This window comes from Podarcis raffonei, chromosome 8 (assembly GCF_027172205.1).
Source record: "Podarcis raffonei isolate rPodRaf1 chromosome 8, rPodRaf1.pri, whole genome shotgun sequence".
In the NCBI taxonomy this organism is placed as follows: domain Eukaryota; kingdom Metazoa; phylum Chordata; class Lepidosauria; order Squamata; family Lacertidae; genus Podarcis; species Podarcis raffonei.
Genome location: NC_070609.1, coordinates 3,800,880 through 3,942,080, shown reverse-complemented (window position 1 = coordinate 3,942,080; position 141,201 = coordinate 3,800,880). Strand labels below are relative to the sequence as shown.

The window sequence follows — 141,201 nt, the reverse complement described above, 5'->3', positions numbered from 1 at the left end:
CTGTATTTCTTGGTGAACACAGCAAAAACTCCCCCCAGCTTTGACTTTGCAATTTGTGCTTTCTGGAGGATGGATGGCGGCTAATGGATTGAGGTTGAATCCTGACAAGACAGAAGTACTGTTTTTGGGGGACAGGGGGCGGGCTGGTGTGGAGGACCACCTGGTCCTGAATGGGGCAACTGTGCCCCTGAAGGACCAGGTGCGCAGCCTGGGAGTCATTTTGGACTCACGGGTGTCCATGGAGGCGCAGGTCAATTCTGTGTCCAGGGCAGCTGTTTACCAGCTCCATCTGGTACACAGGATGAGACCCTCCCTGCCTGCGGACTGTCTCGCCAGAGTGGTGCATGCTCTAGTTATCTCCTGCTTGGACTACTGCAATGCGCTCTACGTGGGGCTACCTTGGAAGGTGACCCGGAAGCTACAACTAATCCAGAATGCGGCAGCTAGACTGGGGACTGGGAGCGGCCGCCGAGAACATATAACACCAGTCTTGAAAGACCTACACTGGCTCCCAGTACGTTTCCGAGCACAATTCAAAGTGTTGGTGCTGACCTTTAAAGCCCTAAACGGCCTCGGCCCAGTATACCTGAAGGAGCGTCTCAACCCCCATCGTTCTGCCCGGACACTGAGGTCCAGCTCCGAGGGCCTTCTGGCGGTTCCCTCACTGCGAGAAGCAAAGCTACAGGGAACCAGGCAGAGGGCCTTCTTGGTAGTGGCGCCCGCCCTGTGGAACACCCTCCCATCAGATGTCAAAGCGATAAACAGCTATCTGACATTCAGAAGACATCTGAAGGCAGCCCTGTTCAGGGAAGTTATTAATGTGTGACATTTTGGTGTATTTTTGGTCTTTGTGGAAGCCGCCCAGAGTGGCTGGGGAAACCCAGCCAGATGGGCGGGGTACAAATAATAAATTATTATTATTATTATTATTATTATTATTATTATTATTATTTATTATTTATTATTTCTAAGCCGGGATATGCGGGCCTTGCGTTTACTCTCTTTGCAGGCGGAGAAGGACGACTCGGAGCAGAGGAAGGACAGCCTGTCTTCTCTCTTCCCCAACGATGACGATGAGCAGAGGCAGGGTGCGTACATGGGCCGATGATGCGCGTTAACCTGCGCATGTCTTTTGAGGCTTAACCCCAACTTGCAATGAAACCTAGGCCTGTCCAGAGGTTCAGTGGGAGCTCAATTCTGCCTGCAGGTTAACTTTCTGTTTCCAGTTGCACAAAAGCAGCACCTCAGGCCGGCATTACCCAACCGGGTGCCCTCCTTTTGGGGGGACCAGACTACAGTGGTACCTTGGTTCTCAAACACCTTGGTACTCAAACAACTTGGAACCCAAACACTGCAAACCAGAAAGCAGGTGTTCTGGTTTGCGAACTTTTTTCGGAAGCCAAACGTTCTCCGATTTGAGTGTTACACTTCCAATTTGAGTGCCATACTTCCATTTTGAGTGTTACGCTGAGGTCCGTCTGCTTTTGCTATTTATTTTGCATTTTTGTTTTTGTGGCTCTTTTTGTTTTGTTTTTGCGACGGTGAGGAACCTAGTTCAGCTACCGATTGATTGATTGTGTGATTGCAGTACATTGTTTATTGCTTTCATTTTATGGATCAGTGGTCTTGTTAGATCAGGCTTCCTCAAACTCAGCCCTCCAGATGTCTTGAGACTACAATTCCCATCATCCCTGACCACTGGTCCTGCTAGCTAGGGATCATGGGAGTTGTAGGCCAAAAACATCTGGGGAGGGGCTGAATATGAGGAAGCCTGTGTTAGATAGCAAAATTCATGTTAAATTGCTGCTTTAAATGTCTGGAACAGATTACAGTGGTACCTCTGGATACGTACTTAATTCGTTCCGGAGGTCCATTCTTAACTTGAAACTGTTCTTAACCTGAAGCACCACTTTAGCTAATGGGGCCTCCTGCTGCTGCCGTGCCGCCGCCACTCGATTTCTGTTCTTGTCCTGAAGCAAAGTTCTTAACCCGAGGTACTATTTCTGGGTTAGCGGAGTCTGCAACCTGAAGTGTATGTAACCTGAAGCGTATGTAACCCGAGGTACCACTGTAATCCATTTTGCATTATTTTCTATGAGAAAGCACACCTTGGTTTTGGAACGGACCTCTGGAACAGATTAAGTTTGAGAACCAAGGGGCCACTGTACAACTTCCATGACAGCGTACAGTCATGCTGGTTGGAGCGGATGGGAGTTATAGTACAAGGGAGTTGTAGTTGGGGAGAGGCTGCCTTGGAGAGGCTTACTGTGGCCTGAGTTTCAGAGGAAGGACTCCATTGAATGCAGGCCAGGTGCATGGAAGGTGATGGATGCTTCACCTGTGCACCTGTTGGGTATGGCTGAGGTTAAAAGGGGAACAATGGTAGAAAGAGGATGGATGCATGCAGACATTTTGATCCCACTTTGCTGAGTGAGAAACATGGAATGGAAAGGAATAAATATTTTACTAAAGTATCTAAGCATGCCTGCTTCTCCAGCTGCTCAAAAACCCAGCAGGAAAAAGATTCCTTTTTATGATCTGGGGAAGTCTTTCTTCACGCAGCGCAGAGTTAAACTGTGGAACTCCCTGCCACAGGAGGCAGTGGTGGCTGCTGTAATAAATGAAAATCTGCCCTTATGGGGGACACAAGAGCCCTTATAGAGTCCGTTGTAGGTTCTCCATCGGTCGGAGAAAAGAACAGAGGCCAACCAGAGAATATTGAGAAGCAAAGCAGCTCGTAAGCCTGATCTTTATTGATCTGTTGCAACAGGGTGCTCCCCTCTCACGCAGGAAAGGAGGAGGACCCAGAACAAAGGTGTGCCTGCCCTTATATAGACATTTTAAATTGCCTACCCTGGAGTTCAAGACCACCCCCAGAAACATCATACCTACATCACAGAAGGGGTGTAGCTCAATACCACCCCACCCCAATACATCATACCTACTTCACAGAAGAGGCGGTCTACAGCAGAAATCTGAGTGCATTGTTTATCTCCTGTCTGGCAGGTAACCTGTTAATGCTCACTTGATTGGATATCCTGGGGAGCCTGGGCAGTCTTTTGTAATGACAAATACTTAGTTCCTGAGCCAGGTCACAGGCTCACCCTATTTATATATAGACATACCCTTAAGACAGGATTTGTGAAGGAAAAGACAATGGGGAGGCTTTTCCATTTTCCTCTGACCTTGCAGAGAAAACATTTGGTCAGTTTGGGAGCCATGGCTGTTTTCCTGTGCTGCTTCAGACATGTGGTTTATATATTTATGTACATGTTTGCTTGGCACCTTTATGAACATTTATTATCTTGTTGTTGTTGTTTAGTCATTTAGTCGTGTCCGACTCTTCGTGACCCCATGGACCAGAGCACGCCAGGCACCTCTGTCCTCCACTACCTCCTGCAGTTTGGTCAAACTCATGCTAGTAACCTCGAAAACACTATCCAACCATCTCGTCCTCTGTCGTCCCCTTCTCCTTGTGCCCTCCATCTTTCCCAGCATCAGGGTCTTCTCCAGGGAGTCTTCTCTTCTCATGAGGTGGCCAAAGTACTGGAGCCTCAGCTTCAGGATCTGTCCTTCCAGTGAGCACTCAGGGCTGATTTCCTTAAGAATGGATGAGTTTGATCTTCTTGCAGTCCATGGGACTCTCAAGAGTCTCCTCCAGCACCAGAATTCAAAAGCATCAATTATTCGGCGATCAGCCTTCTTCATGGTCCAGCTCTCACTTCCATACATCACTACCTTATTATTATTATTTTATTTCAATGCCAACTTACATGGTTTTAAGAGAAAGCGAGACAAATTCATGGAGGAGGAAAGGGCTGCCGATGGATACTAGCTGTGCTTTGTCTCCAAAGTTGGTTGCACCAATGATTCTGAATCCCAGTTGATGGAAACAGCAGGAGGGAAGAGTTGCTTTGCTGGTTTCGCACAGGCAGCTGGCTGGCCACTGTGAAGGCAGGATGCTGGACTAGACGGGCCCTTGGCCTGATCCAGCACCCTCTTCTTGGGTTCGTTCTTATTTGCCTTCCCTGGTGTGGTGACCCCGCGGTCAGAGATAGAATGTCTTGGGAAAGTGGAATTAAGTGATTGGTCAGTAACCTAAAACCCCACTGGTCTTCTTTCTGGTAGCTAGACAGGTGGGCCAGTTTTCGGCTGGGTTACATGGGGTTGTGTTTAACCTTCGTCCCACCCCAGTGAAGGCCGCATTCTGACCCAGTGGGTGGCTTCTCCCGCTTGTGGGGGGGCGTGGGGTGACCTGGGGGCAGCGCTAATAGGCAAAGGGAGGGTGCTTGGAGGTGCGAACAAGTATCTGGACTTTGAAAAGCTGGCATCACAGGATCAAATCAATCAGTTTTGTTGAGCTAATGAAACTCAATAGTTTTAATTGGGTTTTGAACAACTGTGCAATTAATCATTCCCGATTATAATTTTATTGGGACGTGGGTTAAACCACAGGGCCTAGGACTTGCCGATCAGAAGGTCGGCAGTTCGAATCCCCGCGACGGGGTGAGCTCCCGTTGCTCGGTCCCTGCTCCTGCCAACCTAGCAGTTCGAAAGCACGTCAAAGTGCAAGTAGATAAATAGGTACCGCTCCAGCGGGAAGGTAAACGGCATTTCCATGCGCTGCTCTGGTTTGCCAGAAGCGGCTTAGTCCTGCTGGCCACATGACCTGGAAGCTGTACGCCGGCTCCCTTGGCCAATAACGCGAGATGAGCGCCACAACCCCAGAGTCGGCCATGACTGGATCTAATGGTCAGGGGTCCCTTTACCTTTACCTCATAATTTTATTGTGCCATTATCTTACTTAGTGGGTTGTGCAAATTGCTATTCTGAATAACGCTGAGTTTCTGGAACCGAGGGGACAGTGGCTCTCAAAATTTGGGAAGCACTGTTCTTCTTTTTGTTAAATCATTTGTATTAATTTTCCAATAAAAAACATCCAATTAACATATCAAATCATAATCTAATAAAAAACTAAAATAAAAAAAGATTGAATTATCTTCCAAAGTGCAATTATTAATTTTTTGGGCTTTCCATAGTCTGGACCTTGAAGCATAACTCCAAATCTCAATCCTGGCTCTCGTCGTTGTTTCCACGTTAGAAGCACTGTTCTAACCCCCTGACGTTTTCGGATGGGTTCTGGGTTCAGTAATCTCCTCCTGCAATGGGCCCGATTTACCTGTCTCTCTTGTCTGCGGCAGGAGGGAGCCCGAGCACAGCCGCCTCGGCCGCTCAGCAAGGGGGCTACGAGATCCCGGCGCGGCTGCGGACCCTCCACAACCTGGTGATCCAGTACGCCTCCCAGGGGCGCTACGAAGTGGCCGTCCCGCTCTGCAAACAGGCGCTGGAAGACCTAGAGAAGAGCTCTGGACACAGCCACCCAGATGTGGCCACCATGCTGAACATCTTAGCCTTGGTTTATAGGTAAGGGGGGTGGCAGGGGGGGGGTGTTGTGTGGGAAAGGGTCCCGGGCTGCTGAGAAGAGCCTTGGAAAGAGAAGACTTAGAGCTTTGATTCCTGCATTGCAGGGGGTTGGGCTAGATGGCATTTGGGTGCCCCTGCCAACTCCCCAATTCTATAAGCATCCTCTGCAGGAGCCCAAAGTTCCACCAAAGTTAGAGATGTCCTGCATTCAGAGGCCGTCTCCTTCTCAGGACTTCTGCAGGCGTGGCTGAGGCACTGATGCTTTTTGCATGAAATAATAATAATAATAGTAATAAATTTTTATTTAAACCCCCCCTTCCCGGTTTAAAAACCAGGCTCAGGGCGGCTAACAGCAAATATAAAACATTGGTTAAAATGCGACTTAAAAACAGCATAAAAGACAACATAAAATGCAGCATCAATATCAATGAAATTCAAAAATTCAGGGATCATTTGGGGGGAAGGGACCCAGTCAGTAAACATCGAATGATCACCAGGGCTAACTGGCCAAGTTGGTCCTACTAGGGCCCGCAAGGAGACCAGGGAAGAATTTAAATATGGAGTCCCAGAAAGGGTTTCTTCGTAGAAGAGGAAAGAGAAAAGGGACTAGAGCAGGGGTGTCAAACTCAAATTCATCGGGGGCCGCATCAGCAGTTTGGTCACCCTCAAAGGGCCGGTTGTATCTATAGGACTCAATATGCGCTCAATATAAAAACAAGTGGAAGTTTCCTGAATGCATGTAAAGTGGAGGTTTCCTGTGTAGAACGGCCAGCGCCGCTAGAGGGCAGACGTTCTCTGGCTTGTAGGCTGCCGCGCATGCGCTGAAGAGGCGGCTTTCTTGTGTCAAGAAAAAAAGCGAGAATAAAAGGTGAAGGCTGGCGGCGGCTACACGGGCCACATGACGAGGTCTGGCGGGCCGGATTCGGCCCGCGGGCCTTGTGTTTGACACCCGTGGACTAGAGGATCAGGCTAATTCAAATTGAAGGCCATATCTCTCTCTCTTTGTCTATCTATCTATCTATCATTAAATTTTCTATTTTACAATTTAAAGTCCTCATTTATACATCCTTATCAGTGACTTCCCTTCTTCTCTTTCCATGGTTCACGTTACGTATAATAAATCCCTGCATAGTTTACAAAAACTATACCGTTCAGTACTCCATTATTGCATCCACCAAAACTTATTTACATGGTTGAATTCATCTCAATGCTGCCAGCGTTTTCAGCTGTACACTGTTATTTCCCGTATATTCAATAAACATTTTCCAATCTTCTGTTTCTTTTTGTGCCGACTTCTTCCGCCGCAGGGACCAGAACAAGTACAAAGAGGCCACAGAGCTGCTGAACGATGCCCTCGATATCCGGGAGCAGACTCTGGGTGTGGAGCACCCTGCCGTGAGTGTCCGTCTGGGGCTCGGTGGAGGGTGATGATTCTTGGGTCCTTTTCTTCCTTGTGTTTTCTCCTCTGGGAGTATTTGGGTGGGTGGGGGCAGAGATCATTTGTGCTGGTCCCGTGGGTTAATCGAGAAGCGAGGTCCAAGTCCAGTCTGAGGTCGAAGGAGCAATATGGAGGCAGTCCGTAAAAGCTGAGGCTGGGTGCAGGACAGGGTTCAGGCAGGAACAGGCTACCAACTATGTTGCTCCCGCAACCTGGGACTGGGCTGGCCGGCTTTTATCTGCCCCGAGGCATAGGGCAGCCCCGATCCTCTGGTGACTCGCCTCTCCTGGCCTGGAGGCGAGCACTCCTCCTGCGCAGCTTTCCCCCGCCACCAGCCTCAAAGAGCAGACTTTCCTGGCTTCAGCGAAAGCAACGCGAAGCCTCCGGAGCACAGGCTTCGGAGGCTTCGCGTTGCTATCGCTGAAGCCAAGGAGCCTGCATTCGCCCCATAGGACGCGCACACGTTTCCCCTTGATTTTTGGAGGAGAAAAAGTGTGTCCTATAGGCTGAAAAATACGGTAGTTCCCTCCGCCTCTCTGCCCTGAGCCTCTGCAGCTCAGGAGAGGCTGGAGGGTTACCGGACTCAGAGGCAACCTCAGCTTCCTCTGACGGGGCTGAGAGTGGAGCATCGGCAGGCAATGGGTCCTCCATCACCTCAGGTGCCAGAGCAGACTCAGCTGGTGCCTGCACCTGAGGATCCAGCACAGGTGAGGACCCTTCAGGCTCAGGCCCCAGCCCCGGCTCAGCTGGTTCTGGAGGCGGGGACTCCTGTGCAGGCTGGGATCCCTCAGGTTCAGCCTCCGAGTCCGAATCCCAGGCCATCACAGCATTTTTCTTGGGAGGGGCAGGTCATTCTCTTAGTAAAAATAAACTCTTCTGGATGCCCTTGGAAGTTTTGAAGAGTCTCTTGTGCTCCCAAAGATTTGTTGTTGTTTAGTCATGTCAGACTCTTTGTAACCCCCTGGACCAGAGCACGCCAGGCCCTCCTGTTTTCCACTGTCTCCCGTAGTTTGGTCAAACTCATGCTGGTAGCTTCGAGAACACTGTCCCACCATCTCGTCCTCTGTCGTCCCCTTCTCCTTGTGCCCTCCATCTTTCCCAACATCAGGGTCTTTTCCAGGGAGTCTTCTCTTCTCCTGAGGTGGCCAAAGTCTTGGAGCCTCAGCTTCAGGATCTGTCCTTCCAGTGAGCACTCAGGGCTGATTTCCTTCAGAATGGAGAGGCTTGATCTTCTTGCAGTCCATGGGACTCTCAAGAGTCTCCTCTAGCACCAGAATTCAAAAGCATCAACTATTCGGTGATCAGCCTTCTTTATGGTCCAAGCTCCCAAAGATGCAGTGTTTAAAAGGTGCTAGGCCTTCGAGGGGGGGTGTGAGCTTGGCTGATGCCCCTCCCCAAATGGTGCAGTTAGTGCCAGATACAATTGTGCCTGCAGCACAATTGCTGACAGCATTGAGGAATCGTCTGCATGGAAGTCCTGCGCTCAGAGGTCTGCTCAGAGGATGCTGATTTGGTACCTGCCCAAGTTCAGGGTGTTGCTATTAGTACAGTAGTACCTCAGGTTACAAGGGAGGTGGGTGGCGCTGTGGGTTAAACCACTGAGCCTAGGACTTGCCGATCAGAAGGTCGGCGGTTCGAATCCCCTCGACGGGGTGAGCTCCCGTTGCTCTATCCCTGTTCCTGCCAACCTAGCAGTTTGAAAGCACGTCAAGTAGATAAACAGGTACCGCTCCAGCGGGAAGGTAAACAGCGTTTCCATGCGCTGCTCTGGTTCGCCAGAAGCGGCTTAGTCCTGCTGGCCACATGACCCAGAAGCTGTACGCCGGCTCCCTCGGCCAGTAAAGTGAGATGAGTGCCGCAACCCCAGAGTCGTCCGCGACTGGACCTAATGGTCAGGGGTCCCTTTACCTTTACCTCAGGTTACATACGCTTCAGGTTACATACGCTTCAGGTTACAGACTCCGCTAACCCAGAAATAGTACCTCGGGTTAAGAACTTTGCTCCAAGATGAGAACAGAAATCGCGCGGCGGCAGCGGGAGGCCCCATTAGCTAAAGTGGTGCTTCAGGTTATGAACAGTTTCAGGTTAAGAATGGACCTCCGGAACAAATTAAGTTCTTAACCCGAGATACCACTGTACTGTTGTTTTTATTTTGATTCTGCATTTTGTGGTTTTATATTTTGATTTTATTCTGTGAACCGCCCTGATACCTCCTGTATATACAGTGGTACCAGAAAAACAAATAATAACAATAAGATTCTGTGTATGAAATAATAAATGAGATACAGTACAATGAGAATAATCGGAAGTTTATTTTATTTTATTTAATCCATCCTTTATCTTTTATTTTCTTCTTTTTTTCTCTCCTTTTTTCTTTTCTTCTTTTTCTACATAAAGTACGTGCATGTAGTTTGTAGAAAATGTAACATGGTGTATTGTTGTGCAAATTTGTGTTGAATGCTTAATAAAGGTTTTTTAAAAAAATAATAAAGAAATAATCAAACCTTTCCCCCTGTTTCTGACAGGTGGCCGCCACTCTTAATAACCTGGCCGTGCTCTATGGCAAGAGGGGTAAATACACGGAAGCCGAGCCGCTCTGCAAGAGAGCCTTAGAGATCCGAGAGAAGGTACAGGCTTTACCGGAGGCCCCAAGAAAAACTGTATTCAACCTGTCTTAAGGACTAGGAACTTAACTTCATTTAAAAAAACAAACCAGACAGACAGACAAGGTTCCGATTATGCTGATCTCAGCACTGAGCGCCGGACCCAGAATTGTGGAATACACGAAGCCCTCTTTCAAACTCACATTTTAGCACTAGGATGGTCTGACAATATGGCTGGCGAAATCAACCTCTTTCTGGTCTCTGCAATTAAAGCAGTGTGTGTGTGTGTGTGTGTGTGTGCACTGCATCAATCTGCATTTTGAAAAAGAAAACTCGCATTTCTTTTCTCCCAAAACTTCGAGAATGAATGCATTTATATCTCACCCGCCCCCCGAGGAGCTCTAGATAGTATATGCCTGATTCCCCCCTCCTTCATTTAATCCCCATCACAAGACCCCTGCAAGGTAGGCCAGGCTGAGAGAGGCAGTGACACCCAGCGGGAGGATCTGAACCCTGGTCTCTCCCAGGTCCTAATGCTAGAATCTCTAAACCCACTCTTGTTTTTTAGGTGTTGGGCACCGATCACCCAGACGTGGCCAAGCAGCTGAACAACCTGGCGCTCCTGTGCCAGAACCAAGGGAAGTTTGAGGAGGTGGAGCAGTACTACCAGAGGGCTCTCTGCATCTACCAGACCCGGCTGGGGCCCGACGACCCAAACGTGGCCAAGACCAAGAACAACCTGGTAAATGATGGGGAGACGTTGTGTGTGTGTGTGTGTTTTGTGTGAGCCAGAGGAAGTTTACTTTTCAGGACATCAGAACAGCCTGGCCACTAGAGGTTCATCTAGTCCAGCATCCTGTTCTTGCAGTGGCCAAATAATCCTAAGAACCTAGGAAACAAGGTAGACTGCCTCTGGGGCTGGAGGCTCCACAAGAACCTAAGAACTGGCATTCAGAAGCATTGCTGCCTCCCAACTGCCAGAGGCAGAACATGGTCATTGTGGCTGGTAGCCATCAGTAGACCTCTCCATCAGGATCCTGAAGCGAACGCAACCCGCGTCTGCATGTGTGCAGGTCGCGATTTGCTGCTTCCACACATGCGTGTGATGTCATTTTGAGCGCATGCGCAAGCAGCGAAACCCAGAAGTAACGCGCTCTGTTACTTCCGGGTCGCTGCGGAGCGCAACCCAAAAACACTCAACCTGAAGCATATTCAACCCGAGGTATGACTGTACAGTAGAAAAAAAATACACAGAAATCAGAGAACAAGCATCCCATGATTGGTGCAGCCCAAACGATGACAAGGTTGTTGCCAGGCAGGCTTCTCAGTTGGGTGGGCGTTTCACAGACAGGATCTACTATAGAAGATGACTATTCAGCAACACGACCGCCCTGCTCATTGCAGGACTGTTAGACTTTTGGGTTCCTTTTGACTCACTCGGTGCTGGTGTTTCATTTAGAAATGGTTCATAATGATTCAGTATGTGGGCTGTTTTTAATGTAGAGTAACAACAGCGATGAGGTGTTCTTGTGCACAAACAACACACATTTCAATATTTGCAGCATTTGCACAACAGCCACTTTAAGGCTTTATCTTTTTATTTATTTTTGCAATGCCTCAGCACAGAGTCATCAATCAGCCATAAGATCAGCCATAATATATATGCATGCAATATGACTGGGGAAGAATAGAAAAATCCGCAAGCAGAATTTCCTAGGTAATAAAGGTTAGGCTGCTCTTGGAGATGAAAAAACGTTCAGCTGGAGGTTCCAGCTGTCAGTGCAAATTAAAACCAGCTAAAATTCAGCCTAGGTTGTTGTTGTTGTTGTTTAGTCGTTTAGTCGTGTCCGAGTCTTCGTGACCCCCTGGACCAGAGCACGCCAGGCACTCCTGTCTTCCACTGTCTTCCGCAGTTTGGTCAAACTCATGTTCACAGCTTCAAGAACACTGTCCCACCATCTCGTCCTCTGTCACCCCCTTCTCCTTGTGCCCTCCATCTTTCCCAAAATCAGGGTCTTTTCCAGGGAGTCTTCTCTTCTCATGAGGTGGCCAAAGTCTTGGAGCCTCAGCTTCAGGATCTGTCCTTCCAGTGAGCACTCAGGGCTGATTTCCTTCAGAATGGAGAGGTTTGATCTTCTTGCAGTCCATGGGACTCTCAAGAGTCTCCTCCAGCACCAGAATTCAAAAGCACCAATTCTTTGGCGATCAGCCTTCTTGATGGTCCAGCTCTCACTTCCATACATAATAGCTGGGAAAACCATAGCTCAGCCTAGGTTATCAAAGTGCAAAGTGCAACTTAGACCTACAGGGGAACAGGCCCTGTAAAAAGGGTTTCATTGCCAGTACATAAAATTAGAATGATAAAAAAGCTAGTTAATTGTTTTTTCGTTTTTTCTTTTTCTTTTTTTTGTATTTTTCACTGATTTCACTGATTTTACAAACATTTTGACATTTCAAAACTCGACTTCCTTCCCCCTTTCTCTGCGGTTCCTTAAATTTATTTTTAATACCTTCTGCGTATCCAAATTAACTTAATTCGCTTATTTATTCATCTTCTTTAAGCATAAACTCTTATGAAACGGAAGGTTATTACAATAATGCTGCCAATTTTTCTTATCTGTTTACAGTTTATCTGTAAACATTCAATAAGCCATTTCCGTTCTTTTATAAATAAGTTTGTTATCTTGATTTCTTATTCTTCCGGTGAGTCCCACCACTTCTGCATATTCCATAAGTTTTTGCATCCGTTCTTCCTTTCCTGGAACTTCTGCTTCTTTCCATTTTGGGGCAAGTAACATTCTTTCCACAGTAGTCGCATACATGAATAAATCACTATACAGTTTGGGTAGTTCTGTTCCTATACAGTCGTACCTCTGGTTACATACGCTTCAGGTTACAGACTCCGCTAACCCAGAAATAGTAACTCGGGTTAAGAACTTTGCTTCAGGATGAGAACAGAAATCGTGCTTCGGCGGCGCGGCAGCAGCAGGAGGCCCCATGAGCTAAAGTGGTGCTTCAGGTTAAGAACAGCTTCAGCTTAAGAACGGACCTCCGGAATGAATTAAGTACTTAACCTGAGGTACCACTGTAATGCGCAAAAGGAAAGCTGAGGTTTATTTTAAACATTTCATTATATTATATTATATTATATTATATTATATTATATTATATTATATTATATTATATATATATATATATATATATATATATTTCATTATATATCATTTCCCAGTAAGCCTTAACGTTTCTAGAAGACCACCACATAAGATAAAAAGAACCTTCTTTCTAGTTAATTGTTTTTTCACTAGGGAAACAGGTGATGTCATCAGGTACGGTGGCACCCAGCTAAAACCGCCTTCCTCTCTTCTCGCCCAGGCATCGTCTTACCTGAAGCAGGGCAAGTACCAACAGGCTGAGGAGCTCTACAAGGAAATTCTTTCCACACATGACCAGGATTTGGGCGTCAGCAGAGGCGGTGAGCAGTCGGCTTGCAGTTGCGTTTCTCTGCAGCAGAGTATGGAGAGGGAAGTTTGGGGAAGGGCGATGTAGCGGCAAACTGTGCACAATAATAATAATAATAAAATTTTATTTATATCCCGCCCTCCCCAGCCGAAGCCGGGCTCAGAGCGGCTAACGACAATAAAAGTAACACAGCATTCTAAAACCAATTCATTCTAAAACTAATTCAGAATCAGGTTAATGGCAACCATTGGGCTAGAGTTCTGTGAGGATTATGAAAGGAGGGGGTCAGACTGAGTCCAAACCAAAGGCCAGGCGGAACAGCTCCGTCTTGCAGGCACTGTGGAAAGATGTCAAGTCCCGCAGGGCCCTAGTCTCTTGTGACAGAGTGTTCCACCAGATTGGGGCCACAGCTGAAAAGTCCCTGGCCCTAGTTGAGACCAATCTAACCACCTTGCGGCTTGGAACCTCCAAAATGTTGTCTTTTGTGGACCTGAAGGTCCTCCATGGGACATACCAGGAAAGGCGGTCCCATAGGTAGAAGAAGAGAAGAAGAAGAGTTTGGATTTGATATCCCGCCTTTCACTCCCCTTCAGGAGTCTCAAAGCGGCTAACATTCTCCTTTCCCTTCCTCCCCCACAACAAACACTCTGTGAGGTAAGTGGGGCTGAGAGACTTCAAAGAAGTATGACTGGCCCAAGGTCACCCAGCAGCTGCATGTGGAGGAGCGGAGACGCGAACCCGGTTCCCCAGATTAGGTGACTACCACTCTTAACCACTACACCACACTGGCTCTCTATGGCCTAGGTACATGGGTCCTAGGCCATATAGGGCTTTAAAGGTTAAAACCAGCACCTTAAACCTGATCCTGTACTCCACCGGGAGCCAGTGCAGCTGGTATAGCACCGGGTGAATGTGATCTTGCAGCGAGGACCCCGTAAGGAGCCTTGCTACGGCATTCTGCACCCGCTGGAGTTTCTGGGTCAGTCTCAAGGGCAGCCCCACGTAGAGGGAGTTACAATAATCCAGTCTGGAGGTGACCGTTATGTGGATCACAGTGTCTAGGTCAGGGCAAGAAAGGTAAGGAGCATCTTCTTCTAAGGTTACCAGATGTTTTTCAATGAATCTGAGGACACTTTTCAGCTTCCTGCTAAATAGATGGATTTTGTCAGGGGCTGATTTGTAAATCTGAGGACTGTCCCTGGGAAACGGAGATGTCTTGCAACCTTATCTTATTCTCTCCATCTTTCAGATGAGAGCAGAACGGGACCCGGAAGAGGCGCTCTGTATAGCCAGGTTTGTGTTGGGGCTGCTTTGGGGGGCTTCCCCACCTCTTCTCTGTTTTTAGGTCTTGACCCCACCTCACCATCCAAGTCTGCAGAAATATTGTGTTACCCTTTGCACCCGCAGCAGGATTTAACTGTGGCTCCTGCATTTCAGAGGGATGCGGGTGGCGCTGTGGGTTAAACCCCAGAGCCTAGGACTTGCCGATCAGAAGGTCGGCGGTTCGAATCCCTGCGACGGGGTGAGCTCCCGTTGCTTGGTCCCTGCTCCTGCCAACCTAGCAGTTCGAAAGCACACCAGTGCAAGTAGATAAATAGGTACCGCTCCGGCGGGAAGGTAAACGGCATTTCCGTGCGCTGCTCTGGTTCGCCAGAAGCAGCTTCGTCCTGCTGGCCACATGACCCGGAAGCTGTACGCCGGCTCCCTCGGCCAGTAAAGCAAGATGAGCACTGCAACCCCAGAGTCAGTCACGACTGGACCTAATGGACCCTTTACCTTTACCTTTTTACCTGCATTTCAGGGGGTTGGGCTAGACAATCCTTTGGGTTCCTTCCAACTCTACAATTCTGTAGAGGGACGCGGGTGGTGCTGTGGTCTAAACCACTGAGCCTCATGGTCTTGCCGGTCAGAAGGTTGGCGGTTCGAATCCCCGCTACGGAGTGAGCTCCCGTTGCTCTGTCCTAGCTCCTGCCAACCTAGCAGTTCGAAAGCACACCAGTGCAAGTAGATAAATAGGTACCACTCCGGCAGGAAAGTAAACAGAGTTTCCGTGCGCTCTGGTTTCCGTTACACTGTACCGTTGTGCCAGAAGCGGTTTAGTCCTGCTGGCCACATGACCTGGAAAGCTGTCTGCGGACAAACGCCGGGTCCCTCGGCCTGAAAGCAAGATCAGCGCCACAACCCCATCGTTGCTTTTGACTGGACTTAACCATCCAGGGGTCCTTTACCTTTACCTTTTTACAAGTCTGTGATCCCTCCCTTTTTGCCAGGACTCCCTTGGGAACCTGAGGCGCAGCAGTTCCTTTTCCCGCTTCCGCGAGTCCCTCAAGCGAGGCAGCGAGAAACTCATCTCCAAACTCAAAGGGGAAGGCGGACGGTGCCCCATTGCAGCCTCGGCCCCAGGGTGAGTCTGGGACTCCCTGGAACCTGGAGGCAGGAACGTTTGCCTCCAAGCAAGCAATTCGCACACAAACACCGTTCTCGTGAGGAACGATTGAGGGAGTTGGGGGTGTTTAGACGGAGAGGGTGAGATGACAGCCATCTTCAAATATCTGAAGGGCTGATGGAGCAAGCTTGTTTTCTCCTGCCCTGGAAGGCAGGAACCGAAACAATGGCTTCAAGTTACAAGGAAGGATATTCTGACTAAATATTAGGAAGAACTTTCTGAGGGGAAGAACTCTGACAGTAGAAGAGGCTCCCTGGGAAGGTGCTCCCCTCTTCCCGACTTTGGAGCTTTTTAAGTAGAGGTTGGAAGGCTATCTGTCTTGGATGCTTTAGCTGAGATTCCTGCATTGTTGCAGAAGGTTGGAATAGATGACCTTTGGGGGTCCCTTCCAACTTCACGATTCGCTGGCGGTTGGACAGCCATCAGTCAGGGATTCTTGAGCTGCGATTCCTGCCTTGCACGAGGTTGCGCTAGATTACCAGGGGGAGGGGAGCGCTGCTTCCAACTTTCCAATTCCATGATTCGTTAAAAAGTCAATAATAATAATAATAATAATAATAATAATAATAATAATAAATTTATTTATACCCTGCCCATCTGGCTGGGTTTCCCCAGCCACACTGGGCAGCTCCCAACAGAATACAGTCATACCTCGGGTTACAGACGCTTCAGGTTGCTTTTTTTGGGGTTACGGACCCACCGAAACCCAGAAGTACCGGAACAGGTTACTTCAGGGTTTCGGCGGTCTTGCATGCGCAGAAGTGCTAAATCGTGCTTTGCGCATGTGCAGAAGCACCGAATTGCAACCCGCGTGTGCGCAGATGCATCGCTGCGGGTTGTGAACATGCATCCCGCACAGATCACGTTCGCAACCCGAGCGTCCACTGTACTAAAAACGCGATAAAACATCAAACATTGAAAACTTCCCTAAACAGGGCTGCCTTGAGAAGTCTTCTAAAAGTCAGAGAGTTGTTTATTTCCTTGACATCTGGTGGGAGGGCGTTCCACAGGGCAGGCGCCAACACCGAGAAGGCCCACTTCTCGCAGGGAGGGAGGGAACCGCCAGAAGGCCCTTGGCGCTGGACCTCAGTGTCCGGGCTGGATGATGGGGGTGGAGACGCTCCTTCAGGTATACTGGGCCTTTGAGGCCATTTAGGGCTTTCAAGGTCAGCACCAACCCTTTGAATTGTGCTCGGAAATCAGACATGCACAGGTGCATCAGAACTTGACAGGCGTTTGTCTTTTTGGACAGGATGAAAAGGGCCACTTCCCTGAACGTCTTGCACGTGGGTGAGAGAGCGGCTGCTGCGTCCCCGACGGTGAGTCTGTGGCAGGGGAGAGGAGGGGCAAGGTGCCAGGGCTGCGTGGCAAGGCTGCGGGGACAGAGCCCTGCCTCACATGCAGGACATCCTGGGGGGTCAGTTTCCTTTGTGGCTGGGGGCCCTGGCAGCCCAGCCAGCGAAGGTTTTGCGTTGCCACTTCCTGCCCTGGCATGTGCCTTCCTGGCGTTGCTGGCCTGCCAGTCAGTTTGGAAGATGCTGGCGTACAGCCCCTTAGAAGTGCGTCTGTGTAACTCGCTGCCACAGGAAAACCAAATTGGGTGGCTTTAAATGAGGATGAGATGGCGGGCTTTAAGATGGCTGCAGAATGCTTGAATCAGGGTTTTGAGCTCTAAGGCAAATTTCTGCTCTATAAACAACCTTCAGCATTTGTTTTTATCTTCTCTTCCATTTTATTTCTTAACTCCTTTTGGTGCTTCGTTTTGATGTTTTAATTTATCGTTTCATCTCATGGTTTTATTGTTCTAACTCCCCTAAACTGTGAGGCCACGTGAAGCTGGGCTGCGCTGAGCACTTTGCTAGGCAGTGCCAAACGCAAAGCCGAGCCAAAGTTTACAAGATACTAGTTATAAATTAAGGAAGAGAAACACCTTGATTATCCGAACTGTTGACGAGCGAGCCCAGGGGGCAGCTGCAGAGTCTCCCAAACGCTCCCTTCTGCTGGACGGCACTGAATTCCTGACTCGTAAATTCAAGGCCGCCACATTTGGAGATAATTGATTTCTGCAAACTGCCGACAGATAATCATGATCATTATGGTACTTACTAGAAAGAACTGCAAAGATAAATTCATGGCTACTAGCCACGGTGGCTGGGCTCTGCGGTCAAAGGCCTTCTGAATGCCAGTGGCTGGATACCACAGCAGGCAAGAGTTGCTCTCGCACTCGGGTCCTGCTCGTGGGTTTTCCGTGATGGGCACCTGGTTGGCCGCAGTGAGAACAGGAATCTGGGCTCTTATGTTTATGCTCTTTTAGGCAGAGCCTCAAAGGAAGGGGTTGCAGCCGAAGCAGTGTGGTGTAGTGGTTAGAGCGGTGGACTAGTAATCTGGTGAACTGGGTTCGCTTCCCCGCTCCTCCACATGCAGCTGCTGGGTGACCTTGGGCCAGTCACACTTCTCTGAAGTCTCTCAGCCCCACTCACCTCACAGAGTGTTTGTTGTGGGGGAGGAAGGGAAAGGAGAATGTTAGCCGCTTTGAGACTCCTTCGGGTAGTGATAAAGCGGGATATCAAATCCAAACTCTTCTAGAACTGGCTTTTCCTGCAGTGCTGTAGCCTTGTCTGTTTGTTTTGCAGCAGCCCAGCAGCAGGACCCTGACTGGCGCCCGGACGCTGAGCTCCAGCTCCCAGGACCTCATGCAAAGCAGCTCCACTTAGGCCTGGCTTGGCCCCTCTTCCCACCGCGCTTCCCTCGCTGCTGCCTTTAGGCTGGGCCGAAGCTTGAGCCTCTCTCTCCTCCCCTCGGCCAGCCTTCAGCTGAGCTTGTGGGGCTGCCGGAACCAGGGCGGGGGAGTCCTGCACCAGGTGGAGACCCCCCCACCATCCCACAGCTGGAATGCCCCTGTTTCCTGGGGCCTCTGTGGCTGCATGAAGGGTCTTATCTGCAAGAGGTGGGGCGGGATGGAGATCAGGTCCGGCCCCCCTGCAATTAGGACAAACAGGCTGTTATTTCTCAGGACCTTTGAGGGGGGGCAGTGGGTGGCCCTTCCCAAAGCAGCTGGACAGGAGGGTCTCTGCCCCCCACTCCACTGCTGCCTTAACTCTTTGCGTACGACCAGGTAAAGTTGCACTCCTCTTCCCCCCCGCCCAGTGGAAAAAATCGCTGCTATTTCCCTCCAGCCAAAGTCACAATATTTATTGTATTTATGCAACAGGAAGCATATCTCTCTGTCCCAAATAAATGGTTGTAAATGGATACTGGACCAGTGACTGCTGAATGTTGTCTGCTTCATTAATTTAGTGGATGGGGGGAAGGGGAAGAGTCCTGTATGAGTGTCTGGAGGCGGTTGGAGGATGGATGGCGGCTAACGGATTGAGGTTGAATCCTGACAAGACAGGAGGACTGTTTTTGGGGGGACGAGGCTGGCGGGTATGGAGGACTCCCTGGTCCTGAATGGGGTAACTGTGCCCCTGAAGGACCAGGTGCGCAGCCTGGGAGTCACAGCTGTCCATGGAGGCGCAGGTCAATTCTGTGTCCAGGGCAGCTCCATCTGCTACGCAGGATGAGACCCTCCCTGCCCACAGATTGTCTCGCCAGAGTGGTGCATGCTCTGGTTATCTCCTGCTTGGACTACTGCCATGCGCTCTACGTGGGGCTACCTTTGAAGGTGACCTGGAAACTACAACTAATCCAGAATGCGGCAGCTAGACTGGTGACTGGGAGCAGCTGCCGAGACCATATAACACCAGTCCTGAAAGACCTACACTGGCTCCCAATACATTTCCGAGCACAATTCAAAGTGTTGGTGCTGACCTTGAAAGCCCTAAATGGCCTCGGTCCAGTATACCTGAAGGAGCGTCTCCACCCCCATCGTTCTGCCCGGACACTGAGGTCCAGCTCCGAGGGCCTTCTGGCGGTTCCCTCCCTGCGAGAAGTGAGGTTACAGGGAACCAGGCAGAGGGCCTTCTTGGTGGTGGCACCCACCCTGTGGAACGCCCTCCCACCAGATGTCAGAGAACAACAACTAGCAGACTTTTAGAAGGAAGCTTCAGGGAAGCTTTTAATATTTAACAGACCACTGTATTTTAATACTTTGTTGGAAGCCGCCCAGAGTGGCTGGGGAAACCCAACCAGATGGGCGGGGCGGGGTATAAATTATTATTGTTGTTGTTGTTGTTATTTATTATTTATTATTAATTTATTATTATGGCAGATAGCAAAGCAGAATGAATAACACTCAGCACTTAAGAAAAACCAAAAAAAATATTTTATTGCAACCTGAGTCCAAAATCTGGAACTGGCAAGCAGAGTCTTTTTGGGTGTGTGGGGTATAAAATCCGTGTGAGTTTGGCCCCTCTGATTTCGTCTCCGCCGGTGGGCCAGGCCGAGGCAGGAGCTGCGGGGAGACCCCCCTTTGTGCTTTCTGCTTCCTCTTCCTGCTCGACTCACACCTGGTGGGCAATTTCCTGCACCCTGCGTAGCGTCTCCTCCGACTGCAGCTGCTCGAAGGTGAGGAGAGACAGACCCAGCTGGTCCTCCTGGCGAAAGAGAGGACGGGATCTGGGGTCAGGAGTAGGAAGGGCTCGTCCTCATACCCGCCACCCCCTCCAGTCCAAAGGTAAAGGGACCCCTGACCATTAGGTCCAGTCGTGACCGACTCTGGGGTTGCGGCGCTCATCTCGCTTTATTGGCCAAGGGAGCCGGCGTACAGCTTCCGGGTCATGTGGCCAGCAGGACTAAGCCGCTTCTGGCGAACCAGAGCAGCGCACGGAAACGCCGTTTATCCAGTGACATAGTGTGGGTTGCCTGTACCCGGGGCAAGGCAAGTATTGCTCCCCCTAACCTGTGGAGGGTTGGCACTCCCCGAGTCCCTTCCTCCAGCCCAGTTAAAAGTCAGCCAACCCGGACCCTCCTCTCCCGCCACTCACCTTGCGGAACGGCTGGGCCATTTGGCGCAAGAAGAACTTTGACACCTGCACGGCCTCATCCACCGTCAAGTTGAGGTTGGCGTCCGTGATGTGCTCCTGGATCCAGCGGGGGAGCTTGCCCCGTTTGTCCGCCCGCGCGAAGCGCTGCCGAGAGTCGTGGGGCGTGTTACCTGGGGAGAATGGGTGCCCGCCGCTGCCCACACACCCACCTGCCCCTCCGAGTCTGCGGAACAATGTGCCGCTGCTCAGGATTTCTGCCCCGCCACCCGGCAAACCTTGTCAGCGAACACCATCAGGCCGTAGTCGGTCTTGCCGCGAATGGCTCTCCCCACGCACTGGGCTGCGTGGCGCATGGCGTCGAAGGTCAGGAAGTCGTTTTCGCGGATCTGGAACTGGTCCCGCAGGTAGTCTAGACGGGCCTGGGGAAAGGGGGCTGCCATGGAGGTCTCTGTGTGTGTTTGTGTGTCCTTTTTCGGCTCTCCTCCCCGCTCCCAGTGAGAAAAACACACACACAAACACACACACAAATGCAGTTCCCTGCATGCAAAAATCTGCTGATCTGAACGTGAAAATTAGCAGCAAAGAACGCTAATGCTAATGCTAAAAATACTAATAAATTTTATTTATATCCTGCCCTCCCCAGCCAAGACCAGGCTCAGGGTGGCTAATAACTGATAAACAAATTGATTGAAATACAACTTAAAAACAAGATTAAAATACAACATTAAAACATTAAAATGCAGCCTCGTTTCAATGGGAACTCAAATCAAAACCTTTTTTGGGGATGAAGACATCAGGTCTTCACCAAGGCTAACTATCCAGCTATTCTTGGCTGCATCTGTGTCCAGATCAAGGAAAGCAATAGGCTCTGTTCCCTCCTTGGTCAGACTCACACCTGGAATACTGTGTCCAATTCTGGGCGCCACAATTTAAGAAGGATATTGCTAAGACACGGGGGGAGGCACCGGAACTGCAAAGGACTTTCAGACTTTGAAAAGTTGGCACCGTGGCATGCCTTGTTGAACAGATTCCACCATACAGTAGAGCCTCGGGTTAGGGTACTCTCAAGTAACAGAAACTTCAGGTTGCGAAAGCGGCAAACCCGAAAGTATTTTTCCGGGTTTCGCCGCTCACGCATGCGCAGAAGCAGCGCCTCTGGATATGGATTTTTTGAGGTGCGCATGGACCCCCGGAACAAATTAAATTCGTATCCAGAGGGCCCACTGTGTGGTGTTTGTTGACGTCAGAATAGAAGCGCAGCTCATTGCAATGGTTTTGAATTTTGCTGTGCTGTTGTCTTCCTTGGTAGGTCATGCAGACCTAAATAAAGCTGTAAGAAGCCAATGACCCATCTAGTTATAATGACCTACAGGACCGCCTCTCCTGGTATGCCCCACAGAGGACCTTAAGGTCCATAAATAGCAGCACCCTTGTGGTCCCAGGCCCTAAGGAAGTCAGATTAGCCTCAACCAGAGGCAGGGCCTTTTCAACACTGGCTCCGGCCTGGTGGAACGCTCTGTTTCATGAGACCAGAGCCCTGCAGGATCTGATTTCTTTCCGCAGGGCCTGGAAAACAGAGTTGTTCCGCCTGGCCTTTGGCTTGGAATCAACTTGATCCCCTTTCCCTCTTTCCTTTTTCCTTCTGTGATGGAACTCCTATTTGGGGACTTCCCTGGCTTTTTTCTGGCCCACGTAGGACCAGTCTGGATTTCATCCCCCAAAAGTTTTTGATTTGAGTTTCTACTGAAATGAGGCTGCATTTTAATCAATTGTTTTTATACCTGGTGTTAGCCGCCCTGAGCCCGGTCTTGGCTGGGGGGGGGGGCGGGGTATAAATAAAATATTGTTGTTGTTGTTGTTGTTGTTGTTATTTTATCATCATCATCATCATTAGTTCAGCATCATTTGCTCACGGGGGGGGGGGGGTGACCAGAAGATGCCCAACATGGAAAACCAGTGAGCAGGATCCGGGCCCAAGAGCTACTCTCCCCACCTCCATTTGCTGGTATCCCCAGTGCATTTTTACAGCATTGGGGGGGGGCACAGGGGATGAGTGTATGGAACCAAGGGGGCAGGATCCCCCCAAAATCTTTGTGAACCAGTGGCTTAACCCTTCTCCAAGAAGCCGTTTAAATACAACGAAGGAAAATTCAGCAAAATCCTGGGCTGGGATTTTGACAGCGCTAGGTCTCTCCTGAAAGCTTATTTATTTCCTGGAAGCAGGCTGGCGGCTCCTTAATCTGACTTAATTGGGATCAAGTAAGCCAATTCAGATCCCAGACTCTCTGCCAGGGGTTTTAGCGCTGGGCACGGGGCTGGCAACATCCCAACATGCACACAGCCTTGCCAACCAGGCACCCTCTGGCTCTGTCGGACTACAACTCCCACCAGCCCCTTCCTGGTGAAGGCTGCCATAAAAGCTCATCTTTAAGCAGTACGTAGTTCATCTTCTTGAGACATCACCTTGCCAACAAAGGTCCGTATAGTTCAAGCTCTGCTTTTCCCAGTAGTGATGTATGGAAGTGAGAGCTGGACCATAAAGAAGGCTGATCGCCGAAGAATGGATGCTTTTGAATTATGGTGCTGGAGGAGACTCTTGAGAGTCCCACGGACTGCAAGAAGATCAGACCTCTCCATTCTGAAGGATCTTTTCCAGGGAGTCTTCTCATGAGGTGGCCAAAGTCTTGGAGCCTCAGCTTCAGGATCTGTCCTTCCAGTGAGCACTCAGGGCTGATTTCCTTCAGAATGGAGAGGTTGGATCTTCTTGCAGTCCATGGGACTCTCCAGAGTCTCCTTCAGCACCAGAATTCAAAAGCATCCATTCTTCGGCGATCAGCCTTCTTGGTGGTCCAGCTCTCACTTCCATACATCACTACTGGGAAAACCAGAGCTTTTACTATACGGACCTTTGTCGGCAAGGTGATGTTTCTGCTTTTTAAGATGCTGTCTAGGTTTGCCATTGCTTTTCTCCCAAGAAGCAGGTGTCTTCTAATTTCGTGACTCCTGTCACCATCTGCAGTGACCATGGAGCCCAAGAAAGTAAAATCTCTCGCTGCCTCCATTTCTTCCCCTTCTATTTGCCGGGAGGTGATGGGCCCAGTGGCCATGATGTTCGTTTTTTTGATGTAGAGCTTCGGACCATATTTTGCGCTCTCCTCTTTCACCCTCATTAAAAGGTTCTTTCTGCATATCTGAAGTTATTTCTACACACACACACACACACACACACACACACACACACACACGTGTGTGTGTGTCTCACAACAGTTTCCCCTCCTTGCTTGCTGTACAGAAATTCCCACCTCCAGCTGGGCAGAAGAGGAGCTGGGAACAGACATCCTCTTCGCCCTCCCCGTATCCAGGAGACGCCAAGGTTTGTTTTGCGCCGGTGGAGCCCCAGGAGAGTCGCGCAGCTTCGAGGAGGCGGCTCCTGGGAATCACCTGCTCTGGAGCCAAGACAGAGGAAGGAGGCAGGGAGCCCAGCTTGAATGCGCAGGCAGAGAGGAGACACCGGACTCACCTTCAGGATTCGGCTCTGGGTGTAGACGTAGGGCACGCCAAACATGATCACAGCTCTCCCGTAGTGTTGGACTGCGGAGAAGGACACAAATCTAAACCAGGTTGAATGACATGCAGTGGCTGAGATTCCTGGGGGGCGGGGCGGGTTGGACTAGATGGGCTCTGGGGGTCCCTTCCAACGCTACAATGCTATGACTCCATCGTCCCTTGGAGGTTTTACAGCAGGGAGGTAGACGGCCACCTGCCAGGGATCCTTTAGCTGCAATTCTTGCGTCACTGCGTGGGGTTGGGCTAGATGACCCCTTAGGGTACCTTAAAAGGTAAAGGGACCCCCAACCATTAAGTCCAGTCGTGGCCGACTCTGGGGTTGCGGCGCTCATCTCACTTTATTGGCCGAGGGAGCCGGCGTACAGCTTCCGGGTCATGTGGCCAGCATGACTAAGCCGCTTCTGGCGAACCAGAGCAGCACACAGAAACGCCGTTTACCTTCCCGCCGGAGCGGTACCTATTTATCTACTTGCACTGGTGTGCTTTCGAACTGCTAGGTTGGCAGGAGCAGGGACCGAGCAACAGCAGCTCACCCCGTGGCGGGGATTCGAACCGCCGACCTTCTGATCGGCAAGTCCTAGGCTCTGTGGTTTAACCCACAGCGCCACCCGTGTCCCTTACAACTATACAATTCTATGATTCCAACAAGATCCCTGCTGGATGAGGCCCCTGGCCCATCTGGTCCAGCATCCTGGAGGGTGTGAAGGCTGCAAGCGTCTTCGGTTGTTGGGCCCCAGTAACCACACTCACAGTGGCATCTTGCCTCCCTGAACCTAATATCTGCTGTGCTTCCCTGTGTGTGTGTGTCATCTTCTAAGTCAGGGGTCAGCAAACTTTTTCAGCAGGGGGCCAGTCCACTGTCCCTCGGACCTTGTGGGGGGCCGGACTATATTTTGAAGGGGGGCGGGAAATGAACGAATTCCTATGCCCCACAAAGAACCCAGAGATGCATTTTAAATAAAAGGACACATTCTACGCATGTAAAAACACCAGGCAGGCCCCACAAATAAACCAGAGATGCATTTTAAATAAAAGGACACATTCTACGCATGTAAAAACACCAGGCAGGCCCCACAAATAAACCAGAGATGCATTTTAAATAAAAGCACACATTCTGCTCATGTAAAAACACCAGCCAGGCCCCACAAATAAACCAGAGATGCATTTTAAATAAAAGGACACATTCTACTCATGTAAAAACACCAGGCAGGCCCCACAAAGGACCCAGAGATGCATTTTAAATAAAAGGACACATTCTACGCATGTAAAAACACCAGGCAGACCCCACAAAGAATCCAGATTCATTTTAAATAAAAGCACACATTCTGCTCATGTAAAAACACCAGGCAGGCCCCACAAAGAACCCAGAGATGCATTTTAAATAAAAGCACACATTTTATTTATTTATTTACAGGAGTGTTTTTACTCCTGTAAAAACACGCTGATTCCCAGACCATCCACAGACCAGATTTAGAAGGTGATTGGGCTGGATCCGGCCCCCAGGCCTTAGTTTGCCTACGCCTACCCATGTTCTAAGTTTCTAGTCCACATGCTTAAATCTCTTCCTTTTTTCTCTCTGGCAGGGAAAAAGACAGAGATGAGAGGAATTGCGTGAGAAAATTAGGAGAGGGCAGGCAGAGGTACTCACCAAAGTCGATCCCTTCAGAGACCTTCCCCCTGGCCACAGACAGCAAAATGGCTCCCCGTCCGTTTTCGCAGGCCTGGCAAGGAAGAGACAAGACACAACATTGCAAAATCCGGCCAGTTCCTCCACATGGCGGCCACCACTCAAGGGGGGGAATAATTTTGCCCTGATTTCCCCCCCTGGATTTATGTCAGTGTTCTACATATCTGGGTTTGCTTGCCAGAACGAAAACAGTGTTTATATCAGGCACCGAAAACAGTTCAGTGATGGTGCCAGCCTGACATCAACAGGGAGTTCCACAGTTTGGTTCCTGCCACGCTGAAAAATCAATTTATTATAAAGGCAGAATAAATATTCTGCCACACCTGAATCTTCTTGCCCAGACTTTCCCTTAACCGTAAGATTGGATTTCGTCAATCCCCATTTTTATACGATTTTATATTACTCTTTTACTGGTTTTATATTTTTGTTTTGAGGATATTGTTTAGCTAGGTAAGACAGATATTCCATACCAAACTCTGCTCCCAAAGTTTCACTCGTTAGAGTATTGATGTAAATTACTAAACACACCCTGGTCAGGAACAGTATTTCAGGATTCAGATTAACTTCTTTAAAGCACAATAAATTTAACTCTTATTTTTCCCCTTACGGCATTCGTTGCTTTCTATAAGCTATAATCAAAACAGATGACTCCATCATCAATTACACCTGCATTTCCATTCTCCTTAATTCACTTAATCCTCAATGAATCCTATTTTAACGGTACTGTTAACTGTTCTAATGTTTTACACTGCTCAGAGATTTCTTCAAAAATAAAGTAAGTTTTCAAACATTTGAAATAAATAAACTGGGCTGGTAAAACGAACAGGGGGGCGGGATTTCATTCAGTATTGGTGAGTACTTCGAGGTCACTGCTTATTTGCCCTGCCCCACTGTTCACCAGGGGAACTGCCTGCCACTGCATCCCGCTGGTGGCTCACCTCCTGGTACTTCTCAAGGGCCATGCTCGTCTCTGCTCCGTCCTGCGTCTCGATGAAGATGAGTTTGTTGCGCTGGATGTTCTCTAGGATCCCCTGCAGCGGCCGGAGAGAAAAACCGGGGTGTGTGTGTGTGTGTGTGAAATTCAAAAAGTCACAAGGCTTCTTCAGCAGGTGGTTAGACTGTGGAACTCCCTCCCACAAGAAGTTGTAACAGACCGAGAGACGGCTCAAAGAGAGGATTCGGTCAGAGGCCATCCTTGTGGCAGGGAGTTCCACAGTTTAACTTGGCACTGCGTGAAGAAGTTCCTTCCTTTTTTCTGCCCCCAATTTTCCAATCCTTCCAATGACCACCCTCTAAAGGTCACTCTCAGGAGCCTCCCAGCCGGCAGCAAAGACCCGGACCCGATCCCCAAACATGCGTGTGCACAGACTCGCACGTACCTGCTCATACCACGAGGCCACAATGTTCTCCATGTACTGGTAGCTGGTGAAAAAGGCCACGATGCCGTCCGGGACGATGGCTGACATCTCCAGCAGCAGATTCCCGTAGTTGCGGATTACGGCTACGAGAAAATCAAGGACCGTTTTGGGGAGAGAGCCACAAGGAAGCCTTCCCTCCGTCAACCCCTGCCGCGAAGGAGGGCAGAGGAGACCCATGACCCAACCACGTTCTCACTCCTGGCCGCTGCCCAAGCCAGGCATTTAAAGCCCTTTAAACAGCCACAGCTTTCCCCTAAAGAATCCTGGGAGTTGTAGCTTGCAAAAGGCGCTGAGATTTGTTAGGAGACCCTCTGGGAACTACAATTCCCAAAGCTCCCTGTGACTAATAGGGATGGATTGTTAAAACCACCCTGGGAACGGTAGCTCTGCGAGGGGAGCCTTAGAACTCACAGCACCCTGTTGTTTAGTCGCTTAGTCGTGTCCGACTCTTCGGGACCCCGAAGGTTTTCACTACTGGGAAAACCATGGCTTTTACTATACGGACCTTTGTTGGCAAGGTGATGTCTCTGCTTTTTAAGATGCTGTCTAGGTTTGTCATTGCTTTTCTCCCAAGAAGCAGGCATCTTTTAATTTCGTGACTGCTGTCACCATCTGCAGTGATCATGGAGCCCAAGAAAGTAAAATCTCTCACTGCCTCCATTTCTTCCCCTTCTATTTGCCAGGAGGTGATGGGACCAGTGGCCATGATCTTCGTTTTTTGATGTTGAGCTTCAGCGCCCTTAACAAACTACAACTCCCAGAATGCTTTGTGGTGGCGGGAGAAACAACAGCTGTTTGAAGCCCTTTAAAAATGCTTGGTGTGAATTTGCATTTTAGGCAAGAAGGGGTGGGGTGCGAAGTCCACGCAAGGCAAATATTCTGCTCCCCCTCCTTACCAATGTCTTCGCGCGTCTCGAACTTGGAGCTGATGGTCACCTGGTCGTTCCCTCTCCCCACAATCTGAAACGGGAAAGGGGATTTGGAGAAATGGCCTGTTGGGGGGGGCAAGGGAATGGGGAAAGTTGGGCGGTTGATTAATCGAACACCCCTCTTTTTGCAGAAGGAAAGGGAACCTCAAAAAAAATCCTTTGGGGGTGGAACGCCCAACGAAAAGGCATTTATTTTATTGCCTTTGTACCCTGCTTTTTCCTCCAGGGATCTCATGGGGGCATATGGGGCTCTCCCTCTCTCTTCGCAACAACAACCCTGCAAAGTTGGGCCGAGAGGCAGTGACCGGCCCCAAAGGCTTGGAGATTCGCCACCATAGCTGTCAACTTACAGATTTGAAAATAAGGGACCAGCAGCCTCAAAAATAAGGGATCAGCAGCCAAATTTAGGGATTTTCCTGGCACAGGTATGTTCAACTTCTGAGCCCCTCCAAGCCAAAGGCAGATAGCCCAGCCAGCAGCCAAACGAAGCCTCAAGCGGTGGTTCCCACAGCGCAGCAACCCGGCAAAGGGGATGCAGCAAGGAAAACCACCATCCCCTCTCCGCTGGGAAGCGCTGAGCAAAGGCAAGTCCCCAGGCAACGTGGCTGATTTGATCGGCACAAGGCATGCAAGCTCCACCCCCCAGTCGTTCTTAGATTCCTTATTTGGGTGAGCAACGCAGCCAAGCAACACAGTTGGAGCCTCCCTCCTCCCTGGCTGGCAAGGAGGGAGGGAGAGGAGCTGCTTCCTTTGAAACCCGGGAAATTTAAGGGACATTATCAATAAGGGACAGCAGCGAGACACAGCACTGGGATAAGGGAGTTTCCCGCCAAATAAGGGACGGTTGACAGCTATGTTCGCCACCCTTAAAGAAAGCAGCCAGCCTCTCGACCCTTTGCTCCTCTGGGCTGGCCCTGGCAGTGTGGGGAGAGCCCTCTGCCAACCGCCCCGTCTCCTCGCACTCACCATCGGGCAAAGGCAGGTCCTGGCGAGGGTCATGGTGAACGTTGCCATGGTGACGGGCCTGAAGTCCAGGATTTTGGGGTAGATGTCCAGCGGTGAAAGGGTCTGCGCCCGAATGAGGAGGAAATTGGGGTGGAAAATGTGGCCACAAATCAAACTTTTCTCTCTCACACACACACACACAAAAACTCACACCGGCTTGGGCCTGCAGGAAGAGGACCCTCACGGATCCAGTAAAAAGGCCACACTTACTCCTGAGGTGATAATGACCGACTGGAACCTCTCAAAGACCGGCTTGATAGCGATGGAGGCGTCCATGCAGCTGGGGAGAATCACAGAATTGTTGGACGGGACACCCAAGGGACATCTAGTCCACCCCCTCGCAACACCCAGGCTCCCCGCCCCCTCAATAATAATAATAATAATAATAATAATAATAATAATAATAATAATTTATTATTTATACCCCGCCCATCTGGCTGAGTTTCCCCAGCCACTCTGGGCAGCTCCCAATTGAGTGTTAAAAACAATACAGCATTAAATATTAAAAGCTTCCCTAAACAGGGCTGCCTTCAGATGTGTTTTAAAAAGAAGATATCTTCTTATTTCCTTCACATCTGATGGGAGGGTGTTCCACAGGGCGGGTGCCACCACCAAGAAGGCCCTCTGCCTGGTTCCCTGTAACCTCACTTCTTGCAATGAGGGAACCGCCAGAAAGCCCTCGGCGCTGGATCTCAGTGTCCAGGCTGAACGATGGGGGTGGAGATGCTCCTTCAGGTATACTGGACCAAGGCCGTTTAGGGCTTGAAAGGTCAGCACCAACACTTTGAATTGTGCTCAGAAACGTACTGGGAGTCAATGCAGATCTCTCAGGACCGGTGTTATGTGGTCCCAGCAGCCACTCCCAGTCACCAGTCAAGCTGCCACATTATTGTGGGGCTACCTTTGAAGGTGACCCGGAAAATTGCAGTTTCCGGGTCACCTTCAAAGGTAGCCCCACGTAGAGCGCATTGCAGTAGTCCAAGCAGGAGATAACCAGAGCATGCACCACTCTGGCGAGTGTACCAGATGGGGCTGATAAACAGCTGCCCTGGACACAGAATGGACCTGCACCTCCATGGACAGCTGTGAGTCCAGAATGACTCCCAGGCTGCGCACCTGGTCCTTCAGGGGCACAGTTACCCCATTCAGGACCAGGGAATCCTCCACACCCGCCTGCCTCCTGTCCCCCAAAAACAGTACTTCTGTCTTGTCAGGATTCAACCTCAATCTGTTGGCCGCCATCCATCCTCCAACCCCAAAAAACAACATTTTGCAAACCTAGCTCTGGCCTCAAAAGGACGTTCTGATTTCCACCCGACTACGACCTTCCCCAACCTGGTGCCGTCCGGATGTTGTCGAACTATAACTCCTGTCAGCCCCAGCGTCACACGGGGAGTTCTGGTTCAGAACAGCTTGGGAAGGTGCAGGATTGGGGAAGATTCCAAGAGAACTGAGACAGGGAAACGGGGTAGATTCTGCACACACACACACACACACACACACTCACAGAAAACTGAAAATAATATTGGGAGGGGCCCACAAAAGCCTTTGTCTATCTCAGCCTTTCTCAAGTCTGAGTTCCTGGATTTTGTGGGGCTACAACTCTCGTCATTCCTAGCCAGCGGTCAGGGATTATGGGAGTCGTAGTACAAGAACATCTGAGGACCCAAAGCTGAGAAATGATGGTCTCACTAACGCCTCTTGCAAGCTGGTCGTTGTAATACAGTGGTACCTCAGGTTACATGCGCTTCAGGTTACACACGCTTCATGTTACAGACTCCGCTAACCCAGAAATAGTACCTCAGGTTAAGAACTTTGCTTCAGGATGAGAACAGAAATCGTGCTCCAGCGGTGCAGCGGCAGCAGGAGGCCCCATTAGCTAAAGTGGTGCTTCAGGTTAAGAACAGTTTCAGGTTAAGAATGGACCTCCGGAATGAATTAAGTACTTAACCTGAGGTACCACTGTAATAATTATTATTATTATTATTATTATTATTATTATTATTATTATTATTATTATATTTATACCCCCCCTCCTCGGCCAGAGCCGGGCTCAGGGTGGCTAACACCAATAAAATCACAGTAAAAAAAAATGGGGGCGGGAACCAATTTAAAATACAGGTTAAAATGCAGTTTAAAATGCAGCCTCATTTTTAAAGTAGCCCATAGATCAAAACCATAAGGGGAGGGAAACATAAGGGTCAGACTGAGTCCAAACCAAAGGCCAGGCGGAACAGCTCCGTCTTGCAGGCCCTGCGGAAAGATATCAAGTCCTGCAGGGCCCTGGTCTCTTGTGACAGAGCGTTCCGCCACATCGGGGCCAGTACTGAAAAGGCCCTGGCCCTAGTTGAGACCAACCTAACCACCTTGCGACCTGGGACAACCTCCAAAATGTTGTCATTTGTGAACCTTAAGGTCCTCCGCGGGGCATACCAGGAGCAACTGTCTAATGATTGGTGTTCAATTCTTTCCTCTACCCTCCTCATCCCTTTCCCTTGTGTCGTGTGTGTGTGTTTTAGATTGTAAGACTGCCCCTTTGGCTTATGAGCTGGCTTCAAAGACTCTAAACATTCAGAAAGCTGGTGTGAATTTTAATCTGTTCTTACCCTATTGTTATTTTAACTTTGGGAAACTCTTCATGATTGTCATTGATTTTTCTCAATGGTCATTTTACCGTCTTGCCTTTACAAACTGCTTTGAGGTGTTTTTTTAAAGAAATATTCAAGCAGCGTACAAATTTTATGAAATAAATAAATTAAATAGATATGACCTTCCAGCTGACAGGCGGTTGGCTCCTGGGGTTACCTGTCACCTGTCAAGACTGACCACTGCCCCTCCTCCAGATGTGCATCTTTTTAGAGAAGAAAGGGACCCAAGGATCCCCCCCCAAAAAATTGGGTGCCCTCTAGATTTCCCAGGGTGCCCCCATGGCGCTCACCTGAAGTGCAGGATGGGATTGGTGATAGTGGGTGTTCGGTCATCAAACGGTTCGATGATTATAGTAAAACCTGCGGTGGGATAATTAAACAAAGATGTTTGGGTATCTGGCACACATGCGCGCACACACACACACACACCATCAACAAGAAATTACCGTATTTTTTGCTCTATAAGACTCACTTTTTCCCTCCTAAAAAGTAATGTGAAATGTGTGTGTGCGTCTTATGGAGTGAATGCAGGCTGCGCAGCTATCCCAGAAGCCAGAACAGCTAGAGCGATCGCTGCTTTCGCTGCACAGCGATCCCTCTTGCTGTTCTGGCTTCTGAGATTCAGAATATTTTTTTTTCTTGTTTTCCTCCTCCAAAAACTGGGTGCATCTTGCGGTCTGGTGCGTCTTATAGAGCGGAAAATACGGGTATGTACAAAATCAGGATGCTGATCTCCCTAAGGCCATTCCAGAGAGAGCTCAGCTTTCCTTTGAATAAAGGAGGGATGCAAGCTTCTAGCCCTCCTTACGGGGTCCTTGCCACGGGATCACATTCATCCAGTGCTTTACCAACTGCACTGGCTCCCGGTGGAGTACAGGGACAGGTTTAAGGTGCTGGTTTTGACCTTTAAAGCCCTTCATGGCCTAGGACCCTCGTACCTATGGGACCGCCTCTTCTGGTATGCCCTGCGGAGGACCTTACGGTCCACAAATGACACACTTTGGAGGTCCCAAGTCACAAGGTGGTTAGGTTGGTTTCAACTAGGGCCAGGGCCTTTTCAGCTGTGGCCCCGACTTGGAGGAACGCTCTGTCACAAGAGACTAGGGCCCTGCAGGACTTGACATCTTTCTGCAGGGCCTGCAAGACGGAGCTGTTCCGCCTGGCCTTTGGTTTGGACTCAGTCTGACCCTTATGTTTCCCTCCCCTTATGGTCTTGATTTATTGGCTACTTTTAAAATGAGTCTGCATTTTAAATTGCATGTTAACCTGTATTTTAAATTGGGTCCCCCCCTATTATGTTTTTACTGTGATTTTATTCGTGTTAGCCGCCCTGAGCGCAGCTCTGGCCGGGGAGGGTGGGGTATAAATAATTATATTATTATTATTACTACTACTACTACTACGGGGAAAAAAGTTTGAGAGCCAGGCAGTACTTTGCTAACATATTTCAAGCTTCCGGACATGAAATTTCAAGTGTTCATTTTACCTACTTTAAATGAACTGTTGTTTTATCTCCCATGTTCTTACAAACTGTATGTTACTCAGTTTTTTTGTTTTAAGCTTTTCACTGCAGAAGAAGCAGCTTGAAGATCTAACCCAGGGGTGGATAAACACTCCAGGGTTAACTGCGATTCCTGGGGTTGGGCTGGATGACCCTTGGGGTCCCTTCCAGATCTATGATTTATGCAGAAAGTGTTGCAGGCTGGAATATTTCTTGCCCTGGGCCTGCAAGCCAGTCGAGGCCCAAGCTTCTAGGACACCAGAAACCTTTCCTTCCGAGAGCTGAGGAGGAAGAATTAAGCTTCTTAAAGACGGCTGGACTGACTCATCCTTGGGGCTAAGCACTTAAGAGACTTAGGAGGTATTTATATGCCGTGGCAACGTCAGACAAACACACGGAGCCTGTCCCCTTCTCCTCTCGGCTTGAGGAGATGGTGCAGCAGTCCTCAGCGCATGAGAGCGCCATCGTGCTTGGCTCCAGCACACCTCCAGGCTGTGGCACAGAGGAGAGCCCCCTGGTGGCTTCAAGGCCTGGCCACAGCAATTCAGGCACTGGTGACTTGAAGACTGGATGAGTGCAATGCGCTCTCTGTGGGGCTTCCCTCGCCCTTGATCCCGAAGCTGTGGCTGGTCCAGAACGTATTTGTTTAGACAAGCCTGTCCAAATGTTTAGAAAGTCGATGAAAGTTTTAATATTAGTCTTGTTGCAGGAATTTATGTATAGGTTGGGGGGGTTGCCTGTCCAGCAGATATCATGCACATGCAGCCCACTACCAAAATCAGCACAATCACTTTTGTGACTTTTGTGACTTGTCCCCACAAAACACTTCATCACAGTTTCTTCCTATCTATTCCAAGGGCCTTTGCTGCATGATACCAAATGTAAGAATTCACTGATAAATGCATCTCTGTACTGGCTCACTGGGAAAACTTCAGAAATTCATATAGACATGTGAGCTCAGCTACTCAGCCGCCCCTCTGCCTGAGTGATAATCCCTGGCATCCTGATACCTGAGTGCCAGACAGGTAGCCATTCCAGAAAGAACAAACCCAGATGAAGACAAAAGGGTGTGATTAACTTGGCTGGGAAACAGGGAAATGTAAATATCTCTTTTGCTACACTTGATGGGTGTTTGGTGGAGGGCAAGGAGAACCATGGGGCAGGGTCCAGGATGCTCAGATTACTGCCACCAGACCTCCCCTTTCATGATGTAACCATGATGTATGAGTGATGTAATTGGGGGGTGTAACATGGGGATTAGCAGCTAATAAAAGTTTGGGGGCTCTTTTGTTGGGGCTTCCATCTTGTTCCACCTTGTGGCAGGTGGGAGTCCTGTCACGACAGTCTTCAATCAAGACCAAGCCTGTTTTGCTCTGGTATTCCTGGCCGGTGTCCTTGTTTTTTGTCCAAGGCAGCCCCTCAGATTTCTCTGTTAACAGTCTACAGGCCACAGCTGATTTGTGTACCAATTTGGCAGACATGCACCAAACCCGGAAGTGACCCAAAAAGTCACAAAAGGGGGCTTGCACAGGCCCCACTGACGTCCACAAGGGTCTGGAACATAAGCCTTGCACAAATCAGTTGTTACCTCTGCTGCTATTTGAACTTTTCAGACACAGCCACTGCCAGAGAGCTAAGGGTTTTGCTTTTTAAAGGCGCGAACTACCCTATCAGACGCAGAAAGTCTCCCTTACCTTTGGAGTAAGTGCTGACCAGGGTGGCGAAATTGGAAATCAGCGTGATGGGGGAGAAATCGGAGATGTCGGCGATTTCCAGTGTTCGAAGAAGGGAGCGGAGTCGCTCTGCACAGAATCTGCAAATGGAAGGAAACCCCGAGTTTGCAGGAAGGCAGGTGTTGCCTTCGGGGGAGAAGGTTTGTGTGAAGGAACAGTGATGGGGAATCAGCCTTCTTTACGGTCCAGCTCTCACTTCCATACATCACTACTGGGAAAACCATAACTTTAACTATACCTATACGGACCTTTGTCAGCAAAGTGGCTTACAACAATAAATAGTAGCACAGCAGAACTTCACCATTGAAACGTAAATCGTATCAAAGAATTAACAAACCGTCAGTAAAACAAGTGGAAACAGAACCTGGAGACACCGCCGTCTCTGCCCTGGAGTCGAACGCCACTCACAGGTTGGGGTGCAAGCAAGGCCACTTACCGAAGGGGCTTGCGCTCAATGCAGACCTTCTCGAAGATGTCCTTCAGGAAAGACGGGGGGCTTTCCTGGACCACGTGATGCACCCGCAAGCGGGACTTCAAGTACTCCAGGAAGCGTTTCAGGAAGCCCACAAAGTGCTCCGCGGTCCGGATGTTGCCCGGGACGGCCTCTGCCAAGAGGGGATAGAAAGGCAGGTCAGGCCTTTGCCGCTACCCTTGTGGGGCAGCCCAGTCCAGCAGGCAGGAGGCCCCAGGGCAGCCAGAACAAATCACTCCCCACCCTCTTCAAGAATGAGAAATGGGTCAATGCTGGATCAAACCAAGGGTACACCTTGCCTGTAGTAGGTAAAGATAAAGGAACCCCTGAGCATTAGGTCCAGTCATGGCCGACTCTGGGGTTGCGGCGCTCATCTCGCTCTACTGGCCGAGGGAGCCGGCGTACAGCTTCCGGGTCATGTGGCCAGCAGGACTGAGCCCCTTCTGGCGAACCAGAAGCTCACGGAAACGCCGTTTACCTTCCCGCCGGAGCAGTACCTATTGATCTACTTGCACTTTGACGTGCTTTCGAACTGCTAGGTTGGCAGGAGCAGGGACCGAGCAACGGGAGCTTACCCCGTCGCGGGGATTCGAACTGCCGACCTTCTGATCGGCAAGCCCTAGGCTCTGTGGTTTAACCCACAGCGCCACCCACGTCCCAACACCTCGCCTGGAGTCTTGTCTTAAATGGGGGACAACCACCCAGGCTCCCCACCTCCCGCTGCAGAAAGAGGCACAAGCACCTTGCAGGACCTCGTCGGGCAGCACCGGGTTGGCCAAATAGACGTCCGTTTCGCGGGCGACATTCGCCTCCCGCAGACCTTCCACCAGGCGCCGGTATTCCTCCTTCAGCTTCTGAGCATCCGTCTCCTTGATCCTTGAGGAAACAGGGAGAAGGGGGTTCTATATCTGAAGGAGCGTCTCCACCCCCATCATTCAGCCCGGACACTGAGATCCAGCGCCGAGGGCCTTCTGGCAGTTCCCTCATTGCGAGAAGCAAAGCTACAGGGAACCAGGCAGAGGGACTTCTCGGTGGTGGCGCCCGCCCTGTGGAACGCCCTCCCACCAGATGTGAAGGAAATAAGTAGCTATCTTATCTTTTAAAGATATCTGAAGGCAGCCCTGTTTAGGGAAGTTTTTAATATTTAATGCTGTATTGTTTTTAACACTTGATTGGGAGCCGCCCAGAGTGGCTGGGGAAACTCAGCCAGATGGGTGGGCTATAACTTTATTATTATTATTATTATTATTATTATTATTATTATTATTATTATTATTATACCTGTGGGTCATGAGCAGCCAGGGCTGTACGCAATCCCAGGAGGGCGCAGGGGACCTGCAGGATGTGGCCCTCAAAGTACGGAATGCCTCCGACCCCCACGGAGCGTACAGAGTGGATCCCAGTGGCAGTCTGACTCAGTAGGAAACATCTTCCCATGTTCCTAATTCAGTTATCAGTATTAGAAATGGATCAAGTTTCTAGCTGTTAAAAGCATATAAGCCAAGTTTCTAGCTCTCATGGAGGCCAGGGTGGTTGGAAAAGGTCTCCCCCTGCCCCAAGGAGGGTCTCCAGGGCTTTACAGCGGCTCCTTGCCGCACCCGCTTCATGATCCAACAAGCTGTGATTCCTGAGTAGCGGGGGGTTGGGCTAGATGACCCTTAGGGTCCCCTATCAATGCTACAATTCTGTAACTGGAATTATGCATGTGGGACGTCCCATAGAATCGGGGGGGGCATTTTGGTGCAGGATTTCAACATTGTGCTCATGGGCATTTGCTGAGTCGAGGCTGCCGGGTGGGAAAATAAGAGGGTCTTATCTTAATTTATAATAAAAAAATTTAAAAAAAAATTATTCATACCCCGCCCTTCCCGGTTCAAAAAACCAGGCTCAGGGTGGCTAACAACAGATTTAAAACACTTAATTGTTGCAACAAAAACAGCATAAAATACAGTATAATACGTGAATAACAATAAATTCAGAATTCAAAAATCAATTTAGGAGGAAAATCCATCCAATAAACGTTAGATGATCACCAGGGCCAGCTGGCTAAATTAGTCCTATTTGGGCCGGCGAGGAGACCAGGGGAGAATTAGCTGTGGGATCCCAGAGCGGGTGATCTTCATAAAAAGGGGAGGGGGAGGGAAGGAAGGGGAATAAAAGATCAGGCTGAATTCAGATCAAAGGCCAGGCGGAATAGCTCTGTCTTACAGGCCCAACGGAAGGAGGTTAAATCCTGCAGGGCCCTGGTCCCATGGGACAGAGCATTCCACCAGGTCGGAGCCATCACTGAGAAGGCCCTGGCCCTGGTGGAGGATAGTCTGACTTCTTTAGGGCCCGGGACCTCTAAACTATGATTATTCATGGACCTTAAGGTCCTCCATGGGGCATACCAGGAGAGGTGGTCCCGTAGATACGAGGGCCCTAAGCCACAAAGGGCTTTAAAGGTCAAGACCAGCACCTTGAACCTGACCCTGTACTCCACCGGGAGCCAGATAAATTCAACAGTGTAAGTAAGTTTTGATGGAAGTAATAATGAAATACTGGATGGTTTAGTTTATATACAACTTGCAGGGACTTATGCTATACAAAATGAACCATGGAAAGAGAAGAAGGGAAGTCACACTGATATTAGAAATGAATATTCTAAATTGTAAAACAGAAAATTTAATTTAAAAATTATGGGAAAATAAGAGGGTCTCCTCACTTACTTCTGTATGCTGGCTTGGAGCGTGGCCACGTTCCCCTGGCACCGGTCTAGCATCTTGCGCGTGATGTTGACCCCCATGGAATCAATGCAGACGTTGTCTGTGGGAGAAGAGAGAGGCCGGTCGGCCAGTCTATGTGACTTTCCAGGCAGGTGAAGACAGACTGAGAGTTTTCCGGCATGGCAACTGAACCACCGCGCTTGTCAGGATGGGGCAGCGAGACCTCCTTTCGTGAGAGAATCTTCTTTCCACAACACCTCCTCGAATTTTAATGTACCCTGCGCTGATAACCATCGCGGCACCATGTAGTGGTGAGTTCCGCAGGCTCTGCGTGTGCTACGTGAACCACCACCCTCACCCTGTCGGCTCAGGAAAGGCCCTGCTACGCTTGGCCCTAAAGGGACAGTCACATTATCCCCCCACATTGCAGGGGGTTGGACTAGATGGCACTCGGGGTCACCGTCCAAATCTACAATTCTGTGATTCTAGGTACGTGCTTGCAGATGTCCAAGACAGGCAAGAGGTGCTCTTGCATACCGATATTGTGAGCCTCGTCGAAGACGACGACGGATTTCTTGGCCAGTTCTTTAGACACCAGGTCAGCGATCTTGGGGTCCAGAAGATAGTGGTAGCTGTACACCACGATGTTGGCGTGAAGGATCTGGTCCAGCATGGAGAGAAACAGCAGAACAAGGACACGCGTGGCATGAAAATCTATACAGTGGTACCTCAGGTTACATACGCTTCAGCTTACATACGCTTCAGCTTACATACGCTTCAGGTTACAGACTCGGCTAACCCAGAAATAGTGCTTCATGTTAAGAACTTTGCTTCAGGATGAGAACAGAAATCGTGCTCCGGCGGCGCAGGAGCAGCCGGAGGCCCCATTAGCTAAAGTGGTGCTTCAGGTTAAGAACAGTTTCAGCTTAAGAACGGACCTCCAGAACGAATTAAGTTCTTAACCTGAGGTATCACTGTACTGTATTGGACCAAGTTATCACATCTGGAGAACTCTAGTTTTCCTTTTTTTGAAAAAATGAAATAAAATAATTCATTTGATCTTTCAACTTAAAAGTTTTGCAGAGATATATCAAACATAAATTATAAAAACCAGATTCCAAGGAATATCCTGGACTTCCATCCTCCCCTTTGTGGGCCCTCCACGTCCATCGTTCAGCCCAGACGCTGAGGTCCAGCTCTGAGGGCCTTCTGGCGGTTCCCTCACTGAGAGAAGCCAAGTTACAGGGAACCAGGCAGAGGGCCTTCTCAGTGGTGGCACCCGCCCTGTGGAACGCCCTCCCACCAGATGTCAAAGAGAACAACAACTACCAGACTTTTAGAAGACATCTGAAGGCAGCCCTGTTTAGGGAAGCTTTTAATGTTTGATGCATTACTGTATTTTGATATTTTGTTGGATGCTGCCCAGGGTGGCTGGGGAAGCCCAGCCAGATGGGCGGGGTATAAATAATAATATTAATAATAATAATAATAATAATAATAATAATAATAATAATAATAATAAAAAATTATTATTATTATTAATCAATTCCTCCCGCATCTTTTATGATAATCCAAACCCTTAACTTCTTCCATTATGTCCAGAATCAATCTTAAAACTATAAGTGATATTCCAGTCCTACTAACGATTTTAACTGTTTACAGTGGTCTTTAAGATAAGTTATCAATTTCCCCCACTCCTTATTAAAATTTTGGTCTTCCTGATTTCTGATTCTTCCGGTCATTTTAGCCATTTCAGCATAGTAGTCCATTAACTTCATCTGGTATTCTTCTCTGGTAAGAACTTTATCTCCTTCCCATCTCTGGGCCAGTAACATCCGTTTTCCAGTCCTCTTGGGGTGGAGGGAGGGAGAAACCAACTATGCCCCCCCCTCTCAAAAGGACAGTCACATTAAAAGGTATCCACAGATGCTCAAAACATGTAAAGAGATGTGCTCTTTAAAAAAAAAAAATAGGAACAGCACCTGTGCAAGCTTTCAAGCTACACAGAAAACTTCAGGCAGGCAGGGAATGGAGGTAATGAAATCTGAGGTGTACCCTTAAAAAAACCAAAAACACAACCTTACTTCATATGTGGTCGACTTGTCCCAAGGTGAAGGACTTTTGGGAAAAGATTTATAATGAATTGAAAAAAATGTTAAAATGTACATTTATTAACAAACCAGAGGCCTTTCTTCTTGGAATAATAGGTTTGGAATTGCCCAAGAAAGATGTTAAATTGTTTTTGTATGCCACAACTGGTGCTAGAATTTTGCTGGCCAAAATTTGGAAATCACAAGAAGTACCAACAGTAGAGGAATGGCAGATGAAGATGATGGATTTTTCGGAGCTAGCCGACCTGACCGGAAGAGTCCGCGACCAGAAGGAGGAGGAGTATCAAGAGGAATGGAAGAAATTTAAAGAATATTTAGTTAAATATGTTAAGATAATTTAAATAGAATTACTGTATTTTTTGCTCTATAAGACTCACTTTTTCCCTCCTAAAAAGTAAGGGGAAATGTGTGTGCATCTTATGGAGCGAATGCAGGCTGCGCAGCTATCCCAGAAGCCAGAACAGCGAGAGGGATCACTGCTTTCACTGCGCAGCGATCCCTCTTGCTGTTCTGGCTTCTGAGATTCAGAATAATTTTTTTTCTTGTTTTCCTCCACCAAAAACTTGGTGCGTCTTGTGGTCTGGTGCGTCTTACAGAGCGAAAAAGACGGTGCTTGCGAGTACCAAATTGGCCTAGGATTTAAGTATGTGATGTTGTAGAATACTATGGATAAAAGTCAAAATGAAAAGGAAAAAAGATGTCAATAGGACTATGTAAATTTTATGTGAAATTAGTTTTGGAAAACTGCTACAATGATTTATATGGAAACTCAGCCAGGGAGATTTGAGGAAGTCACTTAACAATGCTAACAAAAGTGGATTTTCCACAGTTAGGATATATGTTTGTTTGTTTGCTTATTTTTTGATGTTTTCTTTTTATGTTTGTTGATACGTCTGTTTTAAACTTGGAAAACTAATAAAAAAATTTGGGGGGGAAACAAACACAACCTTACTTTGCACATTTATTCTAATTTAGTGAGTAATGGGTGGTGAGAAGGCACTGAAGTCCCCACCCCCCGCCCCCACTTATTGGAAATTTAAGCAGAAAATGCCAGCTGCAGAGGGAAACAAGCAAACAGGACTCATCTCCATCACCTCTGCCACCTTTGGTTCTCCCTCTCTCCTCAGAGCAGGCGTTCCATCAGGCTACCAGCTTCCCTCCCAGCCGGTCATGAGAAGAACCGTAATGTTCAAGAACAGGTGCCTGAGCTTCCCCCTTCCTCTTCCCTCCCCATCCCTTTTTCCTTGCATGCCGTGTCCTTTCCATTCTAAGCCCGAGAGCAGCAATCTCTAGCTGCCGATATTGTGTTTCTGAGCGGGTTTTCAACTAAAGTTTGCTTCAAACAAAATTATTTGCATTCATTAGTTTGTACTTGGCTCTCTGGCCTCAGATATTCCAGCAGGCCTTGCACTCTTTGAGCTATGAGGTCAGGAACTTGGCACCTTTAAAGCCATCCAGAGTGGCTGGGGAAACTCAGCCAGATGGGCGGGGTATAAATAAATTATTATTATTATTATTATTATTATTATTATTATTATTATTATTATGGAGGTTCTTAAGAAGCTGAACAGTATTTTTAATCTGTCTTAGTATTATTAGTATTATTAGGGAAGTTTTTAATATTTAATGCTGTACTGTTTTTAACACTCGATTGGGAGCCACCCAGAGTGGCTGGGGAAACTCAGCCAGATGGGCGGGGTAAAGGTAAAGGTAAAGGTACCCCTGCCCGTACGGGCCAGTCATGACTGACTCTAGGGTTGTGCACTCATCTCACTTAAGAGGCCGGGAGCCAGCGCTGTCCGCAGACACTTCCGGGTCACGTGGCCAGCGTGACGAAGCTGCTCTGGCGAGCCAGCACCAGCGCAGCACACGGAAACGCCGTTTACCTTCCCGCTATTTGCACTTAAGGGTGCTTTCAAACTGCTAGGTTGGCAGAAGCTGGGACCGGACGACGGGAGCTCACCCCGCCGCGGGGATTCGAACCGCCAACCATACAATCGGCAAGTCCTAGGCGCTGAGGTTTTACCCACAGCGCCACCATGGGCGGGGTACAAATAATAAATTATTATTACTATTATTACTATTATTACTATTATTACTATTATTATTATTATTATTATTATTATTATTAACTTTTGCGTGTTTTCAAAAAGGGCTGCAAATCTTTCTTGATTTTACTGTTTTATCTTTCGTAAACTGCTTTAGTTTGTGTTTTGTTTTGTTTTTCAAATCAAGCAGTGTATAAATTTTATTGTATTTTATGCCATGGCCATTTGGGCTGTTTTTCCCCCCTCCATAAATTTATGAAGCCAGTCACACGTAGGCAGAGCCCTTTCCCAACAGGAAGGGGACCCAAACAAAATATACCTGGTTACCTATTATGCAGAAAAAAAGACAGCTAGGTGATCACAGCCACATTACCGAGTATCGTGCAAGGAAGTAGGGGCACCATCCTTTCTGGCGACCAAAGGCCTTCAAGTCGTCAAGATTGTACACGCCGTATGGGAGAGGCACCTGCCGCCCGTGCGCATCAAATTCCTGCCAAAGAAGGGAAAAGCAAATGGCAAGCTGCAGTTTGAATCACAGACTTGGCAGGGACACTCGAGGGCCAGCTATACTTTTTGGCACCTGCTAAAAACATCATTTTCTAAGACGAGATGCTCAGAAAGTTGTTGTCAGTTCTATCATATAGAGTAAGAGAACAAGAAGAACATACGTCTAGAGAAGACAGGAAAACATGTATTGATACATGGGAAATAACTGTGTACAGCTGGAAACGCTGGCAGCGTTGAATTAAATTCAACAGTGTAAATATGTTATGATGGATCTAATAGGTCAAGGGACAACTGGACGGTTAAGTCCAGTCAAAGTTGACATTGGGGTTGCAGCGCTCATCTCACTTTCAGGCCACAGACAGCTTTCCGGGTCATGTGGCCAGCATGACTAAACCGCTTATGGCGCAACGGGACACCGTGACGGAAACCAGAGCGCACGGAAACGCTGTTTACCTTCCCGCCGGAGCGGTGCCTATTTATCTACTTGCACTGGCGTGCTTTCGAACTGCTAGTTTGGCAGGAGCTGGGACCAAGCAACGGGCGCTCACCCCGTCGCGGGGATTCGAACCGCCGACCTTCTGATCGGCAAGTCCTAGACTTTGTGGTTTAACCCACAGCGGCACCCACGTCCCATAATCAGTCATAAAAGTAAAGGTAAAGGGATCCCTGACCATTAGATCCAGTCGTGGCCGACTCTGGGGTTGCGGTGCTCATCTCGCTTTATTGGCCGAGGGAGCCGGCGTACAGCTTCCGGGTCATGTGGCCAGCAGGACTAAGCTGCTTCTGGCGAACCAGAGCAGCGCACGGAAACACCGTTTACCTTCCCGCCGGAGCGGTACCTATTTATCTACTTGCACTTTGACGTGCTTTCGAACTGCTAGGTTGGCAGGAGCAGGGACCGAGCAACGGGAGCTCACCCTGTTGCGGGGATTCGAACCGCTGACCTTCTGATTAGCAAATCCTAGGCTCTGTGGTTTAACCCACAGCACCACCCGCATCCCATAATCAGTCATACCAACAGGCTAAAAAACAGTTTCTATCTGTGGGCTGTTAGGCTACTGAACGGAAAAGAATACAGTGCAACTGACTTTCGGGGTGGGTGTGTTGTGCGACAAGCACACAGAGTGCAATGAGATTGAGTGTTGGGGGGGGCTCGGTTAATTTCATTGTACACAGGTTGTACATTGACAATAAAGGTGGTATTATTATTATTATTATTATTATTATTATTATTATCTATCTTTCTTTTTAACCATAGACACATAATTTTCTTAGCAAACAGTAAAACATCTACAGTGGTGCCTCGCAAGACGAAAATAATCCGTTCCGCGATTCTCTTCGTCTAGCGGTTTTTTCGTCTTGCGAAGCAACCCCATTAGCGGCTTAGCGGATTAGCGCTATTAGCGGTTTAGCGGCTTAGCGGCTGAGCTGCTAAAAGGCTATTAGCGGCTTAGCGGCTTAGAAAAAGGGGGGGGAAGCGGGGGGGAAATGGCAAGACTCGCAAGACATTTTCGTCTTGCGAAGCAAGCCCATAGGGAAATTCGTCTTGCGAAGCAACTCAAAAACGGAAAACCCTTTCGTCTAGTGGGTTTTCCGTCTTGCGAGGCATTCGTCTTGCGGGGCACCACTGTATTGGTCTTAACACTATAGACCCAACCTCCCATCTATTCCACATTTCCAATTCATATTACTTATTGCCAATACACATTTTTTCCATAATTAAACTTATTCTCAATAAATCTAATTTCTTCTATCTACCTAGCAATTATCACTGAAGTTCCTCGAATGCTGCAACAGAATTTAAACTACTATATTTATTTTTCAGGTATTCTTTGAAAACCTCCCATTTAGAAACAAATTCCTGTTTTGATTTATTCTTTATTTTTTCTGATAAACCATCTAATTCGGCATATTCTGCCAGCTTTTGGATCCAATCTTGTATAGAGGGGGTTTCATTACTCTTCCATTTTGCTGCGATCAAAACTCTTGCTGCCGCCGTCGCATATAAAAAGATACCCTTCCTCTTTTGTGGAATATCCAAATCTGTTATTCCCAGGAGGTAGGCCTCTGCCTACTGTAAATGAAACAGCGGTTATTATCGCGATACCTCAAAGAAGCGGCAAGAGGGGACGCTGCTGTCCTGCTGCTGCTGAGCCCGAACATAGGAAGCAGTCAGGCTGAAGCATTTCCCGTCCACCTCCTTGCCGAAGCGAAAGGCGCTCACCTGCGGGGAGGAATAACAATTATTAGAACTGTAGAGCTGGCAGAGACCCCAAGGGTTGGGGGTAAGCTGGGATAAGGGGCACCCACAGCAAGTGGGTGAGCACAGAGGGGCTGACCCCAAGGTGTCTGAACGTCCTGAAAGGCAGCGACGTGGGTGACTCCCAAGTAAGCCCATTGGGCAGAACGGCGCTAATCAAAACAACGGGCAAACCTCCGGGTGGATGCAGAGGTTCTTCCTGGAGCTGAGCGCCAAGCCCAGGAAGGGCAGCTTGTCTCCTGTCTGCTTCTCGTGGAAATCCAGGAGTTTGCGCAGTTCCTCAATGACCTGGGGGGAAAGCACAGCACTCGCGCCAAAGACTCCTTGGTCCTCTCTCTCTCTCTGCGAGCCATGGAGGATGGAGGCAAGTCGAGGGGTCAGGGACAGAGGCGCGGGCGGGACTCCAGCTCCCATCATTCTCCAACTTCTCACTCTCAGCACTCCTCAGAACTAACCACACCACACTAACACTCTCCAACACACACCAGTGTTATAGGTAAAGGGGACCCCTGACCATTAGGTCGAGTCGTGACCGACTCTGGGGTTGCGGCGCTCATCTCGCTTTATTGGCCGAGGGAGCCGGCGTACAGCTTCCGGGTCATGTGGCCAGCAGAACTAAGCCGCTTTGGCAAACCAGAGCAGCGCACGGAAACGCCGTTTACCTTCCCGCAGGAGCGGCACCTATTTATCTACTTGCACTTGATGTGCTTTTGAACTGCTAGGTTGGCAGGAGCAGGGACCGAACAACGGGAGCTCACCCCGTCGCGGGGATTCGAACCGCCGACCTTCTGATCGGCAAGCCCTAGGCTCTGTGGTTTAACCCACAGCGCCACCCGCGTCCCTATCAGTGTTATAGGTCATGCCTATATAAGGAATTCAGCCAATCACTTGGTTGTTGCTGGGTCTCTTTATTTCTGGGCAGATTCCTTTCATGTTCTGTATTTCCATGCTGTGGAGATTCTAATTGCAAACTTGCTAAGCTGCCTGCAAATCATGGATTCCAACAACCCCAAACATGTCCCAGTTACCTTTTCAATCTCTGGCACCGTTCGGGAGCAGTAAATGAGCTTGGTCACTTCCAGGGGATGAGCCTGAGGAGGGAAAGGGAAAACGGGTTTACTTAGAAAGCGCTTTTTGGGTGGGTGGGTGTGGGAGGGAACATCGGCCAAAAGAGGTGCCCTGTTGGCAGGAGGAGATGCAGAAGAGTGGCCAGTCACACGGGGGGGGGGGGGTCCAGAAAGAAATGTATTTTATCTTTTTTTATTAAAAAAAATATTTTTATTGATTTTCCAATAAAAACTGCCGATCAACATATCCCCATCATAATTCAATTAAAAACAATAAACTAAAATCTGTCTTCCACTGCCTCCCGCAGTTTGGTCAAACTCATGCTGGTAGCTTCAAGAACACTGTCCCACCATCTCGTCCTCTGTCGTCCCCTTCTCCTTGCGCCATCCATCTTTCCCAAAATCAGGGTCTTTTCCAGGGAGTCTTCTCTTCTCCTGAGGTGGCCAAAGTCTTGGAGCCTCAGCTTCAGGATCTGTCCTTCCAGTGAGCACTCAGGGCTGATTTCCTTCAGAATGGAGAGGTTGGATCTTCTTGCAGTCCGTGGGACTCTCAAGAGTCTCCTCCAGCACCAGAATTCAAAAACTCTTGAGGCAGGCTAGACCAAACTGCGGGAGGCAGTGGAAGACAGGAGTCCATGAGGTCATGAAGAGTCGGACACGACTAAACGACTAAACAACAACAAGACTGAGAGGCAGTGATCAACCTAAGCAAGCTTCATAGCCGAGTGGGGATTCAAACCCTGGTCTTTCCCAGGTCCTAGTCCAACACTCTAACCCCTGGCTCTCTTATTGATGTTTCTGCAGACAAAGTACTAATAATGGAAGACTGCAGAACTGGTGCCCTCCTCCCCAATGTTGCTGGACTCCCATCAGCCCAAATGGCCAAAGGTTGGGGTGATCAAGGGAGCTGTAGTCCAGCGGGAATAATACTTCATCTTCATGTAGCCCCTTGGGGTGTTCAAAGTGTTTCACATTCTCCCGGCGATCGTTACACCAAGCCTGCAAGGTAGGCCAGGTGTCGTTATCTGCACGAGGGGCTGCCAGGCCGCCTTTACAGAAGCCGAGGCAAGGCGACTCACCCGCTGGTAGGCCACAATCAGAGACAGGAGGGAGATTGTCTTCCCGGTGCCCGATGGCATTTCCAGAACGCCATGACCCTAGCGGAGAAACGGAGAGAGCCGGTATGAATTAGCGGCGATACTGCAATGCTGCTTACGTCAAATCTCAAAGTGGAAAAAGTATGCATTCACACAATTTAAAACAGGCTGTTCTCCATTCCATCGTTGTGATGCTGGTGATGTAAAAGCTTTGCTATCAAGTCTAGACTCTAGACCAGGAGTCAGCAAACTTTTTCAGCAGGGGGCCGGTCCACTGTCCCTCAGACCTTGTGGGGGGCCGGACTATATTTGGGGGGGAGAGAATGAATTCCTATGCCCCGCAAATAACCCGGAGATGCGTTTTAAATAAAAGCACACATTCTACTCATGTAAAAACACCAGGCAGGCCCCACAAATAACCCAGAGGTGCATTTTAAAATAAAAGGACACATTCTACTCATGTAAAAACACGCTGATTCCTGGACCGTCCGTGGGCCAGATTTAGAAGGTGATTGGGCCGGATCTGCCCCCCGGGCCGTAGTTTGCCTAACCATGCTCTAGATATCTGTTGATGAAACCTAGAACAGCATCAACTACCATATTTTTCGCTCTATAAGATGCACCAGACCATAAGACGCACCAAGACGCACCTAGTTTTTGGAGGAGGAAAACAAGAAAAAAATTATTCTGAATCTCAGAAGCCAGAACAGCAAGAGGGATCGCTGCGCAGCAAAAGCAGCAATCCCTCTTGCTGTTCTGGCTTCTGGGATAGCTGTGCAGCCTGCATTCGCTCCATAAGACGCACACACATTTCCCCTTACTTTTTAGGAGGGAAAAAGTGAGTCTTATAGAGCAAAAAATACGGTATTTTTTGCTGGTGCATCACATTATTCCACCTCACCTATTGAAACAAGAAAGTGATTCGTACTGAGGTCAAGCGCAGCAACACCCTCCTCCTCCACTGGCACCCCAAACAAACCCAGCTTCTGGTCAAACCTTGGCATCCAATGTCCTCTTCAGCTCCAGCATGTAAGAATACTGCTCCGGGTAGATGTAATCATAGGGGAAATAAACAAGCAGTCCATCTATGTTCAGCCTGAAGGAAGGGAAAGCAAGAGAGGCATCAGAGAAATGTCCTGGGAAAAGAATTGCCCATAAGGAGGTGCTTGACTCAAAGCCAAGCTCCTAGTCCTTAGGTTTTAAACTGCCAGTCAGTGTAGGCAGTACTGAGGGGACCACAGGAATTCTAAGGTCTTATAAATGCACATAAATGTACAAGGCAAGCACATACATAAGTATATAAACCACGTGTCTGAAATAGTACAGGAGAACAATCCTGAAGCCATTTTGACTTTCCCAAATTGACCTCAAATATTTCTCTGCAAGGAGGAAGGAAATGGGAAAAGCTTTCCAGTTGTCTTTGGGCTGTAGGGGCTTACACCTCCCTGTAAATACAGTCTGGCAAGTATCTGTTAAGCTGAGCACACTATCAATATGCGTAAGAGATTTAGGAACTAAGTATTTACCCAGAAAAGGCAATCAGATAAGGCAGGGGTCAGCAACCGAAGGCCCAAGACCAGCGCACGAGCCACCCCTGAATTGAGCTGCCCACTCGCACACTGCGCTAAAGCACAGGGACTCGCTTCCACGGCGCATGCACAGACGCCAAAAATCACATACGCACAGACGCCAAAAATTGTGAGCATGTGCGCTCATGATCCGGCCCACGGAGGGATCTCTGCGGTACCAATCTGGCCCGGGCAAGATAAACCTTGCTGACTCTAAGATAAGGCATTATCAGGTATCCTGGCAGACAGGAGAGAAGCAACACACTCAAATTTCTGCTGGGGACCACCTCTTTCTGTGATGCATGTATGATGTTTTGGGGGGTGGTCTTGAGCTATAGGGTGGGCAGTTTCAAAAGTCTACATAAGATCTTGCACACCGATGTTCTGGGTTCCTCTTCTCCCTCCCTGCGTGTGGTGAGTGGGGACCCTGTTGGAACAGTTTAATAAAGATCAGGCTTACTAGCGCTTTGCTTCTCAATATTCTCTGGTTGGCCTCTTGTTATTTTCTCCTACCGATAGAGAACCTACTTAAGGACTCTATACGGGCTCTTAGATACCCCATACAGGGGTGCCCAAACTTTTTTCAAAGGGGGCCAGATTTGATGAAGTGATCATACATGAGGGCCAACCAATTCAATTTTTAGAATTGAAGTTGTTCAGCTTTTTTTTTTTTACAATTTTACCCCAAAGGTGCTGAGCTTTTTTTAGGATTGAAGTTGCTACAGACCAGCTCCTATCTAATCACATGTTTCTCCAGAGAATCATGAGGACTGGAATCTTAGCTCATTTTAAGGGAATCTTAGCTTGTTTTAAGGGAAAAACAGGCAGGGGAAAACAGGCAGCCCTGTTTAGGGAATCTTTTAATGTTTAATAGGTTATTGTATTTCAGTGTTTTGTTGGAAGCCGCCCAGAGTGGGTGGGGAAACCCAGCCAGATGGGCGGGGTATAAATAATAAATAGTAATAATTATTGTTATTAATGGGCCACAGCTCAGGGGGGCAGCACCCGCTTCGCATGCAGGCGGTTCAGTCCCCGCAGGCAGCATCTCCAGGTGGGACTGGGACTGCCCCCTGGCTGAAACCCTCGAGATCCACTGCTGCCAGTCAGTGTTGGGTATATTGAGGTAGATGGACCCGGTGGTCTGACTTGGCGGCTTTCCTAGAATCCTGAGCAGAGTTATGGGATTAATGCATGGGAAGGGGGGCTGCATGCAAAGATATGGGGGTGCACGGTTCTCTGGCTGGTGGAAAAGGGTTGCTTTTGCACCCCCACCCCCAAAAAATGTCCCCCCCAAATATTGCACCCACAGAGAGTGTGGAATTGGTCATGTCAATGACCACAGCAAATGCCCCCCTTTAACCCAAGCAATGATTTCCAAACGCCTCCAGGTATTTGCCCCCCCCCCGCCCACTCAACGCCCCCCCACAATAGCCCCTCTTTTTAATAATGCCCACTTAGTCTATATCTGTCCCCAATAACACTCCCCCTCCCTGTTGCCCTAGTGGTATTTCCCAGGTCTCCCCTCCCCCCACTCACTTCATGGTCTCTCCCAGCCTCCAATCCCATTGGCCGCCGCAGCTGCTCACGTCGGTCCACTCTAGGTAAGCTTTTTTCTTCTTCTGCGCATGCCTTCGCCGCTGCGCTCTATTGGTCAGAAGGACCCGTCGGGTCGCGCTTCTGGTTGGCTAAGATGAATAAAGCTCCGCCCCATATTTAAGCGAGTACTTACTTACCCGCCCTACCCCAAAGGGAGTTCGGCTGCGTTGTGAAAAGGCATCGTAAGCTGCTCGAGAGCTAATCGTACGCAGTTGTTGAAGGCTGAAGTAGTCGAGCCCAGAAACAGGGATGCCTTGGATGGAGGGATGCTAAAAACTATGAATAATAAAGATTGCTTGCTTATTTGATTGATTGATGGATTGCATTTATAGTGTCCCACCTTTCCTGTGTGATAGGAATTTTGAGGTCTTAGATATATGGTAATGTTCATAAGTGTACCAACCAAGCGCATACATAGATCAGCACAAGAAGACCAGCCTGGAACCATTTTGATTCCTAAACTGAGCAAATGTTTTCTCTGCAAGGTCAAAGTGGGAAACCTCCCCATTGTCTCTTTCCTCACAAATCCTGTCTTAAGGACACATTTAAGATATGAATAGGGTGTGATCCTGTGACCGGGCCCAGGAACTAAGTATTTATCATTACAAAAGACTGGCCAGGCTCCCCAGGCAATCCAATCAAGTAACCTGCCAGACAGGAGAAAAACAAGGACAGGAGAAAAACAACATTCAAATTTCTGTTTTAAGACCGCCTTTTCTGTGATGTAGGTGTGATGTATCTGAGGGGTGGTCTTAGGTTACGCCCCTTCTGTGATGTATGCATGATGTTTCTGGGGGTGGTCTTGATCTACAGGGTGGCAATTTCAAAAGTCTTCATAAGGCCTTGCATGCCATTTTTCTGGGTCCCTCCTCCTCTCCTGCTTGCGAGGGGAGCACCCTGTTGCAACAGATCAATAAAGATCAAGCTTACTAGCTGCTTTGCTTCTCAATATTCTCTGCTTGGCCTCTGTTATTTTCTCCTACCAATAGGGAACCCACGTAAGGACTCTATATGGGATACCCCGTAAGGGAAAAGGGCAATTTTTGTTTACAACACCTGCAAAGTTCTCTTCCTCCCTATTTTATCCTCGCACAACAGCCCTGTAGGTTAGGCTTCAGGCTGGGCAGGGTGCAAGGCAGGGCTAAAAGAAAAAACTGCTCCTTTTCTCTTATGGGGTATCCAAGAGCCCGTTCTTCTTCTTTGGCGATCCCTCGTAGCCGAGTAAGATTGTGTTCCATAAACACAGTTTTAACAATGAGTCCGTAAAGTGACTGTGGAGGCCAATTCTGGATCCACACATCCTTCCACAGTGGGGACATTGGTTCCCGGGCGGAAGTTGATCCCGGTGAGGGTTTGCCTTCCTCCTAGCACGTTTCTCCCTTGCGTCCTGAGTTCGAGTGTCTTCAAAGCCCATGACACCTTTGGTAAAGGCTGTTCTCCAACTGGAGCGCTCGCAGGCCAGTGTTTCACAATTGTCAGTGTTTATACAGTGGTACCTCTGGATACGAACGGGATCTGTTCTGGAGCCCCATTCGCATCCAGAAGCAAACGCAAACCACGACTGCACGTGTGCGGGCCGCGATTCACCGCTTCCGTGCATGCACATGACATCATTTTGACCATCTGCGCATGCATGAGCGGTGAAACCCAAAAGCGCTCAACCTGAAGCACATTTAACCCGAGGTATGACTGTACTACATTTTTAAAGATTTGCCTTGAGACAGTCTTTAAACCTCTTTTGTTGACCACCAGCATTACGCTTTCCATTTTTAAGTTCGGAATAGAGTAGTTGCTTTGGAAGACGATCATCGGGCATCCGCACAACGTATAGAGTCCTTAAGTGGGTTCCCTGTCGGTAGGAGAAAATAACAGAGGCCAACCAGAGTATGTTGAGTAGCAAAGCAGCTAGTAAGCCTGATCTTTATTAAACTGTTGCAACAGGGTGTTCACTCACCACATGCAGGAGGGAGGAGGAACCCTGAACAGTGGTGTGCAAGCTCTTAAATAGACTTTTAAAGTCTTTAAAATAGACTTTGAGCCTGTGGCTCAAGGCCAAACCCCAATACATTGTTAGGGAAAAATCTAGGTGTGAAGCTGCTCAGTCCCCCAGCTGTTCGGGCAGAGCCCGCGGGTCCCTGCGGAATAAAGGAAGGAGTCCAGCCAACCGGAGCAAATAGCTGTAGACCAAAGTTTATTGTGCAATAGGTTCAAAGAGCAAATTTGAACCCCGAGGATGGGGTGACAAAGACTTTTAAAACTTTCCCACCATATCCCAGAATACAGTTCATACAGCATCATTGCTACATCACTGACATGTCACAAAAGGGGAGGGGTAGGCAGGGGTTACACTAGTTTAACCTTGGCAAACAGGTCCAGAGAAGTCCTTGGTACTAGATTAGCATAAGCAGACATGGCAGGGCAAGACTCAGGTATAAGATTAGCATAGCCAAAATGTCTTAAGTACCCACCACCCAAAAGTACAATAGAACTTCCTTTGCATGTCTGGAGCCTGAGGCGAGTCAGGTGATGAGATTTGGCTTCCTTTGGCTAACAATTGTCCCAGCAATTATCACCTCTGGGAACTTCCTGGAGTCCCTTTTCAAAGGGAAAATAGCTTTGGAATGGAGGAAACTGGGAAAGGAGATGATTTTATATTATTTTTAAAGCTAGGTAACTTCCCTGAGCTGTCAAGTTGAAAGGATACATCAGGCATAATATTTGGAACATTTAACAACTTTAAAGATGTGCCCCCCCCCGGAATTTCCGTAACACATCATACATACATCACAGAAGGGGCGGTCTACAACATAAATACATCACAGGGGTGGTCTACAGCAGAAATCTTGCCTGCCAGGATACCTGATAATGGTCAATGACTGCTTTTACCTGGGCATCCTGGCCATTCTTTTGTGATGGTAAATACAGTGGTACCTCGGGTTACAAATGCTTCGGGTTACAAACACTTCAGGTTACAAACTCGACCTCCGGAACGAATTAGGTTTGTAACCCGAGGTACCACTGTACTCAGTTCCTGAATCCAGGTCACAGGCTCACCCTATTCATACACAGATACGCCCTTAAGACAGGATTTGTGAGCAAAGAGACAATGGGGAGACTTTCCCATTTCCTTCCTCCTTACAGAGAAATATTTGAGATCAATTTGGGAGAGTCAAAATGGCTTCACGATTGTTCTCCTGTACTATTTCAGACACGTGGTTTACATACTTATGTACCTGCTTGTCTTGTACATTTATGAACATTTAATTGATATATTTGAGACCTTAAATTCTTAGAACATGGAGAATGGCAATAAGGCCCCCAAACCCACAGCAAGTGGGGTATAAATAAATATACAATAATATATATGGAGCTGGGGGTGAACAGGTCCCCCACCATTTCCCCATTGTCCCCCCCTCCCAGGCCTCCACACCTTTAATTTCTACAGACCCATCCGTGGATGTGGTGCTTTGCGAAATTGCGAATAACCGGTTTGGCAAACCTGTAGCCCGTGGGGGCTTGCAAGCTCAAACTAGAGCCAGGGAACCAAAGAAGGAAAGGCCTGGGAAGGGAGGAGTAAAGGATAAAAAGATTTCCCAACCACAGACTCTCGGAATGAGCACCTCCAGCAGCAACAGCCCTTTGCAATCCTCAGTAGGGCTGTGGGTTTCTGGTCTGGCCCCAGTGACGCACGCCTTAGTCATCCCATTTGGACTACTGCAATGTGCTGTGCTTGGGGCTATCCTGTGAAAAGCACGCAGGAATTTCAACTGGCCCAAAGAGCTGCAGACACATTGCTGGTTATCGGGAGCATAGGGAGAGACCGGAATAGTTAAATGGTTCAATTAAGTTGTTTTGAAGAGAAGCTGCTAAGTGGAAAGAAAACGAGGCCATATTTGACGGGTTCGAAAAGGAGTGAGCAAGCAGTGTTTCAGGAGATGGAAATGATATAAGAAAAAAAACTGCTCTTTTTCCCTTATGGGGTACCCAAGAGCCCATATAGAGTCCTCTTTTTAGGTTCTCTATCGGTAGGAGAAAATAACAGAGGCCAACCAGATAATACTGAGAAGCAAATCAGCTAGTAAGCCTGATATTTATTAACTGTTGCAACAGGGTGCTCCCCCACACGCAGGAGAGATGAGGAGGACCCAGAGCCATGCATGCAAGCCTATATATAGACATTTTAAATTGCGCACCCTGGAGTCCAAGACCACCTTCAGAAACATCATACATACATCACAGAAAAGGCGGTCTACAACAGAAATCTGAGTGCATTGTTTATCTCCTGTCTGGCAAGTTACCCGATTGCATTATCTGGGTTTTGGCCACTCTTTTGTTGTTGTAACTACTTAATTCCTGAATCTGGGTCACAGGTCACAGGCTCACACCCTGTTCATATCTTGTATCTGAAGAAGTGTGCATGCACACAAAAGCTCATACCAATAACAAACTTAGTTGGTCTCTAAGGTGCTACTGGAAGGAATTTTTTTATTTTATATCTTGAATGTGCCCTTAAGACAGGATTTGTGAGGGCAGGTTTGTGAGGAAAGAGACTATGGGGAAGTTTCCCACTTTGACCTCGCAGTGAAATATTTGAGGTCAATTTGTTCAGGACCTTTTGTTTCAGACATGTGGTTTATATATACAGTTATGAACATTTAATTTTTTTATATATGATCTTAAAATTCTTATAACAGAAATCATGCTGTACTGTATTTCAAGGCGAATTGCAGGTCAAGCACTTATTCATAGCTGATGGTGTAAATTAGGGTAGGAACATGGGGAACTAACTGTGCATGTTTCCGTCTAACCTGAATCTGTTAAAGGCAGCTTCCATTAGGGCCAAAAGAGAACAGTAAATTAGCTGGGGTGCATAGCTGTCAAGCGTCCCTTATTTGGCGGGACAGTCCCTTATCCCAGCGCCGTGCCCCGCTGCTGTCCCTTATTGATGATGTCCCTTAAATTTCCCGGGTTTCAAAGGAAGCAGCTCCTCTCCCTCCCTCCCTGCCGGCCAGGGAGGAGGGAGGCTCCAACTGTGTTGCTTGGCTGCGTTGCTCACCCAATAAGAAGTCTAAGAACGACTGGGGGGTGGAGCTTGCATGCCTTGTGCCAATCAAATCGGCCACATTGCCTGGGAACTCGCCTTTGCTCAGCGCTTCCCAGCGGAGAGGTGACGGTGGTTTTCCTTGCTGCATCCCCTTTGCCGGGTTGCTGCGCTGTGGGAAGCACCGCTTGAGGCTTCGTTTGGCTGCTGGTTGACTAAAATCCCTTATTTTGGCTGCTGATCCCTTATTTTCGAGGCTGCTGGTCCCTTATTTTCAAATCTGTAAGTTGACAGCTATGCTGGGGTGTGTGCACGAAATCCGCCCTCCTCCCTACCCCTATACCTCCACAATTCAGCAGAGGCACTTGTCCGATAAATGGAAGCAACGCATTGATGATCCAGTTAGTCCACATTTATTATTATTTTTTAAAACATACTTTTTAGATATAAGCAATTACAAATACATCATCAACAGAAAAGTAATCCCCCTCGCCAAAGAGTGTGGCTCCAGTTTCTTGCCTAATACAATATCCATTACACGCTACAGGTGCAAAAACAGGAAGGGAGTGTCATTCCAGAGGGTCCCTGTGCACTTTTAGAGGGCAGAATCGATGCTCGATTGATTGTACATAGTGAATAACCACGTTGCATTAAAAGGAGTCCCTTTTCCCCGTTTGAGGTTCTCGTAGCAAAGTGGTAAATTTGTTCATAACTATTAAGTTCCAAATTTATGTGATCCAGTTCCTAGATAAGAGAGTTTAGTATCTGGGATATTTCCAATGATTCCAATTCTCCCTTTTCCCCCTAGGCTTACAGTAAACTATTTTCCTTTGTGTGCATATCTGTTTTGTTTCAAGCTCCTGTAGTAGTATTTCTGGTAGTAATTTGAGCATTAATGTTACTTTTCTCCTTTTTAACGCCACATTTTTTACTAATACAGATTCCACGGACAAAAGCTTCAAACGTGTCCCAGATTATTGCTAGGGTTTGCCCTCCCATTTAATGAAAAAGGCATGGAGTTTTTCCCTTTGTGGTTTTTCTTTCTTTCTGTTACCCAATTTCCCGTGGGTCATGTTGAAAAAGTGTCTTGACGGGGGCAAGATCAGAGAACCCCATCAAAACCATCTCCAAGAGAGGCCCATCCCTTGGAAATATTTAATTGTGTAGCGTTGCATGACTTTTTATTTCTAGCAGACGTGCGTGGAGAACCCCTGAGATCAGGGTTAGCTATTCTCCAAGAATCGAAAGAATATATTCACAAAATATTAGAGGCATCCTGAAAGAAGGATTACGAGGAGTCTGTGTTGGAGCGGTCCAATTTTTAATAGCTAGCTCTATGTTTTCCCAGCCAGTGTCCTTGATAGAAGCACAAACCCAAAATTCTCCCCCCTGCAATCCTTCCTGCAAATAGAGGAATCTTTTTGCAGCAGTTGCATGGAGGAGCCTGTGTCTGGGCTGGGGGTGCAACCTTCCAAGGCTATAATATCCAGGGGATACAGAACATTGGGTTCATATCTGTTAACCCTCCACCTCCAAGTACGCCATCCTTTTCATTCGTTTTAAGATGCCACTCCTGGCTGCGGTTTGAGCGATCTGCTCGGCTAGAGGTGGAGGGGCTTGTCTCTCTTATGGCGGCTGACCGGCCTTAGCGGAATAAGTAAAGGTAAAGGGACCCCTGACCATTAGGTCCAGTCGTGGCTGACTCTGGGGTTGCGGCACTCATCTCACTTTACAGGCCGAGGGATCCGGTGTACAGCTTCCGGGTCATGTGGCCAGCAGGACTAAGCTGCTTCTGGCGAACCAGAGCAGTGCACGGAAACACCATTTACCTTCCCGCTGGAGCTGTATCTATTTATCTACTTGCACTTTGACGTGCTTTCGAACTGCTAGGTTGGCAGGAGCTGGGACAGAGCAACGGGAGCTCAGCCCGTCACGGGGATTTGAACCGCCAACCTTCCGATCGGCAAGCCCAAGGCTCAGTGGTTTAGACCACAGCGCCACCCACGTCCCTCCTTAGCAGAATAACAGCCCACAAAATAAGGTAGGGAGGACCTGGGGCACCTTGCCCAAGGAGGGTGAGTGTCAGGTGTGATGGGAAGGCTTTAGGAGTGGGAAAAGGCGGAGCAAAACAGAACTTCTGCAATTGAGCCAGGGTTTCCTCTACAGTCTGAAGGGAGGCAGCCCAGCTCTGGAGCAGAGACCATGCTTGACATGAATTAAGTCTTGGGTTCAAACCGGGGCCTTTCCAGCTAGGAAGATCAGGGAGCTAGCAGCAGGGAAGGCGTCTCTCTGCCAGAGAGCCAGCTGCCAGTCAGTGCAGGCCATATGGGGCTAGATGGAGCTGTGTAGAAGGCAACACCCTCTTGAGGAGGCAAACTCGCCAAGGCACAAGCTTCCTCGTGGCTCCCATTTCTGCAAAAGTCAAAAGAGCAGGAAGCAGTGGATTTTGCCCAGGCCACGGTCCCGTCCTGCGGAGCCCTCCTCCTGGGCAGAGAGGGAGCTCTCCTCAAGGAAACCCATTGAAACTGCGAGTCCAGGGGAAGCGAGGTCCTCTTCTCTCACGTCTCCAGTTTCGACGCTGGGGCAGGGAGCTGGAGATTCGTGAAGGGAGAACCGCAGCTGAGCAGCGATCGCAGAAATGAGAGGGGGAAGCAGTTGTCGTTGCTCAAGTTCTCACGCCGAGGCCCAAAGGAAGCCGTTGGCGACGTGGCCGGAGCTGGGGGCGGAGAGGTCAGCTGGTGGTGGACTTGTCCAGAGAGGCAAGGAAGCCAGGGGTATGGAGAGCGGGTCCGGCACCTCTGAATGTGCTCAGGGTAGGAGCTGGGAGGGAGGAGGGGGGCAATCTCTTTGAGAGGCAAGGCTGGAGGCGTGGATTTATGGGAAGGATCCCACCAGAGGTGCGCTACGTACCCCTTGGGCAAATCAATTAGTCACCCTAGCATCTGAATTTTCGTTTGGATGAAAGGGGCAAAAACCTTCCGGCCGCTGGAGCTTGAATCCCAAGTGGTAGGGGCTTTCCTTCCTTGGAGATTGGGATTCCCATCCGCCAGGGATTCCTCAGCTGAGGGGGTTGAGCTAGATGCCTCTCAGGGACTCCCTTAAAGGTAAAGGGACCCCTGACCATTAGGTCCAGTCGTGGTTGACTCTGGGGTTGTGGCGCTCATCTCGCTTTACTGGCCGAGGGAGCCTGCGTACAGCTTCCGGGTCATGTGGCCAGCAGGACTAAGCCGCTTCCGGTGAACCAGAGCAGCGCATGGAAACGCCGTTTACCTTCCTGCCGGAGCGGTACCTATTTATCTACTTGCACTTAGATGTGCTTTCGAACTGCTAGGTGGGCAGGAGCAGGGACTGGGCAACGGGAGCTCACCCCGTCGCGGGGATTCGAACCGCCGACCTTCTGATCGGCAAGTCCTAGGCTCTGTGGTTTAACCCACAGCGCCACCCGCGTCCCAGGGACTCCCTTACAACACTACAATTCTATGCAAAACAAAAAAAATAAAAATACCATAGCTGTCAACTTTCAGATTTGAAAATAAGGGATCAGCAGCCTCGAAAATAAGGGATCAGCAGCCTCACCTGTCCCAGGGACAGTCTACGGGATATCTAACAATCCGGGATAGCAGCGGGAAGCAGCGGGAAACGGTGCTGGAATAAGGGAATTTCCCACAAAAAAAGGGAAGGTTGACAGCTATGAAATACTATCACCCTTCTTAGCGTCATGGCAGGTCCTTAATGGAAGCAGGAGGAGAGGAAGGCAGATAGTAAAAAAAAAAAAGATCAGGCCAGACGCTCTCCTTTAGGCATGCTTTTCCACACACACACACACACACACACACACACACACACACACAGAGCGAGAGAGCCAAGCATTTGCCATCTTCTCATGTCTCTCCCTTCCCTCCACCATTATAGCGCATCTGAGGATGCCAGACAGCCGCCCTCCTGAGGCAGGCGAGGCGATTCATCCACACTACGAAGCTGTTCTTCGGGATCCTGTCCAGGCACATTCCTCAGGTTCCTCCTGGGATGGCAGCGACGGGGTTCCTCCCTCCGAAACGTCACGCCTTCCTCTGCTGTGGCCTCACCCTGGGGAAGAGCTGCGGAGGAGAGAAGCACAGGTGGGTTGCGTATTTTGGAACGAAGGAAGCCCAGCAAGGCAGAGAAACCAGCACGCCAGGCTGGATCCTGGCGGCCGCAGGAAGCTCATCGCTGGTGAACAACATAAGCAGAGGCTCATCCAGGTGCTTTTACGCAGCAGCTAAACTGGTGACTGGGAGCAGCCTCCGAGACCACATAACACCGGTCCTGAGAGATCTGCATTGGCTCCCAGTACGTTTCCAAGCACAATTCAAAGTGTTGGTGCTGAACTTTCAAGCCCTAAATGGCCTCAAAGGCCCAGGATACCTGAAGGAGCGTCTCCACATCCATCGTTCAGCCCGGACACTGAGGTCCAGCTCAGAGGGCCTTCTAGCGGTTCCCTCACTGTAAGAAGCCAAGTTACAGGAAACCAGGCACAGGGCCTTCTCAGTGGTGGCGCCCGCCCTGTGGAACGCCCTCCCATCAGATGTCAAGGAAATAAACAACTATCTGACGTTTAGAAGACATCTGAAGGCAGCCCTGCTTAGGGAAGTTTAATGTTTGATGTTTTATCGTGTTTTTAATATTCAGTTGGGAGCCGCCCAGAGTGGCTGGGGAAACCCAGCCAGATGGGCAGGGTATTTTTTTTTTTAATTATTATTATTATTATTATTATTCAGCATAAACAAAGGACCCTCACACGTGTGTGTGTCTTTTCAAAATTATTTTTTAATTTTGACAAAGTAATAATCCTAAATACATAAGAATAACCACTGTAACTTTCCAACCTCCCAGAATTTCAACGCCTCTTGCGATGGTTTGACCCCTTTCTGTTTTAACAGTACGAATTCTACAAACACCCTCCATATCTCCTCAAAATCATTTCTCCTGCATATTCCCCGTCTTACCTGAATGGCACATGTTAATTTATCATTAACAGCTAAATCCCACACCTCTTTATGCCATTCTTCCATTTTAGATTCTGCTTGCCCCTTCCACTTCCTAGCTGTAATAATTCGTGCAGCTGTCAATATATTTGTGAACGAGTCCTTCGTAGCCTGCAAACCTCCCATCCCATCCTTGTGCATGTTTTGAACACTCACCCCAAAGTAGTTCTTGGGCACGTAGCCCTCCTGACCATAGAGAGATGCCCACCACCAGTCCGTTTCGTCGGGGTTGTCGTGGCGCAAGACAGTGATGGGCTCGCCCTCACGGAAAGACAGCTCGTCGCTGAACTCGGCGCTATAATCCCACAAGGCGTAGACCACCCCGTTGTTCATCAGGCCCATGTTCTGCTCAACATCTGCAATGGATCAACATGCAATCAAAACTCATGACTTCACTGCCACACACCATCTGAATCCTAGAATTGTAGTGTCGGATGCTCTGCTTCTTGGGAGAAAAGCAATGACAAACCTGGACAGCATCTTAAAAAGCAGAGACATCACCTTGCCCACAAAGGTCCGTATAGTTCAAGCTATGGTTTTCCCAGTAGTGATGTATGGAAGTGAGAGCTGGACCATAAAGAAGGTTGATCGGCGGAGAATGGATGCTTTTGAATTCTGGTGCTGGAGGAGACTCTTGAGAGTCCCATGGACTGCAAGAAGATCCAACCTATCCATTCTGAAGGAAATCAGCCCTGAGTGCTCACTGGAAGGACAGATCCTGAAGCTGAGGCTCCAAGACTTTGGCCACCTCATGAGAAGAGAAGACTCCCTGGAAAAGACCCTGATGTTGGGAAAGATGGAGGGCACAAGGAGAAGGGGACGACAGAGGACGAGATGGCGGGACAGTGTTCTCGAACCTACCAGCATGAGTTTGACCAAACTGCAGGAGGCAGTGGAAGACAGGAGTGCCTGGCGTGCTCTGGTTCAGGGGGTCATGAAGAGTCGGACACGACTAAACAACAACAACAACATGCTCTGTCAGGCATCCCCAAACTCGGCCCTCCAGCTGTTTTGGAACTACAATTCCCATCATCCTTGACCACTGGTCCTGTTGGGTAGGGATGATGGGAGTTGTAGTCCCAAAAACAGCTGGAGGTCCGAATTTGGGGGTGCCTGCTCTACGCTCACAGGTAGCAATTCTTCCAAACACCACTTGCTGGAAACTGGGGTGGGTAGAGAATTCCTCTTGCGCTTAGGGGTCCTGTTTGAGAGTTTCCACTTTGGGGGAACCTCATTGGCCACTGAGAGAAGAGGACATTGGAGCAGATGGGCCTGATCCAGCAGACATGCTCTTGGTATGTCCTCATGGAACCTCCAGGTCCAGGAGAAGTCTATCCAGACCCCCAGGTTCTTAGGGGTATTTGGCCAGCGCGAGGGCAGGAGGCTGGATTAGGGAGGCCCCCCTTGGCCTGATCCAGCAGCTTCTCCCCACAGCTCAGAAACCCATAGCGCGTTTGTTTATTTGTTTTCCCCTATCTGGAAAAAATCGCCAGACTAAATTTGCAGCTGCAATATGTATAATTTAGCAGATGGAAACGTTTTGCGGCTGTGTGGCACAGGACTTTCCGGGGCATCCACACAGAAACATATCATTTTACTTCAGCTCGCTTGTGGAAACAACTCAGAGGCAGTGAAAGAAGGAAAAAAAAACAGGAAGAAAAAGAAGAAGAGTTTGGATTTGATATCCCGCTTTATCACTACCCGAAGGAGTCTCAAAGCAGCTCACATTCTCCTTTCCCTTCCTCACCCATAACAAACACTCTGTGAGGTGAGTGGGGCTGAGAGACTTCAGAGAAGTGTGACTGGCCCAAGGTCCCTCAGCAGCTGCATGTGGAGGAGCGGAGACGCGAACCCGGTTCCCCAGATTACGAGTCTACCGCTCTTAACCACTGCACCACACTGGAACTATTAGAAATGACTATCAAAAGCAGCAGAGATATGAGATGATCAGAGCCCACCCCCGAACTCGAAGCACGGGAAGCCCCAGCGAAAGATTTATAATTCGGCAGAATATTTGAATTACCCGTATTTTTCGCTCTATAGGACGCACCGGACCATAAGACCCAACTTGTTTTAGAGGGGGAGAACAGGGAAAAAATATTCTCCCCCTCTCTGCTCAGTGCCCCTTCAGTAAAGCAGCAGGAGAAACGGAGTCTCTTCCATTTCTCCTCCTGCTTTGCTGAAGGGGCGCTGCGCAGAGAGGGAAAACTGTGCAGCGCCTCTCCAGCGAAGCGAAGCCTAGAGAGCAAGAGAGATCAGTGTGCACCGACCCCTCTCGCTCTCCAGGCTTCAGACGGCTATCCACAAGCCTTAGGAGCGCAGCGGGAACTCCTGCTGCGCTACGAAGGCTTGCGGATAGCCGTCTGAAGCCTGAAGCCTCTGGAGCGCAGCGGGAACTTCGCTCCATAAGACGCACACACATTTCCCCTTAATTTTTGGAGGGGAAAAAGTGCGCCCTATAGAGCGAAAAATACGGTATTTGAAATGTATATGTATAATTTGGAATATTTAATGTGATTGGATTGGATTGTTAATATGGAAACTTTAATAAAAATTATTATTATTTTATTTTTCTTTCCGGTGCCTTTCCCCCGCGCCCCCCTGCCGCCTCACCTGCCAGGTAGCTGAAGCAGTCGCTGTAGCCCTCACGGTATGGGTCGCACTTCTCAATGGCCATGCTGCCGTCGCTGAAAGTGGTGGCGAAAATGGCCGCTCCGTGCTTGACCAGGGCTACGCAGATGGCCGTGTCGTTGCAGGAGGCGGCGCAGTGCAGGGGTGTCCTGTGAAAGAGAGGGGGGTGGGAAAACACCCAAGCTAAGTTAAGGGGTGTGTGTGTGTGCCCTGTGCGTGGCGGGTGGGTGTGGGGGATTCCCTGGTCCTGAATGGGGTAACTGTGCCCCTGAAGGACCAGGTGTGCAACCTGGGAGTCATTTTGGACTCACAGCTGTCCATGGAGGCGCAGGTTAATTCTGTGTCCAGAGCAGCTGCCTATCAGCTCCACCTGGTACGCAGGATGAGACCCTCCCTGCCCGCAGACTGTCTCGCCAGAGTGGTGCATGCTCTAGTTATCTCCCGCTTGGACTACTGCAACGCGCTCTACGTGGGGCTACCGTTGAAGTTGACCCGGAAACTGCAATTAATCCAGAATGCGGCAGCTAGACTGGTGAGTGGGAGCGGCCGCCAAGACCAAATAACACTGGTCCTGAGAGACCTGCATTGGCTCCCAGTACGTTTCCGAGCGCAATTCAAAGTGTTGGTGTTGACCTTGAAAGCCCTAAACGGCCTCGGTCCAGTATACCTGAAGGAGCGTCTCCACCCCCATCGTCCAGTCCAGACACTGAGGTCCAGCTCTGAGGGCCTTCTGGCGGTTCCCTCACTGCGAGAAGCGAGGTTACAGGGAACCAGGCAGAGGGCCTTCTCGGTGGTGGCGCCCGCCCTGTGGAACGCCCTCCCTTCAGATGTGAAGGAAATAAGCAGCTATCCTATCTTTAAAAGACATCTGAAGGCAGCCCTGTTCAGGGAAGTTTTTAATATTTAACGCTGTACTGTTTTTAACACTTGATTGGGAGCCGCCCAGAGTGGCTGGGGAAACTCAGCCAGATGGGCGGGGTATAAATAATAATAATAATAATAATAATAATAATAATAATAATAATAATAATTATTATTATTATTATTATTATTATTATTATTATTATTATTATACTGCGATTCCTGCATTGCTGGGGTTGGACTAGATGGCCCCTAGGGTTCCCTTCCAGCTCTACAGTTCTGTGGTTCTGCAGCTTCCTCCTGGGTGATGGCGGGGATGTAGGGAGAGAAGGAAGCTGTGGAGCATTGCAGCTGCACTTCCTACCTTCCCCCCAGGAAATCGCTGCAGCCCGATAGCTGACAAAAGCCAAGGGCTTGCCAGGATAGAACACCTGTGCTCAGAGATCCGCACTTGCTGCCAGGTTGAAGGTGTTAATAAGTAGTACACAAAGCCCTTAACAACTTGGGAAACCGGTTTGTCTGCGAGAACACTTCACCCCACAAACGCCCACTCAGCCACTTCAGTCGGTGGATCTGGCCCTGTCCCAGGTGCCCCATATTCCCCGTTCTGCATCAGTAGATGGCTTACTGCGGCAGTGCCTACACTTCGGAACTCCCTGCCTCATGATATTCGGGCAGGCGCCTTTGCTATAAAGCCTTTTCGGCACTTGCTAAAAACGTCATTGTTTAGACAAGCCCACCTGGGTGTTCAGAAAACTGGGGCAAGATTTCTTTTTAGCTGATTGTTATTGTAACTTTCTAAATATCGTATTATTATTATTATTATTATTATTATTATTATTATTTTAGGACGCGGGTGGCGCTGTGGGTTAAACCACAGAGCCTAGGACTTGCTGATCAGAAGGTCGGTGGTTCGAAACCCTGCGGTGGGGTGAGCTCCCGTTGCTCGGTCCCTGCTCCTGCCAACCTAGCAGTTCAAAAGCACGTCAAAGTGCAAGTAGATAAATAGGTACCGCTCCGGCGGGAAGGTAAACGGCGTTTCCGTGCGCTGCCCTGGTTTGCCAGAAGTGGCTTAGTCATGCTGGCCACATGACCCGGAAGCTGTACGCCGGCTCCCTCGGCCAATAAAGCGAGATGAGCGCCGCAACCCCAGAGTCATCCGTGACAGGACCTAATGGTCAGGGGTCCCTTTACAGTGGTACCTCGGGTTACATACGCTTCAAGTTACATATGCTTCAGGTTACACACTCCGCTAACCCAAAAATAGTGTTTCAGGTTAAGAACTTTGCTTCAGGATAAGAACAGAAATCAGGCTCCGGCGACGCGGCAGCAGTGGGAGGCCCCATTAGCTAAAGTGGTGCTTCAGGTTAAGAACAGTTTCATGTTAAAAACGGACCTCCGGAACGAATTAAGTACTTAACCTGAGGTACCACTGTACTATTATTATTTTATTTATTACATATGTACACCTTCCTATACCCGCAGGGCGGTTCACAGCATAAAATTACGATCTAAAAGACACAGAATACACAAGGAAAAACAAGGAAAACCCAAGAATCCTACGAGCAACAATTTAATTGTTTTAGAGTTTTTTTAGTAAGCTGCTTTGAGGGGTTTTGGATAAATAAATAAAAAAGGCTCACCATCCATGGCTGTCCGGGGAGTTGACATTGGCCCCAATGTTGATCAGGTAGTCCACGATGTTGTAGTTGGCACCGCAGATGGCATTGTGGAGAGCAGTGATGCCCTCGTCGTTGGGCTGGCTTGGGTCGTTCAGCTGGGGGAAGAAGCAGAGAAATGTACTTTTGGAGGGTCTGTGTGCTTGTGTGTGTTTCAGCTCCCATGGTTATCATATACCGCTACAGTGGTACCTTGGTTCTCAAACGCCTTAGTTCTCAAACGCCTTGGTTCCCAAACGCCATAAACCTGGACGTGTTCCAGTTTTCAAATGTTTTTTGGAAACCGAACATCCGATGCAGCGGTTGGCTATTGTTTCCGGGGCGCCTGCACCAATCAGAAGCTGCACCTTGGTTTTCGAACATTTCGGAAGTCAAAAGAGCTTCCAGAATGGATTAAATTTGGCGCTTTCGTTTTTGCTAATTATTTGGTGTTTCCGTTTTTGAGGCTTTTTCAGTTAATTTGTTTTTGCAACTGTGTGGAACCCAGTTCAGCTACTGACTGATTGTGTGACTGTGGAAAAGGATAAAAGCCCCCAATCCATACAATGACTATCATCAGTGCAAGTAAGAAAAAAAATATTATTTTTTTTATCATCTACAATACTGTCTTATTTATTTTATAGTACAGTACGTTGATTATTGCTTTCATTTTATGGATCAATGGTCTTGCTAAATAGTAAAATTCATGTTAAATTGCTGTTTTAGGGGTTATTTTAAAAAGTCTGGAACAGTTTGATCCGTTTTGCATTACTTTCTATGGGAACGTGTGCCTTGGTTTCGGAATGCTTTGGTTTCGGAATGGACTTCCGGAATGGATTAAGTTTGAGAACCAAGGTACCACTGTATTCATTAAAAAGATATCAGAGCCACAAAAGTCCTATGACAAAAACCACGTGAATATGTTAAGGTCAGAGAAAAGGTGACCAAGAAGGGACATGATGGAAGCTCATAAAATTACACATGGCACTGAAAAAGTGGAGAAATTAAGGCGTGTCAGAAGCAACATGAGTTTATAAAACGATGCATCTCAAGGAGAAAGCAGGCAGGGAAAGGAAGCTGAACGTTGGAAGATTCAGGACCAATAAAAGAAAATCCTTCTTCATGCAGTGCAAACTGTGGAACTCCCTGCCACTTGAGAAGAGGCTGTTGGGCCAGGCAAAAGGGGCCCCTCTGGTTCAGTGGCCTGTTCTCACAGGGTCCGACCAGATGCCCAAAGAGAAACCAGCAATCAGGATTCGAACACAAGAGCAACTCTCCCCTCCTGCGGTTTCCAGCAACGCATTGTTGCCTTCTGCTAAGGGCACTGAGTACAGCCATTGTGACTAGAAGCAGTCAATAGCCCTCCATGAATTTGAGCAGTCCTCTTTTAAAGCAATCTAGATTGGTAGCCTGTTGTCTTTGTCCATGGAGTTTTCTTGGCAGGGATACTGGAGTGGCTTGCTGGTTCCTGCTCCAGGAAATGAGGGTGAAAGAGGAGAGCGCAAAATATGGTCTGAAGCTCAACATCAAAAAAAAACTAAGATCATGGCCACTGGTCCCTCACCTCCTGGCAAATAGAAGGGAAAGAAATGGAGGCAGTGAGAGATTTGACTTTCTTGGGCTCCATGATCACTGCAGATGGGGTAGCAGCCATGAAATTAAAAGACGCCTGCTTCTTGGGAGAAAAGCAATGACAAAACTAGGATCCCTGAAGTCAGTCGCACCACAGGCTTTAGGATATCTACAGGACTCCTTCTGCTCTCTCCCCAAAACCCACTGCAGCCAGGACACTCCCCAAAGATGTTGTTTAGTCATTTAGTCGTGTCCGACTCTTCATGACCCCCTGGACCAGAGCACACCAGGCACTCCTGTCTTCCACTGCCTCCCGCAGTTTGGTCAGACTCATGCTGGTAGCTTCGAGAACACTGTCCAGCCATCTCGTCCTCCTTTGTCCCCTTCTCCTTGTGCCCTCCATCTTTCCTAACATCAGGGTCTTTTCCAGGGAGTCTTCTCTTCTCATGAGGTGGCCAAAGTCTTGGAGCCTCAGCTTCAGGATCTGTCCTTCCAGTGAGCACACAGGGCTGATTTCCTTCAGAATGGAGAGGTTTGATCTTCTTGCAGTCCATGGGACTCTCAAGAGTCTCCTCCAGCACCAGAATTCAAAAGCATCCATTCTTCAGCGATCAGCCTTCTTTGTGGTCCAGCTCTCACTTCCATACATCACTACTGGGAAAACCATAGCTTGAACTACACAGACCTTTGTTGGCAAGGTGATGTCTCTGCTTTTTAAGATGCTGTCTAGGTTTGTCATTGCTTTTCTCCCAAGAAGCAGGCGTCTTTAAATTTCGTGACTGCTGTCACCATCTGCAGTGACCATGGAGCCCAAGAAAGTAAAATCTCTCACTGCCTCCATTTCTTCCCCTTCTATTTGCCAGGAGGTGATGGGACCAGTGGCCATGATCTTCGTTTTTTTGATGTTGAGCTTCAAACCATAATTTGTGTTCTCCTCTTTCACCCTCATTAAAAGGTTCTTTAATTCCTCCTCACTTTCTACCGTCAATGTTGTGTCATCTGCATATCTGAGGTTGTTGATATTTTTGGTTGTCCCCAAAGATAAGCCCCCCCAACAACAACAAAAACCTCACCTCCTTCATGGCTTCCTTCACGACTTCCAACTCGCCGGTCAGGGCCGCATCCAGCAGCAGCACCAGGGGGTTGAGTCGCGCCCTCTTTGACAGCCGCTTTCGTGGGGAGGCCGCCTTGCGCAGCACTGAGCGCTTCTCCTGTTGAATGGCAGAGGGCAGGCAGCCATCAGCAGGGAGGGCCAACACCCCACACGCAGCCAGTCCCCACTCCCTCTGCCTTTCAAAGCCCAAACTCCATCCAGCGTGTTGTTCTTTTTAAAGGCCACAAGTGCCTCTGAGCAGGTGCAGAGTGCTCTCTAGTCAATAACTACAGCACAACTACTAGGGACAGCCAGGGACTGGGTTCGAGGTCTCGCAGGTTTAGTCTCTTTGGCTCCGATTATTATTATTATTATTATTATTATTATTATTAAAATTTATATACCCCCCTATACCCACAGGTCTCAGGGTGGTTCACAAGGTAAAATTACAATATAAAAACACAAAACACATAACCAAAATATAAACATAAACAGCCGAATAATCCCATAAAACAGTTAAAAACATTTTAAAAACATACAATTAAAAAGCAGTTTAAAAGAAGTGTTTATCTTGTACTTTGACTCTGATATGGCTAGGGTCTTACTGCTTTTTGTAACTGCAGTGAGGGGGGAAAGTATTTGATCCCCCACTAAATCCGCCCGCCTGCCCTCCGACGAAGAAATGACCAGTCCACCATCCCACTGGTAGGTTCACTGTAGCCACGAGAGACAGAACAACGACAGGCTCCATCTAGGCCAACATTGTCAACTCTGGCAGACAGAAGCTCTCTGGGCTTCCATTCACACAGACAGAGAACAGGGGGTGTTTGTTCTCTCCCGTGACCTGTTCTGTTAAGCTCAGCCTTTCTGGCGCTGGGGGAAGAAGCCCTCTGCACATGGGCAGAGGCACCTCCCAGTTCCATGCGGGTCACTGCACCGCAGTCCTCATCGACAACCTGGTGTCCTCCAGATGTTTTAGGCTACGATCCACGCAATCCATGTCACGGATGCTTTCGTCGAGATTCCTGCATTGCCGGGGGTTGGACTAGATGACCCCCAGGAACCCCTTCCAACTCTGCGATTCTCTGGTTGTAACTCCCATCAACCCCAGTATCGCGTAACTGTACTGGCTGGGGAATGTGGGAGTCATACTGAATGTGGATACATCTACATTTAATTAATTTTATAATGAATGATTTTAGAGTGTTGTTTGTGTTGTACTTTTGTATTGTTTTATTGTTGTTAGCCGCCCTGAGCCCAGCTTCGGCTGGGGAGGGCGGGATATAAATAAAATTTATTATTATTATTATTATATTACATGCAGCCGCTGGGAGAGATCATCAGGAGGTTTGGGCTGGGTGTCCGATCAATATGCAGATGCTACCCAGCTCTACCTCTCTTTCAAATCAGAACCAGTGAAGGCAGTGAAGGTCCTGTGTGAGTGTCTGGAGGCGGTTGGAGGATGGATGGCGGCAAACAGATTGAGGTTGAATCCTGACAAGACAGAAGGACTGTTTTGGGGGGACAGGAGATGGGCAGGTGTGGAGGACACCCTGGGTGGGGTAACTGTGCCCCTGAAGAACCAGGAGCACAGCCTGGCAGTCATTCTGGACTCACAGCTGTCCATGGAGGCGCAGGTCCATTCTGTGTCCAGGGCAGCTGTCTGCCAGCTCCATCTGGTACGCAGGATGAGACCCTCCCTGCCCTCAGACTGTCTCTCCAGAGTGGTGCATGCTCTGGTTATCTCCCGCTTGGACTAGTGTAATGTGCTCTATGTGGGGCTACCTTTGAAGGTGCTCCGGAAACTGCAACTTATCCAGAATGCGGCAGCCAGACTGTTGACTGGGAGCTGCCGCCGAGACCACATAACACCGGTCCTGAGAGATCTGCATTGGCTTCCAGTATGTTTCCAAGCACAATTCAAAGTGTTGGTGCTGACCTTTAAAGCCCTAAACAGCCTCAAAGTCCCAGGATACCTGAAGGAGCGTCTCCACCCCCATCGTCCAGCCTGGACACTGAGGTCCAGCTCCGAGGGCCTTCTGGCGGTTCCCTCCCTGCGAGAAGCAAAGTTACAGGGAAGCAGGCAGAGGGTCTTCTCGGTAGTGGCGCTCGCCCTGTGGAACACCCTCCCACCAGATGTCAAAGAGAACAACTACTACCTGACGTTTAGAAGACATCTGAAGGCAGCCCTGTTCAGGGAAGCTTTTAACATTTAATAGATTATTGCATTTTAGTGTTTTGTTGGAAGCCGCCCAGAGTGGCTGGGGAAACCCAGCCAGATGGGCGGGGTATAAATAATAAATTCTATTCTATTATATTCTATTGAATGGCAGGCCGTGTGCTTTAGAGGTTGAATGAAGGTGCCCATTTTCTAATGTGGGCAGAAATGGCATTTAAAGGCAGAGACCAGGGGTGGATGAAGCCTTACAACCCTCTGCATCGGACTCAAAGGCCCCGATCCGCACCCTCAGCCAAGTGTTTTTGCTTGGCTGGAGTGTGTCCTTGCCTACCCGGATGAAGAGGCGAGTGTATTTGTGGGGTGGGTGGCGGCACGTTTGCGTTTGCACGTTTATGCTTGTGCACGTGCCTTTGCCCGGAGTGCCACCCACCGTGCAAAGGCAAGAGACCTCCGCCCATCGCTCCGCCCAGCTTTTCCTTCCAGCCCCGGCAACTGCCAGTCCCAGAAGGAAATGGCACAAAAGGAAAAAGGAATGGGGAGGGAGGAAGAAAAACAAAATCACGGTTGTGCGTCAGTTCTTAAAAGTGAACTGCTTGGACGGAAATGCAGCCCAATGAAATGGTTCTTAAGTTGTTGAGCCTCAGAAATTTCATAAATGATGATGATAATAATGCAGCCCTTGGCCCACCCACATGCGGACCCCAGAAGCTTGCCCACAAGGCAATGCGGCCCCACCCCTGCCATAGACCTACCGGACTGGGCAAAGGACTGAAGCTCACTGGGCTCTCCGGCAGTGGCGGAGGCGGGATGGGGGGTGCCGGCATTGGTGGCAGGGGGGCTGCTGGAATGGGGGCCACGACAGCCGCAGGCGCCTTCTGTTCCATGGCCTCGGTGATGGGCGAGAGCTCCGTCTGCGGGGACGCTTCTCCGGCCATGCCAGCGTCCTCCTTGCGGGGATTGTGGTGGAAGAGGCGGCTGATGATCTGGCGGTACTGGTTCTTGTGGGTGGGGGGCAGGGCGGGGCCGGGGCACTGCTCCATGGAGCCGCGGCGCTTCAGGGGCCGGGGCATCTCGGCCAGGACCCGCGCCACCTCCTCGAACTCGGGCACTTTCTGGGCCTCGGGGGGGAGCAGGGGCTGGAGGCGGGTGGGGCTCAGAGGCCGGGGGACCTCTTCCGCTTCGGCCGGCTCCCCTCCCGGAAGGAGGTTCTCCAACTCGGCCTCCGTGTCGCCCGTGGTCAAGACGATGGGGACGATGCGGATGGGCTCGGACGGGGGGCTGGCCGCTTTGGCGACGCCGTTCCCTGGAAGAGAAAGAAGAGAGGGGTCACCGCTGGGGATGCCGTTCCTAGGGAAGGGAGAGCTTCCTGGGAAACGAATGTTGGAGTTGTGGCATCGGAAGGGTCCCCTGGGGTCATCCAGTCCAACCCACTGCAATGCAGGAATCTCAGCTAAAGCATCATTGGCAGGTGGCCATCTGATCTCTGCTTTAAAATCTCCAAGGAAGGAGAGTCCACAAGCTCCCAAGGGAGGCTGTTCTACTGCCAAACAGCTCTTCCATTCAGAAGGTTATTCCTGATCTTTAGTCAGAATCTCCTTTCTTATACAGTCCTACCTCATAATAATACTAATAATTTATTATTTATACCCCGCCCATCCGGCTGGGCTTCCCCAATCACTCTGGGCGGCTTCCAACAAAGTATTAAAATACAGTGGTCTGTTAAACATTAAAAGCTTGCCTAAACAGGGCTGCCTTCAGATGTCTTCTAAAAGTTTGGTAGTTGTTGTTCTCTTTGACATCTGGTGGGAGGGCGTTCCACAGAGAGGGCGCCACCACTGAGAAGGCCCTCTGCCTGGTTCCCAGTAACTTGGCTTCTCGCAATGAGGGAACCGCCAGAGGGCCCTTGGCGCTGGACTTCAGTGTCCGGGCAGAACGATGGGGGTGGAAACGCTCCTTCAGATATACTGGGCCGAGGCCATTTAGGGCTTTAAAGGTCAGCACCAATGTGTTATGTTTGCTTTAGGTTGAGCGTTCTCAGGTTGCGTCCCGCAGTGACCCGGAAGTAACGGAACGGGTTACTTCCAGGTTTCGCTGCTTGCGCATGCGCAGATGCTCAAAATGATGTCATGCACATGCGCAGAAGCGGCGAATCGCGACCTACGCATGCGCAGATGCGGGTTGCATTCTGTTCAGGTTGCGAACAGGCCTCTGGAACGGATCCCGTTCGCAACCAGAGGTACCACTGTATAGTGGAACCTTGGTTCTCGAACATCTCTGTTGACGAATGTTTCGGAACCTGAACGCCGAAAACCCGGAAGTAACTGCTTCGGTTTTCGAACGATACTCGGAAGCCCAACAGCTTCCGCACAACTTCAGTTTTGAGTTTCCCTATTGTACTGAGGCTTCCACTTTCATTTTTCGGTTTTTTGAACATTTTGGAAGTCCAACGGTCTTCTGGAACGGATTACGTTCGAAAACTGAGGTTCCACTGTAACATCAATTCATTGGTTCGGGTCCTCCTCTCTGGAGCAGGGGAAAGCGAGCTTTCTCCATCCTCCATGGGGCAGCCCTTCAGATATGTGAAGATGGCTATCCTATCCCTTCTCAAGTCTCCTCTTTCCCAGGCTAAACAGACCCAACTCCTTCAACTGCTCCTCATCAGGCTTGGCTTCCAGACCCTTGATCATCTTGGTTCCCCTCCTCTACCCACTTCCCAGCTTGTCAACATCCTTGCTAAATTGTGATGCTCTGAATTGGACACAGCATTTCAGGTATGGACTGACTAAGGCAGAAGACAGAGGCAGAAGAGAGTTGATGCAGCCAAGAATAGTATTAGCCTCTTTCGCTGCCGCGTGACGCTTACCTTCGCTCCCGAGCGAGGCCATGCGCAGGTGGTGCTGGCTCTGGGGCAGAGTGGGTTGCATCAGCTGCTTGTGGAGGGAGCGGAGGAAAAGCGAGGAGCCCGGGGGCCCCTGGGGAAGGGGGAACTTCTGCCCAGCTGCCCCGTACTCCCAGAAGGCGTTCTGCAGCCGGAAGATCATGGAGAGCGGCAGGGGTTTGTGGCGCTTGGGGAGGCTGCCCTGCGGGTTGGGGGGCGGCATGGGGATGCGGGAGATGGGCTGCCAGTTGCGGGGCAGGGTTCCCGTCGGGTTGCTGGGGAGGGAGCGGCGGAAGGAGGTGTCCGGGCGGCGCTCGCTGGCGAGCGGGGAGACCTTGTAATTCCTGGGCAAGGTGGCGCTGTGCATCCCATAATGCTCCTCCTAGGGGAGAGGAAGCAAAGAGAGGTGAGACATCCCATGGCCCTGTTTTTGAAGTGGCCCTAACAAACTAGGAACCTAGATAGACTGCCCCTGGACCTGGAGGTTCCATAAAAACATACCGTATTTTTTGCCCTATAGGGCGCACCGGCCCATAAGGTAAAGGTAAAGGTACCCCTGCCCGTACGGGCCAGTCTTGACAGACTCTAGGGTTGTGCACCCATCTCACTCAAGAGGCCAGGGGCCAGCGCTGTCCGGAGACACTTCCGGGTCACGTGGGCAGCGTGACATCACTGCTCTGGCGAGCCAGAGCCGCACACGGAAACGCCGTTTACCTTCCCGCTAGTAAGCGGTACCTATTTATCTACTTGCACCCGGGGGTGCTTTCGAACTGCTAGGTTGGCAGGCGCTGGGACCAAACGACGGGAGCGCACCCCGCCGCGGGGATTCGAACCACCGACCTTTCGATCGGCAAGCCCTAGGCGCTGAGGCTTTTACCCACAGCGCCACCCGCGTCCCATAGGGCACACTTATTTGGGGGGGGAATAAAGGGGGATTATTCCCCCCCCCCAAGCCCCAAAGAGCAACCTCGCCATCGCTCCCGGAACTTGCCGGGCTGGGGCGGAACAGGCTGCTATGCAGAAGCCTTGGGAGCCCGTCGGGAATTCCCGTCGGGCTCTCCAGGCTTGCAGATATCTGCCCGAAGCCCAGGGCATGCTTCGCTGCGCTCCCCGGGTTTCGGGCTGCAGGCTGCTGTCCGCAAGCCTTGGGAGCCCAGCGGGAAGTCGCGCCGGGCTCCCACGGCTTGCGGATAGTTTCCTGAAGCCTGGAGAGCGAGAGAGGTCGGTGCGCACCGACCCCTCTCGCTCTCCAGGCTTCAGCGAAAGCCTGCATTCGCCCCATAGGACGCATACACACATTTCCCCTTCATTTTTGGAGGGGGGAAAGTGTGTCCTATAGGGCGAAAAATACGGTAATCTATTTTTTTAAAAATGCTTTTTAATTGATTTTTCTTTTAAAAAAAAAACAAAAAAATATAATGAAGTTCCATAATCTTATACACACTTATTTTCACAACGCTCTACTGAGCACGGACTTCCATAAAAACATAATCTAGTCCAGCCTCCTGTTCTCACAGTGGCCAACCACATGCCTATTATGGGAAACCTGCAAGCGGGATTTGGACAAAAGATCTAGCTATTACAGTTTTCGCCCCTGAGGTGACAAATCCATATCCCCTCCCCTTACTTTAATTTGTCACCATCGCCCGAGATTTCAACCTGCCATTAGTTGCAGGGTTCCCAATGAGCGCCCTCCCCTGCAAAGTCTTCCTTGAGAGTTAGTGTTGTGTAGTGGTTAGAGCGCAGGACTAGGACCTGGGAGAGACCGGGGTTCGAATTTCCGCTCAGCCATGAAGCTCCCTGGGTGACCTTGGGCCAGCCTAACCTACCTCGCAAGGTTGTCGTGGAGATTTAAATGAGGAGGAGAACAAGAAAGGGAAAAAAGGTGGGATATACGTGAAATGAGTAAACCCCACAGACCATAGCTGTCAACCGTCCCTTATTTGGTGGGAAAGTCCCTTATCCCAGCGCCGTGTCCCGCTGCTGTCCCTTATTGATGATGTCCCTTAAATTTCCCGGGTTTCAAAGGAAGCAGCTCCTCTCCCTCCCTCCCTCCCTGCCGGCCAGGGAGGAGGGCGGCTCCAGCTGTGTTGCTTGGCTGCGCTGCTCACCCAATAAGGAGTCTGAGAATGACTGGGGGGGTGGAGCTTGCATGCCTTGTGCCAATCAAATCGGCCGCGTTGCTTGGGGACTCGCCTTTGCTCAGCGCTTCCCAGCGGAGAGGTGACGGTGGTTTTCCTTGCCGCATCCCCTTTGCCGGGTTGCTGCGCTGTGGGAACCACCGCTTGAGGCTTCGTTTGGCTGCTGGCTGGGCTTTCTGCCTTTGGCTGGGAGGGGCTCAGAAGTTGAACATACCTGTGCTTGGAAAATCCCTTATTTTGGCTGCTGATCCCTTATTTTCGAGGCTGCTGGTCCCTTATTTTCAACTCTGTAAGTTGACAGCTATGCCATTTGAACACGCCATAGATCTTGGTTCTTCAGAATCCGTCTATAGCATTGCACTTCTCCAGCCAGAAGTTCCTTGTTTACCCACCCTGGCACCTGCTTCTACTCCCTAACCCTGCTGGGCTATGTCTTATTTGGCGATCCCTCGTAGCCCAGTAAGATTGTCTTCCATAAACACGGTTTTAACAATGAGTCCGCAAGTGACTGTGGAGGCCAATTGTGGATCCACACGTCCTTCCACAGTGGGGACATTGGATTCCAGGAGGGAGTTGATCACGGTGTGGATTTGCCCAGCATGCCTTCCTCTTAGCACATTTCTCCCTTGCGTCCTGAGTTCGAGTGTCTTCAAAGCCCAGGACACCTTTGGCAAAGGCTGTTCTCCAACTGGAGCGCTCGCAGGCCAGTGTTTCCAGTGTTCCAGTGGAACCACCGCTTGAGGCTTCATTTGGCTGCTGGCTGGGCTTTCTGCCTTTGGCTCGGAGGGGCTCAGAAGTCGAACATACCTGTGCTTGGAAAATCCCTTATTTTGGCTGCTGATCCCTTATTTTCGAAGCTGCTGGTCCCTTATTTTCAAATCTGCAAGTTGACAGCTATGGCACAGACCCAAAGGGGAGCCACGCAGGCCCAAACTTACCTTGCTTGGCCCAATGCCCCCGTCTAAACTCGATTCCCTCCAAGGAGACAGCGGGACGCCTGCCGGGCTCTGGCGGAGCCCCATGTGGGCGTCTCCTCCTGGACGGGGGGTGGAGAAAGAGAGACTGATTAGGGACGGGATGCTCAGTGCTGGATAAACCATTAAGCAAAATAAGAACTTACTTAGGGCATCGAGGAAAGGGGGGGGCAACCACAGAAATTCCCCATTGCCAGATTTTTTACCGTTAATGGTCAGAAATGGCTCAGCTGAGCATTCCTTTTCTCAGCTGAAGTCTATTAGAAATCCCAGCAAAACAACTAATGCGACACGGCAAGTATAGGAGGAGATGTGTCATGCGAGATTGGTTTTGAGGATCTGACCAAAAGACTTTGCAATGAGAAAAAGTAGGAGAAATGTTTTTTTTCAAATGTAAAGAAAGTGGAAGTAATAATAATAATTAATAATAATAATAATAATAATAATAATAATACATTTTTATTTATACCCCGCCCCCCCCCAGCCAGAGCCGGGCTCAGGGCGGCTAACACCAGTAAAATTACAATAAAAACATAATTGGGGGGAGGAGCACACAATTTAAAATACAGGTTAAAAATACAATTTAAAATGCAGCCTCATTTTAATAATAGCCGATAGATCAAAAACATAAGGGGAGAGAAATATAAGGGTCAGACTGAGTCCAAACCAAAGGCCAGGCGGAACAGCTCCGTCTTGCAGGCCCTGCGGAAAGATGTCAAGTCCCGCAGGGCCCTAGTCTCTTGTGACAGAGCGTTCCACCAAGTCGGGGCCAGTACTGAAAAGGCCCTGGCCCTAATTGAGGCCAATCTAACCACCTTGCGACTTGGGACCTCCAAAATGTTGTTATTTGTGGACCTTAAGGTCCTCCGTGGGACATACCAGGAGAGGCGGTCCCGTAGGTACGAGGGTCCTAGGCATTGTTTTCCACCTTACTGTAGATAAAGGTAAAGGGACCCCTGACCATTAGGTCCAGTCGTGGCCAACTCTGGGGTTGCAGTGCTCATCTCACTTTAGTGGCTGAGGGAGCCGGCGTTTGTCTGCAGACAGTTTTTCCGTGTCATGTGGCCAGCATGACTAAGCCGCTTCTGGCGAACCAGAGCAGTGCACAGAAATGCAGTTTACCTTCCCGCCGGAGCGGGACCTATTTATCTACTTGCACTTTGACGTGCTTTCGAACTGCTAGGTTGGCAGGAGCAGGGACCGAGCAACGGGAGCTCACCCCTTCGCAGGGATTCGAACCGCCAGCCTTCAGATCGGCATGTCCCAGGCTCTGTGGTTTAACCCACAGCGCCACCCGCATCCCTACTGTAAGTTTTATTGAATCTCAAAAATTAAAATTTCATTTGACAGTTTATTATTGCCTATATTTTCAATTAGATATATATGGGGGGTCTCTAAAGATCTTAATCCGGCCCTGCGGATGCCCCAGCAGCCTGGCTGCCCCACTATGAAGCCCCGGGGTGAAGCCCATTCCATGCCCCCCCACTTTGCACCCGCCTGCCCGCCGACTGCAGCATCAAGACGACTCTTCCTCTCCGCCCTCCAGAGACCCCGGCCAACACTTACGCTCATAACCAACTGGGTGGGTCGCCTTCTTCTCATACGCCACGTCCAGGTCGGATTCGTTCCACCCTTTCTGCACCCTCCTCCGGATCACAAGGTCATCTGCAGAGAGGGAGATCTTCAGAGATCCACCAGAGGACCTTTCTATGGGGATACGCCGTTGCCATCCCTTGGCCCAGAACCTCTGGCTCACCCCGTCTTTCCTGACCTTCCAGCCCAGCTGATCCCAAAGCTGTTCAAGCCATTGCCTCCTTGAGCTCATCCCCAGTGCCCCCTATTATTATTATTATTATTATTATTATTATTATTATTATTATTATTATTACTATTATACCTGAAGGAGCGTCTCCACCCCCATCGTTCTGCCCGGACACGGAGGTCCAGCGCTGAGGACCTTCTGGCAGCTCCCTCCCTGCGAGAAGCCAAGTTACAGGGAACCAGGCAGAGGGCCTTCTCGGTGGTGGCCCCCGCCCTGTGGAACGCCCTCCCACCAGATGTCAAAGAGAACAACAACTACCAGATTTTTAGAAGACATCTGAAGGCAGCCCTGTTTAGGGAAGCTTTTAATGTTTAATAGATTATTGTATTTTAATATTCTGTTGGAAGCCGCCCAGAGTGGCTGGGGAAACCCAGCCAGATGGGCAGGGTATAAATAAAATAATAATAATAATAATAATAATAATAATAATAATAATAATAATAATATCATCATCATCTATATACTGCCCTATACCCAGAGGTCTCAGGGCGGTTCACAGAACCTACCCTATAATATAAAGAAGCCACATTCAGAAAGCAATTTCATGACCCACCAAGGCTGATAACACAACAGAATTCAAATTACACAATTATCCAAAATCCAATTACAGTGGTACCTCGGGTTAAGTACTTAATTTGTTCCGGAGGTCCGTTCTTAACCTGAAACTGTCCTTAACATGAAGCACCACTTTAGCTAATGGGGCCTCCTGCTGCCGCTGCACCGCCGGAGCCCGATTTCTGTTCTCATCCTGAAGCAAAGTTCTTAACCTGAAGCACTATTTCTGGGTTAGCAGAGTCTGTAACCAGAAGCATATGTAACCTGAAGCGTATGTAACCCGAGGTACCACTGTAATTCTGTTTCATCAACTTGACGAAACTGATGGGCTCATGACCCAAAGGCTAGCAGCCCCACCCTGCCTCAAAAGTGCCCCCACACCAAACACCCCCTGTCCTCGCCCGACCTTTACCTTGAGACCGAAAAGGTGCAAAAGTGCTGGGTGGCGACGGGTAAAGGCTATGGCTCTCATACGGTGGCGGCAGAGGCGGCCGTGGCGACGGCACCCGGTCCGGGAAGAAGGACTGGGGCGCAGCTCCTTCCGTGGGCATCCGTGGGGAGCTGGCTCGGCCCAGCGTCCCGCCATAGGTCTTGTAGTCATACTGGCGCTCTAGGGAGAGGCTGGGCCGGAGGGAGCGGGGAGAGGCCGTGGGGCTGGGCGCTGTCTCATAGGGTACAGGCAGCACCTTGGGCCTGGGGGGCGGCAGTGCCCGGTCCACCTCTGGCTGGAGGAAGAGGGACGGCCGCGGAGAGGTGGGGCGGCCCAGCGGGGATCTGGGTGCGAGGAGCTGGCTGGGGGACGGCGAGCCGTAGGTGGAGCTGTGTGCGAATCCCGGCGCCGCTTCGCCAAAGGAGTAGTGGGCGCTCTCCGTGGTTTCCGTCGACAGGCTCTTGCGGGGGAAGAGGGGCAGCGGGGAGGGGGCGATGGGACTCATCCTGCCCAGCAACTCGTGGGATGGGCTGGTGCTGAATCTCTCCATAGCCTGCCAGGAACAGAGAAAGGAGATTGGGGGGTGACTCCACAATGACCCCCCCCGCCAGGCCTGGCAAAATAAGAGCTGGCAGCCACAGGCCAGGGTTGCGGGACCTGGTTGGCAAGCAAGAATTCTTTCAATGCATTAATTCTATCATGCAGTCACAATCTATCACTCGGCTTTGCAGAGGACCTTAAGGTCCATGAATAATCATAGTTTGGAGGTCCCAGGCCCTAAGGAAGTCAGACTATCCTCCACCAGGGCCAGGGCCTTCTCAGTGATGGCTCCGACCTGGTGGAATGCTCTGTCCCAGGAGACCAGGGCCCTGCAGGATTTAACTTCCTTCTGCAGGGCCTGTAAAACAGAGCTATTCCGCCTGGCTTTCAGTTTGAACTTAACCTGATCTTTTATTCCCCTCCTTCCTTCCTTCTCCCATTTTTATGAAGATTACCCGCTCTGAGACCCCACAGCTAATTCTCCCCTGGTCTCCTCACTGGCCCAAGTAGGACTAATTTAGCCAGCTAGCCCTGGGGATCATTTAATGTTTATTGGATGGATGCCAGTTCCAGGACCGCCCCCCCCCCAAGGCTCCGTTGCTGCCTCCGCACCTTAAGCTGCCCAAGAGGCTGGGCTGGGTTCTCTGTCCAGAGGGACTCCAGTTGCTTGGAGAGCTCGTCCACTTTGGCCACCGCCGTGTCCAGTTCCAACTGCTTCAGGTCCATGTGCTTCGAGGCCAGAGCTGTGGTGGGGAATGTGAGAGAGGAGGGTGAGAGAGGGAGAGGAGAGGCAGGTCTCTGCCTGGGAAGCGGGTTGGGCTAGATGACCTCTGGGGTGCCCCCCCCCGACTCTAAAACTCTACCATTTTTAAAGCGAAGGAACCAAGACACTTTGTTCACGAAGGATGCCTGGAACCAGAGATGTTCAGAGCAGGGCTAGCGGTGGTCTAAGATGCCGCTCACCCTCAAGGGCAAAACGCAGCTCTCTGACTGGCCCTTGGACCTCTCCTTAGCCGCCGCCCTCCCCCCCACCCCAGCCAGCCCTTCTGAGATGATGTCTGCATGTAGAGAGCCTAGCCTACTGGGCAAGGCAGAAAATCCACAGGTGTTGCTTTTGTCCATTTGGCCCCGCCTACTATTCACATGCGGCCCCCAGAAGCGAATGTGGCCCCAAGGCCCCTCCAAACACTCTCTGCTCCTGCCCCAGGAAGGAGAGCACCAATTGATAGAGCATGAGACTCCGGGTCGTGGGTTCGAGTCCTACGCAGGGCAAAATATTCCTACATTGCAAGGGGTTGCACTAGATAACCCTTGTGGGCTCTTACAATTCTATGCGGATGATACCCAGCTCTACCTCTCTTTCAAATCAGAACCAGTGAAGGCGGTGAAGGTCCTGTGTGAGTGTCTGGGGGCGGTTGGAGGATGGATGGCGGCTAAGTGATTGTGGTTGAATCCTGACAAGACAGAAGTACTGTTATGGGGGGACAGGAGGCGGGCAGGTGTGGAGGACTCCCTGGCCATGAATGGGGTAACTGTGTCCCTGAAGGACCAGGTGTGCACCCTGGGAGTCATTTTAGACTCACGGCTGTCCATGGAGGCGCAGGTCAGTTCTGTGTCCAGGGCGGCTGTCTACCAGCTCCATCTGTACACAGGATGAGACCCTCCCTGCCCACAGACTTTCTCACCAGAGTGGTGCATGCTCTGGTTATCTCCCGCTTGGACTACTGCAATGCGCTCTACGTGGGGCTACCTTTGAAGGTGATCCAGAAACTGCAATTAATCCAGAATGCGGCAGCTAGACTGGGAGAGGCCGCCGAGACCACATAACTCCAGTCCTGAGAGATCTGCATTGGCTCCCAGTCTGTTCCTCTGCCTCGGTTCTGTATAACTGAAGGAGTGTCTCCACCCCCATCGTTCAGCCTGGACACTGAGGTCCAGCTCCGAGGGCCTTCTGGCGGTTCCCTTATTACGAGAAGTGAGATTACAGGGAACCAGGCAGAGGGACTTCTCGGTAGTGGCACCCGCCCTGTGGAACGCCCTCCCTTCAGATGTCAGGGAAATAAGCAGCTATCTTATTTTTAAAAGACATCTGAAGGCAGCCCTGTTTAGGGAAATTTTAAATATTTAATGCTGTATTGTTTTTAACACTCGATTGGGAGCCGCCCAGAGTGGCTGGGGAAACTCAGCCAGATGGGTGAGGTATAAATAATAAATAATAAATTATTATATAATTATATGATTCTACGATCTACCATATTCCCCTTTTTCGCAAGAATTTTGGCCCTGACATGTGGGTGGAACAAACAGAAAACGTGATAACAAAATACTGGACAGCCTAGGTAAAGGTAAAGGGACCCCTGACCATTAGGTCCAGTCGTGGCCGACTCTGGGGTTGCAGCGCTCATCTCGCTTTACTGGCCGAGGGAGCCGGCATACAGCTTCCGGGTCATGTGGCCAGCAGGACTAAGCCGCCGGCATTTACCTTCCGGCATTTACCTTCCCGCCGGAGTGGTACCTATTTATCTACTTGCACTTTGACGTGCTTTCGAACTGCTAGGTTGGCAGGAGCAGGGACCGAGCAACGGGAGCTCACCCTATCGCGGGGATCCGAACCGCCAAGCCCTAGGCTCTGTGGTTTAACCCACAGCGCCACCCGCGACCCACTTGACAGCCTACCAGGATCTGTTTAAATGGATCTGGATTACCGAACTAGGGTATGGAAGAGGCCTGGGTTCGAATTCCCACTCATTTGCATAAAGCGCACTGGTTGTCCCCTTGGGCCAGTCGCTGCCTCCCTCAGCCTCACCTCCCTCGCAGGGTTGTTGTGTGAGGATGAAAAGGGAAGGGAGGGAGCTGTGTGCACCACTTTTGAGCTGGAAGGTGGGATGCCAATGTAATAAACCAATAAATAGTTCTGCTAAGGATCTGGGGGAACCAGATTTCTCTCCAATGTTTTTTTAGCTGCCAGAGGGGGCTTGGCACTTTACGGTGCTGTAGCATATGAGATCCAAGCAGATACACACAGAAACACTCCTCAGCCACCAGGCTGCAAAATTCCTAGCAGGTGCCACCCATTTTCCCCGGAAAGCCCTCTAGGACCAGGGAAGGGAGGCCCATGTAGCAGGATCAAGCCTGGCGCCCGCTCACAAAAGCACGCCGGCCCTGCAGTGCGGGCCCAGCCCTCCTTGTTTCCTCACCCGTTTGCCACAGGGTCATTACGCCACCTGCCTCCTGGGCAGGCTCAGCGGGCTACAAAGGGTTCTGCCGAAAATGCCGCAGGAATGTCAAGACAAGCCCAGGACGTCCTGGCAAAGAGCCCCGCTTTGCTCGCGGCTATGAAATGCTGGGCCAGTTGCCAAGTGAAGAAAATTAAAATTAAAAAGGGCAGGTGTTTGCTCCCATAGAGCAACACACGCCAGCAGGCGATGCAATATTGAATGTGTGTGTGTGTTTTAAAAACATTTCTGAGTCACTTTTCACGGCAGAGCCTGAGCAAAGTGGCTTACACACACACTTTTGTATTTTTAAATTGTTCGCGCTGTGGGTTAAACCACAGAGCCTAGGACTTGCCGATCAGAAGGTCGGCGGTTCGAATCCCCGCCACGGGGTGAGCTCCCGTTGCTCGGTCCCTGCTCCTGCCAACTTAGCAGTTCGAAAGCACCTCAAAGTGCAAGCAGATAAATAGGTACCACTCCGGCAGGAAGGCAAGCGGCGTTTCCGTGCGCTGCTCTGGTTCGCCAGAAGTGGCTTAGTCATCCTGGCCACATGACCCGGAAGCTGTACACCGGCTCCCTTGGCCAGTAAAGCGAGATGAGCGCCACAACCCCAGAGTCATCCGCGACTGGACCTAATGGTCAGGGGTCCCTTTACCTTTTAAGTATGTTATTTAGTATTTTTGGGTTTTATAAGGCTAACATTCTACTGCCTTTTCAATGTGTTTCTGGGGGGTATTGTTTTGTTGCTTTATATATTTTTTATCCTGCGAACCTCCCTGAGATCTTGTGGAAAAGGGTTGTATATAAATTTTAAAAATAATAATAATAACCTTACACTCTTTTAACTTGCGCGGTTCCAACCATACGTGGTAGCAGGGGGCTGAAACTGTGCAAGTTGCATCTGAGCAAGGCAGAGAGCTCAAAAGCTCTTTTTGCAACAGGTCTGCTTCAGGTTTGCTGGCGCAGAAAGAGTTTTGACACTCTCTGCCTCGCTTGGAGAGGCAAGGCTTGCTCAGTGCACCAGCTTTGGGATGCTTTTGTGAGATCCTGTGCAGCCGTCCGAGTTTGTGTGAGATTTGCTGCGAGCATCCCTAGCGTGCAGAGACGATTTTGCCCAGAAAGCAAGGCAGAGGGCTCCTCTTGTGCCTGCTTGGGGTTTCCTGACTTGTCGATATTCTTCTTACCATAAATTGTGGTGCCCAGAACTGGACACAGTATTCCAGGTGTGGCCTGACCAAGGCAGAATAGAGTGGGACTATCCCTGGACACTGGACTTCTGTTGATGCAGCCTAGAATAGCATTAGCTTTTCTTGCTGCTGCATCACACTGTTGACTCATAATAATAATAATAAATTTATTATTTATACCTTGCCCATCTAGCTAGGTTTCCCCAGCCAGTCAGGGCGGCTTCCAACAAAAGATTAAAAATACATTAAAACATCACCTATGGTTTTCCCAGTAGTGATGTATGGAAGTGAGAGCTGGACCATAAAGAAGGCTGATCGCCGGAGAATGGATGCTTTTGAATTATGATGCTGGAGGAGACTCTGGAGAGTCCCATGGACTGCAAGAAGATCAAAACTCTCCATTCTGAAGGAAATTTATTATTTATACCCAGTCCATCTGGCTGGGCTTCCCCAGCCACTCTGGGCGGCTTCCAACAAAATATTAAAATACAGTAATGCATCAAACATTAAAAGCTTCCCTAAACAGGGCTGCCTTCAGATGTCTTGTATTATTTTTATTTATTTATTTAATAACGTTATTTTTAAAAAATTAAAACAAAAATAAAAATAAAAGCTTCCCTAAACAGGGCTGCCTTCTAAAAGTCTTCTAAAAGTTTGGTAAGTTGTTTTTCTCTTTGACATCTGGTGTGAGGGCGTTCTACAGGGTGGGTGCCACCACCGAGAAGGCCCTCTGCCTGGTTCCCTGTAACTTGGCTTCTCGCAGGGAGGGAACCGCCAGAAGGCCCTCGGAGCTGGACCTCAGTGTCCAGGCAGAACGACGGGGGTGGAGACACTGCTTCAGATGTTTAGCTTGTGGTCCAATAAGACCCCTAGATCCTTTTCACATGTATTGCTGTCGCGTCAGGCGTCCCCATCCTAAATCTGTGCGTCTGGTTCTTCCTGCCTAAGCAGAACCTGACATTTGTCCCTGTTGACAAAAGAATTGCCCATACTGAGCTAATTGGAGCAGAACAGCAGTGTCTTCTGTTCCTCTCTCCCTCTCTGGCATTCCTGTTTGCTTGAGTGGAGATCTAGTGTTTGTTTCTCGATTTGGGCAACCAGGACAGATTAAGGAATCTCCTTGTTTACCGCCTGCTTCCCGTGTCAATTCTTAGGTTGCAAAAGACCCCGGGGGGGGGAGAGCAGGACACTCTCCTCTGCTACTTTGCAAAGTAACATACGCATTGGGGAGTGTTTATTACGATTATTATTATTATTACTATCCGGTCGTTTTCTCCCTTTGAAGTTAGTTGGGCATTTCAAAGCGGAGATGAGCAACGCAAAGTCTTTGGCCTGCAGCCTCTTTTGACATTCCTGGGGCGGGCTCAGCAAAGCCCGCAGTAGCCCCAGAGGCAGATTGCATAATCGCCCCATGGAAAGGCCCAGTTTGCAACCGCTCACGTAACACGCTTGGGAGCCAGAGACGCTTTTCAAAGGCTCAGGACAGTGCCCCCCACCCTCGCACTTCGGTCAGAGAAAACAGCCAAACCCTGCTCTCTTCGTCTCATTCTGAAATGTTCCAAAGCATAGCAGCCAAACCAGGGACACAAAAAATATAGGGGATCAAAGGCAGACCCAGCTGCTTCCGGCCTTATTTGTTTAACATTATTTGTTTGCATTATTTAGCGTATTTTTCGCTCTATAGGACGCACCCGACCATAGGACGCACCTTGTTTTAGAGGGGGAGAACAAGGAAAAAAAATCTCCCCCTCTCTGCTCAGCGCTCCCCGAGCTTGTGGGGCTGGCGGTGGGGGGAAGAGCTGCTTTCCCCCACTGCCAGCCTCAAAGATCCCTGAAGCCTTCAGAGCGCAGCGCAGTTCCCGCTGACTCTCCTGGCTTCAGCAAAAGGAACCTGAAACCTCCGGAATGCAGCGGGAACTCGCGCTGCGCTCCGAAGGCGTCAGGCGGCTATCCCTGAAGCCTGGAGAGTGAGAGGGGTCGGTGCGCACTGACCCCTCTCGCTCTCCAGGCTTCAGCAAAAGCAACGCGAAGCCTCTGGAGCACAGAGGGAGCGCTCCCTCTGCGCTTTGGAGGCTTTGCGTTGCTATCACTGAAGCCAAGGAGCCTGCATTCGCTCCATAGGACGCACACACATTTCCCCTTAATTTTTGGAGGGGGGAAAGTGCGTCCTATAAAGCGAAAAATACGGTACCAAACTTTTATCCTAATCGTTTTCGCCAACAGCGGGTTAGGAATGTACTGAGCCAGACCCTTGGTCCCTTCTAGAACCCCATTCATGCTATACATTTAAAGCACTCTGGTAGCACTTTAAACGGCCATGGCTTCTCCCCACCGCACCCCCCGAATCCTGGGAGTTGTAGTTCGTTGAGGGAGGTGCATATGCCCGCCACGCTGCTGTTCCCAGAGTTCCTAGGGAAGTGGGATTGACAGTTTACAACTCTGGGGGGGATTGTTGCTGCATGATACCACTTGGCTTCCCTCAAAGAATCCTGGGAGTTATAGTTTCTTAAGGGCGCTGAGGGGTGTTAGGAGACACCCCCCCAATTCCTCTGGCAGAGCTGCAATTCCCTGCTCACAAGACAACAGCTGAATAATCTGTTCTAGGGTAATTTCTTCCCCAAGGCAACCTGGAAACCTGCTGGTGAGCTCCCCTGACTCACACTTGAAGCTGAGGTCCAAGAGATCCTGGGCACTGGTGATGTCTTCGCTCGCCATAATGCCAGCTGCCAATCGGGGTCCCGATCCTGTCGGCCACCAGCACCCCAAGCGTCGCAGGGACCTAGGAAGATGGAGCAGCTCCATGGTTGGTTTGTGGACACGGGGAACTTGCTAGCAGAGCATCCCAGCTTTCCCACCCCCCACACCACCCCCTGTCCCACCGGCACTCTCCACCCCTCTCTTCCCAGGGATGCTTTGCAGCAAACTGAGAAGCCAGCCTTGCCAGTCACCCGCTTATACCGTATTTTTCGCTCCATAAGACGCACCTAGTTTTTAGAGGTGGGAAACAAGAAAAAAAAATATTCCGAACAAAACAGTGGGTGCATGATTTTTGTGGTTCATGCTGTGGCCACAGACGTGATTTGACGGTGAGTTTGGGGTGACCAAATGCAAAAATCCTGAGGATCCATGTGGATCTGTGCTTTGTTTTTTCGCCATTGCGGCCCCACACAACAGTGGGTGCATGGTTTTTTTGGTGCAGGCTGTAGCCATGGGAAAGCTATGTGATCTGATGGTGAATTTGGGATGAGCCAATGAAATGATCTTGAGGATCCATGGGCTTTTACCTTCCCCCTCCCAGGCAGCCTCCTTTATCTCTAGAGTCCCTTATCTCCCTCCCGATCACTTGCCAATCAGCGGCTTTGTTTCAACACCCCCTTTCCTCTTTTTTTTTTTTTAAAAAACCACACCATCTGCTTTTTGCCCCTGGGCAATTCGGCTCCAGGGACCATGCATTCGCTCCATAAGACGCACAGACATTTCCCCTTACTTTTTAGGAAGAAAAAAGTGTGTCTTATGGAGCAAAAAAGGGACGCAGGTGGCGCTGTGGGTTAAACCACAGAGCCTAGGACTTGCCAATCAGAAGGTTGGCGGTTCAAATCTCCACCACGGGGTGAGCTCCCGTTGCTCGGACCCTGCTCCTGCCAACCTAGCAGTTCAAAAGCATGTCAAGTGCAAGTAGATGAATAGGTACCACTCCAGCGGGAAGGTAAACGGAGTTTCCGTGCGCTGCTCTGGTTCCCCAGAAGCGGCTTAGTCCTGCTGGCCACATGACCCGGAAGCTGTATGCCAGCTCCCTCGGCCAGTAAAGCGAGATGAGTGCGGCAACCCCAGAGTCAGCCACGACTGGACCTAATGGTCAGGGGTACCTTTACCTTATGGAGCAAAAAATATGGTAAGTCAACTCCGATGCCAGTTCCCGTTTCAGTACTTTTGGGTTTTGGCAATCTGCAAGCCAAAAAATCGCAACCTGAAACGTCTGTAACCCGCGATATGACTGTAGAGGATCAGGCTAATTCAAATTGAATGCCAGGCGGAATAGCTCTGTCTTACAGGCCCTGCGGAAGGAGATCAAGTCCTGCAGGGCCCTAGTCTCGTGGGTTAAAATGGCATTGGAATGAGGAGAGTCGGTTAAAGTATGGATTTTCTTCGAATTCATAAAGGTAGGTATCTTCCCTGAGCTGTCAAGTCGAAAGGATACATTCAGGCATAATATTTGTAAAAACTTTAAATATTTGGTCTGTCCCGGAGGCAGCGATGCTTCTGAATTCAAGTTGGTGGAAAGAGTGAGTTTCCCATAAAGGTTGTCCTCTGTGAGAACAGGAGTCTGGACCAGATGGGATCCTGGCCTGATCCAGGACCCAGGCTCTTCTTGTGGTTGTATGCTCCTATCTGAGTAATTGGGGAGAGTCGACCACTTCCTACGACTCCCTTGAACTAAGAATTGTGAAGCAAAATCCTCCATTATCATCACTCCCACGCTGTCTGCCGGCTGACAACTCTTTCCTTTCGCTCCTGCCTCAATGTAAGATCCTCAGGGCAGGGACCAAGTTTCTATAAAACTCTGGGCTGTCCGTAAACCGACAGCAGGGGACAATGCGAAAGCAAACATGCATTTTCTGCCACTCAATATCCTTAAGCAAAAACCTTAAGCAAATGGCACATCTTTTTCTCAACTCCACGCACATTTCATTAGCTGGTTGCGTTTAAAGCCATCAAGCAAACATCAGAAGTAGAACAGAAGAAATAACATCGCCAGTTGCCAGAAGAAAAACTAGGGGGGATTAATGGAATTAATTTTTTAAAAAAAATGAATTAAAACAATATGCTCTTCTAAAAACAATTAAAAGCAAAAGCTTCCGTTTTAAAAAAATATTGGGTGATAGCCACCAAAGTCATACTCAGAGTAAGTAAAGCTAAAGGGACCCCTGACCATTAGGTCCAGTTATGGCCGACTCTGGGGTTGCGGCGTTCATCCGCTTTACTGGCCGAGGGAGCTTCCGGGTCATGTGGCCAGCATGACTAAGCCGCTTCTGGCGAACCAGAGCAGCACACGGAAACGCCGTTTACCTTCCCGCCGGAGCAGTGCCTATTTATCTACTTGCACTTCGACATGCTTTCGAACTGCTAGGTTGGCAGGAGGAGGACCGAGCAACGGGAGCTCACTCCGTGGCGGGGATTCAAACCGCCAACCTTCTGATTGGCAAGTCCTAGGCTCTGTGGTTTAACCCACAGCACCACCCGCTGTGGGTTAAACCACAGAGTAGACCCACTCAAATCCATGGACAAGTCACAAAACCCCACTGAACTCGGGAGTATGGTTAATAATAATAATAATAATAATTTATTTTTTTTACCCCGCTCATCTGGCTGGGTTTCCCCAGCCACTCTGGGCGGCTTCCAACAGAATATTAAAATACAATAACCTAATGCAGAATATTAACTTATCTCTTGTCTCATTTGGGTCTTCAGAGAGGGCATGATATACCGTATTTTTTGCTCTATAAGACTCACTTTTTCCCTCCTAAAAAGTAAGAGGAAATGTGTCTGCGTCTTACGGAGCGAATGCAGGCTGCGCAGCTATCCCAGAAGCCAGAAAAGCAAGAGGGATTGCTGTTTTCACTGCGCAGCGATCCCTCTTGCTGTTTTGGCTTCTGAGATTCAGAATATTTTTTTTATTGTTTTCCTCCTCCAAAAACTAGGTGCGTCTTATGGTCTGGTGCGCCTTATAGAGCGAAAGATACGGTAATTTAAATTGGCTGAGGTATGCAGAAGGTACCTTTATTAACATTTGAACATTTTATCCTTTTTATTGTTATATTTAAGGTTACAATGTTGTATTTTTGAACACTGTTTAAGCTCCACAACTCTAGACACACCTGCAAGCCAGCAAGTCCCATTGAACACAGCAGGAGTTGCTTAGAGGCACTTTTGCAGAGATATTACAGCACGCAAACATGCAAACATTTATTCGATGCGTGATCAGATGAGTCAAGTTTAAAGCTAACCACCTAATTGCACCAGTCGTGGCACTGGGCTGGGACCAGGGAGAGAGCTGGGTTCGAATCCCCACGTACCTGCCACTTTGAGCTCTTTGGAGGGGAGGAAAAAGTGGGATGTAAAAGCAATACATACCGTATTTTTTGCACCATAACACTCACTTTTTTCCTCCTAGAAAGTAAGGGGAAATGTCTGTGCGTGTTATGGAGGAAATGCCTATGGGTGGCATGCCTACAGATTTTCCTCCTCTAAAAACTACGTGCGTGTTATGGTCGGGTGCGTGTTATAGAGCGAAAAATACAGTAAATAAATTAGGCAGCAGCTGTTGTTTACAAAAACACGTGGAGGAAATATATTTAGACCAATTTACATGCCTGATCTAATTTGCCCTCACGGAAGAAACTTTTAAATGTGTTTGCGGCGAGGCAGGGTTACTGTTTTGTTCCTGTTCTTGTTTTTATTGTGTACTTTGTGGTTTTTGTTCCATATTTCGTGCTGCGAAGTGCCCTGAGGGCTTTGGATGAAGGCCGGTACAACGTCAATTTAATAGATGTGATAGGAATTTTATGGTCTTAAATACATGGTAATGTTCATAAGTGTACCAACCAAGCACGTACATAGATCAGCGCAGGAAGGCCAACCTGGAACCATTTTGATTCCTAAACTGACCAAATCTTTTCTCTGCAAGGTCAAAATAGAAAAGCCTCCCCATTGTCTTTTCCTTCACAAATCCTGTCTTAAGGGTATGTCTGTGTTTTGAATAGGGTGTGAGCCTGTGACCTGGCCTAGGAACTAAGTATTTATCATTACAAAAGACTGGCCAGGCTACCCAGGAAATCCAATTAAGTAATTTGCCAGACAGGAGATAAACAACAACAGGAGAAAAAAACAATATTAAAATTTCTGTTTTAGACCGCCTTTTCTGTGATATAGGTGTGATGTATCTGAGGGGTGGTCTTAAGTTACACCCCTTCTGTGATGCATGTATGATGTTTCGGGGGGGTGGTCTTGATCTACAGGGTGGCAATTTCAAAAGTCTTTATAAGGCCTTCCACACCATTTTTCTGGGTCCTTTCTCTCTCCTGCAAGTGAGGGGAGCACCCTGTTGCAACAGATCAATAAAGGCCAAGCCTACAGGCTGCTGTTTTGCTCCAAGTAATCCTGGTCAGTGTCTTTGTTTTTTGTCCAAGGGAGGCCTCGGATTTTTCCATTAACATAGATAAATAAGTAAAGGACAAAACCGGGGATCTGGGAGACGGGGTGCAGCCAGGTTTCTCCCAAGAGGCCATCCTTAATCAGGAGGGATCTGGCAGCCCCATTCCGCCTGCAAAGCATTGTTCTCTACAAGAGAGAGCCCTTTGTCTGGGAGCAGGAGGAGGAGAAGAGATTCCCTCGGCAGAGTGCCAAATCCATTTTGTAATGCCCAGGGAACCAGTTCAGGCAAGGACGGAGCCAGCCCTAAACCTCTCTCGCAGTTCCTCCACCCCCAGCACCACCAACAATAAAAGGGACACCCCATTTCCCAAGGCTGGTCGCATCCTGCACACCTGCCAAACCAGTCTGGAAATGACAAACTGCCGATTTTAGAGGCCTCACAGGGTCCCAAACACGAGGGCGTCGGTTGCACAATAAGAACATGACGTAAGAACATAATAAGTGTTGCTGGGTGCCGGTCAGGCCAATGGGGGCCCATTAGTCTGGCATCCCGATCTCATAAAAAACTAAGAATAGTCTGCTGGAAAGAGATGGAAAAACACAAGGTCCCTACCAGAGAAGAATGGCAGGTGGACTATGCTGAAATGACTAAGTTTTTAATGTGTGACATTTTGATGTACAGTGGTACCTCGCAAGACGAATGCCTCACAAGATGGAAAACTCGCAAGACGAAAGGGTTTTTGGTTTTTTGAGTTGCTTCGCAAGACGATTTTCCCTATGGGCTTGCTTCGCAAGACGGAAACGTCTTGCAAGTTTGTTTCCTTTTTCTTAAAACCGTTAATACAGTTGCGACTTGACTTTGAGGAGCAACTCATAGCACACGGTGTGGTAGCCTTTTTTGAGGTTTTTGAAGACTTTGGTGATTTTTGAAGCTTTTCCAAAACTTTTCCGACACCGTGCTTTGCAAGACGAAAAAACTCGCGGAACAAATTAATTTCGTCTTGCGAGGCACCACTGTATTTTTAATCTTTGTTGGAAGCCGCCCAGAGTGGCGGGGGAAACCCAGCCAGATGGGCGGGGTACAAATAATAAATTATTGTTGTTGTTGTTGTTATTAAAATTATCCTCACCAACACACCAACAGAACCTCGACCAGGAACTTTCTATCTTCTACCTAAAATACACAAACCAGGAAATCCAGGACGCCCCATCATTTCAGGTATTGGCACTATTACAGTGGGTGTCTCCGGTTATATGGACTCTGTTCTGAAACCATATGCCATCAGTGCTCCCAGCTATGTACGTGACACCACAGATTTTCTGAGGAAAATACAATCTTTAAATAATCTTCCCAACAATACTATACTAGCTACTATGGATGTGGAATCTCTGTATACCAACATCCCACACAACGATGGTTTACAAGCTGTAAGGAACACCATTTCAGATAAAACCACAGCAGACTTTGCCACCAAACTCTGCCAATTTGTCCTTACCCACAACAACTTCAAATTCGGTGATGACCTGTTCCTTCAGATCAGCGGCACAGCAATGGGCACCCGCATGGCCCCACAGTATGCCAACATCTTCATGGCAGATTTAGAACAACGTTTCCTAAACTCCTACCCACTCAAACCTCTCTTGTACCTGCGATACATTGACGATATTTTTATCATCTGGACACATGGTCAACAGACCCTAGACACCTTCCACCAGAAATTCAATGATTTTCACCCCACAATCAACCTAACAATGAATCAATCTATGCAAGAAATACATTTTCTGGACACTACTATAAAAATACAGGATGGGCACATAGACACCACCTTATACCGTAAACCAACTGACCGACAAACATATCTACATGCCTCTAGCTACCATCCCAAACATACCAAACAGTCCATTGTATATAGCCAGGCACTACGGTACAGCCGTATCTGTTCCAATTCTACAGACAGAGACTCTCACCTAAGAGATCTACAGCAAACCTTTTTAGAACTAAAATACCCAGCAGATGAAGTTAGACAACAGATCAACAGAGCCAGACAGATACCCAGAGAGAACTTGCTGCAAGACAGACCCAAAAAAGAAAATAACAGAACACCTCTAGTCATCACATACAGCTCCCAAGTTAAAACAGTACAACGCATCATCAGAGATCTACAACCTCTCCTGGACAATGATAGTTCTCTTTCTCAAGCTCTGGGAGGAAGACCTTTCATTGCCTACAGACAGCCACCCAATCTTAAACAACTCCTAACCCACAATAATACTACAACCAGACGTAACACGGACACTGGCACCAGAGCCTGCAATAAACCCAGATGCCAACTTTGCTGCCACATACACCCGGACAACACCATTACTGGCCCCAACAACATCACACATACCATCTCGGGACTATTTAATTGCTCATCGTCTAACATTGTATATGCCATCAAATGCCAACAGTGTCCTTCAGCTCTCTATATTGGACAAACAGGCCAAACCTTACGCCAAAGAATAAACGGACATAAATCGGACATCAAGAATCACAAGACAGAGAAACCAGTAGGAGAACACTTCAATCTCCCAGGACATTCTATACAAGATCTCAAAGTAGCTGTTTTACTACAAAGGAATTTCAGAAATAGACTGGAAAGAGAAGCTGCTGAATTGCAACTCATTACCAAACTTAAAACCATGGAGAGACCTGGTCTGAACAAAGACATTGGATTCTTATCTCATTATACATGACAAAGCCATTTTTCACCTTCTCACCCCTTGCTTTTTCCTGTAAGACCTATTGCAGTCGTTAAGAGTCGTCAACAGGCTCATCACAGCTATCTGCCAATCACCCATTCCCACCACCCTTCTGAGCAATACCCCTCCCCACCTTCTCACTATATAGAAGGATCTGGCAACTTCTGTTTCAGTGTATCTGAAGAAGTGTGCATGCACACGAAAGCTCATACCAAGAACTAACTTAGTTGGTCTTTAAGGTGCTACTGGAAGGAAAAAAAAAAAATTTTTTTTGTTATTAAAATGACCGGAAGAATCAGAAATCTGGAAGACCAAAATTTCAATAAGGAATGGGGGAAATTTGTAACTTACGGTATCTTAAAGACCATTGCAAACAGTTAAAATCACTAGTAGGATTGGAATATCACTTGTAGTTTTTAAGGGTGAATTCTGGATGTCATAGAGATGTAAAAGATTTGGACTGTCATAAAAGATGCCGAAGGAAATGATTAATAACAGGACCCACAAAGGAGAGGATGGAAGATTCCTTGGAATCTTGTTTTTATGATTTATGTTTGATATATCTTTGTAAAATTTTAATTTGAAAAACCAAATAAATGTTATCGTTTTTTAAAGGTAAACTAGAGTTCTCCAGGTAGTCTACTGGATCAGGCCAATGGCCCATCTAGGCCAGCATCCTGCTCTCACAGTGGCCAACCAGTTGCCCCAACGTCAGCAGGATTCGAACACAAGAGCAACTCTCTCCTGTGGTTTCCAGCTGGTATTCAGAAGCATGGCTGCCGCTGGCTAGGAGCCCTCAATAGCCCTCTCCTCCGCAAAACTATCCACTACTCTTTTAAACCCATCCGAGTTGGAGGCCATCGCTGCCTCCTGTGGCAGGGAGTTCCGTAGTTTAACTCTGCGACGCATGAAAAGCTCTTCCTTTCTTTGATGCTGCCCTGAATATTCCACCCTTCAATGAGAAGGAGACGGTATTCTGCACATGCTCAGAGGGCGTTCCTCCCTGGTGGCGCCTTTGCCTCCCTCACGGAAAAACAAACAGGTTGTACATCTGACCCCTGAGCTCACCTTAAGCCCTGAGGACAGAGCTGGAGGCACAACCCTGACCTCTCCTAGGAGCTCATTTTCTCCTCTGTAATCAGCAGCTAAAAGAGAGGGGGAAATGAATTATTCCTTTAATTATACTTTTCGTAAGGGATTGCAAGGCAAAACAGCATGCAATCTAGGCCAGGCTGCCCCTTCTCTTCCCCAATTTTTGTTGCAGTTTAAAAGAAGGAAATTGGGGTTCCTTTCCTCCACCCGGGATGCAGAGAAGCCAAGCCATTAAAGGTAAAGGTAAAGGGACCCCTGACCATTAGGTCCAGTCGTGGCCGACTCTGGGGTTGCGGCGCTCATCTCGCTTTACTGGCCGAGGGAGCCGGCGTACAGCTCATGTGGCCAGCAGGACTAAGCCGCTTCTGGCGAAGCAGAGCAGCGCACGGAAAAGCTGTTTACCTTCCCACCAGAGTGGTACCTATTTATCTACTTGCACTTTGACGTGCTTTCGAACTACTAGGTTGGCAGGAGCAGGGACCGAGCAGCGGGAGCTCACCCCGTCGCGGGGATTCGAACCGCCGACATTCTGATCGGCAAGTCCTAGGCCCTGTGGTTTAACCCACAGCGCAACCCACGTCCCTCAAGCCAAGCCATTAGCCACCCCCAAAGGCCTTCATGTCCTGTTTACAGACATTTTTGTAAAGTTGGTCTGCCAACAGGCCTGCTGCCTGAAGCCAGCTGTCCGTACAGCATATCCTTGGGCTGTACAGCCTGCTTGGGCTGTACCATAACCAGGAAATTCTCCATTGACGCTGAGCTGGATATGGATATAGGCAAGGCAGCCCCGGCAATGGCTCGCCTCTCCGAAAGGGTGTGGGAGAACGTGATGCTAACATCTAAGGCCTGCCAGACTTGTACGTTGTGCACGCTGCTTTATGGAAGTGAGTCGCAGGCGAGCTGCAACGGCCAGGAGTGATGCGTCAAGGCCTTGCACCAGGATTTTAAGTATCGCACGGCAGGACAGAACTCCAAGAAAAATGCACTCTCCCAAGCCGACATTCTGAGCCTGTTTGCACTCCTGTCTCAGCCACGTCTACGCTGGCTTGGTCATGCCAAAGCAGCCTCAGCAAATTTAGAGGAAGGCGTTACTCGTTCCACATCTTAGAGAGAGTAAAGGTGATGAAGGGCATTATAATAATAATAAAATAATAATAATAATTTATTATTTATATCCCACCCATCTATTGGGTTGTGGCTATTGGGTTGTTGTTTTTATTTTTATTAGGTATTTTATGGTTTTATATCTTGATTTTATTCTGTGAACCACCCTGAGACTCCCAGGTATAGGGCGGTATATAAATTCAATAGTGTTGTTGTTTAGTCGTTTAGTCGTGTCAGACTCTTGGTGACCCCCTGGACCAGAGCCACACCAGGCACTCCTGTCTTCCACTGCCTCCCACAGTTTGGTCAAATTCAACAATAACAACAGCAACAATCCTCTTCTGGAACCAGGAGCCACCGCTGGCTCGACCCACTAAGGAAGTTAGTAGCACAGAATGATTCAAAATAGCAAAATTAATTGCACGTTTATTCAACATCCCATTAAAACTATGTAGTTTAATGAATTCAACTGAACTGGAGAACTTGACACAACTTGTCAAAGTCTGATACTCATTTACACCTCTGCTGCCTCTTTGCACCAGGAAATGCCACTACCATCACTCCCCAGGGGACAGTATTCCCCATAGCGGGAATTCAGAGCTTTATAAAGGGGTGTGGGGGGTGTGTGTATCTCTATATCATCATGAGTTGGAAACAAATACAGTGGTACCTCGCAAGACGAAATTAATTCGTTCCACGAGTTTTTTCTTCTTGAGAGTTTTTTGTCTTGCGAAGCACGGTTTCCCATAGGAATGCATTGAAAATCAATTAATGTGTTCCTATGGAAACCGCTTGCCGGGCTGGCGGTGCGGAGAAGGGCTTTTCTCCCCGCCGCAAGCCTTCAGGACAGGTCCGGGAACAGAGGGGAAGGCGCATTGCGCTTCTCCTCTGTCCCCGGACCTGTTCTGAAGGCTGGCGGTCCACCGCCAGCCTTCAGAACAGCCATCCAAAGGCTGGCGCGGGGAGAAGGGCTCTCCGCCCCACCGCCAGCCTTCAGAACAGCCATCTGAAGCCTGGCGGGGGGAGGAGGTCTCTCCGCCCCACCGCCAGCCTTCGGAGGAGGTCCGAGGACAGTGGGGAAGACGCGCTGCGCTTCCCCACTGTCCCCGGAGATTTCCCTATGGGCTTTCGTCTTGCGAAGGAAGCCCATAGGGAAATTCGTCTGGCGAAGCACCTCGAAAAACGGAAAACTCTTTCTTCTTGCGAGTTTTCCGTCTTGCGAGGCATTCGTCTTGCGAGGTACCACTGTAAAGGTAAAGGGACCCCTGACCATTAGGTCCAGTCGTGGCCGACTCTGGGGTTGTGGTGCTCATCTCGCTTTACTGGCCGAGGGAGCCAGCGTACAGCTTCCGGGTCATGTGGCCAGCAGGACTAAGCCGCTTCTGGCGAACCAGAGCAGCGCACGGAAAGGCCGTTTACCTTCCCGCCAGAGCGGTACCTATTTATCTACTTGCACTTTGAACTGCTAGGTTGGCAGGAGCAGGGACCGAGCAACGGGAGCTCACCCCGTTGCGGGGATTCGAACCACCTTCTGATCGGCAAGCCCTAGGCTCTGTGGTTTAACCCACAGCGCCACCCGCATCCCTTGGAAACAAATAAAAAACCAATAAAAATGAATATTGGTGTAATGAGATTGGGCCCGAAATAGGAATCTAAATGGCCACGTTCTGCACCAACCGAGGTTACTGAACCGTCTTCAAAAGCAGCCCCAGGCACAGTGCATTGTAGCAGTCTAACCTGGATGCACCGCAGCCTGCAGAAATAGGGCAAGCACAGCTCAGAGCTGCACACTGGTCTTCTTTGTTGCCTGTCATTAAAGTGGCAGCTTTGAGGCTTGACTCCTCCCATGGCAGGCGCAGGGCTGCAGGGCGTGTGCTAATTGCCCGGGACAAATGAGCTTCTAGGGGTGTGCAGAGTGCCTTTCCCTTCTTTGCTGTGAAGTTTCCAAATATTCAGAAGTTGGGAGAAGGTCTGCCTAATCGCTGAGTGATGCTTCCAGACAGGGTCTCTTTTTTCCAAAATAAAGTCCACAGGGAGGACCAATTAAGAAGTTTCGTTTACAAATTAAGCAGGATGCAAATTCTGCTAAATAAAGGAGGGGTTGGACCAGATGGCCCTTTGTGTCCCCACTCTACAATTCTACGATTCCATGGGAAATAAATGAATGCTGTAGGATTGCTGAAGTTAAGTAAGCCGGGATCTAATTGGGAGCAAGAAGGGGGAACCACTGGGAACCCCCAAATCAGAGCAGGATAGACGTTTCGTCAATAGATTTTACACACCCCAAAGACGTTCTCAAGACACGAAGTGCTTTTCTGGAGCCCAGCAAAAGGATGGCACGCAACAGCTCCGTAGCCACTCCTCTGCAAGAGACACGAGTGCGAAATTAGCCACTGCGTAGGGGCATTTGCCCCGGGTTCCCTGGCACATGGCATGCGCCGAAACTCCTTTCGGAAGGCGTCTGAGCGAAACAAACCGCCGCTACGCAAGACTCTTCCGCCCCACAGCTGCTCTTCCCGGCCCCATCCGGAGGGAAAAACCTGTTCTTATTTTTCTCAGCCCACACCCAGCTCCAGAGAGCCAGGCAAGTTAGCATATTAATCTGTGTTGCCAAACCCACATGGATTTGCCAAGGAGAGAGGGCAAGGCTTTGGCGTTTCACTTGGCAAAAAACAAAACAAAACCCCAACCAATTTGATGAAATGGAAGAAATAAATTGATCCCATGCCTGCGTCTGATCTATATTGGCCTAGGACCCTCGTACCTACGGGACCGCCTCTCCCGGTATGCCCCGCAGAAGACCTTAAGGTCCCTAAATAGCAACACCCTAGAGGTCCCGGGCCCTAAGGAAGTCAGATTAGCCTCAACCAGAGGCAGGGCCTTTTCAGTGATGGCTCCGGCCTGGTGGAACGCTCTGTCTCATGAGACCAGGGCCCTGCAGGATCTGATTTCTTTCCGCAGGGCCTGTAAGACAGAGTTGTTCCACCTGGCCTTTGGCTTGGAATCCACTTGATCCCCTCCCCCTCTTTCCTTTCTCCTTCTGTGATGGAACTCCTATTTGGGGACTTCCCTGGCTTTTTCTGGCCCACGCAGGACCAGTCTGGATAGTTGGCCTTAGGGAAGATTTGATGTTTTCATCCCCCAAAAGTTTTTGATTTGAGTTTCTATTGAAATGAGGCTGCATTTTAATGTTGTAGTTTAATCTTGTTTTTAAGTTGTATCTTAATCAATTGTTTTATATCTGGTGTTAGCTGCCCCCAGCCCAGTCTTGGCTGGGGAGGGCGGGTAAAAATAAAAATTATTATTATTATTATTATTATTATTATTATTATTATTATTATTAGCGTCTCCAGGGCTTCCAGAAAAGGCAGACAGAGCGGGGTGCCAAAAAAACAAGATGTACTTTGCAAGAGGTGAGCTGCAAGCTCTAGCCCAGCATTAGGAAATAAGAAGAGCTTGGCTGCTGGATCAGACCCAAAGCCCATCCGGTTCAGCATCCTGTTCCCTCAGGGGCCACCCAGCTGCCCACTGTGGCCACAGCCCCAAAGTCTGCCCAAGAACCATCACCTAGTCTAGGAACGGCCAGCTGCCCAGCTTATTTCTAGCAGAGAAGCGCCATGAGGGGACAGGAGGCAGCGCCTTCCAGCGACAGCACCTAAACTCTTGGCTGCTTCCCATCCGAAGGAGGTGGCAGAACTTGCTGTGACTTTTTTTTTTGCAAATCATTTTGAGGATAGAATTGTTTGCGTCATCTATAATAATAATAATTTATTATTTATACGCCGCCCATCTGGCTGGGTTTTCCCAGCCACTCTGGGCGGCTTTCAACAAAATATTAAAATACAATAATGCATCAAACATTAAAAGCTTCCCTGAACAGGGCTGCCTTCAGATGTCTTCTAAAAGTCTGGTAGTTGTTTTTCTCTTTGACATCTGGTGGGAGGGCGTTCCACAGGGCGGGCGCCACCACCGAGAAGGCCCTCTGCCTGGTTCCCTGTAACTTGGCTTCTCGCAATGAGGGAACCGCCAGAAGGCCCTCGGCACTGGACCTCAGCGTCTGGGCAGAACGATGGGAGTGGAGACGCTCCTTCTACTGGGATCTTGACTCTGCTGTGACAGCAGATTTATCTCCTGGGGTGTCCAGAGCACAGCTGAGTCCTGTTGTGCTGGATGAGTTTCATTTGGTAAGGCTCGATAATGTGCACAAAGTCCTTGTTTCGGTCAGGGCGACTGCTTGTGCCCTGGACACTCGTGGCTGATAAAAACTAGGAGGGAAGGGACAGCTGGCTGGGCCAGGGAGGTGATGAATGTTTTCCTGGTGGTCCCTGCCTGCTTGAAGGAGGCAGAGAGGGGTAATAATAATAATAATAATTTTATACCCCGCCCTCCCCAGCCAAGGCCGGGCTCAGGGCGGCTAACAAGCAATAATAAAAACAAGTTGAATGAATAAGACCACTTCTCAAGAACTGCCCCTCCAGATCTGGAAAATCTAAGTTACTACTAGCCAATAGCTCATCTCCCCTTCGTGGGCAAGGTTCTTAAGCGGGTGCTTGTGCACCAGATCCAGACACTCTCGGAGGAAACTGATTTTCTAGATCCATTTCAGTCATGGCTTAGGCCCGGTTTTAGCACAGAAACTGCCCTCCGTCGGGAGAGAGGCAGGGAAAATGTGTCCCTGTTAATCCTCCTCAACTTCTCTCTCTCTCTTTTTTTAGATAATTTTTATTGATTTTAACATATAAATTATAAAATTTACCACAAAACTTATCACTTATACAATCTTTTTAGACTTCCATCAGCACCTCTGATGATCCACCGTTTTAACCACTTCTTATGCATTTCTTAGGGACGTGGGTGGCGGTGTGGGTTAAACCACAGAGCCTAGGACTTGCTGATCAGAAGGTCAGCGGTTCGAATCCCCGCCACGGGGTGAGCTCCCATTGCTCTTGTCCCTGCTCCTGCCAACCTAGCAGTTCAAAAGCACATCAAAGTGAAAGTAGATAAATAGGTACCACTCCATTGGGAAGGTAAACGGTGTTTCCATGCACTGCTCTGGTTCGCCAGAAGCAGCTTAGTCATGCTGGCCACATGACCCGGAAGCTGTCTGCGGACAAACGCCAGCTCCCTCAGCCTATAGAGTGAGATGAGCGCCGCAACCCCACAGTCGGTCACGACTGGACCTAATGGTCAGGGGTCCCTTTACCTTTACCTATGCATTTCTTAACTTTATATTGCCTTTACATCTCTTAACAAATCATCCTAATCCTCCTCAACTTCTCAACTGCTTTTGATACCATCGACCACGGTGTCCTTCTGGAGTGGCTGTCCAAGTTTGGGGTGGCTGGCACTACTCTGAGGTGGTCGCGGTCCTACTGGGATGGTCATTCCCAGAGAGTGATGCACAAGCCCCATGGAGTCTTCAATGTGGGGTTCCTCAGGGTTCAATTTTATCCCCCAGGCTGTTTCAATGAAGCTGCTGGGTGAGGTTATCCGCAGGTTTGGGGAATGTTGTCAGCAATATGCTGATGGCACTCAGCTCTATGTCTCCTTTACATCTGCAGGTGAGGCTGTGGAGGTACTGGACCAGTGTCTTGCCTTGGAAATGGACTGGATGAGAGCCAACAAACTGAAGCTCAATCCAGAGAAGACGGAGGCACTTTTAGTGGAGGGTTCTCTAGACAGGATGGGTGGGAGACTGCCTTCTCTTGATGGGGTTACACTTCCTCTGAAGGAGCAGGTTCGCAGCTTAGGGGTCCTCCTGGATCCTTTGCTGTCGCTCAAGGCTCAGGTGGCCTCAGTTCCTTCCATCAGCTTCGGCTGGTGGCCCAGCTTGCACCCCTATCTGGACAGGGATAGACTAACTACTCTTGTCTATGCTCTGGTAACCTCAAGGTTAAAGGTAAAGGTAAAGGGACCCCTGACCATTAGGTCCAGTCGTGGCCGATTCTGGGGTTGCGGCGCTCATCTCGCTTTACTGGCCGAGGGAGCCGGCATACAGCTTCCGGGTCATGTGGCCAGCATGACTAAGCCACTTCTGGCGAACCAGAGCAGCGCACGGAAATGCCGTTTACCTTCCCGCCGGAGTGGTACCTATTTATCTACTTGCACTTTGACGTGCTTTCGAACTGCTAGGTGGGCACGTGCAGGGACCGAGCAATGGGAGCTCACCCCGTCGCGGGGATTCAAACCGCCAACCTTCTGATTGGCAAGCCCTAGGCTCTGTGGTTTAACCCACAACGCCACCCGCGTCCCTTAACCTCAAGGTTAGATTACTGCAATGTGTTATAAGTAGGGCTGCCCCTGAAGACGGTTTGGAAACTTCAGCTGGTGCAGAATTCAGTGGCCAGGTTGCTCAAGACCAGGGGTAGGTAAACTAAGGCCCGGGGGCCGGATCCAGCCCAATCGCCTTCTAAATCTGGCCCACGGACGATCCAGGAATCAGCATGTTTTTACATGAGTAGCATCTGTCCCTTTATTTAAAATGCATCTCTGGGTTATTTGTGGGACCTGCCTGGTATTTTTACATGAGTAGAATGTATGCTTTTATTTAAAACGCATCTCTGGGTTATTTGTGGGGCATAGGAATTCGTTCATTTATTTATTTTTTCAAAATATAGTCCGGCCCCCCACAAGGTCTGAGGAAGAGTGGGCCGGCCCCCTGCTGAAAAAGTTTGCTGACCCCTGCTCAAGACAGTTTGAGCATACTACACCGATCCTGGTCTGACCGCACTGGCTACCAGTTAGTTTCCGGGCCCCATTCAAAGGGCTGGTTTTGACCTATAAAGCCTTAAATGGCTCAGGACCACAATACCTCAAGGACCACCTCTTCCTTATGAACCTACCCGGACCAAGATCACCTTCTGAGGCCCTCCTTCATGTGCCTCCTCCTTGAGAGGTCCAGAGGGTGGCAACACAGGAACGGGGCCTTCTCTGCAGTGGCTCCCCATCTGTGGAATGCTCTCCCCAGGACGGCTGGCCTGGCACCTTCATTACATAACATTCGGTGCCAGGCAAAAACATTCCTCTTCAACCAGTCTTTCAGCTGATTAACATTCTATGGCTTTTAAAATGAGTTTGTGGGGGGTGGGGGTGTAATTATTGGTTTGTTTTCATATGTATTTTGTGTTCTCATTTTGTTTTTGTTTTTAATGATCTTTATTGGTTTTTCAGTTACATACTCCACATACAAATATGGTTTTACATTTTACATTTATACTTGCTCCTAAGAGCTGACTTCCCTCCTTCTGGCTTTTTTATATCATATCTAAATTTTTCCGCATTGTCTTGTGTTCTCATTTTGTATTATTCTGTGATCTCCGGACAAAGGGCGGCATACAGCTTTAATAAATAACAAAATAATAATTGTTATTCATTTCATGTCTAAGGATGCTCAGACAGCAATCTTAAGCATACTTCCTTGTGGATCTGTGGGAATTATTCCTACTTGTTCATTCTCTTTGCTTTTCACCTGCCTTCTCATCACGCAAGGGCCGGGCGCATAGAACACGAAATCTAAAACAGGGATTGGGAACCCGAGGGCCAAATTCCCTCCTGGGCAATGTTCCGGGAGCCGAATGCCCTGTATTCTGCTCTGGTCAGACCTCACCTGGAGTACTGTGTCCAGTTCTGGGCACCACAGTTCAAGAAGGACACTGACAAACTGGAACGTGTCCAGAGGAGGGCAACCAAAATGGTCAAAGGCCTGGAAACGATGCCTTATGAGGAACGGCTAAGGGAGCTGGGCATGTTTAGCCTGGAGAAGAGGAGGTTAAGGGGTGATATGATAGCCATGTTCAAATATATAAAAGGATGTCACATAGAGGAGGGAGAAAGGTTGTTTTCTGCTGCTCCAGAGAAGCGGACACGGAGCAATGGTTCCAAACTACAAGAAAGAAGATTCCACCTAAACATTAGGAAGAACTTCCTGACAGTAAGAGCTGTTTGACAGTGGAATTTGCTGCCAAGGAGTGTGGTGGAGTCTCCTTCTTTGGAGGTCTTTAAGCAGAGGCTTGACAACCATATGTCAGGAGTGCTCTGATGGTGTTTCCTGCTTGGCAGGGGGTTGGACTCGATGGCCCTTGTGGTCTCTTCCAATTCTATGGTTCTATGATTCTATGCCAGCGCTGGCCAGGGCCAGAGGCGAAAAGAGGGCGAGGTGCTGAATTTCACTTTGGCATCGTAGGCCAGTTTCGACAAGACACTTACACACAGGCTCTCTCTGTCTTTCAGCCAAGTGAGCAGGAGATACCATATTTTTCGCTCTATAAGACGCACCAGACCATAAGACGCACCTCGTTTTTGGAGGAGGAAAACAAGAAAAAAAAATTTGAATCCCAGAAGCCAGAACAACAAGAGGGATCGCTGCACAGCAAAAGCAGCAATCCCTCTTGCTGTTCTGGCTTCTGGGATAGCTGCGCAGCCTGCATTCGCTCCATAAGACGCACACACATTTCCCCTTACTTTTTAGGAGGGAAAAAGTGAGTCTTATAGAGCAAAAAATACGAGCTGAAGGACACTTCCCAACCAGGGAAGAATACTCAAGGAGGGTGAAAATTAGGATCGGTGGCCTGGGAAGAACCCTGTGGACCACATTTGCCCATAACACAGGCCTGATCTATCTTCATCATCATCATCATCATTATTAGATTATTCTTCATCATCATTATTAGAATTATTCTTATTAGAATTTTTTCTAGAAATATTTTTCTTAGAATGGCAATGGCGCCCACCTGAGAGTTGCCAAGTTGCAGTGAGTTCCGGCTGACAAAAGCCCTGATTATTATTATTATTAAAATTTGCATGCTGCCCTGCGTCTGCAGATCTCAGACCTGAAGCATTAAAACTGTCAAAACAATATTAACCGCTCCTTCTCACCCCAGCCAATTAGTAGCCCAGAACCTCAGGGTTCTGCATCGTTAAAAGCCTGGAGGAAGAGGCAGGTTTTCACCAGGGCCAAAAACTAAACAGAGTCTTTGCTGCGTGGCTTTTCCAGCAAACACGGAGCCACCACCATGAAGGCCCTTTTCATGAGTGATGGATATTCGTGCCTTACTTGGTGGTGGAAGGCAAAAGCAAGACTTTTGAAGCAGATCTTAAAGCCAAGCTAAGGAAGATGCCTTCTTTGCAACTGAGTCCTTAGTCCTTCAGGAAAGCTGGCATTAAAACCAGGAGCCCTGCAGGCTGTAAGTAAGTCTGAACGGTGAGCAGGCCAGGAGGCCATGCAGGCTGACCCTCACCCGTAGACCCACCACCAAGGGGCTGGCACTTAACCCTGTGCCTCATCTACTCAGTTTCTGCATACTGAGCTGCACTTAGCTTTCTTTTCTACTAGTTGCCACAAAACTGAATTTGTGCGGCACTGCAAGAAATGGACTCAGGACTGGGTGGAGCCTGGTCCATTAGGAGTCCCCTGACGTCCTTAGCTAGCCATGCATCATAGGAACCCCGGAACGGAAGAGTAGGAAGGGACCACGAGGGTCATCTAGTCCAACCCTCTGCAATGCAGGAATCTTTTTTGCCCCACGTCTGGCTCGAACCCACGACCCTGAAGTTGAGAGTCTTGTGCTCTACCGACTGAGCTATCCCGCAGATCCTGGCCTTGCAGTCTGAGCGTGAGGCCACGTGATCAGGAGAAGGGAAGGGTGACATTCAGGTTATCGGCAGAGGAGGAAACAATTTCAACAGCGACGGGAGGGAAGGAGATTCCTTTTTTTGGAACTCGCAGGGCCAGGAATGCATTAGCTTATCTGTCTAAAAGCCTCAACTCTTTTGAGCTCAGCCTTCAGCAGCCTGGGCCAGCGAAGGCTATCATAACAACAACAACAGAACAGCCTGCAGGATCAGGCCCATCGAGTCCAGCATCCTGTTCCCCCAGATGCCGCAAAGGAAACCCTTAAGCAGGGCCTGAGCACAGGAGCCCTCTCCTCCTCCACAAATCTGCCTAACCATCCAGGCCATCACTGCCTCTTGTGGCAGAGAGTTCCACAGTTTAACCACGTGACAAAGTCATTATCTTTCCTCTGTCCTGAATCTTCCAATCTTCATCGGATGAACACGGGTTCTAGTGTTATGTTGGGGGGGGGAATCTTCTCTGCCCACTTTCCCCAAGCCACGAATTATTTTATAATAAGCTTCTATTGTATAATAATAATAATAATAATAATAATAATAATAATAATTTTTTATTTATATCCCGCCCTCCCCAGCCGAAGCCGAGCTCAGAGCGGCTAACAGCAATAAAAGTAACACAGCATTCTATAATCAATATTCTAAAATCAATTCAAAACCAAATGGCAACCATTGGGCCAGAGTTCTACGAGGAACACCAAAGGAGGGGGTCAGACTGTTTTTTGGCCAAAGACCTGGTGGAACAGCTCTGTCTTGCAGGCCCTGCGGAAAGATGTCAAGTCCCGCAGGGCCCTAGTCTCTTGTGACAGAGCGTTCCACCAGATCGGGGCCACGACCGAAAAAGCCCTGGCTCTGGTTGAGGCCAGCCTAACCTCCCTTTGGCCTGGGACCTCCAAAATGTTTTTATTTGAAGACTGTAAGGTCCTCCGTGGGACATACCAGGAGAGGCGGTCCCGTAGGTACGAGGGTCCTAGGCCGTATAGGGCTTTAAAGGTTAAAAGGTATCACTTGCCTTTTCTCTAAACTAAAGAGTCCAAAATGCCACAACCCTTTTTCTCCTAGTCTCTCGGTCTCCCTGACTGTTTTGGTTGCTCCATCCTCCTATTACGCTGAATCACACATATCAGAAATGAATGCATATTTCCTCCACTCTGTTCCCCCCCGCCCCCCTTTACCTCTGAGGAACCCCTTGTGCTGCTTACAGGTGGTCAACCCCCAATTTTTTTAGGGTGCGTGAGAGAGGGAGGGGCAGGGACCCTGCATGTTGGGTAAAGCGCCATTAACTTGGATCAGGATAACCCAAGGCCGATTCGGGCATGCCCATCTTTTACACGTACGGATTATCCCAATTATCGCACAATGCCTTCGCCACTGGAAGCTTTCCTCACGTGGCACGGGGCCACCGGAGGCAGCTGGGCACAGGCCCAGGAGAACACGCCGCCCGCCACACCCTCTGCCCGGGCAGCTGCCCACACCAAGCCTCCGGTGAAACCGCAGCCGCACCTTCTCACGCAGCAAAGAAAACGTGAAATATTTTTAGCTGCCGGTGTGTGTCATTTGCCGTTGGGACTCCTGCATCGCAGCGGGTTGGGCTGGATGACCCTCGGCGTCCCTTCCTACCCTGCTTATTCCAAGTATCACTCGCCGAAGCTTCTTTGACGACAACACAATATTCAAGAGAGCTTTGGGGCCTTTTTTGTGCCCCTATGACACACGCACAGAGTTGTGCCGCTCGCAGGGCACTTGACGGCAGCCACCCTCGCCAAGGCCCCATCGGGAGAGCGGTAACGGCTGGTGCCCAGTGCAAGAGGCTGGCAGGCCCTTTTGGGGGTGATGTCCGTGCCCCATGGCAGGCAGCGACAACCCTGGGCTGGTTGTATGTAAGAAATCAGGCCAGGAGATGGGGAGACGGCCGACTGAGGTTTTGGGGGCAGCCCCTGAACATAGAGAGTTGCAGCACATGGAAACACCATTTACCTTCCCGCCGGAGCGGTACCTATTTATCTACTTGCACTTTGACGTGCTTTTGAACTGCTAGGTTGGCAGGAGCTGGGACCGAGCAACGGGAGCTCACCCCGTCGCAGGGATTCGAACCGCCAACCTTCTGATCAGCAAGCCCTAGGCTCTGTGGTTTAACCCACAGCGCCACCCGAGTCCCTGAACCCGGGACACCCTTCTGCATGCCAAGCAGCTCTCCACCGCTGACCTCCTTTTCCCACCCCACCCCCTAATGTACCAGCCGCCAAAAATAGGAGAGGATGAAATTTGCAAACTCAGAAGGGGGAAAGAAACCCGGGAGGCTAGGCTCTCTTTTGGCAAACATCTTTTTTGCAAAACAAAATAAATAAATCTCTTTTTTTACGCGCGGGGCGGGTGGGGTGCGTTCTCTCTTCCAAGTCAAATTCCAGGGCGGCCCCTCCCTCCCCGCTCCCCTCCAGTCTTTGGTGGAAGGGGGGGGTTGAGGCTGCCTCCCTCCCTCCCTGCCTGCCTGGCTCTGCAGCGGTGAATAATCGCACCCAAAATGTCTGCAGCGCAGGGCGAGAGCAAGCCCGGGCGAGAATCGGATCCGCCTGCCGGCCGACCCCCCCCCCCACCTCCAGCCGCCGCGGTGCCCTGGAGACAGGCGGATCCGATTCCCAGAGAGAGAGAGAATCAGGGAGGAGAGGAAAAGGGGAGACGGAAAAGCAGGCAGACCCTCCCCTCGAAAATGGGGGCATCTTGGCAAGACTCCCCCCAAAAAAGCGGCAAGAAAAACGCAGAGCAGCAGTTTCCCACGCAGAGGTAGGAGGCGCGTTGGACGGCTTTGGGGAGGGGGGGCCCTCATTCCTCCGCCCAGTCCCCGCCTGGCAAAGTTTGGGGAAGTTTTTTTTGGGGGGTGAAGGATCCGCGCCCCCTAAACCCTTGGCCGCCCCCACCAAAAGGAGGCTTTTCGACGCCGGCTGGGCGCTTAGAGGGAAAAGTTTGCCAAAGTTTGGCCAAGTTCGCCAAAGTTTAGCCAAGTTTCCCAAAGTTTAGCCAAGTTTCCCAAAGTTTAGCCAAGTTTCCCAAAGTTTGCCAAACTTTGCCCCCGTCCCCTCGCCCTCCGCGGACCGACCTGGGGCTGAACGGGCGCTGCTGGTGCTTCTCCCGGGGGGGCTCCGGCCGCCGCCGCCGCCGCCGTCGGGGCTTTTCCTGGGACTGATCCGCCGCCGCCGCCGCCGCCGTGCGCCCCACGCCTCTTCCCGGGAACAGGTCGGGCTCCCTGCCCGCTGCCTCCGCCCACCGCGGCTTCCCTTGGCCGTCCAACAGGTAGGACAGCTCCGGAGCGGCTCCTGCTGCATTCTGGGACTGGTAGTCCTGCCCTGAGCCGGATTCTTAGGGCCGTTCACACGCACAAGGATTTGCATTTTGTATTTTGTGGCATGGAAATGCATGTTTGTGTGCAAGCGTTGTTTACGGAAAGTATCTTTCCATTTCCCAATTTTTCTTGTTTTCTAAATATTGTTTAACAACGTGTGAATGATTGTGTTTAGAGGCACACGTTTGAAATTTGTCTCTTTCTTTGACATTCTTGCATTATTTAATAAAATTAATAAAAATTTAAAACACACGCACACACAAGGTCCCGCGACGGGGCGGGGTGGGATCCGATGGGAGGCCGACGCTGCAGGGAGACCTCTGAGCATGGGCAGAGTGCCCAGGCTGTCCCCGCAAGCCCTTCCCCTCTCTTTTTCTTCTTGGGGGTGGATCTGAAGTCGCTCCGGCTGCTGGACCGTCGGGGGGTGGAGGGCGCTTATTTTAAGGTGTGGATACGGGGGTACAACGCGCGCCCCCCCATGGGTTTTAATGTTTTAATATTGTATTTTAATCTTGTTTTTAAAGTTGCATTTTAATCGACTTGTTTTTATTATTGATTGTTAGCCGCCCTGAGCCCGGTCTTGGCTGGGGAGGGCGGGGTATAAATAAAATTGTATTATTATTATTATTATTATTATTAGAAACACTGCGCCTTCTTTCAATTGCATTCCCTGTTGTTTTTTCATTCTGATTCGCCCTGGATTCCCTGGAGGGAGGGAGGGAGGGGGGCAAAAGTACTTTGCCCATGCTCAGAGGCCACATCACTGTCTCTGATGACCTGGCACGTGGAGGGCAGGCGGGGTGGGGGCCAGCTTAAACAACCGAGGAGAGGATCGGGAAAGAGGAAAGGTGACTGCAGCCTACCTGGGACTTCTCCAGCTTGGAGGGGGGAGAAGACTACAACTCCCAGCAGCCCCCGCGCCCGCCGGGTGACACATGGCTTTGGAATGCCAGCCTTTTCTCTCCGGCTCCTTCTGGCCAAGGTTGGCCGCCTGCCGCGCAGAAACCGGTCCAGAGAGCCGGGAGTCGCCCTCGGGAGTCAGCAGCGCCTCTCCCCGAAAGCAGAAAGGTAGCAGCCAAGCCTGGAGCGGTTCCTGGCCTTGCCAGCTTGGCATTTCTCTCCCCTGCTGAAGTTTAAGTCCATCACCAGATTCCCTCCAGGGCTTCACCTTGGTAATAATAATTATTATTATTATTATTATTATTATTATTATTATTATTATTATTATTATTATTTTGCAAATCATTTTGAGGATAGAATTGTTTGCGTCATCTATAATAATAATAATTTATTATTTATACGCCGCCCATCTGGCTGGGTTTCCCCAGCCACTCTGGGCGGCTTCCAACAAAACACTCAAATACAATAACCTATTCAACATTAAAAGCTTCCCTAAACAGGGCTGCCTTTAGATGTCTTCTAAAAGTTTGGTAGTTATTTTTCTCTTTGACATCTGGTGGGAGGGCGATCCACAGGGCGGGCGCCACCACCGAGAAGGCCCTCTGCCTGGTTCCCTGTAACTTGGCTCCATCCTTAATAAGAGGGTGGCTGACTTAGAATCATAGATTTGGAAGGGCACCCCCATGGTCATCTAGTCCAACCCCCCCCCTCCGCAATGCAGAAATCACTAATGAAGAATCCCTGGCACCCATCCTCTGCTTAAAAACCGCCAAGGGAGTTGGTGCCACTGCTGAATGTCTCTTACCATCAGAAAGTTCTTCCTGATATTCAGTCGGAATTTCCTTTCTTGTAACTTGAAGCCATGGGTTCGAATCCTACCCTCCAGAGCAGGAGAAAACAAGCTTGCTCCTTCTTCCATATGACAGCCCTTGAGATATTTGAAGATGGCTATCATAGCATATTGACTATGCAAGTCTTTGACTGTGTCGACCACAGCAAACTATGGCAAGTTCTCAAAGAAATGGGAGTGCCTGATCACCTCATCTGTCACCTGAGAAATCTCTACGTGGGACAAGAAGCTACAGTTAGAACTGGATACGGAACAGCTGATTGGTTCAAAATTGGGAAAGGAGTACGGCAAGGCTGTATATTGTCTCCCTGCTTATTTAACTTATATGCAGAATTCATCATGCGAAAGGCTGGGCTGGATGAATCTCAAGCCAGAATTAAGATTGGTGGAAGAGTCCACCATCCCTCAGACCTTGTGGTGGGCTGGACTATATTTTTTTTGGGGGGGGGGGTGAACAAATTCCTATGCCCCACAAATAACCCAGAGATGCATTTTAAATAAAAGCACACATTCTACTCATGTAAAAACATGCTGATTCCCGGACCGTCCGTGGGCCGGATTTAGAAGGTAATTGGGCTGGATCCTGCCCACGGGCCTTAGGTTGCCAACCTGTCCTAGTGCGACGCTCTAACCACTACACCACACTGGCTCTTGTTAGAGCCAGATTTAATGTGTTCCCCTCAAATGTGCTGAGCAATAGATTTTCTAACGGTAAAACCTCTGTTTTATGCACATGTGACAACAAATCAATAGAATCCCTTTATCATATCTTGTTTAATTGTCCTTTATATATTGTTCCCCGATCAAGGATTCTGAGTTCAATCATTTTGGAAACTGTTGCTAAACCACCTGAATTACATCTAGCCTATCTACTTCAGGACATTGACTCTTATAGAACATTACAGGTTGCCAGATTCCTGAATTCAGTTCTTTCATATAAAAGACTTCATGAAATGCTGCATGACTATTAAAATCTAGTAAACTCTATCCACCATCTTTATATTCAAGGCCACAATATGGTACATCTAGAGATTGTATGTAACGTGAAGGAGATTATGCGTTGAAATATTTTAGTTGATATTTTAGAATGTAAAATTTTATTTATTGATTGGTTTTACCTTGTGGGCTTATAGCCGAATAAAGTTTTATCTATCTATCTATCTATCTATCTGGCTCTTAATCAGGAAATTTCCCTCCACAGCACTGTCAAAAAGTGCCTGGGAACTTTTTTGAAAGCTGAATTCTCTTTTTTTGTTTTTTGTTTTTCTTTAAAAAAGAAAAAAGAAATCTTTAAGCTGTCTATAGAAAAATGTCTGGTGACCTTTCTATAGGATGGATTCAAAGCAAAGCAAATGGCCTTTTCAGTTGAAAACGGTTCCTTGTGCTTATGTCCCATTGAAATCGAACCTTTTAAAAGGATTTAGCTGCGGCACCAATGCTTTTTTCATAAGAAAAATAATAATTTTAAAATCCCGAAATCCAGCGACACCCACAATTTGAAACACTTGCCGGGAAAAAAGGGGGGGATATCTGTTTGTAAACAGATTTTTTGTAAATAAGAATACTCATGTGCATTTGTGTAAAGCAAACACCAGCAGGGCGAGAATTTATTTGGCCATAATTGGGGAGAGGCGAGTGAATCACTGTCGGACTCTTGTAAATTTAACAGCCCCAAAGAGGAAACAGATAAAACGCACCTTTACAACCATCTCAGTCAATCAGAACATAAAAAGCCACATGTCTGAAACCACAAAAGCAACCACTGTGTCACAGAACTTGCCCTCAGACACAGATAAAAATTTTAATAGTGGTTTGATCGCCAGAATTTACATAGAATCAGGAAGGAAGTGAGCACTCAAGTCTCATTCTGCCTTCTAAATCTGATTCCCATCTCCCAATAAAACGCACAAACAACGCACAAACACAAACCCTACCAATTTGTTTAAGCTCTGCAGTCATAAGAACCTGGTTTTCCAGGTCCTAGTCTGACACTCTAACCATTACACCACACTGCCTCTTAATCAGGAAATCCGCCCCCCCCATCCCACCCCTCGAAAAGTGCCTGGGAACTTTTTCACTTTACATTTAAGAATATCCGTGTGCATTTTTGTAAAGCAAACACCGGCAGGGAGAGAGAATTTATTTGGCCATAACTGGGGCGAGGCGAATGAATCACAGTCGGACTCTTGAAGATTTAACAGTCCAGAAAAGGAAGCAGATAAAACTCACCTTTACAACCGGCTCACTCGATCGGAACATCAAAACCACACGCCAGAAACCACAAAATCTATCCCTTTGTGACATATCTTTCCCATAGACACGGATATAATTTTTGCAAGTGGTTTGATCTCCAGGATTTAAAGGTAAAGGTAAAGGACCCCTGACCATTAGGTCCAGTCGTGGCCGACTCTGGGGTTGCGGCGCTCATCTCGCTTTACTGGCTGGGGGAGCCGGTGTACAGCTTCCGGGTCATGTGGCCAGCGTGACTAAGCCGCTTCTGGCGAACCAGAGCAGCGCACGGAAACGCCGTTTACATTCCCGCTGGAGCAGTACCTATTTGCACTATCTACTTGCACTTTGACGTGCTTTCAAACTGCTAGGTTGGCAGGAGCTGGGACCGAGCAATGGGAGCTCACCCTGTTGCGGGGATTCGAACCGCCGACCTTCTGATCGGCAAGCCCTAGGCTCTGTGGTTTAACCCACAGCGCCACCCGCGTCCAGGATTTACATAGAGCCAGAAAGGAAGTGAACATCCCAGTCTCGTTCTGCTTCCTCAATCTATTTCCCAACTCCCAATAAAGGTTGAAAGACAGCGCATGCACAAACCCTTTGAGTTTGTTTAAGCTCTGCAGTCGTAAGGCCATAAGATCAGGCCAGCATCCTGTTTCAGGCCAGCATCCTGTTCTCCCAGTGGCCAAATACCTCTAGGAACCCAGGTAGACTGCCTCTGGACCTGGAGGCTCTATAAGAAGACCCTGCTGGACCAGGTCAATGGCCAATTTGGCCAGCATCCTGTTCTCCCAGTGGCCGACAAGGTGCTCCGATGGGAAGCTCAGATCTGACCACAAGAACGCTCTCCCCTCCTGGTATTCAGAATTGATGCCTCTGTCCGTAGAGGCAGGGCATAGCCGTTGTGGCTCTTAGCCACTGATAGTCACGGATAAGTCTTATCCTCTGTAATCCCACGTATCAAATGAAATCAAACCACCGCACAGAACTTGCAGGTGGTGTTTTAGGTGGTAAATCTGTTCTTAGCCATCTACAGAGCATGCATGCAAAAATATATAATCCTCTCTTTCGTCCATACAGGTGGGTGTGTTTTTTAAAAGTGGTTTGTGGCCATAATAACCAAAAGGGTACCAGTGCCACACCCAGGTTTACCGCAGACTTTCCTTCTACACTTCAGGATCTCCTCTCTCGGGGCCTAGTTTTAAAAAGTGCTATTCTCTTCCCCAGAGCATCCCTGACAGCAGGGTTAAGGAAAGCAACAGCTCCATCTGTCGGTGCTTGAAAGAAACACGCAGCAGACTTCAATGCGGTTTAGCGCTGTACAATTAACTCTAAGGCACTTCAAAAGGCAGGCTTCTCGGCAGTGCGGAAGGAAAGGCTCTGTGGTGTTTCGTCGAGGAAATGAAGGAGGCGTGAGTGGCTTCATAAGCCAGTGGCTAAAAAGAAATATCAATGAGGTGGGCTTCAATGCCCTTCAACGCTGCTCAAGTAATTCTAATGCACTTGGAAGGCTGACTTGCAAGATGAGAGGCTAATGAAGACATAAACTGAAATATATAGTATAATAATAATAATAATAATAATAATAATAGCGGAAAGAGTGTCATTGCACATGTGCAGAGTGCTTTTCCCTCACCACCACGGAGTAGCCAAAGCTGACTCCCACTGATCTGGGGTTTGAAGTGCCTCAATTTCGGTCAGCCCATATAACATCTCCTGTTTTGAAAAGTAAGCACTGGGTTTTTGCCGGATGGTGGGGCATAGAAAATGCTATTTTAAAAACACAACATTTGCAAAAAGCTGCGGCTTCTTTCATGCTAGGAGCGCACGGAAGCCAACGCAATGTCCTTCGGGTGGACACACAAACACTCACTTCCACACATACAGCCACACGCGAGACGCATGCCTGGACCAGACGTGTGTTTCAGACCTAAGAACGATGCGTCATAAATAAAAGAGGGAGGGAGGGAGGCAATGTTGGGGTGGAGGGCAGGAATGCTTTGCAAAAGGCCCTTTTTTTAGTGCAGAAACAGAACATGCCTTGTTGGGTCATCAGAAGAAGGGGGAAACGCGTAGGCATGCCACGGTCCGGCCACCCCAACCTGGTGCTCTCTTTGGAGTTCTGAGTTCGAAACAGCTGGCGGGGGCCAGATCAGGGAAGTCTGTAAGACATATCTGGGGACCAGTCAGGGAGCAGGACTCTTTAATGGATAGTCAGCGGACGTCTGCCCCACCCCTCTGCAGATGGAGGGTCTCCCGATCCCATCAGCGTCCAGAAAAGGGCAGCCCCTGACCCCAGCCTCCACGGAGGGCAGCCCACAGACTGGGCCTTGCAGGGTTTTTTCTGTCCGCCATTCTTGCATGGGCAGCAGGGAGCTAGGCAGCCCTGCCTGCGTCCGGATTTCAGAGGGGAACGTCTCTCTCGGACAGGGGCAAATTCTTGGCTTCTTCTTGGTCTCTGTGCTGGGCCTCTGGTCTCCCTGAGCCGGGGAGTTTGCAGCTGCTGAAATAAAACCACATGCAACAGGTTTGGGGGGTGATGCTGGTGAAATAAAAAAATTAAGGTCTTATATATATATATAATGAATGTTCATAAATGTACCAAGCAAACACGTACATAAAGACATATAAACCACATGCCTGAAGCAGCACAGGAAAACAGCCCTGAAAACCATTTTGACTCCCAAACTGACCAAATGATTTCTCTTGCAAGGTCAAGGAAAATGGAAAAGCTTCCCCATTGTCTTTTCCTTCACAAATCCTGTCTTAAGGGTATGTCTATATATAAATAGGGTGAGCCTGTGAGCTGGCTCAGGAACTAAGTATTTGTCATTACAAAAGACTGGCCAGGCTCCCCAGGGTATCCAATCAAGTGAGCATTAACAGGTAACCTGCCAGACAGGAGATAAACAATGCACTCAGATTTCTGTTGTAGACCGCCCTTTCTGTGATGTAGGTATGATATATCTGGGGCGGGGGTGGTCTTGAGCTACACCCCTTCTGTGATGTATGTATGATATTTCTGGAGGTGGTCTTGGACTCCAGGGCGGGCAATTTAAAATGTCTATATAAGGGCGGGCACACCTTGGTTCGGGGTCCCCCTCCTTTCCTGCGTGTGAGGGGAGCACCCTGTTGCAACAGTTCAATAAAGATCAGGCTTACAAGCTGCTTTGCTTGTCAATATTCTCTGCTTGGCCTCTGTTCTTTTCTCCGACCGATGGAGAACCTACAAAGGACTCTATAAGGGCTCTTGTGTCCCCCATAAGGGAATAAGGGCAGATTTTTGTTTATTACACTGGCAAGGTCTGAAGGTGCCAGTCCCCAGCAGACCGGCTGACTTTATAGAATTCTGCACTGCAGGAGAGGAGAATTGGGCAGATAAAGGGCTGATTTAAATAGGAAGGTACCTTATGGTGCTCCTTATGCCAGGGCTGAAGCAACAGTGGCACCTACAGGCAGCCCAGGACATTGCTAACCCTATCGTAACATTGCCCTCTCTCCCTCCATCCATCCTGAAGCCAGAGGCGGGTTACGCTCTGGCACCCACCCACCATCTAGAGAACTAAGGGGTGCTGGTCAGGTGTGAAATATGCGCATAAAAACATGGTGCTCCTCCAGATCAGACTGCACTGCTCTGAGTATGTAACTTCAAGCATTGGCAACTGTGCTCGCTACTTTTCCTCTGCCCTCCCCGTTCCTCTTTCCAATTGCATCTTTTTGATCGAGAGCCTGCAGGCAAGGCTTGCCTGACCTTTCAATCTCCTAGGACACCTGAGAAGCTTTACAAGTGAGGAATAATGTTATGAAACCACCTGGGTCAGAGCGTTGGTCCATCTAACCATGTTGTCTACTCTGGCTGGCAGCCGCTCTCAGTCTTTCCCTTCACGTTCTCCCAATGGACCTTTTATTTTTAATTTGGAAATGCATTTGTATTAAATGTAGGCAATCTCTCCCCCCGCCAATTAGCTAAGACCTCTTTCCCATTGTTGCCAACTGCCACGCAGGCACCATGCTCTCGTGTACCTACAGTGGTGTGAAAGGCGTCAGGCTTGGCTCCCGGGGTCTCCTCTTGGCCCCAATCCGGTGGCTCCTGGGGAAAGGAGAGACAGGTAAATCTTTTTAATCTTTTTAGGCATTTTATTTATTTATTAACATTCTTATGTAGATTCCTATGATGTAAGTCACAAAATTAAAAGACGCCTGCTTCTTGGGAGAAAAGCAATGACAAACCTAGACAGCATCTTAAAAAGCAGAGAAACCACCTTGCCAACAAAGGTCCGTATAGTGAAAGCTCTGGTTTTCCCAGTAGTGATGTATGGAAGTGAGAGCTGGACCATCAAGAAGGCTGATCGCCGAAGAATTGATGCTTTTGAATTCTGGTGCTGGAGGAGACTCTTGAGAGTCCCATGGACTGCAAGAAGATCCAACCTCTCCATTCTGAAGGAAATCAGCCCTGAGTGCTCACTGGAAGGACAGATCCTGAAGCTGAGGCTCCAAGACTTTGGCCACCTCCTGAGAAGAGAAGACTCCCTGGAAAAGACCCTGATGTTGGGAAAGATGGAGGGCACAAGGAGAAGGGGACGACGGAGGACGAGATGGTGGGACAGTGTTCTCGAAGCTACCAGCATGAGTTTGACCAAACTGTGGGAGGCAGTGGAAGACAGGAGGGCCTGGTGGGTTCTGGTCCAGGGAGTCACGAAGAGTCGGACACGACTAAACGACTAAACAACAACAAATGATGTGAGTCAAGGGCCCTGCCTGCTAGGCTGCTCCCTAAAATATCACTGGTTTGCTCATTTCTATATCAATTACTTTGGTGAAATACATATTTTGTTATGTACAAATGGCTTTAGATTCCTATTAGGTCCATAAATTACCATATAGCATATATTCAACACAAAAAAACAGCGGCCATTTGTTGTTGACAAAGGACAGCTGGACATATAAAGGGCCCCATTACCTTCAGGAGCTTAGGGCCTCATCAAACCTAAATCCAGCCCTGGGCAGGAAGGTAGCCTTGGCAACACCTGTTCTCAGAGATCTGCTCTGCTTCCCAGTGGCCACAGTCAAGGTGCTGCTATTAATATATAAAGCCCTGGACAATTTGGGACCAGTTCACCTGTGAGATCACCTTATCCCAAGTACCTCCCTCTCAACCACTTTGATCTATGGAAATGGCCCTGTTCCAGCTGCCACATAAGACCTCATTCCACATTTCTAAAGAAGTCAATATTTTAGTGTGGCAGCACCTGCACTCTGGCACCAGGCAAGCAGATGTTGATGCATGTTTTCATTGTTTATTTTATCTTCCGAATGTTTTGAAGAGTTTTCATGGTTAGTTCTGCTGTTCTAGCAGTTCCCTCCCTGCGAGAAGCCAAGTTACAGGGAACCAGGCAGAGGGCCTTCTCGGTAGTGGCACCTGCCCTGTGGAATGCCCTCCCACCAGATGTCAAAGAGAAAAACAACAACTACCAGACTTTTAGAAGACATCTGAAGGCAGCCCTGTTTAGGGAAGCTTACAATGTTTAATAGGTTATTGTATTTTAATATTCCGTTGGAAGCCGCCCAGAGTGGCTGGGGAAACCCAGCCAGATGGGCGGGGTATAAATAAATAAATTAGTAGTAGTAGTAGTAGTAGTAGTAGTAGTAAACTGCTTTTTCTTTTCTTTTTTGCAATCAAGTGGTATCTTAATCTTATGAAATAAGTAAATGCATACACAATGCCCACATCCATCCCTTTACCACTTACCTCTCGCCTTTCAAACGTTTCCGCCGAGGCCTGGAAAAAGAGGAAAACGTATATTTACACTCTAGGTAACAAGCGGAAGGGGAGGGATTGGTTGAAGCTGATCTGGTGTGTGCGTCTCTCCCGTAGAAAAAGCACAACGTCCGGCATCCTGTTTTCGAAGTAGCCAAAGAACCTAGGAATGTAGATAGACTGCCGCTGCAGCTGGAGGTTCCACAAGGACCTAAGAAGAGCCTGGCTGTTGGATCAGGCCAATGGCCCAACTAGTCCAGCATCCTCCATGAATTTGTCTCTTCTAAAGCCATCCAAACGGGTGGCCATCCCTGCTTCCTGTGGCAGTGAGTTCCATGGTCTAACTCTGTGCTGTGTGAAAGGAGCCCTTTCCTATATCTGTCCTGAATTTCCAGCTTCATTATATGTCCATGAGTTCTAGTCTTATGTGAGAGGGAGACGAGAAATTGCCACTTTCTCCATGCCATACATGCAAAACATGATCTAAGTGTGATTTGACGAATGATCTTATGAATATCTACATGAGTTTGGAAGGCAGAATAGCCTGGTGTGGGTACAAAACCCAATCCTTTCTCAATAATAATAATAATAAAATTTTATTTATATCCCGCCCTCCCCAGCCGAAGCCGGGCTCAGAGCAGCTAACAACAGTAAAATAATACAACATTCTAAAATCAGTTCATTATAAAATCAGTTCAAATTGAATTAATGGCAACCATTGGGCTAGAGTTCTGTGAGGATTACCGAAGGAGGGGGTCAGACTGTGCCTTGGCCAAAGGCCTGGTGGAACTGCTCCGTCTTGCAGGCCCTGCGGAAAGATGTCAAGTCCTGCACGGCCCTAGTCTCTTGTGACAGAGCGTTCCACCAGGCCGGGGCCAGTACTGAAAAGGCACTGACTCTGGTTGAGGCCAACCTAACCTCCCCGTGGCCCAGGACCTCCAAGATGTTTTTGTTTGAAGACCGTAAGGTCCTCCGTGGGACATACCAGGAGAGGCAGTCCCGTAGGTACTTGGGTCCTAGGCCGTATAGGGCTTTAATATACTTAATTCTGCTCTAGTTAAATTATGAGAAGACAAATTAACAACGAGTGATTCTGTTGAAATCCTTTTCTCTTGTGAGGACGTGTCATCTGGCCCTTGCGAAAACCCGGACAGCGCCTACTGGATCTAAGCTGCAACTCCCTATCTCTCTCCATGTCACTGTGACTGGAGGCACTGAAAGGGTTAATCTCAATACTATCTGCACCTAAGCTAACTTCTGCAGTTGTGGTTAAGCAGCTAGCAAAAAACCGCAATTGCAAGCTGGGAGCTACTTCCTCTTTCTGCCGGCTAGCAGGGAGCTGCAGAAACGCAAGAGACAAGGAGCACACAAACAAGGGAGGGAGGGGGCTTAGCTAGTCATATGCCATATAAGGAAATAAGCTTAACCTTGCCAGCTGATTGGAGAATTTGAAGAGGTGGGAAGAGATGGGCAGACTCTCAGGTATAAAAATGCTTGTTTACTTGTATCGTTGTAGCCAGTCTTTGGAGAGGACTCCACTGGCTGCCTCTGCGCAGATCTCAATAAATCTCTTTTCTCTGACCAAGAAGTCTCTGGAATTGTTTTTCCCCTCTGGCCACGGGGTTGGCGGACCGCTGGACCTCCGGGTACTGCTAATCTAAGGCTTCATTTTGGGGGCTCGTCCGGGATGGGTCCCCACCCCACGAAAGGTGGACCGAGGGGCCAGACTCGACCGGGTGAGCAACCAGGACCAGCGCTCGCAATCTCCAGCGCGCACCCTGCCAGTTCGTAGGGGGAGATCGCCACGCTGTGCCTGAGCCGAGACACCCAGTCGGGAGAGAAAAGAGGACGGCCGAAGGAGGGGTCCGCAGCGGAACAGGTAAGCCCAAGGGAAAGGGCGTGGTAGGAAGCCTGATCAGCTTCCCCTGGCCGTGAGCAGTAGAGTGCCGCCAGGAAAGGGTCTGGCTGTGAGCAGTAGAGTGCCGCCAGTAAGGTTGGGGAAAGGGGAAACAGAGGGAAAATTATTTTGGTGTGTTTTGTGTGTTGCATGTTGGAATTATATTGGGGTGTGTTTTGTGTGTTGCATGTCAGATACTCCAGTGGCTGAATTGTCAAGTGTGGGCCGGGGCTTAGCGTCCCCTTGGCCGAGCGATTGCAGGGCTGTGCATTTCTTAGCAACGCGAGTTCGCCAAGTCACAGTCTGTAGTGGTTGGTGTGTGAAAGGATCTTAAGCCCGGTTAGGAGCGGAGTATCTGAAAAAAAAAAAAAAAAGGGGTCTGAAAAAAAAAAAAAGGGGTCTGGGGCAAGCCAACGTAGTCCTCTGAAATGCTTTTTAACCAACTGGAAAGCAGCTACGAAGCATGATGATTGGGTTCAAATTGAGAAGAGAGAGGATGTGAGGTTGATTGGCCCACCCAAGGAACTAATTGGCCCTTGGAGGGCAGATTTAATTTGCAACTAATCAACCCACTATATCAAAATATCTTGAACGTCCACCCAGACCAGATCCCTTATATTTCTACCTGGAAAATCAATGTAGAAAAGAATCCACCGTGGCTGAAAGCCTGCCGAGGCGACGCCCCACAAAATACAATTTGTGCAGTCTGACCGGCAGGGAAGTCAGAAAAGCCTCCGGTGATATCAGAGCCGGAAGGAGAGGAAGGAGAAGAGGGGGAAGTCATTAAACCGCCGCCACCCTATGCTCCACCAGCTGCCCCTCTAGCGAATCCCCCAGGCCCAGGGCCCCAGGACCAGGGAGGAGCCGGCCCTCAGCCTGAACCCTCCAAGGTTGATGAATTAGAGAGCAAAGAGGAAGAGGATGATGAGGAGTTTATGAAGGGACTAATTGAGTTAGCAAAGAAAGGAAAAATGTGGACACAGTATCAGACAATTGAGATTGCAACAGTATGTACAACCCTATGTGAAAGAAGTGGATGTTAGTTCCCATTTGTTGGCAGCAGCAGGATGTTCCCCAACACAAGGGAAGAAATGGCAGGAGAAATGGATAGAAGCAGCAACCAGGGCGTCCCTCCATAAGTCCCATAAGGCACAGAAAAAGGGTGGGACTGCAATGATGCCTCTACGCAGAGTGTATGACCCACCAGCCCCCCAGGACAGGGTGGGGAAGCACCACCTTGCACTTATACAGTCCAACATGTGCCTTTTTCAAGTGCTGATGTGTGCAATTGGAGAAATTAGAACCCTACCTTTGAGGAGAACCCAGATGATATTGCCATAAAGGCTGCCTTTGTAGCTCAGGCAGCGTCCGATATTCGCCAAAAGAAAAAATCCAAAAGCATGAGGGGTGCATCGATCATGGGCTGGAATAGATGTTGGAAATAGCTCAAACCACTTGCAATCAGAGAGATGAGGAAGCCCAGAGAAAAAAGGAGAAGTATCAAACAAGGAAGTTGACGGCATTACAGGCAGCCACCCCCACCCCTCAGGAAAGAGGAAATGCCCGGGGAGGAGGGCGAAGCCGTCTTGAACGGAATCAGTGCGCCATCTGCCGACAGAAAGGACACGGGAGCGGCCAACTCGGTCGTCCCCACCCCCGTTGCTAAACCAACCCCTGAATCCATTACCATAAAAGGAGCCACCGGAAAATCCCAGCGGGCATCGTTTCTGCAACCAGTTACCTGCAAGTTGGGAGGCCAAGTGGTGTAACACAACCTTTTGTATATCCCTGAATGCCCTATTCCATTATTAGGAAGAGATTTGTTGGTAAAGTTGCAAGCCCAAATTACTTTTAAGCCATCGGGAGAAGCCACATTGTCCAATATGTCACTTGGGGAACTGGTTGTGGAGGCACCCCTGAGGGAGTACTGGCACCTCATGATGGTAAAAGAAGAGGAGGGACCCATCCCCGCCAGTATTCTGGAACAAGTGAACCCCCTAGGAATGGCAAAGAATGTCCCACCAATAATCGTGAAGCCCAAGCCATTTGTCAATCCTGTTGCAGTAAATAAGTATCCCATCCCACGAAGGGCGACTGAAGGGGTGTAGGTGCATCTAGAGCGACTGCTCCAACATAGGATCTTGAGGCAATGCCAATCACAGTGAAACACCCCTTTGTTACCAGTGAAGAAAGGAAGCAGGCTATTATCCTGATACCAGAGGCAAAGAACTGCAGAGAACTCTGTGGCTTTCTGGGGTCTGCAGGATTTTGTAGGATATGGATATTTAATTACAGCATCATTGCCAAGCCTCTACATGAGTCAACCAGAGGAACTGAGAGAGACCCCTTTGTTTGAAACACAGAACAACAGCAAGCCTTCGTGGATTTGAAGAGGGCACTACAGCAAGCCCCAGCGCTTGGCATCCCAAACCCTGAGAAACCCTTTACTCTATTCGTGGATGAGGACCAAGGGACAGCGAAAGGCGTTTTGTGCCAAAAATTGGGAAGCTGGCAACAGCCAGTGGCATACCTATCTGAGCGCCTGACGCCTACAGAACAAGGCTTACCGTCGTGCATGAGAGCAGTTGTGGCAGTAGCCACCCTACTGAACAAAGCAGACAAGTTTACTTTTGGCCAAGACACTGTTTGTGTGACCCCGCATGCAGCCCCAGCTCTGCTTGACATGAAGGGTACCTATTTTCTCTCCCAAGCGAAGATGAGAAAGTGCCAGATGTTACTGCTGCATCCGCGTTTGAAGTTTCAGGTCACCACCGCCCTCAACCCAGCTACCCTGTCCCCGGTAGGAGAAGATGAGGAGCAGATGCACGATTGCATTGAAGTAATGGATGAAGAATATTTTAGCAGGCCTGACCTCAAAGAGGAGGCAAACCCCTATTGGCCTTCATGGTTTGTGGATGGAAGCAGCTTTGTTAAGGCTGGACAGCGAAAAGCAGGCTATGCAGTGGTAGCCTTGGAAGACCAAGTGATCGAAGTGCAGCCACTCCCGCCTGGAACGTCGGCCCAGCTGGCATAAATAACAGCGCTCACCAGAGCCTTGTGCTTGGCAAAGGGACAGAAGATAAACATTTATACTCTAAGTATGCCTTTCTGACTTTACATGCCCATGGAGCCTTATGGAAGGAAAGAGGTTTGCTTACCTCCAGAGGAAACCAGGTGGCCCACCCACAAGCCTTATTGAACTTTCTGGATGCTGTATGGGAGCCCAAGGCAGTGGCAGTTATCCATTGTTATGGACACAAAACTGGACTAGGAGAAGTGGCCAGAGGAAACCGACTAGCAGACAGGGTGGCCAAGGAAGCAGCCCGAGAACCAGCTCCCGCATCAGTTATTGGAGCACTGGTCCCTGGAAGGATCTTGAACACCGCTGATAAGCCAATATACACCAAAAGGAGAGGGACACTGCAGATGCCCAGGGGCTGACCATGTCCAAAGAAGGATGGTACCTTACTCATGATGACAGAATATGGATTCCAGAGTCCCTTTCTCAGCAGATTACTCAGAGATACCATGAGTCCACCTACATGGGACCAGATGCCACAACCAGACAGCTGAAGCAGTGCTTCTATATAGCCCACCTTTATCAACTGGCAGCCCAGATCTCCAGGAAATGCCTGCTGTGTCAAAAGAATAATCCCAGAACCGGACCCTTGGCTCCCCCGGGGATTCAGCATAGTGGAACTGCACCCATGGAAGACCTTGTTGTGGATTTCACTGAATTGCCCCGCTGTGGACTATACCGCTACCTGTTCGTGGCGATCTGCACGTATATAGAATGGGTTGAAGCCTGGCCCACCAGAACTGAAAAGGCATTTGAAGTAATGGAATCACAGTCACTAGGGAAATCACGTGGCGTATTACCACCAGCACATCTTCTGGTCTCTTTGTTCTTGTTTTTATCATTGTCACTGAACCACCAATATACGTTGCTGTGAGTATAATCATTTTTGTCCCCGTTGAATTTCTGCGCTTTCAATTACCTGACCTCCTCCGTTAAGGTCTTTAGATCCTTCTCTACAGTCTGCATCAATTTGTCCACTTCCTGAGTTTTTAGTTGAGCTTTCAGATTATCCGATACCATACTTATTTATAAACTTCGACTATATCACTTCTTCCTCTTCTTTTCCCCTGAACTAAAGAGTCCCAAATGCACATTTTCTAAAATTCAGGGAATGGGTGGATATGGGGGAGAGGGGGGGACCTCTGTATGTGCTCAGGGGCACTTTTACAAGTGCACCGTACATTATAGGGATGTGCTGTGGTTTGGAAAATAGGTTCTGGGGTGCAGCGAGAATGAGCTGTGGCATGAAACAGAACCCTTCCCCCCCAATTTTTTTGTTTGTTTTCACAATATTATAAACAAACAAACACACAAGACAAACAAACATAAATCATAGCCTTATTGAAAATTAAGTTAAGTTAAGTGACTTCCTCGCTTCCCCTTGGTTGAATTTCATTGCATGTCCTTTTAACGGTTTTCCAAATCCCAATTCTTATGAAATTTAACTTAAACATTAACATCCTTAAATCTTCACCTTATGGAATTAAACATATTAATTCATCACTTAACATAAATAAAATCCTAAGCCAATTAAGTATCTGCAAGCTATTTTCAATTAATTTAACTTAACAAATTTAACTAGATAATCATTAAATTTATTCCACTCTTCCTGATACTCCTCCTCCTTCTGGTCGCGGAACCCTTTATGCCCCTCCACACACACCCAACATCCAGTTGCAGACCCTCCCTGCCAAATCTCCCAGCTGGCTCCTGCTTGGCCTTCGTCTCACCTGCAAGAGCAGCGGGTGTGCTCCACAAACTTCATTTCTTCCTGCTGCGTCGTGCCCAGGATGGGGCTCACTCGGACCACCTGCCAAGCGGGAAGGGGGACACGTCACCTTCCACCAGCTGCACCCACTCCAGCTCCTGCCCTCCCCAGGCACCTGCCCCACTAGATGGCGGAGACAGTGTGCTGGGGAAGACTGAACTTTGGGCCTCATCCAGCCAGACATACCCTCGCGTGCCTGCTAGGCTTCTCGCCAAATCCTGGATCAGATCCAATGTTAGGTAAAGGTAAAGGTACCCCTGCCCGTACGGGCCAGTCTTGACAGACTCTAGGGTTGTGCGCCCATCTCACTTAAGAGGCCGGGGGCCAGCGCTGTCCGGAGACACTTCCGGGTCACGTGGCCAGCGTGACAAAGCTGCATCTGGCGAGCCAGCGCAGCACACAGAAACGCTGTTTACCTTCCCGCCAGTAAGCAGTCCCTATTTATCTACTTGCACCCGGGGGTGCTTTCAAACTGCTAGGTTGGCAGGCGCTGGGACCGAGCAACGGGAGCGCACCCCGCCGCGGGGATTCGAACTGCCGACCTTTCGATCGGCAAGCCCTAGGCACTGAGGCTTTTACCCACAGCGCCACCCGCGTCCCTTAGTCATACACTAAACTAGCCAAGGGATGGTTTCCCCATATGTACTGGGAATGCCCAGCGGTAAAGGAATTCTGGAATAAAATCCTAAAGGTTATTAATGAACTGTTTAAAGTGAAGCTTTCAATAGACTTTGATTACATGACAATGGGAACACGGCTAGAGAGAAAGGGGACCAGTTTACCTTCAAAGCTATGATATCAGCAGGAAAGGCAACGATAGCTTTAGGTTGGGAAGATAGAGGAAAATAGACAGTAGAGGCATGGAATGGTTATTTTTTTGAACTTGTTCAGTCGGACATTGTCGCAGCAACGTCACAGGAAACAACGTGGAAGGTCAAGTCCACCACGATAAGGAACAGATGGAACCCCTATCGTCAATGGATAAAAACTACTGGAACACAGCGGCGTAGCGTGGGTTGTCAGCACCCGGGGCAAGGCAAGTAATTTGCGCCCCCTAACCTGTGGATTTGCGCCCCCTAACCCTACAAATCTATGCCTATGAATGATGGTCCCTCTCTCTCTTTCTCATATTCCAATTGATTCCCATTTCCGCCGATCGATCCCCGAAGCTCTCACCCAGCGAAATTCGTGCGTAATTACGCTTCGCCATCCCTAATCCTGCCGCTTCCACCAGGAAATCATGACGGTGCGTTTCTCCTCTCCAAACTTTCCCCGGCCCTTTGCCGGCCGGCGCAGCCCTTTTGGCTACGAGCTCCCCTCCTTCTCTGCCCGCTTCCAACCCCACCTCCCCGTCCAGCCTCCCTACCTCCTGAAAAAAGGCGCTGGCGCCGAGCAGGACACCCCCGTGGCCATCGGAGAGAGGTGGGGCCGAGGGAGGCAAGCCAATGGGCGAGGCGGGGGTAGGTGGCCACGGGGGCGGGCGCTGCCGCAGTCCTCGGGTGGGCAAGGTAGGAGCAGGCGGAGGCTGGCCGGCCGCTCTGACAATAGGGGCGGGCCGAGGGCACGACGCGGCTGGGCCCTCTGGACTTGCGCCCCCCCAGATGTTGCGCCCGGTGCGGCCGGCACCCCTGGCACCCCCCACGCTACGCCACTGCTGGAACAAAAGACATCTGGTGGAAATGAAAGACGCTATGCCTGTGGCTGAGGATAATTGTTTGAACCCTTCCAATGGATATTGGGGGTTGGGGGTGGGAAGGGAGAGAAAGGAAAAAATTGTACGGGAAATTTAAAAATTGGAAGGAGATAATCTAATGTATGCAAAAATCCCGAAATTAAAAAAAGAAAATATATATATATAGTCCGGCCCACCACATGGTCTGAGGAATGGTGGACCGGCCTACGGCTGGGGGGGGGGGGAAGGCTGAAAAAGTCATATGGATTCGACCCATTGGCATCCATCGTGGAATCACCGAGTTGGAAGGGGCACCCGAGGGTCATCTAGTCCAACCCGCTGCAATGCAGGAATCTCAACTGAAGCATTCATGACTGATGGCCATCCAGCCACTGCTTAAAATCTCCAGGGAAGGAGAATCCATCACCTTCCCCGGCGTTGAACAGCTCTTTGCCGTCTTGCCTAAGGTTTAGTCGGAATCTCCTGTCTTGTATCTCAAAGCTATGGGTTCGAGTCCTGCCCTCTGGAGCAGGAGAAAACAAGCTAGTTCCCTCTTCCATGGGACAGCCCTTCATGCAAAGATGGCTATCATATCACCTTTCAGTCTCCTCTTTTCCAGGCTTAGCTACCTCAACCGTTCCTTGCAAGACTTGGGAGGTTCATCTGCCATGAGTTCTTTCGTTGTGGTCCCTGCATTGACTGGGGGGGCGGCTACATGACCTCTGAGGGATCCCTTCCAACCGTACAGTACTATGAGCATTAAGTGTGCCTCTGGTTTTACATGTAACTAAGCAACTGTGAGTCTGGGACCCTGAGCAGACCCCAGTTGCTGCAATAAGTGGAGTGAGGTTGAGGGAAACCACCAGAGCTTTGCAAGGTGACGATGGTAAGGAAGGGCTGAAGTTGCAATTCCTGCTTTGCAGCGGGTTGAGCTGGATGACCTTTGGGGGTCCCTTTGAACTCTACAATTCCGTGATGCCTCTGTGGTTCCACCTAAACATTAGGAAGAACTTCCTGACAGTAAGAGCTGTTTGACAGTGGAATTTGCTGCCAAGGAGTGTGGTGGAGTCTCCTTCTTTGGAGGTCTTTAAGCAGAGGCTTGACAACCATATGTCAGGAGTGCTCTGATGGTGTTTCCTGCTTGGCAGGGGGTTGGACTCGATGGCCCTTGTGGTCTCTTCCAACTCTATGATTCTATGATTCTATGACTTGGGGCAGGGCAGCAGCCCTTTCCCCACCGGCGCACCTGCAAGTCGATGGTCCGGGTCTCCACGGCGATGCACTCCAGGCTCTCGTCTCCACAGCAACCGGCACATCTCCAGAGAGGAACACAGGGAGGCTTGAAGATGTGCTCAGCCTCGTGGGGGAATTCGCTCAGGATGTCCACCAGGGTCTCCCGGGCTCGGCAGTAGCTGCGGCTCCAGACCTCCTCAAAGGGCACCACTGCAGAACGTATAGTCAATATCTACATGAAGCCACTGGGAGAGATCATCAGGGGGTTTGGGCTGGGTGTCCATCAATATGCAGGTGATACCCAGCTCTACCTCTCTTTCAAATCAGAACCAGTGAAGGCAGTGAAGGTCCTGTGTGAGTGTCTGGAGGCGATTGGTGGATGGATGGCAGCCAACCAACAGATTGAGGTTGAATCCTGACAAGACAGAAGTACTGTTTTGGGGGGACAGGGGGCAGGCAGGTGTGGGGAACTCCCTGGTCCTGAATGGGGTAACTGTGCCCCTGAAGGACCAGGTTGTCGGGCCAGCCGTTACAAATGGCGCTTTTCAGCATAAAATAAAGACGCAGAGAGCTAGCTTATTTCCTTGGACTGATGGAGCAGCTCTTTCAGACATCTTCTCCTCTCCAGTCCGTTTTTATTACCCTTTGTTCTCTCCAGCCGCATGGCTGCATCCCAGTGTCTCATGTTACCTCATCCGGCCAAGCTTAAACCCACCCACACCATATAGGGTCAACACTGCCCAGAGGAAACACAACTCCTTTTAAGGTCAATACAATCCCAATACACTGTAAGACACAGACATGCTGGTCACTGGGTCAGCAAGACACCAGGTGGCACTACAAACCTTGCCAGGGCTTTCTGGCTCCCACCCTGGCTCCCACATGCCCTCTTTCTTTATATTTTAAGCATAATCATATATATCAGTACCAATGGCTTTGTCGAGCGTGATAAGCGACTCTTTTGACACCGGAAGCGGGCCGTGGACTGGAGAACCATGCAGTACATACAGAATTTAAGAATGAATACATTGTATATAGCAACACAAAAAAGAATGAATACATTGTATATAGCAACACAAAATAATGCAAATAACTACTATAATAATCACTATAATCAATAAATGTCGAAGCCAACTTCCATCTGGAAGCCAAGAATATAAGAATTCTGATTCCATGCTGCATGGTAGGCTTCCTTTCTAGTTTATTAGCCATGCACTGGTGTCACTTCTATAGCACTGAGATTGGTCACTGTATGTTCCTGTAAGAGAACAAGAGCTATTAAACATGAATTTCAATGTATATTGACAGTTTGGATATATGCCCCATGATTCTTTCCCCTCTTTAATTTGAAACTAACTGGGGGCAGGCATACATACCCAACATTTAGAAGCATGCAATAAACTAGTAAACTTAATCATAACTTCTACAAAAATATTATTCCTCTATATCTTATGATAATTTCACCCCTAAAAGTCTTATTCAACAACACTGTTCTTCTAGTTCGAGAGTGGCTGAGCCGTGAATACTGCCAGCCAGTGTAGGATTCAGGCAACTGCTGCTTGCCAGCCAATAAGGTGAAATATGGTGGTTTCAACTGGACCGTGTCGTCTGCTTCTCTTCCTTGTATAATGGTGCAGCAAAGGATGGCAAGGCAAATGGTTAGGAAGCACTTCTGCAGTTGAAAGGACTTGCCATGGCTGCACACATCGAGCTGAAACCCATAAAGGCTTGTCCTCGACATCCACTGCCGCGTACCCTCGTCCCCACGTGATCAGCGGGACAGGTCCATGCCATGCGGGATCAGGCAAGCGTCTGTACACCACCAAGGGGTGGGGCAGTGCCTCCTCCTTCCTAAAATGCAATTCCACGGGAGTATGGGTCCTAGTATTTGGATATAAGGATGGTTAAACACAAAAAGAACTTGGTGAACAGCTGAAGGAATGAGTGCTGTTGGATGTTTCGGCCGCCAAGCTGTTTTAGCAATAGTGTTTTGAACATCAGGTGCGCTCTTTCCACTATCGCTTGCCCTATGGAGTTAAAGTGTATACCATGAGTTAATTTCACATTCCACAACATACAAAATTCCGAAAATGTTTTAGAAATATATGCTGGGCCAAAGGAATAGAAAACTGCTTAGCCAATGCTTTTGCAGGGAGATGAAGGTTGTTATAACATAGTATAGGATCAGAAAAGAGAGAAGGCAGAAATGTTCTTCAGAGCTGAATCTGCTCTTGAATTTCCCTCTGCTAAATACCCTGGGTGTGATGTGTGGGAGCGAAGATGTGCAACATAATAAGGAACTCTCTGTGCTGAAGTAAGGCCTACAGGGCAAGAAACAAGGAAAACAAGTCAGAATCCAAGGAAGGAGTTATATAAGATATTGGTAAAATAGCAAAAAGCGATATACATACTGAGTATCCACAATAAGATTGAAAGAATGAGTAGGAAAGGATTGAAAGGCAAGAATCACAGCCGCTAGCTCTGCTCGCTGGGCAGAAGACTGTGAAGAGGTAAATAAACTTTCCCATTTTCCTCCCTCCTCCCACATCACCACCCCCATACTTCTTGTTCCATCTGTGAAGAGGATTAATGCAGAGGGGAGAAGTGTGAGAGACAAGGGGTTTGTCAAAACATAAGTGACTTGTGTCAGAAATGTCAAACGGTCATCCTTTGGAGGATTAAAAATGATGACCTATAAAATCAGCCAAAACAATTTGCACGGCAGCATTTGTGATCAATAAATGCTGCTGTTCAGTCTGTGAAAATGGCATATAAATTGATGCAACATCAAAACTGCTCAAAGTTATAGCACGTGAACGTCCTTTGATAACAATTGTCTGATGTGGATTCATTTGCTGAATGAATGTTCTTCAAAGGGGTATGAGGTAAATGTAACCATTCTATAATGCAGATAGTCTTCTTCTTGTCCGTCTGAGCATATAAATTTCCTGTTGACAACAATGGTGTAGCAAATACTGCCAGATGCAGCTTGTGTTCAGCACCTCTAGGTGGCGCATGCGGAAAGGTTTCAATGCTTCATTCACAAAATTTTGGCAAAGTGTAGGGGAGTTCCGCATGCTGTTGTGGCAGAACAATCCACTGATATCACTGGGTGGATTGCAATTTGTTATATACTGGCAATGTAAAAGCAAACTGTTCCTGTCTGCTGGATCCAGTGGGATAAAGATGTTTCAATGTAGCCAAAAGTTAATTGTTCAGAAATAAGCTGTTCAGAAACGAGATGGTGCCATTGCTGCGGTTTTTTCTTTTGGTGGAGGCCACTGTTCTACCCACACTGAGGTATCCGTGATCTTGGTTTGCCATGCTGGAAATGCTGTATTGATGGCTACAGGCTGGTTTTTATCTTGCGCTGCTGCCAGCAATTGAGCCTTGTGGGTGGCTGTACCAACAGACTGACAAATGCGTAGCATCGTAGTGGCAGGAAGGTGTATTATCGGGCGCGACGCAACCTTACAATCCTCAGTGGCATTTTCAAAGGCCAATTGTTTGATAATTATTTGTTTGGCTTCAGGATTTTCAATTTGGCTACTCACTGCTGTAATCAGCCTGTCCATAAAGGAAGGATATGATTCTCTAGGTTCTGGGATTTTTCTCATTGCTTGTTTAGCAGCAAGAGCTGTATCCCTCAATAAGATCTGCAGCAGTGTGGCTTGTACTGAAGCCTGAGCAATGGGGCCATGCTCCATCATAGCATCCATCACATCTGCGAGGGTAGGATTAGGATTTTTTCCTCTGATTTGTTGCAGTAAAGCAGGAGCATAAACACCACAGGCAATTTCCCATTCGTGAGCAAACAATACACCAGCTGATGGGGGTAAAACTGTACGTGCCAAAGGCTTGAATTCATCTGGAGCCAAAAGCTGGGCTTGAATTCCTGCTGGAACACCAGGGAATGCCTTAGTATCCTGAGTTAAGGAACAGGCAAATACTGCACGTTGCAAAGGGGTAGCTGCTTTTGCTGCTGCTGAAAGAGCAGGATCATTTCCAGCCAGACCACGGTATTTTTGCAGATTTGGGTCTTCTGGTGAGGAACTGCAGTCTGGAGGTTTGGGATCTGGGGCTGCAGGCAAAGCAAGGGCTGGAACACATGGCAGGACAGCAGGCTGAATTAAAGAAGCTGAAGCCTGTGTTGGCAATGCAGCTATGGAGATATTTTTTGGTGATAAAGAACCCATAGCATATCGAACCTTGCACCATGCATTTAAATTCCGTACACCAATGCTGGGAAGCCCATGAAAATGTGTTCCAATATTGTCCCAATGTTTTAATTCCAAAGTTCCTTCTGCAGGAAACCAGGGGCAATGTTCATCAATGCACAGAATGAGCTGTATCAAATCTCCCTCAGGAACTTCCAATTTGTTGCAGGAGAGGAGAAATTTTAAGTCTTTTAAAAATTTCTGTTGGGGAGTAGTCAAAGAGCTGCCCATTTTTCTAAAATCAATATTTAAGGGATCGACTAACCTTGGATCCGTAGATGAATAGCGCTTGCAGCCTTTTCCAGGCGAGGTAAGTCGATGAATATCCACTGCTTGGATCAAAAATCTTCTCACAGTCTTGCCCAGACTGTTTGCTTCAATCTTGCTTCTTAGCTCTCTTTTAAAAACCTCAGTCGTATCTTTTATTCAGCCTCACACGGGGCACCACTTGTCGGGCCAGCCGTTACAAATGGCGCTTTTCAGCATAAAATAAAGACGCAGAGAGCTAGCTTATTTCCTTGGACTGATGGAGCAGCTCTTTCAGACATCTTCTCCTCTCCAGTCCGTTTTTATTACCCTTTGTTCTCTCCAGCCGCATGGCTGCATCCCAGTGTCTCATGTTACCTCATCCGGCCAAGCTTAAACCCACCCACACCATATAGGGTCAACACTGCCCAGAGGAAACACAACTCCTTTTAAGGTCAATACAATCCCAATACACTGTAAGACACAGACATGCTGGTCACTGGGTCAGCAAGACACCAGGTGGCACTACAAACCTTGCCAGGGCTTTCTGGCTCCCACCCTGGCTCCCACACCAGGTGTGAAGCCTGGGGGTCATTTTGGACTTACAGCTGTCCATGGAGGCGCAGGTCAATTCTGTGTCCAGGGCAGCTGTCCACCAGCTCCATCTGGTACACAGGCTGAGACCCTCCCTGCCCACAGACTGCCTCGCCAGAGTGGTGCATGCTCTGGTTATCTCCCGCTTGGACTACTGCAATGCGCTCTACGTGGGGCTCCCTTTGAAGGTGAGCCGGAAACTACAACTAATCCAGAATGCGGCAGCTAGACTGGTGACTGGGAGCGGCTGCCGGGACCACATAACACTGGTTCTAAGAGATCTGCATTGGCTCCCAGTACGTTTCCGAGCACAATTCAAAGTGTTGGTGCTGACCTTGAAAGCCCTAAATGGCCTCAAAGGCCCAGTATACCTGAAGGAGCGTCTCCACCTCCATCATTCTGCACGGATGCTGAGGTCCAGCGCTGAGGGCCTTCTGGCGGTTCCCTCATTGTGAGAAGTGAGGTTACAGGGAACCTGTCTGGGCCTTCTCGGTAGTGGTGCCCACCCTGTGGAACACCCTCCCACCAGATGTCAAGGAAATAAGTAGCTATCTTATTTTTAAAAGACATCTGAAGGCAGCCCTGCTTATGGAAGTTTTAGGTGAGCTCCCGTTGGTCGGTCCCTGCTCCTGCCAACCTAGCAGTTCAAAAGCACGTCAAAGTGCAAGTAGATAAATAGGTACTGCTCTGGTTTCGGTGTTCCATAGCACCAGAAGTGGCATGGTCATGCTGACCACATGACCCGGAAAAACTGTCCGTGGACAAACGCCGGCTCCTTCAGCCTGTAAAGCGAGATGAGCACTGCAACCCCAGAGTTGTCTGTGACTAGACTTAACTGTCAGGGGTCCTTTACCTTTTTATGAAATCTAAATGGAACTAAATGGATCAGCCAGTAATCTGGCCAAAGCATTTTGGACCACTGACATTTCCATTTTTGACCGACTGAAAACCCCATGTGGAGCACATTGCAGTGATCCAGCCTGAAAGTTACCAGTGCCCTGAGTTCAGTGGCCAAGTCATCTCTGTCTGAAAGGGGCTGTAGCTGGCGAACAAAACGCTCTTTGCCCCTGGGTGCAAACTTTGCAATTTGGAAGGTTGTGGCTTTTCCACGTGGGGAAGGCAGTGAGTTTTTCAGAAAGGGGAAGGTGGGGACAAGAAACTCACCTCCTGCTGGCTGCTCGGAAGTCAACACCGGCTGTAAGTGAACGGAGGACCAGTTAGAAAGGAGACCCTTGGGTGGGGTCTGCGATAGTACACTGAGGTCTGGCTCCAAGGTCCTTCTGGCGGTTCCCTCCCTGCGAGAAGTGAGGCTACAGGGAACCAGGCAGAGGGCCTTCTTGGTGGTGGCGCGTGCCCTGTGGAATGCCCTCCCTTCAGGTGTCAAGGAAATAAACAACTACAGTGGCACATGGGTTCTCAAACACCTTGATACTCAAACAACTTGGAACCCAAACACTGCAAAGCTGGAAGTACCGTAAGTGTTCTGGTTTGCGAACTTTTTTCGGAAGCCAAACGTGCTCCATTTTGAGTGCTACGCTTCCAATTTGAGTACCACACTTCCGCTTTGAGCATTACGCTGAGGTCTGTCTGTTTCTGCTATTTTGCATTTTTGTTTTTGCGGCTTTTGACTGTGTGAAGCCCAATTCAGCTTCTAACTGATTGATCGTGTGGCTGCAGTACATTGTTTATTGCTTTCCTTTTATGGATCAATGGCCTTGCTAGTTAGTAAAATTCATGTTAAATTGCTGTTTATGGGGTTGTTTATAAAAGTATGGAATGTGTTAATCCATTTTGCATTACTTTCTATAGGAAAGCACGCCTTGGTTTTGGAACGCTTTGGTTTTGGAACGGACTTCTGTAACGGATTAAGCTTGAGAACCAAGGTACCACTGTACATGACTTTTAGAAGGCATCTGAAGGCAGCCCTGTGTAGGGAAGTTTTTAATGTTTGATGTTTTCTTGCAGGTAGACCTTAATTCTAAAGCAGTTCTTTTAAAACTATCTAGAAGCTGCTTTACCAGGGATAGCCACTAGATGGCAGTCCACCGCTACAAGACAATTAAAAGTTAGCTTCAGCTCAAGGGAATCAATCGGCTGGTTTTCGGGGGCAAAAATTATTGTCTATAATCATTTTATGCATTTTATTATTCCATAAAATTTATACACCGTTTAATTGTATTAAAAAAGAGCGATTGACAGCAGTTTGCAAAAAAAAACAAAACCCAATGAAATTAGCAATAAGAAGAACTGACGTCAATAATTCTTTCGAAAAGTTGAACAGGCTAAAAACAGATTAAAACTCGCACCAGCTTTCTAAATATCTGGGCAAAACGGCGTTAATTCGTTTATTTACAGGCTACAGCTCGTCTCGCCATGCTTTTGAACGGGCGCATGTCCACTTGCAGAAAGAGTTTTGCCCTGGAATTTCTTAAATAAATTAATAGCTTTCCCTAGTGGTTAGAATCCCCCAGTCGACCGTGTTGCTGCCTCTCAGCCTAACCTACCTCGCGGGGTTGTTGTGGGATTAAATGAGGACGGGAGGGATGCAGGCGCAGCTCCTTGGAGAAACGGGTGGGACAGAAATATGGTAAATAAATAACAGTAAATAAATATACATTTTTAAGGCCTTCTTTTCTCAGGCATCCGAATCAATTCGAGCTGTTTTGCCTCCGCTGGGTTTGTTGGTTTCTCTGCCGCTTCTAGGGATATTACTGGGGCGCGGCGGTGTGCCATATTCCCCCCTACTTTTAACTTGGCTTATTTGGCTGTCGCTTAGACGATGGAGCGCATCTCGTTTCGGCTGATCCGGAGGACAGGACCCAAACCAAACAAGAAAAGGCGAATTCAAGCTAAACATGAAAAATACCTTCTGGCCGCGACAGGCGCAGAGCTGCCCTTCGCTGGAGGCTCATAAGCAGAGGCGATGAATAAGGCAATGAAATTAATAATGTCTAATAAATACAAAAAACCTTCGCTAATGGATGCCCGCCGGGTTGATTCATCCCCATACGGAGAAGAAATGTGTGCCCCTGCTGCCAAAAAAACTCCGCTTTGCAACGACCACGGCGCGCTCTGCCTGGGACAGAAATAGTTTCTCGCCTCCTTCCAAACTCTCTGCACCCCCAGATGCATTTTTTAAAAATACGCAAGGCCGGATAGTTCAGGGGAATTTAACACCCGTCTCCCGCTGGCTCTGCGCACGGCAACCGCGAGGCGAGGCTTCCTGGAACACATGGCAAGACCTTCGTGCTGGGAAGAAGGTTGGTCTTTTCCTTCCCTTTTCCACTTTTTGAAGAGGGCATGCAGGAGCCCCGAGCCCTGGAAGAGACCCTCGCGCCTTTCCCTCCTCCTCCAGACCCCACCCGGTGCCACCCGGAGGCTGTTTTTACCTGAGCGCACAAGAGGGCGATGGCCACCAGGTACCCAGGGACTGGCATCCTCTTCGTCCTGGGTCTGCTCGAGGAGCGGACGATGGGTGCTGGGGCAGCGAGGTCCAGGCTCGCCCAGCTCCGGAGTCAGCAGAGGAGGGCATCAGCCAAGCCGGAGGGGGACAAGCGGGTGGCACCGACCGGGCGCTCCATGGAGACCTTTCTTCTGACCCGCTTCTCCTGGAAGTTGGAAGCAAATAAGAGGATGGACGAAATGAGGGAGGGAGAGGCGGGCCAAGAGTGTTGGGGGGGGGGAGGCTGGGAGGCGGGGGGGGGCAGGAAGGGGCAGAGGGAAGCGGGATCAGGGCATGTCCTGGAGAGAAGGAAATAAAGTTGGAGCTCCACCCCAGCGGGAAAAAGGAGGGGCTTTCAGAGGCAGGCTGCCCCCCCCCCGTCGAAGCTCCAGCTGGAGCCTCTCCAGGGCTCTGTCTGTGCTCAGGGAACCGGGGGTGAGGCGGGGGGGCAACTTAGCAGATGCTAGGGAATGATCCCTGCGCCCTGGCACGGGAAGCGGCGCCTGCGTGCGTCTTGGCGCACGCACACGGGGCGCTTCTGGCCACGCAGGTGGAAGAGTCTTGTGGCATCTGAAAGGAGGGCGGTGCCAGTGTTGTGCGGTGGTCAGAGCGGGGGTTTACAAAGTGGCCCGTGACGCCCCCTGGGGGCGGGGGCGGGATTCACCGAGGGGCGCTGGAAGTGGTGGTATAAGGACCCTGCTTTGTTGTTGTTGTTTAGTCGTTTAGTCGTGTCCGACTCTTCGTGACTCCCTGGACCAGAGCACGCCAGGCCCTCCTGTCTTCCACTGCCTCCCGCAGTTTGGTCAAACTCATGCTGGTAGCTTCGAGAACACTGTCCCACCATCTCGTCCTCTGTTGTCCCCTTCTCCTTGCGCCCTCCATCTTTCCCAACATCAGGGTCTTTTCCAGAGAGTCTTCTCTTCTCATGAGGTGGCCAAAGTCTTGGAGCCTCAGCTTCAGGATCTGTCCTTCCAGTGAGCACTCAGGGCTGATTTCCTTCAGAATGGGGAGGTTTGATCTTCTTGCAGTCCATGGGACTCTCAAGAGTCTCCTCCAGCACCAGAATTCAAAAGCATCCATTTTTCAGCGATCAGCCTTCTTTATGGTCCAGCTCTCACTTCCATACATCACTACTGGGAAAACCAGAGCTTTAACTATACGGATCTTTGTTGGCAAGGTGATGTCTCTGCTTTTTAAGATGCTGTTTTGGTTTGTCATTGCTTTTCTCCCAAGAAGCAGGCGTCTTTTAATTACGTGACTGCTGTCACCATCTGCAGTGATCATGGAGCCCAAGAAAGTAAAATCTCTCACTGCCTCCATTTCTTCCCCTTGTATCTGCCAGGAGGTGACGGGGAGAACCCTGCTAAAGCGGCTTTATTAAGCCAGACACTGGTTATCACTTCATCAAGGCCACCCATTACATTGAGAATGTCCTGAGTAGCGAGTTAGTCCCCAATAATGTGGAATGTTAAGACTCTTGCTAAATGACTGTCAGATTTTGAAAGGCGGGGGCCGCTCGACTGAGTTCATCAGTGCTGTTGAATTAATTAAACTACATCGTTTATATTGGAATCTGAATAAAGATGCAATTGATCTTCCGTGCTTTGAATTTTATTGGGCTATTATCTTGCTCAGTGGGTCGTGGAATCTGCTATTTTGAATAATGCTTTTTATAGGGTGGGTGGGGTTCTGGGGCATGAGTTTATGGAAGCAAGCAGGTTTCTGAATTTGGGAGCCACTGCAATAATCATCATCATCATCATCATCATCATCAAAACAAACAAAAAAATTTTTTTCTTCCAGTAGCACCTTAAAGACCAACTAAGTTAGTTCTTGGTATGAGCTTTCGTGTGCATGCATGCACACAAAAGCTCATACCAAGAACTAACTTAGTTGGTCTTTAAGGTGCTACTGGAAGAAAAAAAAAATTTTGTTTTGACTATGGCAGACCAACACGGCTACCTATCTGTAACTAATAATAATAATAATAATTTATTATTTATACCCCGCCCATCTGGCTGGGCTTCCCCAGCCACTCTGGGCAGCTTCCAACAAAATATTAAAATACAGTAATGCATCAAACATTAAACGCTTCCCTAAACAGGGCTGCCTTCAGATGTCTTCTAAAAGTCTGGTAGTTGTTTTTCTCTTTGACATCTGGTGGGAGGACGTTCCACAGGGCGGGCACCAGCACCGAGAAGGCCCTCTGCCTGGTTCCATGTAACTTGGCTTCTCGCAGTGAGGGAACTGCCAGAAGGTCCTTGGCACTGGACCTCAGCGTCCGGGCAGAACGACGGGGGTGGAGATGCTCCTTCAGGTATACTGGGCCTTTAAGGCCATTTAGGGCTTTAAAGGTCAGCACTAACACTTTGAACACTGCTTTAGCATGTAGGACTGAGACCTGCGAGAGACCAGGGTTCATATCCTCCCACTTGGCCATGGGGTTCACCAGGTGCAGCCTTCAGGGCCAGTCACTGCCTGACAGCTTAACCTACCTCAAAGGGCTGTTGTAATTAATGATGTAACGCATACCTTTATTAGGCCAGCCAAAATACCACAAAATAAAATATCACAAAATTAGCTTCTGAGTCCTCCAGAAATCTTCATCAGGCTTGATGGGAGAAGGGAGGAGGGGGAAGGGAAGGGTTTTGGTTTTTCGGCTGTTGAAAACATGGAGATTCAGGCCAACATTTTCCCCTCCCTGCCTGCTTCCCATCCCATCTCACTGTTCCGTTTTCTTGCTGGCCTGTTGAAGGACTGTGAAGAAACGAAAAGCTTCCAGGCTATTTTGCAATATTTGGTTTGGCCTGTTGTGAGCTTTGGAATTTTTTTCTTACAGACCAACGTGTGTGTGTGTGTGTGTGTGTGTCACATAGACAGAGAGATATTTGATGCAGGCATCTGAAAGATCACCACATATGCTGAAGAAAGGGGTCTCTGCACATGCTCTGGGACACTCTCTTCCACCGCCACCCAGAACAGCAGCCCCCACCAGGCAAGACAAACTTTCTGCAGCAATGGGGGAGGGAGCATAATTCCCAGGCCCTCTTACCTTTCTTGCCTTTTTTAAATCATTTAATGGCTTTCATTTGCTAGGAAAGCGCTCTCTGCACATGCTCCACTTTGTGGTTTAACAACAACAATAATAATAATAATAATAATAATAATAATAATTTATTTCTATCCCGCTCTCCCCAGCTAAAACCGGGCTCAGAGTGGCTAACAGCAATAAAAGTACATAGCATTCTAAAATCAATTCATTTAAAAATCAATTCAAAATCAAATTAAATTAATGGCAACCATTGGGCTAGAGTTCTGTGAGGATTACCAAAGGAGTGCAAAGGAGTGCAATGCACAAGCCCCAGGGGAGAAGAGAAGACTGGGTTGTGATATGGTAACGGTAAAGGGACCCCTGACCATTAGGTCCAGATGACTGGGGTTGCGGCGCTCATCTCGCTTTATTGGCCGAGGGAGCCGGCGTCATGTGGCCAGCATGACTAAGCCGCTTCTGGCGAACCAGAGCAGCGCATGGAAACGCCGTTTACCTTCCCGCCGGAGCGGTACCTATTTATCTACTTGCACTTTGACGTGTTTTCGAACTGCTAGGTTGGCAGGAGCAGGGACCGAGCAACAGGAGCTCACCCCGTTACGGGGATTCGAACCTTCTGATCGGCAAGCCCCTAGGCTCAGTGGTTTAACCCACAGCGCCACCTGCGTCCCTTGGTGATACGATAGCCATCTTCAAATATCTGAAGGGTTTTCAGGGGGGAGATGGAGTAGACTTATTTCCTCCTGCTCTGGAGGGCAGGACATGAACCTATGGTTTCAAATTATGACCCCTTGGGATCCCTTCCAAGTCGAGAAGTCTATGATTCTGTGAGATTCCAGGACTAAAAGGTGGTGTGCCATCAGGGCAGCTCCAAAGAATCCCCCTGAATCTCTTTGGGCTGAAGGAAGAGGCCTTGGGGGTGGGTGAGATTCCCACCCCATTTTTCTTGCTGTGTCATTTCCCAGCTGAGGAAGCTCTGTCTGTCTCCCGTGGATCCTGTCCGCCTCGCACCGCAGTCAACAAAGCTAACAGGGTCATGGCGCTTTGGACCAGCTGGGATCACCGCACAGGTGTCTTCTACACGACCCTCCGAAAAGCAGGGATGGCGTCAGTCCAAGGGCCTCAATTGCTGGATGCAGCTGCCGGACATTTGCCGGCCTAGCAGCTGGGTCCTGCGTGGCTCACAGCTACAGAG

The 141,201-nt window shown here is 49.1% G+C and overlaps 4 protein-coding genes across 12 annotated transcripts in view; 1 reads left to right on the top strand and 3 right to left on the bottom strand.

Moving 5' to 3' along the window:
- KLC3 (kinesin light chain 3) overlaps positions 1-18,647 on the top strand; it is a 30,441-nt gene extending 11,794 nt beyond the window's left edge. For 2 of the 3 annotated variants that reach the window (XM_053401753.1, XM_053401752.1), the window contains exons 4-13: positions 1,010-1,088; positions 5,202-5,424; positions 6,732-6,819; positions 9,388-9,489; positions 10,034-10,207; positions 12,841-12,940; positions 14,177-14,220; positions 15,198-15,331; positions 16,626-16,692; positions 18,007-18,647. In XM_053401753.1, the coding sequence (XP_053257728.1) occupies positions 1,010-1,088; positions 5,202-5,424; positions 6,732-6,819; positions 9,388-9,489; positions 10,034-10,207; positions 12,841-12,940; positions 14,177-14,220; positions 15,198-15,331; positions 16,626-16,692; positions 18,007-18,087 (1,092 nt within the window). In that variant the 3' untranslated portion in view covers positions 18,088-18,647. The remainder of the gene's footprint in view (positions 1-1,009; positions 1,089-5,201; positions 5,425-6,731; positions 6,820-9,387; positions 9,490-10,033; positions 10,208-12,840; positions 12,941-14,176; positions 14,221-15,197; positions 15,332-16,625; positions 16,693-18,006) is intronic. The other variant, XM_053401754.1, reaches the window with a different exon arrangement.
- A 967-nt stretch (positions 18,648-19,614) lies between these two features.
- Positions 19,615-50,273, bottom strand: ERCC2 (ERCC excision repair 2, TFIIH core complex helicase subunit). Its single transcript, XM_053401745.1, has 23 exons — positions 50,158-50,273; positions 48,050-48,149; positions 47,036-47,113; positions 45,918-45,980; positions 45,064-45,177; positions 44,737-44,853; positions 42,496-42,612; positions 38,501-38,624; positions 37,967-38,063; positions 36,001-36,134; positions 35,223-35,391; positions 34,748-34,866; positions 31,843-31,912; positions 29,115-29,184; positions 28,866-28,967; positions 27,867-27,930; positions 26,932-27,053; positions 26,491-26,583; positions 25,514-25,586; positions 23,819-23,889; positions 20,574-20,717; positions 20,299-20,442; positions 19,615-19,908 (listed from the first exon to the last, which is right to left on the bottom strand). The coding sequence occupies exons 1-23, from the start codon at positions 50,160-50,162 to the stop codon at positions 19,816-19,818; spliced, it is 2,283 nt and encodes a 760-aa protein (XP_053257720.1). The 5' UTR covers positions 50,163-50,273; the 3' UTR covers positions 19,615-19,815.
- Positions 50,274-56,992: 6,719 nt separating this feature from the next.
- PPP1R13L (protein phosphatase 1 regulatory subunit 13 like) lies at positions 56,993-109,070 on the bottom strand. Of its 6 annotated transcripts, none has more exons than XM_053401734.1 (14): positions 108,830-108,918; positions 94,981-95,057; positions 86,679-86,797; positions 80,229-80,359; positions 79,059-79,629; positions 77,836-77,934; positions 76,234-76,331; positions 73,140-73,536; positions 71,029-71,579; positions 68,078-68,215; positions 65,418-65,551; positions 62,896-63,062; positions 60,439-60,638; positions 56,993-59,355 (listed from the first exon to the last, which is right to left on the bottom strand). In XM_053401734.1, the coding sequence occupies exons 3-14, from the start codon at positions 86,731-86,733 to the stop codon at positions 59,317-59,319; spliced, it is 2,580 nt and encodes an 859-aa protein (XP_053257709.1). In that variant the 5' UTR covers positions 86,734-86,797; positions 94,981-95,057; positions 108,830-108,918; the 3' UTR covers positions 56,993-59,316. The 6 variants fall into 6 exon arrangements, with proteins under 6 accessions (XP_053257709.1, XP_053257710.1, XP_053257711.1 ...); XM_053401735.1 differs by lacking the exon at positions 108,830-108,918 and adding an exon at positions 99,676-99,815; XM_053401736.1 differs by lacking the exon at positions 94,981-95,057 and having other exon boundaries at positions 108,830-108,923.
- A 5,965-nt stretch (positions 109,071-115,035) lies between these two features.
- On the bottom strand, positions 115,036-137,093 carry LOC128420230 (snake venom vascular endothelial growth factor toxin HF-like). 2 transcript variants are annotated; one of them, XM_053401798.1, is made up of 7 exons: positions 136,905-137,093; positions 134,680-134,710; positions 128,472-128,668; positions 125,516-125,595; positions 118,801-118,830; positions 117,079-117,141; positions 115,036-115,554 (listed from the first exon to the last, which is right to left on the bottom strand). In XM_053401798.1, exons 1-7 carry the CDS (start codon positions 136,950-136,952, stop codon positions 115,455-115,457), a joined length of 549 nt encoding a protein of 182 aa, XP_053257773.1. In that variant the 5' UTR covers positions 136,953-137,093; the 3' UTR covers positions 115,036-115,454. The 2 variants fall into 2 exon arrangements, with proteins under 2 accessions (XP_053257773.1, XP_053257774.1); XM_053401799.1 differs by lacking the exon at positions 117,079-117,141.
- Positions 137,094-141,201: the final 4,108 nt, after the last annotated feature.

What these genes read in the sequence shown, in the direction of transcription:
- ERCC2 (XM_053401745.1), bottom strand. An exon ending in CCTCTTGCCGCTTCTTTGAG is followed by an intron (nt 42,613 to 44,736) that starts GTATCGCGATAA and finishes CTTCTTTGGCAG; the next exon opens with GAATTTGATGCGCACGGGCG. An exon ending in CGAGACGCGCGAAGACATTG is followed by an intron (nt 27,054 to 27,866) that starts GTAAGGAGGGGG and finishes ATTTTCTCGTAG; the next exon opens with CCGTAATCCGCAACTACGGG.
- PPP1R13L (XM_053401731.1), bottom strand. Translation starts at nt 109,055, where the DNA reads ATGCAGCAGGAGCCGCTCCGGAGCTGTCCTACCTGTTGGACGGCCAAG. An exon ending in AGCCTCTTGGGCAGCTTAAG is followed by an intron (nt 79,630 to 80,228) that starts GTGCGGAGGCAG and finishes TGTTCCTGGCAG; the next exon opens with GCTATGGAGAGATTCAGCAC. An exon ending in TGAAGGAAGCCATGAAGGAG is followed by an intron (nt 65,552 to 68,077) that starts GTGAGGTTTTTG and finishes TTCTTCCCCCAG; the next exon opens with CTGAACGACCCAAGCCAGCC.
- LOC128420230 (XM_053401798.1), bottom strand. Translation starts at nt 136,952, where the DNA reads ATGCCAGTCCCTGGGTACCTGGTGGCCATCGCCCTCTTGTGCGCTCAG. An exon ending in TTCCGAGCAGCCAGCAGGAG is followed by an intron (nt 128,669 to 134,679) that starts GTGAGTTTCTTG and finishes TACGTTCTGCAG; the next exon opens with TGGTGCCCTTTGAGGAGGTC. An exon ending in CTGACGCCTTTCACACCACT is followed by an intron (nt 115,555 to 117,078) that starts GTAGGTACACGA and finishes GTTTTATTTCAG; the next exon opens with CAGCTGCAAACTCCCCGGCT.